We start from the raw sequence: 129,548 nt of genomic DNA on the forward strand, positions 1-129,548 counted from the left end.
AATGAAGTTAAAAATAAGCACCAGTGTTAGAAAAGTATTCCAGGAAATCTGCTTAATAAATGAGCCAAAAACATTTCCACTATTAACTTAAGTCTCCATAAATCCCTCAAGTGAGGGCCAAAAATTCTGTGTATTGTTTCCCACACCGGCTAATCTGAGCTAAGTCAAGTGATGTGTGTTTGGAAGCAGGAATGTTTCGCTGTGCCATGCCTGGAGCGCTACAAGTGGCTGCGCTGTGTGTCACTTTGGTGCTGCATTATTAGATACTCCAGTGCTCCATGTGTCTGCCTACGTATCACATTACAATGAATACAAACTTCACAAGTCCACAGGGACAGAGCACTTCCAATCACACTCAGCTGCTCTGCTCACATCTGCGGGGGACACCATGCAAACTGGATTCATGAAAAAGCTGTGCTGAGACAAAACGCATCCTGGATCTGGGAATACAGTTGCCATGAAAGATACAAACAGCTCTGGAGTGGCTAGTGATTGTCCCAGGAAATGGATATGATGACCATGAATCTAGGGTATAAAACGCCATAACAACTTGTACATTTCCAATATCACTGGTTTGTTATAAACTTCCTATCGACATAAGAATATAAAAACTAAATAAGGACTTTCATTGTAAATAATGTACGATATTCATTGAGACCTTTACATTTTTATTCTTATGTTTTAAATCTATTTTTTCTCAAGCATAAACTAATAAACTGCAGTGAAGTTATAGTCGACAGAAGCTAAGGGTCTGCCAACATCTGTAAAATAACAACTACATATTTTCTAATGTAATTTATTCAAAATACCACTAATAAGAACTTGTTATATAAGTATAGGTGAAGATATTGATATTTTATTTTTTTCTTTTCAAGGAAAGTTTCCCAATATTAATTAGAAACCTGAGACTGACTGCTCTACAACTTAAATTGATCAGTTTCTATGAATGATGGATTTGGGATTTTAATGATCCAGATTGTGGATTGATTGTTCTTTTTCCTACTGGTGGAAAGGACTGTGAGTTCAGTGTTATTCTTTATCTCTGCATTAAATGGATTATGGGGAAATCAAATAGGATAAGAATTGCCTTGTTGACAATATGGATTTAATGAAGACCTTCTTCTGTCTTCTTCTGTTGAATGTAAGTATAAGTTCATTTTTTTATTGCAACATGTATATCTGTGTTTTGTCTACACAAGTATAGAAATGTTAAGCTTATTATTATTATTTGTATTAATGTTGTAATTATTATTTAGAAAACTAAAACAATAAAACAAATATAATTAATCTTGTCTACTATAACTATGTATCCAGTTTAATGAGTATTTAATTTGACACTTCCTTTATCATATGCAGTAACTATCAGATCATCATGGGCAAAAGTCTGTACAGTTATGTTATACAGAACATTCAGCTGCTATTGACAATTAAACTTTGAGAAGCTGCAGACTGTCTTGTGTGAATAGCCGGCTATTTCCACAGATGCAATATGCATGAGATGTAAGTTGAGTTCACCCAGTTTTCCCTTCCTGTGCCAAGAGGTCCTAGAATCTTCCACCTGAAACTTTAGAGACTTTAACGTTATTTAACTGTGTCCTTTCCAACAAGGTATCAGGAGATTAAATAGTTCTGTGCTCGTGATCTTGCTTCTAAACCTACTCTAGGACCCCGATTGAATAAAAAATGTTTGCATGCTGCTAACGCGAGAATTTGCGAGGGAATCGAACATCTAACTATCACAGTGCCACATCTGGCTGTAATAAATCTAAAACATCTCAATGTTTGACAGAGCGTGGGAGCCATGAGAGGTCATCACGAGAGACTCCACAGATGTAAATAAAAGCATTTACCAACCTGCTAATAGTGAACTACAGACCCGAACTTAATAGCAGTTTTATTTAGAAGTGGAAGAAATAATCAACTACAAATAAAGTCACTACTGTGCTAAACTCAAAACCCACCTGCCAATTAAAATAAATACAAATCTGTACTCGGTTGTGGCTCAGTTTTCAGATACATAGTCATAGGGCCGGATTAAATCAAAACTTTGACCCACCTGCTAATAGCAAACTACAAACCTGAACATCATAGCAGTTACATTTATGAAGAAAGTGGCATCTTACTAAAAATGAAGCCGCAACTGAGTACAGTTCTGTAGTTTTCTATTAGTGGGTGGGTCAAAGTTTTGATTTAATCCAGCCCATAGTCTTCTAGTCATGAATGTAATTGCTATGATGTACAGGTTTGTATTTTGCTATTAGTGGTGGGTCAAGATTTTGATTCAATCCGGCCAAGGATTTGTGAGAAGCTCGTTAGATTTGATACCACAGTTATTTAGCAATGCGATATTCATTTGAAGGAAATGCCGTCAATGCGTCAGCAAACGATTTGTAGCATGAATATTTGTTAATTTAATCAAGCCCTAGGAAAAACAACAAGACCAGTCACAAGGTCAAGAAGCAATCTCAGAGTAAGAAGAGAACATTCTCAGTAAAATATTTTAATGAACCTGTGAGCTTTGAAATGGACACTGCTTTCGTCACACTGTGAACCTACAGTGCAAACAGCAGAGGTTTAGCATCACAGGGAGGAATAATGCAGCTCTCACTGACAAGACTGTGAACTCAGAGGGCCTGCTGGGCCACAGCACTTGCTGTAGCCTGGAAAGTTGAGGAAGTATGGCAAGCCAAATGATCATTTAGCGATATCTCAAAATAATGTAAAGATATCTGCAAATATTTCAAGATGTATTCAAATAATTCCAGATATCTTCAAATATTTCAAGATATCTCTAAATTATTTAAAGATATCTGCAAATATTTTAGAGATATCTGCAAATCACTTCCTGTATGTAGCCCAAGATTTCCTGTTAACTTGTACATTAATTTCTATGTAACTGACCCTGCGTTCACGTCATGTGGAAATTACAGTAGAAACCACTTACTTGGTCAGAGCAACAACTTTACAGTGTTCATGCAATCACCTCGAATGAACCCGTTCAGACGCCAAGATGGAGGTTAGTTATGGACTTAGTTTTGTGCTCGTAATAATTATCTTCAGATTTTTCACTGTTACAAACATACATACAACATTCAGATACACTGAACCTGGAAGCTGACGTGGAAGTTTTTTTCAAAACGGGTATCTCGTATTTACCATCCTTCCCACATGACATGAACGTAAGGTGAATGAGGAAACAGCAAGTGATAATCTCAGCCAAAATACAGGAAGTAATTTGAAGATGTCACCACAGTCCACAGTCCAAAGGCAGCGTGCTTTACACCACTCCAGCCGACGCTTGTCATTGCGCATGGTGATCTTATGCTTGTGTGCGGCTGCTCGGCCATGGAAACCCATTTCATGAAGCTCCCGACGAACAGTTCTTGTGCTGACGTTGCTTCCAGAGGCAGTTTGGAACTCAGGAGTGATTGTTGCAATGGAGGACAGATTATTTTTATGTGCTACGCAACGTTTCCACAAAAACAGCACTTACAGTTGACCGGAGCAGCTCTAGCAGGGCAGAAATTTGACTAACTGACTTGTTGGAAAGGTGGCATCCTGTGATGGTGCCACATTGAAAGTCACTGAGCTCTTCAGTATGGCCCACTCTACTGTCAATGGTTGTCTCGGTAGATTGCATGACATTATGCTTGATTTTATACACCTGTGAGCAATGGGTGTGGCTGAAATAGCAGAATTTACTCATTAGAAGGGGTGTTCACATACTTTTGGCCATGTAGTGTATATCATTAAAACAATAGGGTTTTTGCTGAGCTTCACTGCGCATTGGTTAGCATTGCTGCCTCGCATTGGTTAGCATTGCTGCCTCGCAGATCCTAGGACCTGGTTTCGAATGAGCACTGTCTAAACTGACATACTAAAGAGACCTGCTAATGTATACGTTGTTTTCCTCCTGTAGCCTGTCATACACTGTGATCTCCCCGAGCAGCTGTCTCTATTTGCACTCCTGAGAAAGTACTGTGAAGCGCTGTCATCTCTCTACAACATCACAGGTATTTGTTTATTTGTGTGTTTGTTTGTTTTTCTCTGTTTTCTCAATCCACTTGCCCCGTTTGTTAATTTATTTTACGTTTAATTTATTAATGGGTAAATATAACAAAGAATACTCATCAATGGTGTAATAAAATCTACTTCGATGTTAATATTTTTTGTACATAAATGTGGTAATAAACAAGGATTCGGTACATTGATTTGGGTGTACCTACACATCTGAAGGTGTCATCTGACAGTTTCACACCTGATGTGATCTAAATCAAGGAATAGAAAGTGGGAGATTGTCTGTCACACCTCACCCATGTGCAGGTTGGAATTAACATGTCAGTAACATGTAAGAGGAATTAGTTTGTATTCAGTATGAGTACAAACCACATAATACTATTCAGTAGGTTGTATCTTGCTTTTTTTAGTTTATTAAATTTTAACAATATTTAGGGCCTCGGAAATTGCAATATGCACATGCTACACTGATTTGCTTCCCACACATAAATTTAAATTACAGCCATGTTGAATAAAACCACTTTTTTTCACTATAACAGAAAAATCTACATACAGTATGTTGCTGCTCAAATATTATAGGGCCATGAAAAAAATTGAAACGTGAGCTCGGTGCCCTTGGACTCGCCAGAGGATTACCAAGAGAAAGGAAATGTGACAGCAGTACTGAACTTAATAGCAGTGGCAAAGCAAAGTGGAGAGTGAATGGCATTTTTTGAGATTACTTTCTGCAGCGGAAGCACTTATGCATGTAATAGCCATGCATTTAAATATGACCCTAATGTGGCAATCTTTAAATGTAACCAATAATAGGAATCGGATCTTTGCTGTGAGGTTATCAATGAGAATAATGTGCGTCTATATGTAAGTGTTACATTTATGCATCCGAAGGTGTAATAAAGTATGCCATTTTCTGTGGTAAATTGATAGGAGCAGATGACTGTCAAATGTTTCAATAGTTTTAAGGTGTCTGTCAGTTGGGGGATTATTAAATTCATACATACATCTGTTGCACAGCTCAGATGCTGAGAATCTGTAATTCTGAGGCATGTATAGATGTATGTATTTATTGTAAGGAAAATGAAACCTCATCCATTAAAGCACCACCATACACATTTTTACAATATATTGCTGGGGTCATTAGTTAAGTCGGTGACTTGGTATTCATAAGGTCTTTTAAGAGAGAATATATTAACTGCTGTAGTGTAAAAAACAAAAGGCAAGCTGCGGTTAATTGAAAATTCCAGCAGTATGTGATCTGAAAAATGCTTCGGTTAGAAACATTAATAGACTTTTTTTTCCACCAGGAAAGGCACACAAGCTAATTTAGGGCATAATCCTTGATAAATCACGCGACACCCCTGACCGCAATTATAAGCAAGCCGTGGTCTTAATAGGAACAGAATTCTCAAAACATTCAGGAAGGTTTACTTGCTCCTAAAACAAAGGTTCTCCTTATATAGAAAGCTTTAATCTCCCTGAATCCACGTCAGGCAGGCACAGCAGGATGAAATACAATCCAAAATAGCTGACATGCTGTGTGGATATGTTTTATATTGTACACAAACAAAGCAGACTTCATTTACACCCACGGTTTATTTTAAGCTTACATTGAAATTCACTCTCTCCATTAACGAGACAGGACACCTGAAAATGTTGCCAACAAAATGTGTACCTCTAAGATAGCGTACAGTTAAACACTTAACTGTTTCCCGTCCTTCCTCATAAGGAACATGCATCAAAATAAAGAGTATGCTTTTGTATTCTTGCAGATATCACAAAATAAGAAGTAAGTAATATAGTGCTTAACATATAATACTTTCTAAGTGACACTGCAAAGGCAAAACATGATATCAAATATGTTCACATATATGCTTTCCAAAATGTAGTCATTAAGGTGTGCTTCCTATGGTTTCCTTTAGGGACATCTGAGAGTACTTTACTCAATGTCAGCTCAGCAGGACTTCATCTTGGACTGTCCCTTAAATTCAACCTTTATGCAACTGACAGTAAACCTTCTTCAATATTGAATGAAGTTTTTTTTTTTGCAAAACCCTCAGTGTCCCTCAGACGATGACATGAACTCAGACAGAGCTGACAAACAAGGCATTTGTTCAGGAAGCAGACAAATTGAACTTCCATTATGCATTTGACAGGTCTTTTGTAGAGGTTCAACATCCAGGGCCATTGCTATTGGAATTTCATATATTTGGTCTTGTGAATGTTTAAGACTTATTTTGGTTTTTTTTTAAGTAAAATATTAGAGATACTTTTGGAGATCATTTATTGTGATCTGCTTCTTCATGGTCCAGGACACTGAGTCATACAGAGTCATAAAACTGAGGAGATCGGAGCCATATTCTGAAGTTTTGTTAATTGTCTGTCTGTTTAGCTAATTTCAGTATAAGGTTGTGCTTAATGTCAATATACACAAATGAAAAATGATTGAAGACTAAAACTTTAATTTCCTTTTTTTACACCTGTGTTGAGTTTCCATCCACGCATGTCACACAACACCACTGTATGCAGTATAATCTTGAACAGCCATTATTTTCAGCATAAACAGAAGCCTTTCTTCCAAAGGTTACGTTTGCCAACCCACACCTGCAGCTGTTCTGCATGGATCAGGTTGCTCTTAAAACATTAACACAATATTTGGAGAACCTTGTGTTTGGTAGGCATGTTTGTTTGTTTGTATGTTGTTGTTGTTTTTATAGTGTATGATTCTTGAACAAAATTATAAATACACTACTTCAGTTTTATATAAAATAAGGAAACAAAAACAAAAAAACATGAATTCAATCAGTATGGCAATGTGTTAGAAAATATTGTTAGAAACTAATTTAAACATAACAGCTGTTAACCCATGACTTTTGATCATATAGCATATTTGTGTCTAAAGATGTTCCCCAACTTACGTAAGGGTTCCTTTCCGGAGACTGGTCTGTATATCAAAATTTCCATTAGTGGGAAACCACTCTTAATCACTATGCTCATATGGACAGTATGGGATAGCGTACGGGTATGCAAAGTTTCTGAGTTTGATGTTAGAAGTTTCCTGTCACATTCTATTGTATGTCAAAAATGCACTGTAATTTATGTAAATAAAATAAAGTATATTGGTTTAATGGGAACTTTTACATAAAGTTGGAGTCGAGTCATCAAAAAAGACATAAAAGGGAAAATATAACAAAAGGAAGTACATTTAGATACTAAGGAATTAAACTAAAATGGTAGAATAAAGTACAAGTACTCCCTTAATTCAATATAACATTCAGGAGTGCAACTAGGGGGGGAGGGTTAAGAGGTGTGGTGAACCTGGGCCCAGTCCACAAGGGGGCCCGGAAAACTCAAAAATCATATATATATATATATATATATAGTTAGGTTCATAAATATTTGGACAGTGACACAATTGTCATCATTCTGGCTCTATATGCCACCACAATTCTTGTGCTTTATTTGTGCTTGAAGTGTAGACTTGCATCTTTAATTTGAGGGTAGTTACATCCAAATTGGATGAACAGTGTAGGAATTACACCCATTTTTATATGTGGTCCCCCCACTTTTAGGGGATCAAAAGTAATTGGACAAGCTAACATAATCATGAATTAAATTGTGAGTTTCAATACTTGGTTGCAAATCCTTTGCAGTCAATGACTGCCTGAAGTCTGGAACCCATAGACATCACCAGATGCTGGGTTTCCTCCCTGGTGATGCTCTGCCAGGCCTGCACTGCAGCTGTCTTTAGCTGCCCTGCCATCAACTGTTGTTATAATAAATGTATTATTTACAAGTGATTTGTTCAATCCTAAATTAAATGGTATATTTTTAAAAGATAATTTTTTGTTTCAGTTTTGGTTTGTGCTCAGATATTGAGTACTGATGTTTCATAATACAAACTAAGCATTTGTTTGTTGTTGCTTTTTTGTGCAAAATCTTGGTGTCTCAGGGGCCCACAATTACCTCTTGAAACCCCTCCTGTGAAACACTAATAGCTGGTCCTATTAAAATAATTCAACATCACATTTTGTGGTTGATTGAGATGCAGCACTGCAACAGATGGGTCCCAAAACGTACCTTTTATATCTTGCATATCAATTTGTACCATGATCTGCAAAACAGAAAGAGCAGAATTAAATATGTGATGGGTCTCTTCCCTGTCATAATGATCCCTTCTCAGCTCCAGCATAACTGTTCTTTTTGGTAATAGATTTTATTTTAAAATTATTTTTTTATGTTTCCTGTATCCACACCAAAATAAACACATCAATAATAAACTCTAACAGGAAACGGAAATAAGACCGATTACTTTGTCAGAAACTTCAGTGTCATTAATATCCTTTTCAAAGGAGCTGCGTTTTTCATACCATTCTTGGATATAAAAAAATCACTTTAATATATTTGTGTATGTTTTTTTTTTTATCAGTCATATTTGTCATACTGAAAAGCAACAAACCCAACACATTTGTTTTTATATGTGAGAAGCTCAATTTAAATGTGCAAACTGATGATTTATTTCTCAGAAGATAACTGCTGGAAAAACAATAGAAAACAAATATATTTTGTATGTATATAACCTTCTGTTTCAACAGATCAAACATATATAAAGCCACATTTTCCCCAGTATAGCTTCAATATGTGCTATGACCTGTTATAGAATCTTGCACCTTTAAAAGGTAAATAATAACAGTTAGCCCATGATTTAACCTTCTGCCTACTATTAGTACTGCTACTGAAAGACAGAATACTGTACTGACTTCAGTTAACTTCACTGGGAAACAGAAGTGTAGTCCTTCCTGCAGAAAATGTTTTTTTATATATATATAGATATATATCTTCCCACTTACCTTTCATTTTATCTTCAAATATTTTGCATGGTTCAAGTGTTGAGCAAATTCATTTTTTGATAACAGTGTTCAGTGTGAGTTGATATTTGAACCAGTCCCCACCCCCCACAACACACACACACACAAACATTTGATTTCTGGCACTTGCATATATGCTGACCTCTTCTCCAGAGTCACATAAGCCTTTGTGCCACTGCCACTTTCCCTTTCAACATCTGAAATGTATCATTAAGCCAAGGATTTATGAAAGTTTAAGAAGGGTATTAAAAAGAAAGCATAATCCTCTACTCTCGAGTTTCTAACTGGTACAGATAGATTAGGCTGCCATTGCGTTAAACCTTGACTGGTCTTCAGTTTTTCTAAATATGCAAATAAAACTCCTTAGGTGGCAACCTGAACTTAGAAAGAAGGAAAACTAATTTGTTAACTCCAGATACACACCATTATCTTACAAAATGTTGAATTGGCTCAACAATTTAATTTCAAGTGTCAAGGAAATTATTTATTTGAGAGGGATTCTGAAAAAATATTTCTGCTTTTGTTGAAGATTAATGAACTGCCAGTAAAACATTATATATATATATATATATATATATATATATATATATATATATATACGGAGAGAGAGAGAGAGAGCGCAAGCAAAATGACTGGCCGATAGAACTGATTTAAGAGGTTTGTACTCTTTTGGCTTCAGTCACTCCACTTTAACGTATATATAGCTGTATATTGCCTCCTGCATAAATATCCTGTTTTTACAAATTATCATAATTGATTATGATGTTAGAATTAGACATTGAAATGGTGGAGTACAGTATTTGTAGAAGTTTTATATGAGAAAACATTATAGATAAAGAATATATGTATATTTTGCAAAGTGTGCATAAGAGGGCTAATACTTAGGCAGTATACATCAAATTAAGGAGTGAAAGTGAAAATATAAATACTGGTATATTTATTTTTTTATATAGAAAGGACTTCCATCTTCTCTGATTGCTACCTGAACCCTTCAGAGTGCCATGCATTTCAGTCAATTTTGTGAGCAGTACTGCCATTGAAGAACACATCTGTTTCCTGACATTTTTATTTAAAACTGTTCGAGGATCTTGTATTGGGCTGGACTTAGGGTACTGGGGATGACAGTAAAAAGGTTTAACCTGGTTTCTTCTTAGCATTCAATAGCATGGATAATAATCCATTGGATTTTCATTTCAGCAAGCAAAATTAGAAAATAATGTATTAACCTAGGGCTTCAAAACATTTCCCAGCATGTTTGCCAAGGTTTTCCTTCATCCCTCTCAAACAAACATAGAAGGTGTCAATAATGTGATCATCAGGACATGGAGAGGAACAAAAAGAAAGTGTGAGAATCAACCATTGCATTAACCTCATCTACTCTACTTTACACAAGCGGATGGCACAGTACTAGAACCAAAAATGTAACCCAACCATTTGATGATCTGTTGTGCTGAACGCTAGCAATTCCTCGCCATATTAATCTGACCAGTGATTGCATTAATATTTTCCAAAAACTCAATAGAGGGGTAGAGTAAAGGATTCCCTGCAATAAGAGGTGTGACACTGCACTGCATGAAAACACTGACAATATCCGTGTTGGTTTATTCGGTCAAAGCTAAATTTAACAGCGTACTGTCCTGCACCAGTTGGGTCCATAAATATTTAGACAGTGAGACAATTGTCATCATTTTGGCTCTGTACGCCACCACAATGGATTTGAAAGGAAACTATCAAGAAAATGTGCTTTAAGATGTGCTTTAAATGTAGACTTTCATCTTTAATTTGAGGGTAGTTACATCCAAAATGAACGGTGTAGGAATTACACCCATTTTTATATGTGGTCCCCCCAATTTTAGGGGATGATCAAAAGTAATTGGACAAACTAACATAATCATGAATTAAATTGTGAGTTTCAATACTTGGCTGCAAATCCTTTGCAGTCAATGACTGCCTGAAGTCTGGAACCCATAGACATCACCAGATGCTGGGTTTCTTCCCTGGTGATGCTCTGCCAGACCTGCACTGCAGCTGTCTTTAGTTCCTGCTTGTTCTCAGGGCGTTTTGCCTTCAGTTTTGCCTTCAGCAAGTGAATTGCAGCTCAATTGGATTCAGGCCAGGTGTTTGACTTGGCCATTGCAGAACATTCCACTTCTTTGCCTTAAACAAGTCTTGGGTTGTTTTCACAGTATGTTTTGAGTCATTTTACATCTGCACTGTGAAGCGCAGAGTTTATAAAGCATTTGGCTGAATCTGAGCAGATAATATAGCCCTAAATACTTCAGAATTCATCCTGCTGCTTTTGTCAGCAGTCACATCATCGATAAATACAAGGGAACCAGTTCTCTTGGCAGCCATACATGCCCATGCCATAACATGCTTCACAGATGAGGTGGTATGCTTCAGATCATGAGCAGTTCCTTCCTTTCTCCATATTCTTCTCTTCCCATCATTCTGGTACAAGTTGGTCTTGCAGAACTGTACAGGGTTCTTTAGATGTTTTTTGGCAAACTCTAATCTGGTCTTCCTGTTTTTGGGGCTTACCAATGGTTTACATCTTGTGGTAAACCCTCTGTATTTACTCTGGTGAAGTCTTCTCTTGATTGTTGACTTTGACACAGATACGCCTACCTCCTGGAGGGTGTTCTTGATCTGGCCAACTGTTGTGAAGGGGTTTTTCTTCACCTGGGAAAGAATTCTTCTGTCATCCACCACAGTTGTTTTCCATGGTCTTCCAAGTCCTTTTGGTGTTCCTGAGCTCACCAGTGCATTCTTTCTCTTTAAGAATGTACCAAATAGTTGATTTGGCCACACCTAATGTTTTTGCTATCTCTCTGATTGGTTTGTTCTGGCAGAGCATCACCAGGGAAGAAACCCAGCATCTGGTGATGTCTATGGTTTCCAGACTTCAGGCAGTCATTGACTGCAAAGGATTTGCAACCAAGTATTGAAACTCACAATTGAATTCATGATTATGTTACTTTGCCCAAATAGTTTTGAACCCCTAAAACTGGGGGGACCACATATAAAAATTGGTGTAATTCCTACACCGTTGACCCAATTTGGAAGTAACTACCCTCAAATTAAAGATGAAAGTCTAGACTTAAAGCACATCTTAAAGCACATATTTCTTTCAGATCCATTGTGGTGGCATACAGAGTCAAAATGATAACAATTGTGTCACTGTCCAAATATTTATGGACCTAACTGATTTCTCATTGCAGGGGGGGATCAAGGTCAAATCAGACATGAATAAATAGAGCTACTATATACATCCAGAGAGACACAGAAATGGAAGAATGGAATTGATTGTTACTCAGTTCATCGAACCCTCAGAAAACATTCCATCGCTCAAAGTGATGGAGAAATTCACATCTCCACGTGGCATGCTCGAGAATACAGTAGGCATTTATAAAGGTATTAATTACCACATCAATACATCTAGCTCTGCTTTCATCTCCACACTCGGATGTATAGATAGCACATAATCAAGCTAGTTTGAAGAAACCCTTTGTTGGGCACATGAGCCAGAAGTGCATCCTGTGAAATGTGCTCTTTGACTTCCTCATTTTCACAATACAAGACCCCAGTGCAAACTGCAGGGTTATAGCAGTAAAGGGAGGATGAATGCAGATGTCAATAATATCCCAGCAAATTACAGGGGTTTCTGTTTCCATCACACAACCAAAAACTTTGAGCCCTGGCAGTGCTCAGCTGTGTATGAATCCTATTCACCTGTCGTGACATACACCAACTTATTAGCTTATTGATTGTTTGAGCCAACCAAGATGTCCATATAGCATATTATAGACATTTAATCTATAAAGACATACAAGTAATGCACTATTGATCCAGAGATCCATATATTACTGGTGCATGGGGCACAGGAGTGTGTTTTAGATGATGAGCAATACTGAGAAACTACCTGAGTTTGTGCAGGTTAGTCTTTTTCTCTCAAAAGCATGTTTTACATGTCTTTAGTTACTTCAATTTGCTAAATGTCATATGTTATGTGTTATATGTCATTCAAACATAAACATAAAGATCTTAATGATGAACATGAATTCCTTAAATTATTTATAGATGCACTGCTGTATATATATATAATTTCAATAGAATGGAAAAAGCTTAATGTGGCAAAGTGTAACAATTGTAACACATATTTTAGTTGTATGTGTTCGTGCGTGCGTTTTCAAAGACTGTCAAAAACTATTGTGGCCTAAAAATGACATTGCAGCAGTGGCCAATATCACAGAGTGTGAATAATACTTACTAAAACTCTGTCATTTTGACATTTGAACACTTCTAACTTGCCTCAGCAGCTTTTTTGCCCAGGCATATCCATGAACACTTTTTACATTTGAACTGTAAACTATAGAACTAGTTCTTCAAGCCTTCAAGCTACAGAAATGCAGATGGGAATAGAGGTTAAGGGGGCAGAATTACTCAGTAATATATCATCAGATGACCTCATTGTGAAGATTGCTCATACTGTTGTACACCAACCATCCTTTGTGTGATGAGTTATGATAATGTGAAGTAACTTGAAATAGATAATACATTATGAGAAGAATTACAGATTAATGTACATGTTATTTGTAATGACAATGATGTGCTGACAATATATTTTATGTCTTCAAATTATGGCATTGAACGTACTATTGTGCCTGGGGCTGGGGTTAAATCAAAGGTTTGACCCACCTGCTAACAGAATACTTCAAACCTGTTCTCAGTGTCTCCTTCATATTTTGGTATAATACACAGGTATGTAGTTTGTAGTGGGTGGGTCAATGTTTTGATTTAATCCAGCTGTAAGATTGGATGATATGATCTCTGAAGGCAGAAAATTGCCTCAGTGGCCAGGTATGCTGGAATGGCTTCATGTACGAGTTTGAGATGATAAATGGACTGCAAATACCTGAACAATTAACTACTTCACTCCATTGTGGTGCTGATCCTTAGTAATTGATTTGTATTGTTTACTGTAGGCACGATGTAACATTTTTATCTTATAGTAGACAGATGTTTAAAACCAAAAGACATACAAAATCCAAATAACAACGTAGTTCCTTGTCGAGCCTAAACTAAACATAAAACACAGGTCCCTCTCTACACAAATTACTAAAGAATCACAAACATGACAAACACACTGGATAACAATCCAAGTCTGTAATCCAAGTTCATTAACACAGTCCGGTAATGTGTTCAAAATGTTATCGCTGTCTCTCTCACTCTCGCTCGCTCTGGCTCTCCTCCTGCCTCTCCAGTCGGACCGGATTTTAGTTGGCCCTCCACGTTCAGACAGGTTGTGGATCAGGACACGGTCTCCAGGCTGAAGGTCCTCTCCATGAACTCTTTTGTTGCAGTAGGATTTACCTCTCGACGCTTCTTTCGTAGTTGTTTTTGAGGCAAGTTTTTCCAGTGTGTGACGTAGTCTTGGTAAGTCCACTTTTAGATTGATCAATGGGAAGTCTCTGGGATCTTTCGAACAGTAGATACATGATTTGGAGAAAATCCTGCCGTCTCTTTTGCCAGGGAACTGTTCCAGTCTGCTTTCTCTTTCTCAGTCATTTACATTAAGTTTAGTCCATTGTCACAAGAATATATTTGCACTTGAATGTTCTGTATTGTTTCTTAATTTGTACTTAAAAACTCTCCCAATCAGTGGATCCATCTCCTGAGATTTTCTTATCTGTTCTGCTGTAAAGGGTCTATTCAAAGTGATGGGGGTACATCCTGCACTAGTTTCATGGCATTTGCATAAACTGTCCCTGTTACCTGTGATTGCTTTCTCAGTTCATTGAAGCACTGAAGCCCTGATTACATCCTGATGCACTGCCTCAATACAGTGACTCAGGTAGTTGTCTATACCCATTGGCATTCCAGACAGGCATCAACATTGGATTTCTCGGAATGTACTTAATGGTAAAGTTAAAATCCACAATCTGTGCTACCCATCGGAGGCCTGTGGCATTTAGTTTTGCCGTTGTGAGGACACTGCCAGTGTATACTGCAAATGAAGGTGCATGGTATGGTAGTTCCTGAAGCGCTCACAAATGGCGCGCTTAACACTAGAAGCGCCGACATTTCAAACTACCTACAAGCGCCATAGCTGGTCATTGTAGCCGATAGGTCTTTAACAACTGTGATATGATAATCAAAGGCAAACCATCGTATAAAACTCATACGTTTTATTAATGAACATGAAATCCAACATTTATATAGCACAAATGTAGTATTTAAATTGAAATATGATCATAAAACATTAATATTATTGCTATAAATAACAACACACTTTTTTCTAAACGCGCACATTGCAGTCAAAACATGAATAACTATATTGCCTACAATAAGCAAAAAGCTAAAAAACGGCATGCAATAACATAATGAAACATGTAAATGTAAATATTGGAATAATGCTCAAAAGCAATATTTTATATTGTTCAAAAATAACTATTGCATTTATCAAAACATAATTGTACACTAAAGTAAACATTTTCAACACCATGTAAACTTTGTTTTCAACATACACGGCTTTTATTCACTGTAGTTTTGTATTTCAATAAACTATTTACTATATATTTAGCCTGTTGCATACCTGACAGCTCGGGACAGTCCACACAGGACATGTTTCTGCACTTTCCCTGCATGAGCTCGTCCCTCACACTGCATTTTGACAGCCTCTCCAGGTGAACACTTTTTCTCCACGAAAATACAGCATTGCAATAAATGCTCCTCCGTTGATAATGTCCGTGAATCATTATATTGGTGGATCTGCTGCACTATTGCACTCTGTACTGTGCAGTAGCAATTGCGTATTGATCAGTGGAGTAAAAGCACTCGGTGCCATTTTGACCTGGCGTTTCACACGCAGAGTTTTCACAGCACTGGCACAAACCCACGAATGATCTGTCATTGCCAGTATCACTGATGCCCCTGAATCAGTAATGTTTATATAAACGGCATTTCCAAAACGAGCTCTCTTCAGTTTCCGTTTCCAATCTGTGTTTATTTGTGGGTAATCACTGTATCAGCTCAATGTGACTACAGCTGTAAGAAAACACCTGTAATGCTGTACAATGTGTGTGTTTTTCAAGAACATGAAGGACTGTAGACAGGCAGAGATCGCCACTGGAGCGCCAGACTGACTCTATTGTAAAGGGAAGGCAGGATTATGCATTATATTTGATTTATTATGTTTTTAAATGACCGGTCAAAATAACCCGATTTTGGCTATTGTTTAATACATATATTTAGGAAAAGTCACGAACGGGTATGCGCAGTGTATTTAGGAATACAGAGTAAATCAAATTTGAATAACCAAATCGGTCAAATTGACCGGCTCGGCGCTTCTAGTGTTAATCCACTGGCATCGCTATTTTCGCTGTTCTCAACAGTCTATGAGCTTTAATATAAGAATATTTAATATAATATATTCATATTTATAATATTCCTGGTTTTATTTGTGTATTTATTTTGATAGGGAATAGGCTCCTCCTCTTCCTGGCAAGGTGTTGATTCGTCTCTCTGATAAGAAGTAACAATTCCTTGGTCTGGTTTACTTCTCCCTGCTGGCTCGCCAAAAAATCATGATTCAGGGCATTTCTCATGTGCCACGGAATTATTTAAAATATCTGAATAGAATCGTTTTTTGTAACTGATGATGTCGTAACTGCTACGCTCACAAAATCGCACGTATTGTCTGGATCTCGTAGCTGTGCCGCCACCTGCTGGTAGAAATTGCGTCACTCAGGGCATCACTTGGGGATATGGGAGGATTTCAAAAAATGAAAATAAAATATAACTTTGGCAATTCGTTAATGGTGGTGTAATGTTGAATTCGTGTTCATATGTACATAAAGTGAATGAACTGATATATACATTTCCAGAAAGATTCTGATAAAGATAATTCCTATAGTAAAAAAAAAAACAAAACAGGTAAATATATACACAAGTTTCCCTGACCTCAGCCCAACTGAACAGTTATATGACATTTTCCTGTAAAACATGGCTGTGAAATGTAAGCACAATATAACCTTCTTGATAACATTAGCCATTATTAATCTCAACCAATACTTTATTCTAATTATTGTGCCTTTAGTTATATTTGCAATTAAATAACAATTCCAGGTGACCATATAGATTTCCCCATCAGTTTACATACAGTAGATTTTAAGGTGATATTGGCTGAATGTATTTTGGAGGTTTTAAACTGTTCAGTGAACCTTTTTCTTTTAAAATAAACTCGCAGATATGTTTAAACACAGCCTCCTATTAAAAAGCTTATATTGCTTGCGCTACCTCAAACTCAAAATATGAGCTACAAAAATATGTATATACTTTACACAAACGCTGATTAATATACTCCTGTTATTATTATTATTATTAGTAGTAGTAGTAGTAGTAGTAGTAGTAGTAGTGGTAGTAGTAGTAGTAGTAATAGTAGTAGTAGTATGTAATTCATATTATTAGTACTATTAGTATAATTAATTAAAAATGCTGCACATATAACAAACATGATCAAGATTGACAGACACCATGCACTGAGATACCTGCCACACTACAGATTGACTGCTTTAACAGTAGACAAGTCGAGTGAACTACACTCTTCTCGCTGCTTTCCTCAGCCCTTTTGCCTGGCATTTGGGCACCGCTCCTCTCCTGTGCCAGTCCTTCACAGCGCCGTGGTGATGGACGGTTATGATGGCGTGGCACATGTAGCTGATGTGGATTGGCATGACATTCCTGGAGTGAGAGGCAGTGAGGATGCGGCTCCGCACAGGACAGCTGCGTCTCTATTGGCGGACGCGCTTGTGGTGCTGAGGCTGAGACACTTAGCAGGAGATCTACAGTCGGAGTGAGAGGCTGGGGATTGGATTAGTACAGAAACTACTCGAGAGTGGAAGGAGGGTGGCTTTCAAAAGACCACAGCGGCTTCACATTTGTATACATATAGCTTATAATTCTCTGTACACCATGGATGCTACAATGTTTCAAATCTTAATTGGGGAATTTGACCCCAATTGCAGCCTCGTGGATGCTTTCCAGGACACTTTTTATGACAATGCATCTTTTTCTTTCCTGGATTTTGATGGTAGGGCGGAAACTTGTCTTTCTACATTCATTTTGATATTCTCTTCCAGGCGTTTGTAAACTGTGACGAATGAGACTGAACTATATCTATGTGTCTTTCTTTACTCTGCAAGGTTTGTATTGCAATGCGACCACGGATGAGATCGGGACCTGCTGGCCGCGGAGCAGCTCGGGGCGGGTGGTGGAGAGACCCTGTCCGGAGTACATCAATGGGGTCAAATACAACACCACCAGTAAGTCCATACGCGGTCTTTAAACTCAGCTTACCTTTGGGTGTGAAACTTCCATTGGCGTGCAGTTTTGGAGGTGGGAATTAGGCTATTTCAAATAGTTTTAAATCATTATGTTTTACTCGATAACACTGTAGATATGAGACTGTGTTCAAGAATACCGTCTTAAATTGCTCAAACTTGAGGAATTCCGCCCAGTAGTTAACAATTGTAACTCACCGAATCGTTACGTGTGGTCTAAATTTACTTTGAAATAATAATGAATGCAATGTCCTGTGTATTTGAAAAGAAACGTGTGCATTTATAAATGAATATGATCCAGGTTCTCACTTGCGCTTTACTGTGTTCACTGTCAGGGAATAAGGATGAACTGTCCAGTGTACCTGGAGAAGAGCCAGGAGTGGATAGATTGGGGGTTTATATCTGTTTGGTTGTTAATTGCATTTGAAAGCAAATACATTTAAACATAGTAGTAACGCTAATAGTTATATTATTTATTGTACCATCACCAGAAATGAAAAATGAGAGCAGGAGAAGGAACTAAACTAAATAAATGTGAAATGTGAGTGTTTTAATATGAGTGTTCAATTACTGTAAAGTATTTTGGAGAATGTTAGTAAACATAATGGAGGTAATTTTTCAGTAAAAGTGGTCATGGAGTCTGCAGGAAAGGCAGGGGAAGTCTGAGAATTGTTTAAATGATTGTGAAAAACCTGTATTTGCACTCAGTCAGTTAATAAGTTAGTCACTTTGAATGCTTTGATGACAGAACTAAAACCAAAACTGAACATTATGGAAACCCCACTACTAGTTGTTTGCCTTGTGATTAAATCAGACCCAAGGATCATAATAGTTATCTTTAAAAAAAACAACAACCTGTCTGTAAATTGTTTTGGTGAAAAAGTGAAATGGGAATGGGAAAGAGAAAGAAAAATAAATCATCACAGCCATTCAATGTGGACGCATTTTTTTAATGTATGAAATGTGAACTGAGTTGAGACAACTCAACCATTTGCTGCCCAATCATTTAATTATGCAGAAAGCACATCTTACAAGTGATACCATTAAAGTTGGTGCTGATGCGCTTTATTGCATGTCAGTCACATGTTACAGCCTTTGATCATTTGCAGAATGTTTTCATTGATACTTGTGAAAGCTGTCAAGTATTTAAGCACACATTCAGGATATCTACCATACAAACATATGCACCTGCAATGACCTGGCTTCCCTGGGGAATTTGAGGCAATACTTGTATTAAGGTTAATACTCAGGTGAAATAGGATGCACAGAGATCTTAATCAGAGCATGTCTCTGTGTCATAGCAATTACCATTGTTGTATGCGGATGACACGTTTATCACAGTGTAAATGACTTTGGTTATTGTGAGATCCAATAGACCAGTGCGCCAGGTACTTCATATTATGTGATGATTCTTTTAATAAATCACCCTTTATTCTTCAGCATTCGAGTAATAATGCCTGTAACTGTGAAAATGACTATGGTGGTATAAACCCGGCAATCATAGAAAGTCACTTTGAAGCCTTCATTATTCTTGATTTTAATTTATTGTAAATATGGTATTTAACATAATTGAATGTGTGCAGCTGAACTTTTATTATGTAACTGATACCATTTTCTAATGGTTACAATTATTCAGAAATTATTATTCATAATAAAAGCCTGAAAACAATTCAAGGCCACATTAATTGATTTAAAAACTGAATAAATGTACCACACAAAGTAAAACAACACAAATCGGCGAGTATATGTTAACATGTAATAATCTGGAGAAACTTGAAATGTATAGTTAAGATGATATACTTACAATTATTACATTGTAATAAAATTAATGAATCTCAGAAAAAACTAATATTTACACTTTTGTGTACTCTATGTGGTACCAATATACTTCATTAATAAACCACCTATGTGGCTATAATTACAATTGTCCAGATTATTAAAACATATTAAGTCTACAAACATTTGGTGTCAAATAATAACTAAGTGATCCAAGGATACTATTCAGTTTATTTTTTAATTTTCCCAAATTGTCAGCTTCAAATGTGAGATTTTAACAGTACATTTCCTGTATGTTTCAGAGTTCTTCCTAATAAAGGTGTGTACTATATTGAAAATGATATGTATTATTAAGCATGTCAAACAGTAAAAAAACCTTTTAATGAAAAACAAAAATCATGATTGACACATATCATTTAATGATGACTTATAGTAAATTACATGTGTGTCTTGAGCATCAAATGAGAACCGCTGCGGTTTCTGTCTCTGTGAGTAGAAACTGATTCAGCTGTTCTCATCTGTCACAGAATCGTGTCATGTATAAGGCTCCGTGCTTTCAGAAAAACTGACCTCGAGGCTTTTGGCTGTGTTTTATTTTGTTATTTTTGTAATGAGCATTCGCATTCGTTTTATGTCAAAATTATAACTGAAGCTCGTATGAAACAAATCTTTATTCATGTCACATATCTTAGCCACGCATAGTACACATTTATATAGATACATTCACACCATATCACCCAGAAAATCTGCCTCTGCCAGTAATGGAGAGGATGCGGGGGATTTGAAACAAGTCTCAAGTAGAAATGACAAGCGACCGTATTAAAAACTGAAAACAGGAGGCACATGTTTACACGGGAATGTGAACATCTGTAATACATGATCATGTACCTGGGTTCATTCACGAAGCTGCTGATTAAAACTCTGTCATGTATTACTGTATCGGGGCTGTAGTGTATGAGCTGTGACTGTGACATAATCCCTCTCTGTTCGAACCAGAGCGGATACAATCCTTTGGCGTAGCGGGTTTGTCGCTCTGCTGGGGAGACGACGGTTCGAACCCGATGGGAGCTCTGGCTGCTTGTGCTACATCGGTGCTGGCACTCGGAACAGTGAGGTTGATGCGTTTCAGTCGCTCAGGTTGTTTTTGAGGAGGAGGTTAGAGGGAGGACTGTAAGGGTGTTCAAAGTGTATGAGCTTGCTACGGTGATGTAATCCCCTCTGAATGAAGTAGAGTGGATAAACCCCCTGTGCCAAGGACTGGTCCCCTGGTGTAGCAGTCTCCTTTGTTGCTCTGCTGGAGCAGGGTACTGTGTCTGAGAGACGGCAGTTCAAATCCCTTACCATACATACCTTAGTTCTAGTCATGTGAAGATGAACTATTTATACTGTTGTAATGGCTTTGTTACTCATGCAAGTACATACAAATAAAGGCAGCTGTTAAATTATTGACTAATAATAACAACAATAATAATAATAGTACTAGTAGTATATGAGGTAGTTATGTAGACATCTGTACATTAAATGCATTGCTACTATGGTAAAGGACACATAAAACAAATAGTTTTGCAATGAAAGTGTTTTTAGTCACTACAGTATGTTTTAGTTTTTCAGTTTATTGCTGAAATATCACTGAATAATGCATTTCCTTGCGTTTATTTGCTCTTTTACAACAGCAATATTATTGTGGCACACTGCCTGATCAACTCCCATGCCCGTTATGCCCAGTCAGGCATACTGAACCCTTTCACACTGTGCTAGAGGTGATTTATACTGTTCAGTTAAGACATTTGCAATTAACATGGCCACAAATGTCACTGGCACACAATGCTTGTTCTTTCTTTTTTCTCCATGTAAATCAGGTTTGTAATTCCTCAATTTTAGAGCAGGATAAAGGATATTTTCAATGCAAAGCGCCTCAGGGTAAATTTAAGCCATCTATATTAAAATGTGAATTTCATTCAGAAGATAAAATGTTTCTCTAATTTTAAGTGAGTCAAATTAAATCCCGTGAAAACAAATAGATGTATTATGTAGGAATCTGTGTGAGGGCTCTATAGCCTTTGGTAAGTTTTATAAGAAAACTGATTAAAAATATATATGCAAAGGTGTGAAATCACTTATTATAATCTTTCAAGCATTTGTGAAGAACAGACATGATCTGATTAAACAAAAAGTAATAATTACAATGAGAAGAAAGTAGACGAACAATTTTAGACTCCAGTGTTGTTGATTATATTTTTTGGTCAATACCCACGATGGATTAATTCCAGAGATACTCTTTCACAGATAGACTTGTTAATTTATCTTTTATGTAACTTATGAAACTCATTATGTTCTTACAAAATTACAGCAGTGTCTCAGTGAATGCTGAGATCTCTCTTCTATCTAAGATATGGGCAACAGAAGTCATGTACACACAGCTTTCTCTGAATGACTGTTAAAAGTTGACTAGGATAACACATCATATTGTGCTTTGAAAATAAACTTTACACAGTTACCTGATAGATTACTATTCTATATTAGATTCAAGAAAGATGTTATTACTGTCATAATCATAAAGGAAAACATAACAACATATATATTTTTATTGTTACTTCATAGCGTTATGCAATAGGGAATAATTACTCAGATTTTGTATGTCCTTTGGCTCTACAGTTTTGCACATTCTGGAGTTGACATTTGTATTGATAACATGCACACATCATTTCAGTTTTATAGTATAATTTACACCATCATACCAGGCAGTACACTGGTCCAATAAAACACAGACATAATGAATTGTCTAAATCAGTTTGATAATTTTGTTGTCTTCTGGTTTTAGAGAACTCAGATGGGTCATAAGATAAATGTAGTACTAGCAAACACTGATATCTATTGATCTATTCTACTGTGTTGTTCTGACTATACTAACATAATTATATAATAATAGCATGGTCCAAAACATCTGCATAATGTCACAGCACCATGTATCAAATTACTGTTGGCATTGAGGCATTTGTTTAGTTTTTCTTTCGGATTTCCTTACAAAGACATTGTTTTCTTGTTGATATATCTGGAAAGAATGGTACGTTTTTTAATTGCAAATCCACTTACTTGCTACTCAGCTTCCCACCATTTAATGTTTAGCCGTGACAACACTGTACCTCAGGTATTATTCAGAAGATGACTGTTGCATAATTCCATCTCAACTTTGTTTACCATTCTCTCACAATTTATACATATTAATGGCTGAGAACGGGGTTTATACATTCTTAATGCTCTACCCCTTTCTTGTTTTGTTTTTTGGTGGTTTCTTCTGCATTTAATAACCTGAAACACATGCTCGCTCCAGTGTTTATATATTTTTTTCTCATAAAGGCTTTGACCCCAGGTTTCCCTCTGTCCCCATTGCTACTCTCCATCACAACAAGGGAACTCAATATCAGCAAAGCCTCCAGGGTTCCTGCTTTATGAAACTTACTAGAGAGATCTTTTTTATGTTTTTGTCTGTATTGCATATTTAAATGTGTATACATGTATTGAAATGGGAAGAGAAAAGTATTATTCAAATTGTCATTATACAGACAACCAATTTTTGCATTTTAGCCACGCCTATGTTTGTTTTAAAAGCATACTCAATTAATCAGAGCAACCATGAATTGTGATTATCTGTGAGATCCATGGATGTCAATGTTTATAAGCATGATTGTTCAGAATGGTTACAACAGGTAAATTCACTATATAATGTATTATTTACTACTATCTGACAGCTGAAAATGGTAGCTGGGGTTTACAAAGTAGAATGCAAACTCTCATGCAAAATCAGTGTGTGTGCTGCCAGAACTGAGCTCTGGGAAACCTGTTTTCTGTTTCTGTTTGATAACTTCCTCACTTAAGCGAATCGAAATGTGTATTGTTTTTGTTTCCACCTTTTCAGCAATTTCAATAACCTAAACTCAGCTAAACTCATCCTCAGATATAGACACCTTTCATTTTATGTTATACCAGTGTTTCCCAACAGGAGGACAACGGCTTCTGCTGGTTTTCATTACAGCCCCATTGTCTCCTACTTACCTGAACACCTGCTCCAACTATTTAACACAGCTGACGAGGGTGAAAAAAGATTGTGCTTGGTCCAATTAATAGAACAATTGGGAGTTCAGGCGCAATGACAACAAGCAGACACAGAGGTCCTCTGGGACCTGGCTTAAACACTGTATCACAGTGTAGGAAGGATGAATAAATAACATATTGGAGTAAAATTGTGTAATTCTGTAATTAAATTAACAAAACAAGGGCTGGGATTTAATCAGCATTTTAATCCACCTGTTAATTGAAAACTGCAACCCTGTTCCCAGTAGAGGCTTCATTAATTCTCAGATGCTTCCTTCTTCTACTTGTATATATATACAATCACGATCACGTACAGGTTTGAAGTTTGGCGTAAGTGGGTTGGTTACACTTTTGGTTTAATCCAGCAATGGTTAAGATATGTTTTAGGTATCAAATCAGGAGATGTCTTGTTAAATTATTAATATCATGTTTAAGTATTGATAGATAGTAACCCAACAATTCATGGGATTTCTTTTTTTAAATGGAACATTATAAAACTTGAAAAAGTCATCTGTACACTTTAAAATGTGATGTTTTCACAGCACTGCAGTTTATGGTTAGTCACCTACTGGGAAGAATTTGAATTTTGTCACTTCAGATCTAGTAAGCTTCGGAAAATGGCTTTAATAATGTGGTGCTGGCTTTAAACTTTTGGTGGATTAGGGGGATTGTTATTCATTTGCTTTTATGTTTATTACTATTTGTTAACTGTGGCAGAACAAAGCTAATTTGCCCTCCCGTCATAAGCCTCTGCTGGCAAACTGTATTGTGCACAGTTTGAATAGGTTGTCATTTCATAAAAGCAAAGGTGCTTGAAGTTCTGAGCTTGTGACTGAATAGCATCCATAGATTGCCCTTGTCCCCTGAGAGGTATCACATCTTGAACTCTATTAAACTATATGGGATAATCCAGATAAGCCATGCAGATGTTTGAGACAATGTACATTCACAATCTGCAGCAATCAAGGGGCGTAATGCTGGACACATGGCAATAGCTGGGGCAGGTTTTCATACTGATCCCTCTCAAGTATCTTCTGGCACTAGCAGGAAGCGAGAACTGGTACCCAGCACGATGTCTAGTATAGTTCATAGTATGAATTAGAGTGAGGTTAACATCAACAGTTTGGTTAACAAAAGAATACGTTATTATTCACTGCTTTGACAGTTAAATGTACATCGGCCATCGGTCTGTGACACGGGCAAACTGCCAACCCCATTGAAAATGAATTAGACGAGAAGCTTGACCGCAGTGCAAAATCAGAGCCAATGTGTATTATTTGGACCTGTCAATTGAGATATGAAGGCTGACGGATCATTTCACCTTCACCCGACACTGAAGCGTTTTGTTGTTGTTGTTTTAATTTATTCATTTTTTTATATGGATGGAATTGTTGGATGTTTGATTGCAACAGCGAAATAAAAACATATTTTACGTAATGAATGTAAATGATGTGTGTGCTTTTTAGGACCCATTACTAAAAAAAAATGCCTTATTTATTTTCTAGAGGAAATTCAAATGTACGGTCGTCGCAGCAATAAGAGCATGACAGTGCTTCAAGGGAAACAGTGCAGCATGTGCAATAGAGTCATGGCCCAGGAGTCCTGAGATCCTCCTTCACTAATTTCATCTTGCAACCTTACCACACACTACCAGCTATGACACATAACTGAGGAAGATTTAGACATAAAGATTGCTGAAAAAGGTAACTTAAGACTGTATGACTATCAACTTCTTTTAGAGCAGTAAAATTCCCCTAAAGAAATTTCAGTTCCCATGCTGTTCATGTTAAGTAACTAATTTCCAATTTCCACTGAAAATATTCCTTATGTGCTTAGATTATTCATTTCTTTAATTCTGAGGTTAGAGGTTACACTACCAGTGCAAATTATATGTGTGTGACTTGCGTGGCTGGGATTAAATCAAAGCTTCGACCCACCTGCTGATGGAAAACTACAGAACTGTACTCAGTATTGGCTTCATGCTTAGTAAGATTACCACTTTCTTCTAATCACATGTAACCGCTATGATGTACAACTTTGTAGTTTGCTATTAGCGGGTGGGTCATAGTTTTGATTGTATCCTGCCCTTAGAGTTCACAGGTTCCTTGTATACTTAATGTCGTTATACTTTTCAGTTGCAGCCTGTGTTATATATGGACATCACCTGCTTCTGTTTGGTTCTTGTTTTCTTTCTTTAATGATCACTCGTATTTTACTTCTGATGGCGGCATGCAGCCTGTTTCTCAAGCTGTATTATTCGGAGGACTTTAGTCCATTGACATCATGGTTTTCCTTTCATCACAGAAAGCATTAGTTACCCAGGATCCTGTGTTCTGTGACCCCCTTGGCCCAACCCCTGTTTGCCACACACAGGTGAAATACCCTTTTTGCCCCAGCTGCACAGGACTACTACTTCTTAAAGTTAGGAACTAATTCTTCATTTCAGATAACCAAAGTTGCACCAGTTTGGAAACAGTTCCCAAGGGTTATGGGATACTGTGTACGCACTCTGAGAACACAGTGGGACAGTGGATTCCATGTCCAAGGAAAGATAGCATCAGACATAAGCAGAGTTCAGATAAGGGTGTGCCCAAGAAAAGTGCCCAAGAGGTAGAAACGCCACACATGGATGGAGCTACTAACCACTGAGATACCTGGAGGACAGCTGACTCATAAACCAAAGCAATGGCTTCCATAATATAGTGAGACAGGTGTTGCTTTGACAAAGCCTGTCCTGAGGTGCGAACACCATGGTGGAGAAACGTCTGGTCTGACTGGCACAGAGTAGGTATCCTGTCCAAATAACACTGCAATGCCCGCACTGGGCAGAGCAATTGCATCAGTGATCCCCTTTAGGAGGGAATGATGGAAAAAGAATTGCCATAAAATCTACCAGCCTGTTCACATTAAACAGAGACAGCACCTTAGTCACAAAAACAGGGTCAGGTCCTGTGATGGTGGAAATCTTACTCAGTTAATATAATAACAATAAAAATGCCAGTTACTTCACAATACCTGTTTCTTTTCGGCTGCCAATCATAAAAAAAATCAAAAGCACATTTGTGCTTTAAATTATTTCCTTTTTTTTATTCCAGCAAATGGCTATTAAATTGGAAAGCTGCCCAAAATTAAAATATTCATCCCTGGTTATTGTAGTGTTTCTTACTCAAGATGTGTAGTAAAATTTGTAACATGAAAGAGCTTACAGGATATTTTGTGAGCACGCTGCAGGCAAATTATTCCTGACTTCAGTCCATTTTCACTACCCAGTCACTGTGCTTGACTGCTTGTTGAAATTCTGGTGCTTCTCTGATCATTACTCACAATTTCCTCTCTGAGCTGTTCAATCAGCACTATTCTTCTTCTTCTTAGTGGCATTCAGCACACCACAGCTACAAATTAATTACAGTATATATGTAGAAACCATATGGTGTAGCTGGGTAGCTTCAAAGGGAATGAGAGGCGTCTGAGGGGTCTATTTCAATGTTTCCTTTCACAAACTGTAATTATATGGATTTTGTATCTATTTCTCTTACTTATGAAACTGTTATTCCTGGATAAATTACTTTCAAAGTCCCCACATGATAAGAAAATGTTAAAAAACTGTTCCCGTCCGTTTGTCCGGGGGCTAAAGACAGATACACTAATCTAGACTGTTCCAGATAAGCTGGTGGAAGAAATAGAAGAAAATGAACTGGTTGCAAGTCCAGTAACATTTAATGAAAAATATATTAAACATTATTCAACTTGCTGCTCAGCAGAGGTCTCCAACATGATGCTGGAGTAAAAATAGTTCACACATGGAATCAAATAGATTGAGTGTCTAGGTAATAAACCAGGCTGTGTAATCAAACAGATTGATTATCTAGGTAACACATTGTGTCACATGCTGTAATACATATACTTAAACCTTGCCCAAACGATTCATATGTTCAAAATGCTTTAATTTTGGATGTACATAATGACTACTTATGTTAGCAGTGTGAATTTCAAACCACTTAATTATTTGGAGCAGAGAGCATATGGGTTTTGTTACGTTTTTTTGGAAGATGAAAGGTTGTTGTTGCTGTTGTTGTTTTCCTGTAGCATAGAACAAGCTCTGAAGTGAAGCATTGTAGTAAACACACTTTCATATATATGACAGACACTGTTTGCAGATTAGAACATGCCAAAGCCCTTTTTCTTGAAAGGTTCTTGACTTCCTCTTATTGTCTGCAAGAACAGACTTTAGGTCCAAATAACTAGTCTTAGATCCAGCTCAATTTGTAGAAAAGATGAAAAGATAACAGGTTGAGCCATGACCTAATCTAACCTGATCTGACCTTGATTTCTCACACAAGGACTACAGTTTGATTTCTCAAAAGGTTCTTTGTGGTGAATATTTTCAGAGACTTTTGACTTAAACACCACTGGAAGTCAAACTGCTAGTTCAGACATACAGTGAAGATATTTTTTAAGCTTTTATTGAAGACATTTTGTCAATATAAATCAATGCTTAAGAAAGAAAGAAAGAAAGAAAGAGAAAAATGAACAGTAAAATATACAGAGATAGCATATCTGTCAAATAGTTTTTGACACATTTATTGGTAGTTCACATTTTTTTGCATTAGTACATAACTGTTTTGTGGATACTCTGTTAGCTTTGATCTTCTTGAGAAGGCACTTTATGTAGCCTTTTATTGCATTCAGCCACTTCTCAGAAGGGATTATTTACCCTCTCTTAATGCAGACCAGCTCCCTCAAGTTGTGTGGCTTGTGCATTACTTTATTCAGTTTGTATCATTACCTTGATTTCTGGAGATTGTGATGGCAAATCAAGAACATTTCTTTTATGATCCCTTAATGATAGACTTGTATTGTACCTTAGATCGGTATTTTGCTGCAAAGTGCATTTTCAAAACAAACGAGCTCCTTCATACGCAAGGCAATGTGTGAACAGATAATTGTATTTAATCATATATAAGCTCATTATACAATATAACCATATGCTTCTGCAGAGTGGTTTGAAAGGCAAGGTTTTGTCCATGTCGTCTTCATGTAATATCCGTCACAGTTAATATGATAGTCATGAACTAGACTGAGATACCAAAATATGAATAAGCATTGACCATATTACATATGAAAGACATCTGTGACTTCCTCACCTTGGGTTTTTGAAAATGTAGCATTAAGTAAAGTTTCTACGTTTATGGAAATTATTTCAACTGAGATCAACAGAATAGACACATAAAACTGAAATGTATACATTTTTAAACAGGCAGGTGCTTTAAAGATACTGGTTGAAAACAAATTAATATTTAAAAAATCATATTGTATGGCCTTGGCAGTTTCATTAATTCACACAGTTTTATTTGAGACACAAAACGTGTGATTAACAGGTCCAAAATGTAATTATTGTACTGAAGTAGTGAGTCTCCATCTCTTTGTGTGTGTGTGTGTGTGTGTGGATGTCACAGCCACTTAGGCTATAGTAAGCGCTCCAAATGTAACGGCTCATTGGAGCCCCATGATATTTTGCAGACATGATTTATTTAGGTCAACAGAGCGTTTGCTTTAAAAAGAATATAGAACTAAGATTGTTTTTTTTATGTTAAATCACTTTCTATAGGTAAATAAATTGGAACAACAATATGTGTATTGAATTATGCCTGAGTGATCATAATCATAATGTTGGAACTGAGTGTACATTTATGTTGACATGGAATTAGAAACAGCTGAACCTTGTGTTTAGAAAACATGCTTTCACATATAAAGAAAGATCCTGCAGTCTCAAAATAATGGTCAAGGTATGCTAGAAAATATTGTTTAAGCTTGAAATAAATATGAACAATACTATGGTAGTTTAATCGTAATTAAATGTAAAAGCCAGTTTTCAGAAGAGAAAAAGCATTCACTTTAGGGTGAAACAGCTATTTCATACATTCATGATATAACAACTTGTAATTGTTTTTGTGTATTACTCTGAATCATTGTGTATTATTTTTATGAGATATGACTTACTAAAACTACATTGAATTTTTCTTTAAATTGTATTATACACATTAAGAAGAGAAATAGGATGATAATATGGAAATCACAAAATTGGGCTGATTCTTAAAAAAAGGCTGCATGTCATTACAGAGATATGAAAAAATACAAAATACAGCAAAGGAGCGACAACTTACAAAAGTCCTTGATACTTACGCTGTGGACTTCCAAGTCAACACCTGCCTAAAAGACCTTCAAAATTGTGTTCAGAGAAAATAAGTGCTCTAAGTCAGTTTTGCATTGGAGTCAATTACTTGAATGCCAAGGTGCTTAAGGAAAAGATTATGAATTATGAGCATATCTAATAAATAATGAGAAGTGTAGAGGAATTAATACAATTTCTAAAATTAATTATTTTCTTGCTACTTTAAATTGGCTGAGCTTGTTCACCTGAGGACCGGGGTAATTATTTTTGACTCCTAATATATATCGCTGCTTGGTTTGTCCCCATTAACATATACAGGTATAGAGAATGTGTATGTAAAATGATCAGTTAGTTTGGTCTAATTCTGTTGGCAAGGTTAACTGTTCTTTATAAAAGCAGTTGTGCTAGTGTGTTGCCTGCCTAAGGTGAAGTCAGTAAACACTTATAACATTGAGCTCTGCCTTTTAATTTAGGAAAAGTTAAAACTATTTAACCAAACACAGGCAGGTATCATTATAAATAAAAGCAGGTTCATATTGCTGAACAGGTAGTTTTGTTTCACAAACAGATTTTACATACTTGGCCTAAATACAATAACAAAACACAAACAAACATTGAAGCCAATTGATAATATGTCACACAGGCAAAAAAAAAATGATTTGTTAATTACTCTGGAACACAAATCATTACACAATCATTACACAATTGCATGTGATTGTTAAAGGTCAGCAAATGTAAAATGTGAGAATTGTAATCATCTCTGCTTGCAACTATGTTTTTTCCTTATCATATCCTTGATCCTCCTACTCCAGCATTAAAAAGGTTCCTCATTCAGTAAATTACTTTCACATATTATTCCTTGACCCTGAGTTATTAAAACCTTTCTCTTTTGAGAATTGTTTCTGCTTGAATTTGTCTGTGAAAAGTAGGGTTTTGCTGCCTATTTGGGGTTCACTCTTTGACAGGAAGAGGTTTTCATATATTAATTTTCATAAACACGATCATATTTGTGATGTGGGAAATGCAGCTGTTGGCAAAGTATGTGCCAAAGACATATTGCATGAGTAAAACATCTGGAATCATCAGGTATAGGTCCAGGTGCTTGTTCTCGTGTTTTCCTCAAATTGGGCAGATACGTCATGGACACCAGAAAAGCCCCCAACATGTCTACCTATTTATAGACACTTTCTACAAACCACTAACAGGGAACATCCTAGTGTTACTTGGCTTCTTTCAAGCAGGAGGTTGTGAGAGTGAAGCTCCATTGAATCCTCATAGTTTACTCAAATTATTTAGTAATAGATCCCAAAACAAATTAAAATAAAAAGCTTAATGTATCAATTTGCTGAAGCTAGAGAACACTGCACTGAAGAACATTTCCAAATGCATGCATAAAAGTATTCTCTAGTGTCAAACATTTGGCAAAGGCACAATATTTGTTTTTGCCTAATTGCCATTGTTATTATATTTGGGCTGCATCTACAAAGTATTTAGTTCAATTATGATATTATGAAAAGGAAAAAATATATATTTGTTATTAATTTCTGGATATATGAGCAGGTTTGCATATATCCAGGGGCTCTAATCACATTTTATTATTTGAATGTATAAAAAGTGACAAGCAGATGTTAAAAAACTACTACTACATGCTACTAAATTAAATCTATAATGACAGAGTCCTAAATTTGGTCCTTCACTGCAACTCATCATCACCACCCACACTATCATTAAAATATAGATTTTGTATGTCTCGCAAGGCCATTATAAAATGTTGCAGATTTTAATTGTGTTGTCATGCTTTTTTTCTGTTTTGTAGTTAATGGTTACCACCTTTTCAGTATTTACAGCTGAGTAAAAATATGTATATTAGATGCTTTTACAGCTTCTCGGGTTAATTCGTTAATTTAGTACATAGTACTTTAGTACTTAGCAAAAAAAAAGACTGAGGGAGTTTGTTTTAATTTCCGTCAGATGATTGAATCAGGAACAATGGAATAAATGTGCTAATATCAGATCCACATATTGAAATAAACCGACTGCATTCCTTTGTAGGGACCATTTTGAATGCAGCACATAAGAATATTGCACTGTAGCTATGAGCAATCAAAGGTCTGTAAAATTCCTATCAATGTCTATTACTATCAGTCTGTTTGATGGTCTGTCTAATCCCTTATGTAAATAGCATATCTGTTTCTAAATACATTATATATATATATATATATATATATATATATATATAGTAACGGGTTGGGGGGCCTGTCACAAGAAAGGGCTGTATGTAGGTGGGGTCTGGTATTGAAACACACAGTAGGGAGGCAGGCAGAGGGTACAAAACAGGCTTGCTGTTTTATTGATTCCCTTAATGGCAGGCACAGTGTCAAAAAGCAAAACAAAACCTAGCTCTGTCCGAGCACTAACTAAACAGAAACAATCCCTAACTACAAAACAAACACTAACAATAACAGTAAATGCCCGGGTCGATAGAGCCGAACACCGGGCGGACAGAAGCATTAAGGGATAAGGCAGGTTCGTAGTCACAGTCCGTAATCAAAGTTCGTTACCGGTGGGGGGTTGTCAGACAGGGAGAATGGTCCAGGTCCAGAAAAAAAGGTCGCAAGCCAGTGAATCCGTCAACTGTGAACTTTACCCTTCTTTCTCCTGCTCTTCCACTCTCTTGCCTCTCGCCTCTCGCCGTTGTCTTCTCGCCCTCCTGTGCACCTTGCTACCCCAGCCCCCAACTTATATGTAAGTTATATATGTATATATATATATATATATATATATAAGTTTAAAAATATCTGGCGCTACACTAGTTTTAATAAATCTTAAATGTGGGGTGCCAGAGTCATACACCATGGCAAGACTGAACACAGCAACAAGACACAAGGTAGTTCTACTGCATCAGAAAGGTCTCTCCCAGGCCGACATTTCAAGGCAGACAGGGGTTTCCAGATGTGCTGTCCAAGCTCTTATGAAGAAACACAAAGAAACGGGCAACATTGAGGACCGTAGATGCAGTGGTCGGCCAAGGAAACTTACTGCAGCAGATGAAAGATACATCATGCTTACTTCCCTTCACAATCGGAAGATGTCCAGCAGTGCCATCAGCTCAGAATTGGCAGAAAACAGTGGGACCCTGGTACACCCATCTACTGTCCGGAGAAGCCTGGTCAGAAGTGGCCTTCATGGAAGACTTGCGGCCAAAAAGCCATACCTCCGATGTGGAAACAAGGCCAAGCGACTCAACTATGCATGAAAACACAGCAACTGGGGTGCAGAAAAATTGCAGCTGGTGCTCTGGACTGATGTGCCCAAATTTTGTAGCAGAAAGCAGTTTGTTCACCGAAGGGCTGGAGAGCAGTACACGAATGAGTGTCTGCAGGCAACAGTGAAGCATGGTGGATGTTCCTTGCAAGTTTGGGGCTGCATTTCTGCAAATGGAGTTGGGGATTTGGTCAGAATGAATGGTCTTCTCAATGCTGAGAAGTACAGGTAGATAGTTATCCCAAATTTATTCTGCATGACAAAGAAGAACAAGGAGTCCTGGAAGTGATGGTATGGCCGCCACAGAGCCCTGATCTCAACATCATCGAGTCTGTCTGCGATCACATGAAGAGAGAGAAGCAACTGAGGCTGCCTACATCCACAGAAGAACTGTGGTTAGTTCTCCAAGATGTTTGTGCCAACCTACCTGCTGAGTTCCTTCAAAAACTGTGTGAAAGTGTACCTAGAAGAATTGATACTGTTTTGAAGGCAAAGGGTGGTCACACCAAATATTGATTTGATGTAGATTTTTCTTCTGTTCTCTCACTTTGCATTTAGTTAACTGATAAATATAACATTAACATGTCTATTTTTGAAAGCATTCTTACTTTACAGCATTTTTTCATACCTGCCTAAACCTTTTGCACAGCACTGTATATACAAAATGGTGTCTATCCAAAACCAGGATACCAACACCTGCTGCCAACAATGTAGCCATGCCATGGAAACAAAATAACATTCCATCATGGTCATGATTATTGTTTGCCCTGGATACGACACAATGTGTTTCTACATGAAATATGAATGTGTTGAAAATCTTAAAGATTATATATATATATATATATATATATATATATATATATGTTTTGTAGGGTGCACATTCGAACTGCTCTTGGAATACATGGGGGGTATCCATGACAACACAGACACTGTGTTGGAATAGCATATTTGTTGTATATTTTAAGAATATACTACTTGAAGCTCAGGACCAAAAAACATTGGCCAAAATGGTTTAATAGAAGTATGCAAAAAAATATCAAGAGAAAGAAAATGTTGTATAGTGCATCCAAAAGGTGATAGAGACTAAACAAAATACAAAGAATATGTTGAGCTGCAAAAAGACCTTAAGAAAGGGATCAGGAAAGCAAACAGAGAAATAAAAATAAATTAAATGCTAAAACTAATGCAAAGAGCTTTTCAATACTACAACAGCAAGAGGTCAATAAAGGAGGAAGTGAAACAGATAAAGGGCAAAAACTGAAGTATCTTGGAAAACTAACAAGATGTGGCAAATGTTCTAAATGAGTATTTCACAGAGGTCTGAAGGGACTGTCCTACTTGGAGAGACTGAGGGAACTGAACCTTTTCACCCTGGAACAAAGGAGACTATGTGGGGACTTGATTCAAGTCTTCAAAATCATGAAAGGCATCGACCACATCAAACCAGAGGACCAGGGACACACGGACCCGGGGACACAAATGGAAATTGGGCTTCAAGACAGAAAACAGGAGACACGACTTCACACAGAGAGGCGTCACAATCTGATCAAACTCCCCACTGATGTGGTTGAAGCTGAAAATTTGGGAACATTTAAAATCAGACTGGATAGGATCCTTGGATCACTTAGTTATTAATGGACACCAAACGAGCACGATGGGTAGAATGGCATCCTCTCGTTTGTAATCTTTCTTATGTTTCTTAAGAGTTTCTGACTCATCCTGGCTCATCCATCACTGACCCTGTGAGCACCACCCTGTGCCCCCTCATCCCTCCGGCTCTGTGCCATGTTCGTGCTCGGATCCAGGTCGGTGATAAACATGTCCTTGTTTATGCACTGCTGGACTCCGGGTCTGCAGGGAATTTCATTAACAGGGTAACAGTCACAAAACACCACATCCCTCTCTCACCATGTGTGCCTCCTCTCCACGCCCGGCTGTCAACAACCAGCCCACTAGTTCCTGTCCAGTGTTCCAAAAGGCGAGTCCCATCATTATGTCCATTGGTCTACTCTATTCGAACAGTTCCCCTTCCTTGTGATTGACCCTCCGGGAGTGGACATCATCCTCAGTCTGCTGTAGCTCAATCACCACAACCCGGTCATCTCTTGGACTGATGGGGACATTATTTCGTGGGGGCAGAGCTGTTTCTCTCGGTGCCTGTTTCACCCCTGCCAGGCAACACACATAGAGATCCCCCTTCTCTCTGCTTCAACACAGACCACCCGAATACACAGACTTGGCGACGGTGTTAAGCAAAACCAGCTTATAGGTGGTTCATCTGCAACTTTAGCACTACTCTCTACTGACGTCTCTATTAAAGGGATCCCCCAGACATTCACCTGGACTGACACTGTCACTCCCGCTTTCACCCACCCCCAGACCCTGTTCATGACAGCCCCCATACTCAGACACCCAGACCCCTCTCTGCCGTTCATCATGGAGGTGGACGCCTCTGAGTCTGAAGTGGGGGTGTGCTCTCCCAGTGCCATGGACAGCCGCCCAAGCTGCACCCCTGCGCTTTCTTCTCCTGCAAGCTGTCACCAGCGGAGCGCAATTACGACATTGGCAACCGTGAGCTCCTCGCTGTGAAGCTGGCTTTCAAGGAGTGGAGACACTGGTTGGAGGCATCACTTCCCTTCCTGGTTCTGACTGACCACAGGAACCTGGAGTACATTCAGTCAGCGAAGCACCTCAACACCTGCCAGGTGTCACGCGAACCGTTGCCTTGGTTTGGGGAAAAGTGTGGTGGCCCGGTTTAGTGCGTGACATCACCACGGTTCATTGGCGCCTGCACCACCTGGACGCAGTTCAAAGCCACCAGACACCCCCCGCCGGTCTGCTTGAGCCTCTTCCTGTCCCTCACCATCCCTGGTCCCACATTGCTGTGGATTTCATCACAGATCTCACCAAATCCCAGGGCTACACCATCATCCTGATGGCCATCGATCGATTCTCCAAGGGCTGCCGGCTCATCCCTCTGAGGGGACTCCCCACTGTGCTCGAGACTGCGGAGATGCTGTTCACCCATGTCTTCTGCACCTATGGGTTGCCTGAGGACATCGTCTCCGACTGGGGTCCCCAGTTCACCTCCCGTGTCTGTTCTGCCTTTTTCAAGGCACTAAACGTGAATGTCAGCCTCACATCCGGCTATCACCCCCACTCGAATGGACAGACCGAGCGCCTGAACCAGGAGATAGGAAGGTTTCTGTGCTTCTATTGCAGCTCATCCCAGATTGGAGTCGCTATCTACCCTGAGTACGCGCAGACCTCCATCACCAGCTCACTCACAGCCTCACTCCCTTCCAATGTACACTCAGTTACCAGCCTGCCCTGTTCCCCTGGTCTGAGGAATCCACAGATGTCCTGGCGCTGGACGACAGGTTTCGCCGCAGTGCTGCAGTCTGCCAAGCGGCATACACCCAGCTGCAATGCGTGATCTGTAGCAGACCATCATCGTCCAGTGCCTCAATATCTGCTGGAACAGGAGGTTTGGCTGTCCACCCGGGACATCAAGATGAAGCTCTCCTCCAAAAAGCCCCGGTACATAGGTCCATTCCGGATTCTGCGACAAGTTAATCTGGTCGCCTACTGCCTGCACTTTCCACGTCTCCCCTTGAAACCCGTGGCATCGGATCCCTCTAATTCTCCTTCTGATCCTGCCTCTTCTCCTGCTCCTCCTCCTACGCCCCTGGATCTGGACGGTGGTCCTGCCTACACGGTGCTTCACTCAGGTTGCCTTCAGGGCCACCTGCAGTACCTAGTGGACAGTAGTTTGAGTTGCTGCCTCGGATGTGCTCGACCCTTCCCTTATCACGGACTTCCATTCTGCCCATCCCTCTGCACCTGCTCCTCAGCCCCCGTGGCCGTCCCCGCCATGTCTGGTCTAGTTCGGCTATGGCCAGTCGTGGAGGGGGGGTAATGTCACAGTCACAGACCAGCACTCTTCTCCCAGTCCTAAGCACTTCCTTACAAGTCACTTTTCCGTGCTCCCATCATTCAATAAAGTCAATCAATCAACATTCTTGAATACCATGTGCACTTGTTCAATCACCCTCTGCCCCCACTTGCCCCTGCACTTCCCAGACCTGGTTTCTTGCTTCCCTCTGGTCCCCATATACACCCCTCACTGTCTGTCACTAGTTGCAAAGTTTTGTTAGTGTAAATTCGATTTCCAAGCTCTCTCCCCGTGCCTTGTTTAGCCTTGTATCTACCGTGTATCCTTGACCTCCCGCTTGACTTCCCGACCACGACTTTGCTCCTCCCCTGATTGCGTGTTTTCCTGATCACCCGACCCTAGCCCATGACCATGTATCTGCCTTGCCTTGTACTTGATTGTACTGTCCTGCCGGTATCTGACCCCCACCTGTCTTGATGATCCCACCAGCACTGCAAGTGGTTTTCCCTGTTCCCGTGCCCATGGTATGTGACAGATATAGTACAGAATAATGTCCTGTTTCAAAGGAATTGCCACTTCTCAGCAAAGTAAATGAAAATACAGGCACCAAAAAAAAGTTTATGTTATTTTGTAATTAAAACATTCATACATACATAAAGTCAGGCAGGGTTTCTAATTTGAATATGAAGTTTGACTGTCTATTGTATGAAAGGTCATAATAGCTGTGTTGCACACAGAGAGGGTATTAAAATACACCCCAGAGGAAACCCAGCTAAATTTAGATACCAGTTTCTCTAGGCATGGAACATCTTAGTTCCACATTATGGATCATTAATTTTTTTGTATGAAAATTATTTATTATTATTTCAGCCAAGCTGCTATGCAGAGTGCTGCAGAGATCATAGGTAGGGGGTTTTCGTCTGCCTTTCAATCTTAAAATCAACCCAACCTGGATTATTCACTCAGATTGTGAGAACTGTGACAACCAAGACATCAAAGGATTATTGGAAAAAAATATTTCTCTTTTTGCATGAAAACTTTCTTGAAAGATGTCTTTTTGCACTCATTTGCTTGTTAAGCAGACTGATATCACTTCAAATGGAAAGAGGAACCTATGATATTTCCTGCATTTCCCTTCATTTGTGACACACATATCTCTTTCTGAACCAGCTAATAAGAAATAGCAGACTTCAACTAACCACATAACCACAGAAAACCACGGTGAAGCAATCACTTATATAGTAAAACAATGGAAATACTGCCAAATTACAATTTACATTTACTGTGGTAAACTTCACAAGGGTTTTGTTGATCCCAAAATTAGATCTAGCAGCGAGGTTAATACGTCTTCCGAAATTAGTATCTTTGATCCTCGGCTGCAGTTTGAACCCCATGTGTGGAATGTCACTCTGGCGTCTTTTCTCCATTTTCACAATTTTGACCATGATGACCTCTTCTGTAATTGTCAGATGCTGAGAAGCCGATAAGTGCATTTGTGTTGTACAGAACTGATTATTGTAATGCTTTACTCAGTGCTGTTTTTATGCATGTTATTAATAGATTACAGAGTTGAATTCTGCTGCAAAATCAAAATCCTTTGATCTCTTTGTGGCAGCAACGTTGCCTTTAACATTTAAGACTGATTTTTAAATTAGGTTTTATCTTTTATATTTTAGGTTTTATCTTTTAAACCCTACATTTTTTGCCACTTGTGGTCTTCAGTATGTCTGGGTCTAGGCTTGGAAGAACATTCACATCCCCTGCACCAGGAAATGTGTCTTTTGTTTCTTCTTCTTTTATGCATAGTGGGTTTGTTGATTGTCTGTATGGCTCCATCCCTAGGAGGGGTTCTTTAGACAGCAATCTGAATCCCTGCAAGGTCTAACCACACACCAGACAATTGGGTGTTTATTTGGCTTCTAGTTCCTTTCAATTTAGATTAAAAAAACAAATAGTCAACAGTATGTGGGTGTTTCAGGACGGGAGCATTATTGCATTGCACGCTATGATTCCTAACAAGGAGGAATACTTTGTTTATTTGCAGTAAAAGTCTGGCAAATCACGTATCCCAACAGCATCATACAAATTCATAGATTCTTTTGATTTCCAAGTTAGTTAGTTATATTTCAGAGAGGGTTCAAAGTGGCCTCATATGTGAATGTTAGTATCTCTAAGCATTGTTTCAAAACTTCCTGATGTTGAACAACTCATTGACGTAAAATCTAAAACATTTATATACGTTTGAATGATTAAATTTTGTTCAAATTTTTAAGTGGATATTACAAAATGTAAATATGACAGAATCTAACATAGCAATTCTTAGTCTCCTTGGAGTATTGTAGTCACAGATTTACAAGGTCACGTATAATGCAACGAAAGCTCTTTCTCTATCAAATGGAACACACTGAGAAAGGAAAGGCTGATTCTAGCATATTATCCTCAGTCACTTAATTATTTTAAGTTTATTTTATTTTAAATACATAAAATGCCAAGATCTACACTGAGGCATTGGACACTTCATATGAAGCCAAACATATGAGTATCATGTTAAGTAGAAAATACAGCCATAATATAGTGTGCAAAGGACCTACATGCTTTGAAATTACTGAACCAATTGTCTAAAGCATTCATGGTCAGTAAGTTAGAAGCAGTTTATAGACCCTCAGAGACTCCAATATTGGTAGAACGGGGCCATTATGGACAAGAATAGAAATATTGTACCATGAAGACAAAAGAGTAATTATCACTTGTAGTTCCCAGGGAAGGAATGCAAAACTGAAAGCGTATGCAAGTAACCCAGCAATAAAATTAAATGCTTCTTACTTTAAATTGTGTATAATTACAATATACCATCTGTATAACCAATTATGGCATTGCACAGTAATGTTCAAAATGTGTCTAATAAGCCCCAAATTAAAGAAAACAACATTTTATTTTACAATAAATCATTATAAATTAAAATATATATAAATATATTTATATGAATACAAAATTATGTATAATTTGTTTAATGTGTAACATATTTGATGTGACCCTTTTCCTTTTTGATCAACAACTTCTTTTATTATTATTATATAGTTTGACATTTTTATTTTTGCATTTTACTGCATATGGATTAATTGCAGACATTTTCTGTGATACAACTTTTGCATAACATCAGCTGTTCATAGATAGTATGTTTTTTGTTTTTTTTATGTCACTGGAACACCCTGCCAGCTTGCTGTATTGATCGGGATCCCATCTGTCTTCCTACTCTACTGACCACTGTTGACCTCTTCCACATCAACTGCTTGCTTGAACTTGTTCAGCATCTTGGTTTGCTTACCATCCTGTCTGACTCATATTCCCTCCAGCTCGGATATCCCAGCATGCATCTTCCTTTCTGATCTTGCCTGGGACAGACGTTCCAGTTTGTATTCCCTGTAACATTCCTCTCTCTCCTGTCTATCTACAGCTGGTATATTTACATGCCAGGTATTATTCCAATATAAGTACGAGATGTCAATAAAAAAATGGAAATTTGGAAATTGATCACCTGTATTTGACACGGGATTTGTGAAACCCTGATGTGTTTACTTTATTAGTGGAATATTATTTTTAGACGACTATAATAAGAATAATGAAGTCTTCATGCACAATACCAGAGTTAATGGTCAGAACCAGAGCTTTACAATATCTAGTGCTATTCTGTCAGTCGCTGCTCTTTCAAATATGAAACTCCCATTTACTGAATCTTGGCAGTGCTGTGACTTGTCTGTATTTTCCCTGTAGGCACACAGTGTGCAACGACTGCTCAACCCACAGTATAACCTGATGGGTGGTTTGTACACAGTTTGGTTTTAAAGCTGTTTTGAAATACTGGCTCCACTTAAAAGATTTCTTAGAAAGAAAATACACAATCTCTTGCTCAATATGGAGTATGAAACTAAAGTTTGGGAGGAGGACAACCACCCAATCACTCATCACTCTGCTTCAAGCTCAACCAATGTGATACACCCATACATACTCACACTAACATAAATACCTCACAAGTTCCTTTTCCTACGTCAGTATCTCACTCCCAGAGCGCCACAACCACACTCTCTCTCACCTAAACTCAGAACAACATCCCTCCGTCCCCGCAGTCTCCACCTTTGCAGCAGCTCCTTGATGGCCTTGTCCTATTGGCCAGGCTACCTTTCCCTCAGTCAAGTGGGTTAAGGCCAAAATAACTCAATTACTTCAGTCACTACTTCTTCCACCTACTTCTATGAACTACTGGATTACACTTTAGCTTTGAATTGGTTTATTTTCAGGAAATGGGTCTCTAAGTAATTTATCTCCATTATCATTCTAAAAGCCATATCAAATTGGCACGATGGAAACAATGTTAATTATTTTTACTCATTCAATTAGGATTTGAGGTTAGTAATAACTACAAAGTTGGAACACATTTTGTCATAAATGGGCCACTTCAGACTTGCTGGTACACCTTCACAACTATATTATCACATTATTTATTGCATTTGTATTATGCACACCCTAAATGCACAACATGCGTATAGCAAGTTGTGTCTTATGTAAGGTGAATACACAGTTTTAATCCTAGAGAATTCAGTTTTTTTCAAAGATTTTCAGATGGTTTATTTTTATTTTTTTCATGAAGCTAGAAATAAAATTAATGTTTCTTCTAAATTTAATAATATTAGATGGCTTTGTGGGAGGTGTTTTTCAGAAAGGGCTCAGAACTGAAATGGTGTTAAACTGAGGTACGAAAATAAATTATTCTGATGATATCTATTCCCGGCTGGTACCAGGAATAAACTGTTGACAAATTTGTTTGAAAAAAGGCTCCCTTGGAAAAAACAGAAAAAAAAAATCAAAGACATTTATTTCCTGTTGAGTACAAATGTATGAATAATGAATGTGTCTTCAGAACCACTTGCAATAGAAGCTTTAATGATGATTTAATGTAACTTTATGAGTATAAATACTATAGCAGGCTGATAATAATAAGACAATTGACTGATTTCTCTACCATTATACTTACAATTTAAAATAAAATATAATTGCTTAGCTTTTTTTATGGAGGTATTGTGTGAGTATTCTCTAAATCGGTTGTGGCAACAAACTGACACTGAGATTTTCCCTGAGGCATTCTTTGAACATATTAAATATATTTATTACAAACTCTGAGGTCAGGACTCTGAGCTGACTGTGGTTTGTTTGTAATGCTATTTTGTTGTGGAACATTGTGTTACAGTCTGTGCCATTGTTGTGATGCTGGAATGTAGACCTCATCATAAAATGTAATTAATTGCATCAACATATCCTAAGACCTGCTGACGGACGGTCACCACGTTATTTTTTAGTAGCATAGTGTATGTATTGAGTCTCATAGCATGCATTAAATCACACAACCATAATGCAAATTAAGATATATATTTTTTAATTGCTTTTAAAATACCTACATAAAAATTAAACTATTTACAGATGAAAGAAACTGAAAACCCTGTAGCTTTTTATCACCTCTTTAGGAGTGGGTATAAACCCTATGGTATAAAAGGGAAACACTGCAGAGAGCTCTCTTTATTGATGGCAAAGAAAATAAATACACTTGAATATGTGGTATTAATTAATTCACTCTGTGTATTCAGGTTTGACAGATGGTTCTTGGTTATTAGACTGTCACACATTATTTTCCACTTGACCTCTCTAAGAAAACAAGGAAACAACATCACACAGCGCTTTGCTAAGATTAGATATCAGACTCTCAGGTTCTTTATTCTCGCACAACCCAAATAAATAAAAACAATCGTTTAAGAACACAGAAGTAGGGAAAAAAAAGCAGCAGCTATTTTTATACATCAGAATATCTACTACCATCATGTTTATGTGCTTGAGATCATCAGTCTTTTAAGGCAAAAATCATTTCAGACATACAGTGCAACTACAAAGTGTTCCTTGTGTAATACTGGAGAGAGGAGAATTGTATAGAGTAACGGCCTCATTAGTTAACAGTGACAACACACTATCAAGCGTCTTATCAGCAAGCAAGCTAGTTATATTAACCACATCTAAGCAGTCTGCGGCAGGAGGTGAAGCAATGTCAAACTAAACTAAACTAAAAGAGAAAAAACAAATGAGAAGGGGATTTCTAGGAGATGCAAGAATAAATGTGTCTAAAATGTGCATAGGAACTGAGATACACTGATTCAGATTAAGAGAATCTTAAACTACATTCACACTGACCGCTTTTAGGACGGCTCTATGCCAACACTGGGTATTGGTACCGTCAGACCACAGGCGACCTAAAAATGGCTAAGATCCATCCTATCTACAGTGTAAACACAGCCAGCTTTAGGATGGTTCACTCACACCCTGAGCGTCTGTAGGTAACTTTAGCATCAATTTATACAAATTATAACATTTTTGAAAACTACTTATTTCTCAAAAGATTAACTGAAATGTTGAATCTGTTCAGCAAATGTTGAACTGGTTATTCATGGGGGGTTGTGATTGGAAGGTATGCACACAGGTCGGCCCTAAAACCCCTAGGTCTTGTTCAGCAGGTTTGTAAACAGTATAAACAGAATGGTGATGAGAATCATTTTAAAAATTAAACTGACGTTTTCTTTCAAATTGATATAAGATGTTTACTATAAAGTCTTTGGCAACAAACAATGTATGTATTTATTTATTTTAGCATTTGTTTCTAATTGCATTCTACCATTTTAAATACACGAATTATATAAAAATATCAATGGTAATACTCAGACATATCAGCTTAAATAAATGTTTCTAGGGAATATTCCTCGATCTGGGGATATTTCTGTTCGGCAGTCAATTAAAATCCCCTAAAGATAAAACTAATAACTAAAGTGGGCTTTCAGGCGATGTGTTTGCAAAGATTAGAAAGTAAACACAATAGAATCTGACTGTTAAAAGGGTATTGCAGTAATGAAATGAATTAATAGCAAATGCAGCATTTTAACATGATGTACAATACTCTATAAACCTTCCAGAGGACTTAATCTGCTAGAATACATTTTGTGACTAAATACTTTAAATCTAATGAAACAGTGACCCTATTTCATTTTCTTTTACTTCCACTGAGATTAAACTATTAATGTATTAATAGAAGCAAAGTAGTCACATGGCTCTCCTTGTCTTGTTTGATCCACACATAAAGTCAGTGTGTTTGAGAGGATGGGACATAACTCCTTAACTCCTTGATTAATTATATCTCAAACCAACAGAGATATGATTTAAAGACAGTGTTTTATTACTCATTAATTACATTACTTTTATTGCTTTCTCGATTTATAACCTTCACTTCTTGCCAAGTATGATTGATCTTTATCAGTCAAATTGATGGTGACACTTGGGAATTTAATAACAGCCAACAAAGCAAGGAAAAAATCAACACAAATGATTGTGTCCTTATCTATTTACCTCCTCAGATGTAAGACAGCACAGGATTTGCTTATCTGCAATCACAGCTGCACGGGCACAGATATTTCGGAGACACTATTTTTCCCAGATGTTTTTTCCCAGGCAGATCCATCTTTTTCTTCAATAGAGCTCTCAATATGTTAAAGTATGATGAAAATTTGTGTTTAACATATTTCCTTTGGCAATCCTCTTGCAGCAGCAGTGTGGAGGAGTGATTAGGGCTCTGGACTCTGAAGTGGGGGTCCTGAGGTCAATCCCAAGTGCAGGACACTGCTGTTGTACACTTGAGCAAGGCAATTTACTTAGATTACTGCAGTAGGTAATTATATGTAAAAAATAATGTGAAAAAGTGTATGTCCCCCTGGATAAGAGTATCTGCTAAGACATGTAATAATAATTATAATCTATAAAGTGTACCTTCTTGAATTCTTACAGGAAAATATAATCTCTGAGCTGTTATGATCTGACATGATCTATATTGGTGCTGAAATTGCAGAGCTCAGGATTTCTAACAGCATTTATTGTTTCTCTGTGGCTGAGTACCTCTTGTGACAAACACAGAAAAATAAACATTTAAATGCCTGCTAATTTCAAACTTTTTTTATTTCAGTTACATTCATAGCAGAAATGTTCATACAAACCAAATAGATTTGCAGGGACACACCGGAATATTCAGAACAGGTACATTCTGGGAAAAGAAACATGAAAAAAAAACATGAGGATCCTGCTGATGATTTCTTATATGCCACCAAAGTATGAGTAATTTAATGAGGTTAGGTTATAAAATGGTAAATTTAAATAGTAACTGAATGCACTGTGATATCTCTGGACCTTAGGCGATACTATGAGATTAATTGTGCTGTGCTCAGTGACCTACTACATACAGGAACTAGACTGTTAAATATACTCGCCTTGAAGCAGACTTCAGTAATCCGTCTCTCCAAGCTACCATCAATTAATGGCAGGCACTGTTCTTGTAATCATAACTAAATCATCTTTATCGGAAAGGTTTATATTATGACAAATCTATGTATTCATGCAATCATTCTCTAGGCACCACAACAGATTGCTTTTGTTATGAACACTTATTTGTGGGATTTAATGACGATAATTTGCTCAATCCATGTGATGGTTGATTTCAGAGCCAATCTTCAGGGTACACTCAGATGAACTGCCCCAATTGTGTTTATTTCATCAATTACTACAGACATATTCGTTTTCTCTACTTAATTAGGAGGAGAATACATCTCAACTTTCTGACAGTTGAGTTATAAATTGGAAATCCTGTCACTTACTCACAGAGCATTGTTCCTTTAGCTTAGCACACAGTTCCAGGTAACTAGGGAATCAGAGGTATTATTATTCACACAGAACAGGGCTAAAAATAAAATAGCTTTGAGACTCAGGAGTTACTTTTTTGGTTTGGTTATATCCTTTCAAGGAATTCAAAAGTATTATACAGTAACTGCCACTGAGTATTAAAAACGGTGTGCACAGAAAGAGTCCAGTCAGTACAATTTGTCATCAATGGGAAAGACAGAAAAACAGACTCAGCCGAGTTATTGGGCTGCACAGGACTGGTGACATAAACATTCAAAAGGGAACGAACGTCCCCTGTAGCACTGATCATGAAAAGGTTACTGCAGTATTTACTTCCTCAGCAACACATGTTTTCCAAAAGTGATTCAGGAGGCTAATCTAAAATCAAACAGGGAAACTGAAATTGGAGAAATATCGCCCCCTGAGTGAAACATGCAGGGACTGAGGGTCTCCTGCATCCTTCGGGTCTGGCGCCCTTATTGGATTTGAGAGATGAATGGATTCCAAAGTTGCCAAAATCCCTGGTGTCTTCTGTCAAGATGCTCAATCTTGGTTGACAGAAGTTGATAACACAGATGTTTAGGTACCTGAAACGTTTCCCAACTCCAGATGCTGCACATAATCTTGGAAAGTAGCAATACAAAAACACATTTTCAGTTAGTGCTTGAGATGATTTACGTAGTTGCTTTTGATAAAGTGAGCAAACAAAATTGTTATTTGTATCTAGATGGATATAGATAGCAATAGTAGTGATTGCCAGTTCTATTTTCTGTTTTCTTTTAACTCTCATATATATATCAGAAAATTGGAAATTCACATACACAAATTAGCCTATTAAACAATTAAAAACAGATTGTTTTTTTATTATTCTTAGTCACCTAATTTAATAATCTACCCTCATATAATAACACACAATAAAATAAAGTACAAATGAAAATACATATTGTGGTGGAATTAGGAATGCTTTCTATAATAAATATTCATAATCAAACCACAAATTAGACATTCCTTATACATGTGTACTGTACTTTTTCAACATGTTTAATTGCATCAGCCGGAGGTATAAATAGTGTTTAAAGTTTTCAATGGTGTGCCTATAAATTAATTGGATACACAAGGGAGTACTTAGTCAGGATTTAACTTTACGGTTAGCTTTAGGTTTAAAAGCTGAAGGATAAATCGGATAAAAAACGGGGGCCAAAACAACTTCATGTCAGTCAATTAACTGTGTAGCGAACTAGTGACAGGACAGAAAGTGGTAACAGGAGAATCACATGGGCACTATGGTTGCTAATGAAGAATCTTGAAATTGATGGGGACTACGTGGTTTATGATCATTAATATGAAATCAACAAGGATCTCAGTTTGTGTTCCTCTGACTCTTCAGCAGTGATAACATGGAAAAATGCCCTCTTCAGTTGAATCGCTATTCTTCCTTGATTGTAAAGACAGAGGCAGTCCAAACAACACAGTGTATTTTTCTTGCCACACCATGTTATAGAGAAAAATAGATATGAATGGTGATATTATTTAAAACATACCTTGGAATACTTCATTCAAATACATAGATAGAGAGAAAGAAGGAGAGAGAGAGAGAGAGAGAGAGAGGGGGGGGGAGAGAAAGAGAGAGAGAGAATTATTGAAAGTGAATAAGACACTTCAGAAAAATACATTTAATTACATTTACAAGAATAAGTAAAAGGGGAGTCACTTCTCGGACCTTTCTGTGGATAATTTAAAGACTCATGTTAAGAATAACTGAAGCATTTCCCCCTCCATAATTTGGAAATCTCACAGGGTTGCATTGTGATGAATGGGTCATAATACAATAAACAGTGCATAGAAGCCTGCCACCCGGGATGCAGGCATGCATAATATCTGCAGATTTAATAATAGCCTTGGGGTTTATCAGAGCAAATGCGATTAATCTCTCTAAGTGGTCCTAAGATTAGTTTTCATTAAAACCGCAACCGAGTATGTGCTTTCGCAAACACTGTGTTTTAACATACTGCTTCATCTTGAGTCTATCAATGAAACAATGTCCCAAACACTGGGTCTTAAAGTGTTTAAAGAGTCAATAAGGGTTAAATATCACGGTGTACATGGCCACATGTTGCTTCTGCTTCTGAAGTAACATGCTTTGCGATTTTGAATTGCTTCGTACAGACCTAGAGGAGTGGTTAGCATATTAGTCCAATGCAATTGCTTTCAATCAGCTTGTATTCATGCAGGGGTCTTTGAGGCACAAGGGTGTCTCACTTGTGCCCAAGAGCACAAGTGTTTATTTTCGCCAGCTGCATCACTGATCAAAAAGGGGTCCTGCATTTCTCTGTTTTTAAAGATAGTGCTAAATTCTCCAAATGTAGGCCTTGTGTGTAAAATAGATCATGTTTGAAACATAATTAGACTGCCAAAAGTGTAGCGATCTCTGTCAGAAAGTGTTGTTCTTCAGTGTTCAACAGTGTGAAAGCTACATGGTTTTGCTTTGGTTATGAGTGATAACGAGGCAGAAAAAACAATGTGTACTTAATACTTAACATAATTTTCCCCTTTGAATAATCCTAATCAGATGACAGTTTTTAAATCCTTTAATCAGATGTTAAATAATGTAAATAATATGCAGGAAGTGAAATGTACTTTGATGACTGGAATGTTTAGAGCAATGTGCTATAATTCTGCCACTTTGCAGTTTTTGAGAAACCATTTAATAGCTTTAAACATTTTTCAGAAACCTATGATTCCTATGATGTCAAAACAAATATAATATTCAGAAGCTAAAGTTTTTACTGGACATTTTATTTTATGAAGAGTTGTTTTAACATTCATTATTTGATTACTTGAATTAATTAATTGTATTTGTATTTGATATGGTTCACAAGAGATTGTTTAAATTAATAAAACAGTCAAACTGAATGGCATTCATTCAAAAATGTGTTTAGTCATATGTGACTCTTCTAGGCAGCAGGGAACATTTAGGATCTCCATCTGCAGTAATTACATCTTAATGTGAATTGTTACTCCACAGTCCTAAACTACATATTTTTTAATGAGAAATACATTTACTTCTAGAGCTCAAGTAACTTACAGCAATGAAACCTAAATTACTTGAAGAACTGCATATTGTTCTGTAGTTTATTTAATACACATATATATATATATATATATATATATATATATATATATATATATATATAAATTACACCTTATATCCAGTCTGAGCAAGATTCACCAAAGGTGGTAATGGTTTCAGGATGTTGACTTAAATATTAAAACCCTCTCACAATTTCCACATTTTGTTGCTTTACAAAGCTTGCAGTTGTGACACATTGAAGTAGGAATTCATATACATTATAACACAACCTGCTCCACACATTCGAAGCAAAAACAAAATGAAATGAGTAAATGATTGCATAAGTGTTCAAATGCTTCTCTGTGGCAAACCTAAATTAATTAATGTGCGCAAAATGACCTTATCGAGCCACACAATTAGTCGAATGGCCTGTGTCTGTGGGCAGTAATAGTGGTTCTCTATATCTGAGAATAAAAACACTGTGTCTGTGAGGTTCCTTGGTTAGGTAGTAAACTTAAAATAAAGACTCAACCATGAAGACCAAGGAGATTTCAATGCAAGTCAGGGATAAAGTCACTGAAAAGCACAGGTCAGGAGAAGAGTCCAAAAAACATAAGTCTCTGAATATCCCTGTGAGCACAGTGTACTCAATCATCAAGAAATGGAAGGTGCATTGTACCACCCAGACACTGCCTAGATCAGACCGTCCCTCCAAACTGAGGACGGTGGTGAGGGATGCCACTGTGAGGCCAATGACAACTTTGAAAGAGATACAGAGTCCACTGGCTGAGAAAATGTGCATCAGTCAACAACATCCAGAGCAATTTACCTATATGGCAGGGTGGCAAGAAGGAAGCCGTTACTGAAAAGAAGTCATCTCAAAGCCCGCACGGAGTATGCAATAAAACACCTGAGCTTTTTAGTCTAAATGCCAAGAGTTATGTTTGGCATAGACCCAATACAGCACAACCCATCATATTTTATGTATAGTAAATACAACAACCTACATTCAACCTCTTTGAGCATCGTGCTATAACTCACCGATGGGATACAAACATCAGATGGAGCAGGAAGAGGCCCTTCAGCCAATCAGTGCCCATTCATGCCCCTACAAGGTATCTAACAAGTGAAACATTATGATAACACATGTTGCCATCTGTTAATACTAAACCATTTCAGTCTCAACATGTTTGAATGCCTGTAAACAGAAGCTATAGCAAATTGAAACCACTCGTATGTATTCTGCTCTCACCACTCCGCTGCAGTGCGGCATCTGACAATCATTAAAAGCACATTTACATAGGAGTCCTCAATAGCCATCAAATCACACAAAGCCGAGTCAAGTGTCTGAGGGATTCATTAACAAGTCGATCGGCTTTGACACGAATCAGCCATTGAGCGCATATTGATTTCAGTTTCATATTAATCAATGTCATTGATCATTCCCTGATCCAAATGAAAGCAGGAAAGCGGTGACAGTGACAGTGATGTATTTATTCCTGCACTGGGCAATTCACAGTGTTGACTTGTATATGACTTATGCATTGCGAGAACAGAGTTGCAGGACTGGAAACTAACATAACATAAAAATAGCCCATGCTGTTATTGTCAACAAGATGTATTATGCACAGCATTTGCTAGCCTTTGTCTCTCCGGTAATTCAAATTCCATTGTTTCAATAACATGCCAGACGTGTCTCCCTGCCCTTGTGCCACATCGCTTGTCTAAGCTGATTAAACTTTAGGAAATATGCAGCAATACTGCATGGATGTCCCGGTGCTTTTTGTTTTAGTTTTTCCAGTTTGTTTGTTTTTTGTCTGTATGTATTTGCCATCATGGTGATAGCAAATACCATAATGTGAGGCGTATTTTAAAGGTACTGCTCATAAACAGATTTGTCAAAGAAAGCGGAAAGATATGGTTTTCCCTCCAGTTTTAATGTGAGTGCTAGTGCTAATTTTTTGGGTTTAGTCTAGAAATACTGGAAGACAAGAGTGACAGTGCTAGTCTATCACTTTGTCACACTTTATCTCAGTCACTGCAAAAAAACAGCTGGTCACTTTTAATGGATCCCACACTTTACTCCTGTCAGACGGACAGAATAAACATTAGTCGTACAAGCCATCAAATTACAAGTGTGTTATAGTTACACAATGGTAATAATGCAAAAATATTGTTAAGCCTAAGCCAGAGTTTACTTTTTAATTGCTTGGTTATCTTCTTTGAATATATATATTAGTTTTGATTTTTTTGTTTTCTCTGCCAGCATTTATAACCAAGTGCACATCTTAGTGGTCTAGTCTAGAGGTAACAAATAGATGTTGGAGTATCAACAATAAGGGTTGCCAGATGTTAAATGTAAAATACTACTTATCCAACATTAGAATTCATTATCTTAGTAGTATAATTCGTCACATGATGAGCCAGTAAATACATAATTATACCCCATAAAACTACTCAATGAGGCAAACGACTCATCATCAAAATGGTTTAGTAAAGATTAAGAAAAAAGCATCACAATTTTGGCACTCAGAAATCACACCTTAATCAGGAAATAAATATATGTCTCTGTGTGAAACTTCTCCCAGGTGTCAGGAACAAAAGTTGACAAGATCTAACTGTAAATGGAAATCAAATTCTCAAGCTAATGATGTCGTATTTGATGAGAGCATGTGCTCCGCTTCTGGCAGCATTTCTGATGCTGAAAGGCTATATAAGTACTTTAAAAACAACACAGCGTCGGTGCTCAGAGGATAGCCGGGGCTGGGAAGCACAGCAGATGTCAGGCCTCGGTTATCTGTACCGCACAGTGCATGCCAATAATGTAACATTTAGTACTGGTCAAGACACACTTGTGCTTTGCTCTATTTGCACTCATCCCAAACATTGGCAGTTACCTTCAAGGACTGGAAGCACATTGTTGTCTCTAGAGCCAGGAGAGTTAAACAAAAAGCCAACAAATCACTTCCTGCTTCCTTGCTTTTTTATTCCCATTTCGTTTATACCTTAAACTTGGGTTGAACTTTTTTTCATCCCTGAAATATAACTAGATTGAAGGGTATATCTCTTCAGCAGCTGAAAAGGCAAGATCATGTTTTATTCACAACAACATACATTTGATCTCTTTCTATTTTTGCATTGTGCTTTGGAAATGTATAGATAGGTGCTTGATATGTTGCAAACCGTAGTGTTAAACCCTTTTCTGAATTCAGTTAATCAGACATAAATTTAGAAAATGATTGTGCCAGCAGCTCTGATTAATATAAAACAAATGACCCATGGACTCCTCAGTTTCACTCTTGATGAAGTGCTTTTAAGTTAATCATATAATCAATTACACATAAAGTGAAATTGTTATTTTACCATTTTCTTGATGGTGCTCTCCTGGTGCACGGAAGCAGGGCTCCGATAATCTCCTATCGGTGACAAGACTAATGAAAAACAGTGGCTCACATTACAGATCCAGGCAAAGCCACTCCAGAAAAAAATGAATGACATCTCTCTAGTGAAGCCCTCATTCCTCCTAGGTGCTCCCAGAGGAGTGCTACTTGTTGGTTGGTTTTCTGGAACCGAGGGCTCAGTCACCCGTCTACGTACGTTCATCGCCCCGTTGCTCTGTGACAAAAGTACTCATAAGCTTTTTAGGACAAAATACAAATTGCTCAGTGATGACATCCTGCTTTAATCATGGAAATCATTTGTGCTCAAAAACAGGTCTTGCTATCTGCTTCAAATGATGGCAATTGTCAGGGATGGTGATTTCATTTTACCGCTGCAGTGATTTTTTCACTCACAGCTCAAGGTGTTTTCTTGTTGCTGATGTTGGACTTATCTGAAACTTTTGTACAGTCCTACACAGCTGTAATTGGTAAGTCATGTCAGTGGATGTTTTTTACTGACCTAATTTTATGTAAAGATAGCTCAGAAAGAGTTCTGCTTGATGAACTGGCTCTTGCTATGACTGACAAACAACACCACAGAGAATAGTTAATTAACTGTTAATAAATGAGTCCTGCAGGTGATATTACAACAATGTAAACGATGATGAATTAAATTAAAAGCAATATCTGGATCAAAGTGTTTGTGCACTCACAGGTGTGCCTGAGATGGCGTTTCGTAAACGATCAAGGAACTACTCATTGTGTGTAACTCCCAACTTCATTAAAAATATATATAACCATAATGAATATGATCCCATGTTCCAAAACACCTTCACAATGACAACAAACCAAGCTGATCCAGCCAGTGTCCTCAGCTGACAGCCCTGGGGCTTATCTTGCAAATATATAATGCATGTTATGTACTGATGTACTATATGGACTAGTACTGACACAGTCTGAAGTAGCGTTGTGTCCCTTCTGTATTGTCTGTGTGGAAATCTTTCTAGTTTAAAAATGTATAATTGTATATATAATGATCACCATCACCATCAGTCCACATCGATCCACTGCTGGATGAAGACTCCACAAGACATTTCCATTAGCTTCGATCTACAGCTTCTCTTTCCATATCACACCAACAAAGTGTGTGATTTCATCTTCCCATCTACTATATGGTAGTTTGAGGGGAGGGGTGTTGGGGCTGTTGGGGGAGTTGGTGTCGATGTGCGGTCTTGTTGTCTACACGGGGCGACCGGCCCACATAGGAATCGACCAGCCCACTGAACTAGCAAATGGACCGGCCCTTCTGCCATTTGCCAGGATTGCCCGATGGTCAGTCCACCTATGCTGGTCTTCTTTCATCTCTTGGGATCCATTCAATAGCTCAATAGCTTTCTTTGTCCATCTTTGATCTGTTCTTCTTGCAGTGTGTCCGGCCCATTGCCATTCGAACATTTTCACTCTTTCATTGATGTCACATATTATGGTTTGTTCTCTAATGCATATATTTCCTTTTCTGTCTCTTCTTGTTATTCCAGGCAGACATCTCTCCATGCTCCGTTGTGTCATCTGCAGTTTCTGTATCATTTTTCTACGTGACCAGGTTTCACAGCCATAAGTGTGATACTTTTCTCTTCAGACAAAAGGGTAGATTTCCTTTCACAGCATGCCGTTTCTTCTAAATGCACTCCATCCCATTATTTTAATTTCTTCTATAATGTCACCGTCTGCTCTGATTTGTTGCCCAAGGTAGACATAACTTTTGACTTCTTCGAGTATCCGAGGATTTACTTCAATTATCTTAGATGTAACAAAGCTGTTAAACATGACTTTGGTTCAAAGTCCAGTTTTCTTGCTTGCATTGGAGAGTTCCTACTGCAGGTCTTCAGTAAATGTTGTGAATGCTGTGATATATAAATTATATCAGCCCTACCTTAAGGATAATCTCAGTTTGTAGTATGTTTGAGGCCTTAAAATACCTTATTCACATTCACATCTTGAATGAATGGGGCTTGTAGAAACATTGTGACTAAAGCCAAGACGCTTTCATGATCCCATTTAGCAGTAAGGTAGATTTTTTCCTCCCATTTTTAAATGTATGCCTGTATTCAGTTTCTGAACACAGTATAGCATGTGTGAGGGTGAGAAATACTTACCATCAAACTTCCCTTGGTCTGTCTGAATTAGATTTATTGGATTTTCAACAAATATTATTTTTGACAATGCCCTCTATGGCTGATACATTTCCTCGAATTCCTTGGCACTAATCCACACAGTTGTTCACAGAATATGACATTTCAATTGACTACAAGTATTCACTAGCACAAATGAGGTTTGGCTTTTGTTTGAGAAGGTTAACGCTGGAGAAAATAAAGAGGTTTTGGGAGATAAAGATAGAAAAAAGACAGCTAGAAAGACAGATTAGGTGTATACTGTAGTCAAGAGCTTTATGTAAAATAAGATCATAACAGAGACTAAAACAGAGGTGATGAGTAATGAGAATGTTCTTCTGATAGGAAAAAAACACCATCACTGTACAAAAGCATTTCATATTTGTATATGAATCTATATAAATAAATAAATAAATGTAATGAAAACCTATTCTGGCAGGAATCCAAGCTGTGAAAATAGTTCCCTGGTAAAGTTTTGCATTAACACTGCATATTCCCTGTGGTTATTTAAGAGAAGAGGATTGGATTTTGAACATTATCTCCTGATAACATCAGTGCCTCAACTGAAATAATTTTAATCTGTATAAAGGTCAATACCTTCTCTTTCGGAGGCCTGGATGGCGCAGTATTAAACAACTGTGGCTATAGATCCAACTGCAATGCACAGCATCACAACTTAAAATTTAAATAATAATCATTTTATTTTCAATAGTTATTGTTCTGTTCACTATACTAATTGATTGATCAGTTTTATATTTTCCGAGTGTTTTGAACACTGACCTAGCCTAGAGAAAACTGTGACCATCCAGATCTTTGACCTAAGTTAAGACAGGGTTGTTGTTTTTTTACTCTGCCTACCTGTCCACTGAAATCAAATGTTTACACCCCCCATCTTCATTTACGTCTATCAAACCGTTTTTCCTGCAGCAGTTCAAAGTGTTGCCACTTTGCCTTCATGCTTTCTTGTCTTGGTGCCTCCTTTCAGCCGCTGTTTTTATAACTATTGCTGTACCTCTGCATTCTCATTCAGGGCTTTTTGTATTTATGTCCTCTGAGGCCAGACTATAAATTGTCCTGATGTGAAGTGTCATTTCCAAGCTGTTGAAACACACATCATGATTTTAACTTCATTGCACTGTTCCTTTGTGTCACTCAGTCATAGAGTTCATAGAAAGCTTGCTTTGTTGTTGGGTCTAGCATTCAGATTACCTGCCCGAGGGCAACAAAGTGAACTCTGACCTCCGGATGCTTTTGCCAAATCTCTTATGCTCTCCTTTTTAAATCTTTTATTTTATTTTTAACTGAGCCTTAGGATACATATTTGACAGGGGCTTTCTAAGTTAAAGGTTGTTCTTATATATTTTTAGAACTCTTAAACATGAAAAGAAGATATTTTAGCTGATGTTTTTGTTTGTTTGTAGAATCTTTTTCTTTAGCGGTTTAAGATATTTAAAAACTAAAATGAAAAACATTTATATTTTGTAATAAACATAGTATAACATATTAAATAACAAAATATTATTTGTATGTGTAATATAAGTACATTGTTGTTTGTTTTTGAAGTGGTATATGTCCAAGAATTTACAGTACACAGAGTATGTTTTTATAATGTATGTTATTCTTATTTCCTAAATATATATATATATATATATATATATATATATATATATATATACACTCACCTAAAGGATAATTAGGAACACCTGTTCAATTTCTCATTAATGCAATTATCTAACCAACCAATCACATGGCAGTTGCTTCAATGCATTTAGGGGTGTGGTCCTGGTCAAGACAATCTCCTGAACTCCAAACTGAATGTCTGAATGGGAAAGAAAGGTGATTTAAGCAATTTTGAGCGTGGCATGGTTGTTGGTGCCACATGGGCCGGTCTGAGTATTTCACAATCTGCTCAGTTACTGGGATTTTCACGCACAACCATTTCTAGGGTTTACAAAGAATGGTGTGAAAAGGGAAAAACATCCAGTATGCGGCAGTCCTGTGGGCGAAATTGCCTTGTTGATGCTAGAGGTCAGAGGAGAATGGGCCGACTGATTCAAGCTGATAGAAGAGCAACTTTGACTGAAATAAGCACTCGTTACAACCGAGGTATGCAGCAAAGCATTTGTGAAGCCACAACACGTACAACCTTGAGGCGGATGGGCTACAACAGCAGAAGACCCCACCGGGTACCACTCATCTCCACTACAAATAGGAAAAAGAGGCTACAATTTGCACAAGCTCACCAAAATTGGACAGTTGAAGACTGGAAAAATGTTGCCTGGTCTGATGAGTCTCGATTTCTGTTGAGACATTCAGATGGTAGAGTCAGAATTTGGCATAAACAGAATGAGAACATGGATCCATCATGCCTTGTTACCACTGTGCAGGCTGGTGGTGGTGGTGTAATGGTGTGGGGGATGTTTTCGTGGCACACTTTAGGCCCCTTAGTGCCAATTGGGCATCGTTTAAATTTCTGACCATGTCCATCCCTTTATGACCACCATGTACCCATCCTCTGATGGCTACTTCCAGCAGGATAATGCACCATGTCACAAAGGTCGAATCATTTCAAATTGGTTTCTTGAACATGACAATGAGTTCACTGTACTAAACTGGCCCTCACAGTCACCAGATCTCAACTCAATAGAGCATCTTTGGGATGTGGTGGAACGGGAGCTTCGTGCCCTGGATGTGCATCCCACAAATCTCCATCAACTGCAAGATGCTATCCTATCAATATGGGCCAACATTTCTAAAGAATGCTTTCAGCACCTTGTTGAATCAATGCCACGTAGAATTAAGGCAGTTCTGAAGGCGAAAGGGGGTCAAACACAGTATTAGTATGGTGTTCCTAATAATCCTTTAGGTGAGTGTATATATATATATATATATATATATAGATAGATATAGATATATATAGATATAGATATATGTATAGATAGATAGATGGATAACCCTATATAAGCCATATTTAATTGAGGAAAATTGTGTTCTGATCTTAACATTATAGATATTTATCTATTCATAATAAATTATTCATAGCAGATCCAATGTTTTTATTTCTAGGAAATGCTGATGGCTAAAACAGCAATGCCATCATTGACAATATGTATACATATACATCTTTATGTATTTATTTATTTATAATTAAAAGTGTAAATTAAATACAAAATACATTATCTGTGTTACTGTGTTGGATACAAGTTTGGACCTAATCTAGTCTTTCTGTCTTGAAAAAAAAAGGAATTTAATGTAATGCACCAAGATTAAGCACAGATACAGTGAACAATGCTCTCCTGATGCATAATTGCAGAACTGTTATGGTTCAATCATTATCTGCACTTTCCTGTAATTTAGAATTATATTCTGGCTGAGGTACTTTGCAATTAACATCCTTTAGAGATCATTGAGAGCAGTTACAATACTGGTAATGGTTTGACATTTATTTATTCACTGTGAATTTGGCAATACTGTAAGTTTTTAATAAAATCCCTGTAACTGTCAGGTTTAGTTTTATTTCTGCATTTACACAATTCCATCTGTTTTACTCTGTATGTTAAAGATCTAAATTACAATATATGTACCAGTGTATGCCTGTAATGAAGACTAATTTAACTTCTAGGCCCTCAAATACTATATATTCAAGCCCTGACCTTACTTTTAAGGAAATACGGATGAAGAAATTCACTCACTTGTTTCGTAAACGTTTAGTGGATGATATAAGAACGTCACTGGCTATAAGTCACATAGGTGGACACAAGGCAGTTGGTTCACTTTTGGTAGTGAACGTATTGTTGATTCTTCTTTTTTAGATTTTGTCAATAACCTTTTGTCTCTGTCATTACTAAAACATCATGCGATGCCCATCATACATTGGAATGCAACATGCTTTGTAAATTATGTGTTTAAAACCATTAGTAACATGGTTATATCTTGGGCTTTACAATACAAATGTGCTGAAATATATATAACTGAATTCCTGTGCTAATTCTGCATGTGACGTCTAATGATATCATCCAATCTGCCCTGGCTCATGTCTGTTGGTATAATTAGGTCTTAATTGCAGCTGATGTGAGCAGTTGTGTGGGGAACACAACATGGTGTATTTGGAAACATTGTCAAGGTCCAAATCAGATGTTTCTCTACTGTCTACATCAAAGGAATGTCCGAGGGATTCTCTAGTGTAAATATTCCCAACCCATGGACAATTTATTTGGCTGGCTTTGCTGCCAGGACTTCACGTGAAAACGAATCGGGTATTAAGCAAAGTTTAATTTATAAATCAACATCCTCTTTCATTTTCCAAAAAGTGGGCTTCTGTAGAAATAAAAGATTACACATGGAAATGCATAAATACTGGAAATCAATATCAGCAGGAGAGAATACTTTCTTGAGTAAATGTCCTATTGACAAGGAAATCGGGAATCATGGAGTTTCTGAAACTCTGTCTCTTACTAAGATTTAGTAATTTGTGTATTAAAAGGAATTTCCAGTATCATTAAACCATTTCTCATTAAGTTCATAACTCACCGAAATGTTAGAATGTAAATCTGGACCGAAGACATTTTTAAGGCTAAGCTTTAAAATGTTAATAGCAATATTATTAATAAAGGAAGAGAAAAGAAAGCCAATTGAAATAAAAATTGGAAAACATATTTTAGAGTCAGTCACAGAATGCATTAATAATGTGCTAATAATGCTTTGGAGTGAGAGGCTTTGTACTTCGCCTCTATGAGTGTGTTTTATTATTCCATAAACCTCTCAGAGACAGGAAGAAAATGGGATCTTAAATTAAGAGTTCAAACTGAAAGCCTCAGCTAAAAATAAGACTTGGCTCAAGTGCAAACTGGTAGTGCATACAGATTGATTAAGTCAACAGCCGAGTGAGACATGATGGATTGAAGACTGAGACTCTGTAAAATATGTGGTTGTCATCGTACATACACATATCGTACACATGCAAACCCATTGTGGTGTTGCTGCATTTAAGATGTGGAGCATTTAATTATGTTTATGTGACTTTGGCAATATATGTAATTTAATAGAAACTATTAAAAGATTAATGACAGTCAGAGCAGGTCATACAGAGTGATTTGTTTGAGTTGTTCGCCCGATTTATATATTCTTTAACCTTAGTAGTTCTTTGACTTGAATGTTTTGGGTAATTGTCCAAAAAGCATCCATGCACTTTAATATTGTGAATACCTGAGGGGAATTCTCCAGTGTCTTTTCCATCCAGTTCCAGGTATCATTTCTATAGTAGAGTCATGTGGATTATATTGCTGTCTAATTTAGGGATTAAACAAGCCTGATGAACATAACAAAAACATGTTACATTAATTAAATATATGTGTAGTTGAGTTTGTGATGAATATGTTGAATGGGCCCTTGTGTGGACTAACACACACAGACCAGCATCCAGATCTCAAGCGTACGAAATGTATGTCTGCCAGTGTAGACAACATTTGAGTTAATTTACAACCTAAAGACTGATGTCCACTAAGACGTTTGAACTGTTAAAAAAGTTTCCTACGACTACGCCAATATTCCACTCCTCTTGAAATTGCATTCCATGGATATTCAGTTCCTGGCGTGCCTCTGAAAATATTATTGTATCACACAGTTTAATCACGTACATTACTCTTAAACAACTTGTTATTTAAAATATGGGGTCATACAACATTTGAAGTCCATGAAATCAGAACTGAAGATAAATCCGTTATTGTTTCTTCTTCACCTACAGGGAATGCTTATAGGGAATGCTTGGAAAATGGAACGTGGGCTTTCAAGAGCAATTATTCCAACTGTGAAGCAATCTTGGAAGAGAAGGTTGGCATCTTTACACATTTATATTTCTAATTCATACAAGCTATTTGTGGCAGAAGCTGAAATTATGACCATCATAGTATCCGCTTTACTAACCATTCCACTTTTATTGCTCCCTCACAGGCTTTGTTATATGATCCATTTAAAAGCAAAGACCTTTTAGCTCTGCTCTCTGCATTCGCACAAATGTTCTCCAATGCAATAAACTAGCTTGGAATGCAATTGTTGTAATTAAACTATGACTAAACGATAGTATTGTAGCAATCTGGCACCCAGCAGGCGTGTTGTTAAGCTAATTAGATGGACTGGGGTATTATTTCTATGTGTGTGTCTGTCTGTGTCCATCAGTTCTGTGTATTGCGAATCCATCCACAACAGTTAGATCATAGCTGAGGGTGGGGGTTGACAGTAAACCTGTTGCCTGTTTGCATCAGAACAAACTCTCTCTCATTTCTTGTTATTATTTTCTCTAGCCTACTAAACTGAACACGCAAATGTACCATGTTCAAAAGTGACAGATAATTTTGCTTGTGACCTTTTCTCTGCTACATTCAGATTGTTTTATTCTCCTGTAAAGTTGATTTAAATGTATGAATGCCAACAATGATTGAAACATTAAAATGTCAGTTCATAATGTTCAAAATCTTCATTCCCATTCCTGAGGTTCTTGCAGAGGTATTCTTCTATATCGATAGAGGCTGATGAGACAAGATACAATCAACTGAGATTTTTTTTTTTAAAAGCAAATAAACAAAAGCAAAAAAAAAAAAAAAACAACAGCAAAACTTGGCATCTTATCTACTTTTCATTAAAAAATGTTAATTACCCATCTGCTTATTTCTTCTTTGTGTTTTGGGGAGGCTTGAACATACTTTCATTTCAGGTATGAATTAAAAATAAAGCTGAAATATGCATATTCATGACAAATAGTACCTTTAGTGATTGAAGAGAGGTTTCATAAGTTAGTTTAATTCAGAAAACTTTCCCAGTATTCTGTTTGCAAAATATGTGTTAGAAGCTGTGTGGCTCTACAATGAGTCATTGGTAAAAAAAAGGATTGACAGCCCATAAACTAGATGATATAAATGCATGTGAATAATTTATGTGGTGCAAAACTCCACTAATATATATCTCTAACTCGCTTGCAAGCAAACATTTCCACAGCGGGTGACTGCAAATTTCAGTTAGGATGTGTTCATGCTTAACTTGTAATATTGTGACCATATTTGAATCAGAACATCCTTTATTTTAACCTTTTCTGTCAATTCTGCAGCGAAATCTATCATTAGGTCACCTGTACACTATTGTTCAAAGTCACAGAACCACAGATCAGTCAAGCGCTCTAGGAGATACTGACTCACTCATTGAAGACCAGTAATATAACACTTTCACTGTCCACTTCCACCTGACCATGGGAGTACCTGTCCCAAACCTACCGTGCATTTGATCAATCCCACCCTGAGTCAAACTGCAATACCTGCATCTACTCCAGGGCAAAGCCAACAGTGGACAGAGAAGAAATACTGTGAGTGACACGGCACAAGATGCTAGACAGTCAGTTGGCAGATTGAAGCAGAAACCACAGATAATAATGCAAGGGAGGAGATGTTTTTGATCAAAATAAGCACATGAAGATTAACTAAACAGACAAGAAGGAAAGATAATACACTACACGATGCATCATTAGAGGTTAAAGCATTTTGGCAATTATAAGCATGCCCATACAGGCAAGTTCCAGTTTAAATTAGTTCTAATGACTCCTCCCTTGAATTGAGTTTTCATGCATTGATTTTCTCTATTAATTGTGTTCTTCTATGAGTAGGTTGGCAGCAGTAGTGCAATAGAGACTGTTTTAGATCAAAATGTATGCTTGCCATGTCCCAGTTGTCCTTGTTATCTGAGAACAACAGGACCAAGTTGTACAGTCTCTGCAATCAGAACTGCATTATGGACAGAATCATGATACAACCATGAGCACAAGGTGGTTCTGTCTGATTTACTTCTCTGGCACAGCCACGGCATCACTACTGGCATCAATCCACTAATGGAAGTGTAATAGACCTTATTATGTACATTCAAGCTGAAGAACATAAATAATCTAATAGTTATCCAACTAAGAGGAACATCACCTGATAGGGTCTGCCCACGCTGCACATCCTAAAGGCGAACTGAACAGTTTTTCTACAAAAACATAATTATAATAAAAAAACAGGTTTAGGATAAGGAGCATTAACTTGCTTTATCATGTTCTGAAGCTCCTGTTTGAATAAATCACACACTATGTGAACCCTGTTGTATGACATCACCTGCATAGATTAAACAAGTATAGAAATCTATCTGGAAGGGTTCAATTCAAAATCATCCTGAGAGACAGTTTGCTCGGCTCCAATACTGTGCTCAGAGGTGGCAGCCCTCGTTACTTCTGATGCCTTTTGACATTTTACAAGCTCACAGTTTTGTGTTAGATGGTCTCTCTGTTTCATACAAGTACTATCTGCATTTCGGATAAGATGGGAAACTGCAGATTATGGAAGAGAAATTGAACAAACTTCTGCATTTTAGTAGCAAAAAGTGTCATTTACTCAGATTGTTATTATAACTCAGTTTGTTCAGATAACTGGAATATTGTTTGATTGTTCCAGCTATGAATCACCTGAAACCACTTGCGGAAACATGCACTCAGAAACAGCACAGGAGAGCGTGTGTAGTGTGCAGGAGGGGAGCCAGGGGGCAGGAGGGTCAAGCCAGGCACAGGTCATGGACCTGTGAGCAGAAGAGAGTTGAGCTGAGCTCTTGAGACCTGTGTGGTATCGGCACACATCGAGTCAGGCTTTGCTGGAATCTGTCTCGACATTTCAGAGGACACCGGAAGAGAAATGGAAGAAGCTGCAGTGGATGTAGAGAGATGGGATTGAAGGAGTGGGTTTATGATCATCAGTACCATTTATAAACTTCATAGTGAAACACCAGACTTATTTTCTTGTTCTTTCAGTATTTTTACTCAATTACATCAATGATTGATATAACAGGATAAAAATAGATTAAAATCATAACAACTAGAATTGCCAGTCAGTTTACAGCTCCGAGCCTAGTCCCAGTTCCCAACAGTTTAGAAAAACTGATATTTTGTCTATTTTGTTCTTCTAAACGTTAATTCTCCCATGAAAAACACAAATAAATAAGTAAATAACACAAACTGCTTTCTTTCCTTTTTCTGCTCAGAGAAAATACCCCATGCACTACAAGATTGCCCTGATTATCAACTACCTAGGGCATTGTATATCCATTGGGGCGCTGATTGTGGCCTTCATGCTGTTCTTGTGTTTGAGGTAAGTAAAAATCATATTGTGTTACAATAAAGGCTTTTGCGTGTTTGACTGAGCACATACTGGAGGTGGCACGACAGAACCGCGGTGCCAGTTTAGTGTAAAAGAAAAAAGTGTAATTTCAGTTTTTCTCCAAAGATATGAAAGTGTTGCAGTTGCCATCTTTAATTTGAAGATGTTTTATTATTTTATCGAAGCCCCTATGAGGTGGTTGTATGCTTATGTACTATTGGATTGATTGTGTTTGTGCCAGTGTTTTAAAAGAAGCTTAGAAGTATTTTATTTCCTTTTGATAAACAAAATGAATACCCACGCTCGCAGGCAGCCGGCAATATCCTGACTCCAGTTTGTGCACTGAGCTGTGTAAAAACATTCACTCTATAACTTTAGACAGTTACAGTGATTCACAGTAACAGTTAATTACTTTAACATAAAACCAGCTTGATCATGATCATATTAAGTGCAAGGAGTTGACGAGGTTTCGTACCAAAGAGATCAAATGAAAATCTCACACTTTGGAAGGCAAGAATTACTGTAAGGGCAAAGTAAATTTACTTCCCTTAAATCCTACAGTTCATGTTAAGATTATATGATATGCTGTTAATACACTCAAATGCTTTCCACATGCAACACAAAAACGCCCAGATCTTGATCCTAGGGAATGGCTTGGGTCTACTGAAATATTTAGTAGTTAACTTATTTGTCTGACACTTATATCAAAGGAACTAGTTCCTGCTGTTCTTTAAATGTGTTTTATATGTGTATATATACACCATGTACCATTAATATATTAATATATGTATTGTATTCGTTAATATAAGTTTTACTGATTACTTCAGAGCAATACAGAATGGACTGTAAAATAAGCTGGGTTATATAGAAAATTATATGAAGCATATCCAGGATAAATCAAGTTTACACAGTGTAAATTATTCAGGTTTTAGAGAGATTTGGTCCAAAGTCATATATTTCACATTATCCATATAACAAGTTTTCACTCCAAATGTTTTTTATGGCTAACCCATTTCTTACTTTAAAAATAAAGTTGAATGAAATATAATATGAAATTAAATATATTTTGTTGTTCTCTTTTTTTTTTGCAGGAGCATTAGATGCCTTCGCAATATAATACATTGGAACTTGATAACAACGTTCATCTTGAGGAATGTGATGTGGTTTCTTCTTCAGTTGATTGACCACAATATACACGAGAGCAACGAGGTATCGGGAATTATAAATGTATATGAATTTGCTGTGAATTCGGCAAACCATTTCAGAGCTTTGAATTTTGGTTCATCTACTTTTGTACAAACAATGGAAGGCAGTGCAATGCAGCTGACAGTGTGAATATTGATATCTATTGAAGCTAAATCTCACTGCATCCTGTTGATTTGCACATTCATGATCTCACTTCATGAGCAAAAGCAGAGCGCATGCAATCATGCCAAGGAGGTCCCTCCATCCCTACATGCTGATCCCAGCACACACCAGGACAACTCATCTTGCATATCTGTTGTGTTTTGCAACCTCATCACATCTCCAGATACAGCCAGCCTTCCAGCTTTCACTAGTCAAAACTGCAGCTTTGAAGAGCATTGGCACCCAATCACTCATGCTCTACAGGGATGTGATCTCAACTGTCCTGCATTTATCAGTGTCAGAGCTACATGCTTTTTCTTGGATCCCATTTCTGATTCATGATGCCACCTGACAACCGATGCAAGATCTGTAGCCCCTGTCACATCTTGAAGGTCAATATCTCTGTTGGATACCATTTGAAGAAGGTTGTACCTGACCTGACTAGTACACGAGGAGGCTTTCAAAGTGTCACCCATCTTCCACATCCTTCATGGTACCTGGTATCAGGCTACTTGAGAGCAATCCAGTTAGTGGAGCACATTAAAACAATCTGCTTGTTTTCTAAGAAGTCACTTTTCCTTCAGCCGTTCTTCATTTTTTGATTATATGGATCAATGGGAAGCTGTGAATATGTTTTTGCATGTGGTCTTGTGGACAGTGGGGAAGTTTTGGGGTATAACCATAACACACACACAAACACACACAAATGTGGTTAGATTGGGTAAAACTTTAATATCAGATCCCCTGGTTATAACCACTATAAGATTGTTCATAGTAGTAGCTGAAGTAAAATGTCTCTATAGCATGATTACCTTTCAAATGGATAATATGCTTTTACATACACAAATGACAAGTGTTTGGTTTCTTTTCTTAGAAGGTTTTAGTAGGTGAACTCAATTATACTCCAGCGTGTGTATTTGTGTCTGTCTCAGTGTTCTTGGTATTTTATTGAAGCACATTTAAGCCTTCTACACTAAGCTATGGACCATGAAATACAATTAGTCAGCAAATGTAATCTATAATTTTCCACCAGCAGATATTACAGTGATAAAAACCTTAATGTGACACTACTCAATTTAGCTGATTATATCTACGCTTCAGTTGTGTTGCTGTATGGGAGAGAGATTGCTTTAGAAATTTACACAACCTTATACATGCAAAGCTAATAAAGCAGTTGCAATCTTTTAAGGTAATTTCTCAGAATAATTAAAAGAACAAAGGTAGATAATGTCCTTTTTAATTATATGCTCAAAATTAAATGTGTTCATAATTGTAGTAGAAGAAAGACTACACTGAAGGGCTAAGTGTTGTGAAAATGTATTGACATTATAATATATTCCCATAGTTACAATATTATAAATAGCTTGAATAAAGGTGTTGCATAACAAAATACTACAGTTTTATACACTCACCTAAAGGATTATTAGGAACACCTGTTCAATTTCTCATTAATGCAATTATCTAACCAACCAATCACATGGCAGTTGCTTCAATGCATTTAGGGGTGTGGTCCTGGTCAAGACAATCTCCTGAACTCCAAACTGAATGTCTGAATGGGAAAGAAATGTGATTTAAGCAATTTTGAGCGTGGCATGGTTGTTGGTGCCAGACGGGCCGGTCTGAGTATTTCACAATCTGCTCAGTTACTGGGATTTTCACGCACAACCATTTCTAGGGTTTACAAAGAATGGTGTGAAAAGGGAAAAACATCCAGTATGCGGCAGTCCTGTGGGCGAAATTGCCTTGTTGATGCTAGAGGTCAGAGGAGAATGGGCCGACTGATTCAAGCTGATAGAAGAGCAACTTTGACTGAAATAAGCACTCGTTACAACCGAGGTATGCAGCAAAGCATTTGTGAAGCCACAACACGTACAACCTTGAGGCGGATGGGCTACAACAGCAGAAGACCCCACCGGGTACCACTCATCTCCACTACAAATAGGAAAAAGAGGCTACAATTTGCACAAGCTCACCAAAATTGGACAGTTGAAGACTGGAAAAATGTTGCCTGGTCTGATGAGTCTCGATTTCTGTTGAGACATTCAGATGGTAGAGTCAGAATTTGGCGTAAACAGAATGAGAACATGGATCCATCATGCCTTGTTACCACTGTGCAGGCTGGTGGTGGTGGTGTAATGGTGTGGGGGATGTTTTCTTGGCACACTTTAGGCCCCTTAGTGCCAATTGGGCATCGTTTAAATGCCACTGCCTACCTGAGCATTGTTTCTGACCATGTCCATCCCTTTATGACCACCATGTACCCATCCTCTGATGGCTACTTCCAGCAGGATAATGCATCATGTCACAAAGGTCGAATCATTTCAAATTGGTTTCTTGAACATGACAATGAGTTCACTGTACTAAACTGGCCCCCACAGTCACCAGATCTCAACCCAATAGAGCATCTTTGGGATGTGGTGGAACGGGAGCTCCGTGCCCTGGATGTGCATCCCACAAATCTCCATCAACTGCAAGATGCTATCCTATCAATATGGGCCAACATTTCTAAAGAATGCTTTCAGCACCTTGTTGAATCAATGCCACGTAGAATTAAGGCAGTTCTGAAGGCGAAAGGGGGTCAAACACAGTATTAGTATGGTGTTCCTAATAATCCTTTAGGTGAGTGTATACTACTATAGTAATTTTGACAGAATGTATGTGGACCGTATTACTACTGTTAATTGGAACATAGCATATGTAATATTCATTTCCTATAGTGATTGCAATATCCATTTATGAATTAAGTATTTATTGCCTTTACCATAAGCATTTGATTGATAACATTTCATTGTATGTAAAAATCAAATGGGATTTATTCGTCCTTAGTGTATTCACCGTGTGACCGTGTCTGAACTTGTACTATTCAATTAATTTAGATTTTAGTCTGCCTAAAATACCCAGAGAAGTTACATAATTCAGAGTATAAGATTGTTGTAGAATTAACTTTTAGTTTTTCTTACCAGAAATGTTCATATTAAAATTATGGTGTTGTTTTTGTTTTGTTTTTTTCAGCCCTGGTGTCGCCTTATTACAACGATATATAATTACTTTGTAGTGACCAATTTCTTCTGGATGTTTGTTGAAGGATGTTACCTCCATACAGCAATAGTCATGACCTACTCCACAGATAAGCTGAGGAAATGGGTATTCCTTTTCATTGGGTGGTGTAAGTAGCTTTATTTAATTTTAGTCAAAGTTTCATGACATGTTTTTAAAGTAACGCCTTCCAGGGTATGAATATGAAGTCATTGTTTACTTTTGTTTGACAGATCTTTCCTGCATTATATATTAAGCCTATGTTTGTATTATTTAATTCTCCTGATGGCATGGTAACCATGAAATGGTAACATAATTCATATCTCACCAAACATAAAATTATTCTAGAATCCTGAGGATAAGCTCTTTTGGAATAATGTAAAAATGAAAAGGATGTGAATAATGGCAAGAAAATATTGGACAATTCCATTATGGAATTGAACCAACAGATCTATAATGATAGATGTATCTAAAATAAACTAAGTAATGAGAAAAAAAAAATCCTGGAATACACTATTTTTGTATGTCAAGACCTCATTAGGTTTATTTACAGATTGGTTTATATGTATGTAGTGTGTGTATAGCCTAAATATATACAGACAGGTGACAAATTAAAGGAAAACAGGAGAACTCTTCCAAAAGACAAGTTTTGAAGATTTCATTATTGAAATTTATTATTATTTTCTAAATCTTCTGTGATGCTTTGTCATTATCACCATTGATATCTGCTACTATGTCTGTATGTCACCCTCCCACCAACTAATTCACAACACAGAGCAACAATGTAGAAGAAACTGTCTCTGTGGGCATTGAATGGTCATTGGATCTGGCTTGTGTGTCTGCATGTACCATATCATATTTTTTGGTCCCTGTTAGTATTCATATTTCTCACCATTGCCAATGCCATCAGATCTACGCTGAAATGGCTGCATTATTTCTAATGAATTGAATCTGAAACATGGCCAGTGCAGTCTTTATATTGTCCTTCATACACCAGTGCCCCACACCTCTCTGTATTTAAATAAAGATAACCACAAAGAATAGGTGATATCTAATAAAAGTAGATTTACTCGTGACAGACACGTTGATTTCTAAATACTTAACTGCTTCCAAGATGTGCAATTGAAACTTTAGAAATAGCTGCTGTTTCACCACGAGTCTGGAAATCAAACTAATATATTGCTTAAACTACTAGTATTGATTTGTGTGTACTTTTTGTCTTACTGCATGACTCATTGACAATCAATATAAAGTGGGTTGGCCTCTTTACTTTTGTGATAATGGAAATCAGAAAACAATGACTATACTACAGTATATACAGTGCCTATAGCAAGTTTACACCAACTTCAAACTGTTCACCATTTGAAATTGTGCTCAGGTGTAAGCAATTGCCATCAAAATCACAAATTATAGTGATTCACATGATTTCAGAATAAATTCAGTAGTTCTGCTGGACGTGCATTTCAAAGCATAGATCAGGCTGTCCCAGCAAACTGGATGATCAAGCAAGAAGGAGACTGATCAGAGAGGCTACCAGGAAGCCAATGGCAACTTTACAGGACACACAGGAGATTCTGTAGCCATGTGGAAAACTGTTTTGTGGTCTTACAATTATTTGTGGGTACCGTTATTACCCAAAGAACACCATCCCTACTGTGAAGCTTGGTGGTGCAGCTTCATGTTATGGAGGTGTTTCTCATTGGCATTGGACTGGAGTATTGTCAGGATAGCAGTGAAAATAAATGGAGCAAAGTACAGAAGAGACCTTGAGGAAAACCTGCTGCCCTCTGCAAGAAAACTGAAACTGGGACTGAAGTTCACCTTTCAGCAGGACAATGACCCAAAGCACACAGCCAGAACTACACAGGAGTGGATAAGGAACAAAAACAAATGATGTCCTTGAGTGTCTCAGTCACAGCCTCGATCTATATGCACTCTAAAATGTGTGGCATGACAGATTGTTGTCAACACTGCCCAAGGAACTTGAAAGAGCTTGAACAGTTTTGTAAAGAAGAATGGTCAAATATTGCCAACTCCAGATGTGCAACGTTCTCAGAGGTCTACCCAATAGACTCACAGCTGTATAATTTTACAATAAAAATGTATTTCCCCTTAACAGTGTGGAGTAAGGTGTGTGGTAAAATAATCCACATTTAAAGGCTTGAAACCCAAGACAATTTGAAAAATGTTGAGGGGATGCACTGTATAATCATATTACTATTCAAGTAATCTTATTTTATAGTTTCCAATTATTTTTCTATAGAGATGTATGAGAGTAGGAAAAAGGAAGAATGGTCCCTATTTATATATATATATATATATATATATATATATATATATATATATATATATGTGTGTGTTTTACAGGTATTCCATGTCCAATAATAGTGGCCTGGGCTATTGGCAAGCTGTACAATGAAAACGAGCAGTAAGTGAGTTTAATTTATGTATCTTTTTATATATATAATATCATTATAATATTATATAATGTAATGTAATATTTCATATGTTATGTATATATATATATATGCCAAATACTAGAGAAATCCTTTATTTACGCATATGCTGTGATGAATGAATTTACTGTGCAGCGCTGTTTAAAATCTTCCGATTATTGTAACTGAATCAACAAATCTCATCCTATTCTACAGAACACAGACAGTCTTCACGTAGATATTACAACAATGTGAAACGGCACCATATGCAAACAATGCTTGGTTGCTTGGTCTTGTTCGTCATGCAGGTCCTGGGGCAGATGTTCATTCAGCTAACATATAATAATAGCAAGGGTGCAGACGTGTGTAGAGGAATGTATAAACTACGGCCGGGCTGCATGGTTACCTAATGAAGTGAATTCTACTGGCATGCTTTTAATTTTGTCACTTGAAAGTGTCATGCCGTGCTGTCATTACAAATGATGTCTCAATGAAAACCTAAACTTGTGAAATGTACAGTCAGTTGAACACGTTGAAAACTGAAAAGCAATTAAAGAAATTCATGTTCGCTTACCGCCTTAAGGAGAAAGCATTTTTCAAACTTTGCTTTTCACTGAGTGAATCAGATTTGGTTTTACATGTCCTAAATATTGAGAGAGACTTGGTTGGGAAATCCACTGTGGTTGAATCACCTTATAACAACGCTCATAGAGGCCATTGGGGCACGTGGTGTCTACAATTCACTGACTACATTCCCCAAGCACTAAAGACTTCAATAATGCATTCAATTATCTTTATAATCTTACAGGGTGAGAAATGTACAATTAAATGCATACCACTTGGTATTGAATAACTGGAGTTAATTGCTTTTGTATTTATTTTTTAATTGGGGCGATGGGGGTAGGGGGGATAGTTATACAACACCTCTGTAAATGTAAATGTATATATAATTTATGATTATGCTTAGGTGCCAGACAGACATTTTAAATATTTAACTCTGCAAGAAGAAAAATGTAAAATAATGATGAATGTCACTTGAATAATTACTGCTGAAAGGAAGGAAGCTGGTTTCTTTTGTCATCATCCTTTCTCATCCATATGCATGAAATGCCTTTGTTAGCCAAAAGCCCTCTCTGGTAGAACCACATCCCTGTCTTAGAGAGTTTAACATGTAAAATCCCAATGATATACATGTAGCGTAAGGTACACTTATAAAATTCAATTAAAGAAGTGAATTTATAGTATCACCTTATCACGAATCCTGGAATCTTGTAGAACTTAATTTCTGTAATAATTGGATGCAGACACCAATTCCAAAGATATAAATTGTCAAATTTATTCAAAACAAAGACTAAATGTAGCACTACACTAATTATACAAAAGGGAAAAACTAATTAAAATTCAACTCTAGATCAACAAATCAAAGACAAATCACTTCCGTGACCAAATCAAAGACCATGGGATCGCATATGATAACACAAATCGTTAAACAAAAAAAGGTTATAAACACATTGACTACAATACCGGTTAGTAAGACGAAGGTGAGTCTCTCGTTAGTATTATTAGTCAGACATTAAATAACTACGCAGGCTAGTATTTATGTCAGGTAACTTCTCGTTATATATATATCAGTCTCATTTACGTTTAGGTGCCGAGAAAGATCCTATCATTACTTGTTACCACAATTTCCCTTCACTGATTATTATTCAATGATTAAGGATTGGCAGGGCCACCAATAATCTAACGTCTATTAACTTGTGTCAATTTCAGACTAAACAGTTAAACAGGAATGAGAAGATATTTCTCAGCGTTGACAGATTTTATTTCTAAAATTATCAACAAAACAGTTTAATGCAACACACATTTATATTTAAGAAAACTAAATGATATTACACATTCTAGAGTTATGAATCACAGATTAACATGTCTAATTGATTTCTCAAATGTCATGAATCATGAACTCCAAATTGTTAAACTTATCTGAACTTCGTCACAGAGAGGCCTCTCTGTCTTCGGGCTCAGATAACAGCACACGGCACGAGGTCCATGTGGTTGGAACAAAGGCAGTCCGGTTCGGCTTTGTCCAAGAACTTCCACTCAGTCGATGCACCTGGAAGTTGGGGTTTCGCGAATGTAGAGTCTTTTCCAAACAGATTTTCCACTGGTTTGAAGGCTCCAAGGTTGTGCACAAAATCTTCTTGGCAAGCAGGGTCTCTCACCGTACTTATTTGAAGACAAAGTCTTTGAGGAAAGCAGGGCCCTGTTTGTTCCAAGGGTAAAGTTTCTTAAGACTCAAATAGCTATTTAAATGACTGAACACTTTCGTATACAGTCGACTTGTCAATTGTCCAGCTGTAAAACTCCACTGATCAGGTGGGCACAGGCGGGCAGCGCAGTCTGTAAAGTTCTTTATTTAATAAAGTCCTTTAAAAGAATTCTTCGTACGGCTCAATCTGCTTCTCCCAGTTTAACTCTTCTGTTGCCGGCAAAGACTTAGTTGGTTTCTGGTTCCGGTTCTGGCAACAGAGCTACAGGTTGAGCTGTGGCAGCGAGTTACTGGTTCAGGTGAGAGAGCGAGAGAGACTGACTTTCCGCTGTTCCTTATAGTCTGTCAGATCAATAGGTGATTGGTTCCTGAGTTCTTGAGATTGGATTTCAGTTTCAGCCCCCAGTGTCCTATTGGAGGGGGGCTTGATTTATGACTGATGTCAATCCATGCCATCCTTTGGATATGCCGGTTGGCCCGGGTTCGTAGCTCTATGTCGGGATTTCGGCTCTCGTCCACTTCAAAGAGTTTTTATCACCTACAGGCCCCTTTCTCCAGACATCTCATAGCAGAATTCCAAACTATTTGGCCTCTTCTTGGTGCCATCCTCCCCAAAACTGTCACTTTGATGCAAACCAGTTCCAAGCTGATGAGCTAAGGGAATCTGATAACTTTGGGGGGGAGAGGTTTTCTTTAGATTAGTGCTTCAGCTCAGAGCCCAAATGCTCTTATCCAAATACACCCAACATAACGCTACATACACATGGCACTAAAAAAGAAATAACTTTTTGTGCAACAAGATCATTTCAGCAGCACTCAACAGACATATACTATAAACCGATCAGCCATACCATTGTGACCACCTGCCTAATATTGTGTAGGTCCCCCTTTTGCTGCCAAAAAACAGCCCTGACCCGTCGAGGCATGGACTCCACTAGACCTCTGAAGGTGTGCTGTGGTATCTGGCACCAAGACGTTAGCAGCAGATCCTTTAAGTCCTGTAAGTTGCGAGGTGGGGCCTCTATGGATCGGACTTGTTTGTCCAGCACATCCCACAGATGCTCGATTGGATTGAGATCTGGGGAATTTGGAGGCCAAGTCAACACCTTGAACTCGTGATTCATCAGACCAGGCCACCTTCTTCCATTGCTCCGTGGTCCAGTTCTGATGCTCACGTGCCCATTATAGGCGCTTTAGGCAGTGGACAGGGGTCAGCATGGGCACCTTGACTGGTCTGCGGCTACGCAGCCCCATACGCAACAAACTGCGATGCACTGTGTGTTCTGACACCTTTCTATCAGAACCAGCATTCACTTTTTCAGCAATTTGAGCTACAGTAGCTCGTCTGTTGGATCGGACCAAGTCACTCAGATCCTTACACTTGCCTATTTTTCCTGCTTCTAACACATCAACTTTGAGGAAAAAATGTTCACTTGCAGCCTAATATATCCCACACACTGACAGGTGCCATGATAACGAGATTATTAGTGTTATTCACTTCACCTGTCAGCGGTCATAAAGTTATGGCTGATCGGTGTATATGGTCAAGAATACATACCAGCTGGATATAAAGAATATTGCTATTTTTATGATAGAGCTATACCACTCTAACTATATTGTGTTAAGAATAAAAAACATTTAAAAACATGAGAAATAAATCTGATGTATAAAGTCGTCTTGTTTGGAAACTCACTGTCATAAACAAAAACAAAATACAAGAAAGACAACTTTATCGGCTATTCGGGGAGATAAAGCTACATGTAAAAAATGTATGAAGCTACTCGGCCACAGCAGATGTTTGTTGTGGGACTTTTAATCAGACTCTGCAGAAGCATCTTAAAGTATTTCCAGGCATTGGAGCAGAGGAACAGTCTCATGTTCTTTCTGCTCACAACACCACCTCAGCCGAATACACTTTTATTCCAGCAAGTTCAGGTTGTTAGCTGCTCCATCTGAAGGACACATGCTTTTATAACAGGGCTCATATAATGTTTTTGAGCAAGTAATCTCTCTGAACAAGGTAGAGAGTACAAACCTTGCATGTTAGGGGACTAGTCTTCTGGTATAGTGGGGTTGTCAGTGCAGATACAAATACAGTGTTGTAATATTAGTTATGTGCATTTATAAATTTGTTTTGTTACTTTGCCCCTCCCTTCAGCAGTAATTTGGAGTAATTACTGTATACTCATGGAATAAACTGTTAGGTCACGTGTGATATCAAATTACATTACCATTGGAATTACTTTTATTAAATGTTGCCATTGTATATGTGCTTGTTGTTTGTTAATGTGTGAAGTGGTTGTAAAGGAGTATGAATGTTGTTTTATTCTGTTATGTTGCCAATATGAAAGTGTTAGTCAGGCAGGAAGTAAAGTGTAACAGGGATGAGTGGATATATACCGAAGGATCCCTTTTGCTGAGCTTGTTACAAACAAATGTCGTTCCTTAAATATATTCACAGATGCTGGTTTGGAAAAGAACCTGGCAAGTATATTGACTACATATACCAAGGGCCGGTGATTCTTGTACTATTGGTAAGTAAAAGTAAGTTACCAGTATTTGTTATAACCATTGCATTAAACCAGTTTTTATATGCATTACATTTTTACTGTCCTTATATGGGGACTATTTTCAATCAACTTGTACAAGGATTTGATAAACAGCTGTCCTTTTATAACACTATTCATTACTGTCACTATACAGTCTGAATCCCAAATAATCTCGCATTAATCTGCTTCCTATTTTGCAAAATAAATGTAACATTTTCCGTTCAACTGTTGGCCTGGTACATCTGAAGTGACATATGCATTTAACAAATGAGACATAATCAGGAAGTAAAACCTTTTTTAAATTAATTCTTACAACATTTATGTTCGATTGCCTCATCTTCTTACCCTTTCTATATGTCTAAAACACATTACTGTGGTTTAATATATATGCACAAAAAGTTGTTGAGACTTGTGTTAATTCATGTATGTATTATTATTATTAGTAGTAGTATCATTACTAGACGTAGTGGTAGATATAACAATAATAATAATAATAACAATAATACACGTTTAGTGATTAATAGATTCTCTATCAGCTCTATGAAAGACATTAGTGAAATTATTAATGTTGCTTTGCTTAATTTGTGCTGCACAATTATTACTCTTAAATGCCGACAGTCTTTGTTCAGAGGAAATTAAAATTAATACAGTTTCAGCTCAAGCGCTTAGAAAGCCATTCTGAAGGGTTTTATGATGTCAGATTATGAAGCAACTTCAACTCTCTGAATTGTTCAGGTTCCTGATAAGATAAATGGGGCAATTATAATTACAGTCTTTGTTCTTGGAGTTGTTTTTTACTTGGCACTGATGTAACAACGATTTCTTACAAAGGGAGAAGATTTAAAATGCTATATTTTAGCTCTTTAATTATATGTCTTTTTACCGCACTTCACAGTTATAATTATTTTATGTTTCTTGCTTGACAAGGCTATGCGATAACATTTACTTCGAAGGCCAAAAGACATCACTGGGGAGAATTATCGGTTATATGTAACAGTGCCCTGTACTTAAAACTGACGTGGAAAATCAAATCCCACAGATTCTTTCCTTCTTCCTTTAATCTACAAATATATTTATTGTTCCGGTGGATTCATATCAGATTAAGTAAAACCGATTTAATTTACATTACAATCAAATCTGCTCACAGACAGATCTAAATGTGGATTATTGTATTCCTTTCGGTCAACACATTTCTTGGAAGCCGCACAGTATTCTCTTTTACTGTTGTTAAGCAGTTTGTGTTACAGTACTTCTGTTGCTCTCTCTGCCTCTCTAAAGGCCATTGCTATGTCTCTGTGGCACAATGGTAAAACTATATAAGAACTCTGGTTTCACAACACACATAAGTTTCATAGTGAGGCATACTATATATTGTTTAAAACCTAGCTAAAGGAGGAGAAGGGGAACGATACCCATTAGCTAGATGTATTTTTTTCCTACTCTGATTTGACCCTTGAAATAAAACCAAAGCTCATTTGTGGCATTTGTGCCTGCCTGCCACGCGGGCACTCGCCCAACACGAGATAATCCACATCTCAAACACATTTGCTATACTGGAAGCTGCTAACCTCCATCTGGATCCATTCACGGTCTAATCTAATGACTATAGTTCCCCTAAGGCAGCCAAAGATGAAACTGCACATCGAAACTGAAACTGCTTTTTAGTTAGAAACAATAGTCATTACCAGTGTCGTAAGTGCATGGCATAATAAGGAATAGTAACAGAGTAACGGTGATAATTGATGGCAAGGTTCCTGCTTTGAGGACTGTGTTTTCAAACCCTGAATCAACAAATCCTTGCACATGCAGAGTGTACAATCAGGGTGGATGGTGTGAGGGGCATCAGACATTAGATTCACAGAACAGTCGTCAACAGAAACCACAAAGAAATGGCCAAAGTTAAGATGGATTTGAAGCTTGAGCATTACTTTGTTATTGGCATTCATAACAGATAAGCAGCTACTGTTACTGAAGCCAGGACTTTGTCCCATCAATATAATAGATCACTGGTGTTATGTAAGACAATATTCAAAGCTTTTGTAGAATGAGGACCTTGGAGGCTTCCAGCTGAAATACTGCTTTAAACAAAATAGTTTAGGTTAAAGACAGGGACCAATCCATTTTTTATTATAACATTTCTGTGTAATTATATTTATTTGGATTATGCCATTAAAGCCTTTTTTGTATGCTAATGAAAAAAACAAAAACCAACCTTACTGTTATTTCACTCAAAGAGTTAAGCAGTTTGAAACAACCGAAATAAACAACACTAAATGCACACATTCATGTAACAAAATGGCAGCTGAGGAGAAAGCGTCTAGTTGTTCGAGAGATACAATAAGGTACAACAAGAGCTAAGAGACTGCTGCCCTGACCTGCTTACTCACCTGGACCCCACTGAAATAACACGGCATTGTTTGCTACCAAAGATGACCAATATGGTCAAAAAACTTTAGGGTTAAAAAATTGTTTTATAGAGATCTCTCCCAAATTTCAATGTGCTGTTTCTCACATCACTTCCAGTTCTTAGTCATAAGTTAATGCATTTTGTGGTTGTGGGCAAATTGATGTGGGTAAGGTTGCGGTAATAAGAAATAAAAAGGAATAAGGGACTGGCAGGTTTTCTGTTGAATTTTGTTCAGGTTCTTTTGGTGTAACTACATATTAAATAAGAATACAACGCATGTTTAAGTGATGGGAAATTTGCTGTTTAAATCCAAATTGATCTGTGAACTATTTTTAATTTGTTTGGTAAAATTGGTCTTCTTTGAACGAATTTGCTTTGAGGTTAAAAAGGTTCAGAATTACTTATTCAAGGCTTGTCTCGGCTTTTAACTTGAACGTGTGGATGGTATGAATAACCATATGAGCTAAGCTTACTTGGAGGTAGTTTGTGTGGCTGAACAGTAACACACACACAACCACACCCGCACACACACACACTCATAACTGTGTTTCAGAAACAAGATGCCCTAGTTTTAATGTTAATCTCCAGCATATGTGCTGTTATCACATTACAAATGAAAACCCTGCCTACATAAAGACACGGAAACTTAAACTAAAATGCGTAAAGAAAAGAGCAAAGGCAAACCTTTCATCTAGTCTTAACCAACAGAGTGATATTTATACATGGTTTATAACTCTGCTGCCAGATGGGTCTTGAAGGTCAGAAGTGGTTGAAGGAAAATAAATATTGGATATTGATTTTTTCTTCTTTGTTCCTTGTAACCCCATAATATCAAATGTCTCCAATATATTTCCCTTGATATGATTTTTTTTCTTTTAATAAAGAAAAATCCATAAATAAATCCATACACCACTTTTTGCTTTCCAGTGATTTTATAACAAAAAGTGTCATAGCCGTACTGACACCGAGTCGCAGTATTTCAGAGTAATTCTGATATCCCACCATGGCAACACTGATCCGATGGTGGTTCCCAATACAGACACCTATTTATAATTAAAAATATGCTTTGTATAACACTATATTGAACTATTATCAATGTGGGCATATGTAACACCATTTAATTTAACAACTGTTGTTTCCTAGGGTGATTAGCAATAATACCTTTAATCATAATACCGTCTAATACATTATTTGAGGATTGACTTTGATCTGGAGTTTTTATTTAATTAAATATTTCACATTCTGTTTTAGATCAATTTTGTGTTCCTGTTCAACATTGTGAGGATTCTCATGACAAAGCTGCGAGCCTCAACCACGTCTGAAACCATCCAGTACCGGTGAGTAGGACACGCAACCATGTGTGTGTCAATATGAATCATACACTTTAAACCACAATGCAAGAATCACTCGTATACCTCAGTCCAGAATGAGTGTTGAGCTCTTGTATGTTGGCCTTGTCGCAAAGCGTTAATTTGTATGATGTGTGACTCACACTAACAGTCATGCTAAAAGGGTTTCATCTGAGCGTGATCTTGCAGTTTATGAGGCTTATGTAACAACTTTAGAAAACAAATACTGGAAAATATTTATGTTGAAGCACCAAATAAATCTGAAGCACTCTAGAGTTGTGCTATTAGTAATTAAACACCCACAAAGCCGGAGCAAACCTGTCGAAATTAATGCAGTCAGGTTGCTATGGATAAATATTTTGCAAGGTCACATGGCACATAAGACTGTTAGCAACTAGGCCGTGTTAACAGGGTCCTGGGGGAATAATATATTTAATGCTGGAGAAAAGTAATTATCGCAGGATTGCAGCAGCACTAACAATGTCTGTGTACCAAGCCACCACAAGGGACATTTTGAGCTTTCTTCCATGTGCACAAGTTTTGGTAAACAAGCAATGATGTTGACTTCACACGCAATCTGCACCGTGTCTTCAATCTAGCGTGTCTCATGGCATGTCAGATATGTCTCTCTGTGGCCGGGCAGGAGTCGCACCTCAAGCTTGAGCACAAACAAGCCACAGGAAGCGCTTCGTTCACGGTGTATAAAATACATTTAAGTTGGGCGTTTGAGCTTCACGACATTTCAGCTAGTCGTATTTAAAGCCTAAATGCAGAAGCACCCCTTGAATAATTGTATTTCTAATTCCAGGCATTGCTTTCAGCTGATGCAACCCTCCTGTGTTTATAGTTGTTCTGTTGTGCTTTGTTGAACTTAATCCTTTTAATGACTTTCTGCACTCCTCAGCACCAAAGACCATTTCACTTTTGTCACTTAAAATCCATGACTTTATTTCTGTTGCAAACCTCAGTAAAATGACTTTATAAAGTGCCTTCATAATCTACTGTATATGGGTCACTATAGACATACAATTACAGTTGATTGATATATGTAGACTTGTGTCAGACCTTAAAAACAAAAGTAAATTAGGGTCTCTGTCTTTTCATCACATTGTCGCTGTGTACCTAAGATGTCAAATCAGCCTTTATTTCTCCTGAAATCAATCTTCATTTGACCATTAGTGCAGAATGGTGTTGCTGGGTTCAGTATCAGGGGCTCTATATACTATTATAGCCTTCAATTTGTTCTCATTACATTAGTTGTTTCCTTGTGTACCTTTGCTGATTAGTGTAAGCAGAATGTTGCACATATATTGTGTTCCAACTTCTGACATGTTGTTCTTTTTACCCACAGAAAAGCAGTAAAAGCAACCTTGGTTTTATTGCCCCTGCTGGGCATCACCTACATGCTGTTCTTTGTGAACCCTGGAGAAGATGACATCTCCCAAATAGTCTTTATTTATTTTAATTCTTTTCTTCAGTCATTTCAGGTATGAACAACACTATATGATAGATAGACAGATAGAGGCATTGGAAATCCATTTGTTTTGATTATTATTCTTGTCATAGTTATTTATTTTAAGTTTTCTTCAGTTAACCCCAGTTTAGTCTCCTGTTCAACAAGAATTGCCAGCATTTTAATGGTCAGTTTTTTTTTAGTTTTTTTTTTTACCTCAGTTATAAACCTCACCTCTTTTCACATTTAAATTTTAAATCCAAACAGTGACAGATCGGTCAATGTAACGACAAACAGTAATAAGAGGGAGTGTTTGTATTTATTTTTGTAGTTTTGCTTTTTTTTAATCAAAAGTAATCAAGAAACTATACACAGCACATCGTAACTGTGAGCAGGACCATGTTCAATTGATGTGTGTCAGATCTCACAAAGGCTTTAAGGAAAGTGTATCAGAACAGATTAACAAGCCATATACATTTTATACACACACACACACACACACACACACATATATATATATATATAGTGATTGTGTGTCCCAGTACATGTTTGCAAAATAATTGTTTTCAAATCCTAAGCTTATAAATTATCTAAACATGAAACACCAAAAACCATTTAACTTGTTTATGTGCTAATTTGGTCAGCCGATACAGTGGCTGATGAAACTGCAATATATCACAAAATGTTCATTAAATAATGCTGTATGCAACATTTTACATCCGCCAGAAAAGATGCACATGTTTTTCAGTGCCAATATTTTAGTTGCTCTCCTGTATCGTTAGGATGACAGCTCACCAAAACATTATGTAAAATTAACATTCTGTTATTTGACTTTTGCTAAAAGTTGGATTACTGAACCTGGGTTTCAATTCCAGAAAAGCTTTTTTTCACAGATACTGTAAGTAACATTATAATCACAAACAGGATTAAAGCCATGAGTCTTCAGTGAAGAGTCTGGCACTTGAGTTTATGTTGATTTTGTGAAAAATGTATATAATTTTGAGACCCATTTCTGTGACAAACTCGCAGTCACCCTCAAGAACAGTGATAAATGGCATGAGAAAAGACCTTTAAGAACTCTGTCAGTTTGAATGATTGGATGGAGAAAAGTTATACAAATAATGCATTTATAACCCACTCCTGATTTTAGCTGGAGTAAAAATGCATTTATATTCTTTTAGTTTGAAAATTATTTTAAGTGGTAGTGGTGAAAGATTATGATCATAAGATCTTCCCTTTGTTTCTTTAACTCAAATTTCTCCTGTTTGCAGGGCTTCTTTGTCTCAGTATTTTACTGCTTTCTAAATGGGGAGGTGAGTCAACACTGTATATAATTACATGCATGGGTAACGAACAATTATGCAGATAATTAGTGGTTGGATGAATTGACAGTATGTTAGCTATTTACACAAAGAGTTCACTTTTACTGCATGTGACTGCATATATAACACACATACGCACACTCACAAATATATCAAGATAGATATATAGATATTTTTCAAACATTATCCTTCATATCTGCCATGCCTGGCTTCTCGCATCGAGTAGGGGCTGATGCCGTGCTGATGCAATCAGCTGATATTTATACTCCAAGCCTGCTATTACAGTAGGAGAACTTGCCAACTGCACTATGTTTAGGAGTTTAAATTTTAATGTGTAAATTTTGTAGCAAAAATATACTTTAACTATCGACTATCCATTTGAAAAGCCTGAAATGAATCTTACTAGTATTTTACTTCAGTTGCCCTCAAACAGACATTATATTACCCCTTTTTAATGAAGAATATGTTTCCTTCTCAGTCAGAAGCAAGAAGATGGCTTTGAAAACATTAACACATTAACGTGTGACAGTGGGACAAAGCAGCCACTAACATTTACAGGATGAAAAAATACAGCAGACCCAATTTAGTAAGAATAATTAGATGGAGTACAGCTACAAATATTTATTGAATGTAAAACAGTCACAAATATGGTACTATACGACAGCTGTGTTAGTGGCAATGGACACTTTGGAAAACATTTTTCTATGTCCCTCATCTAACTAAAAGGAATCAAATTATGTGTGGAAGTCATAAGCATAAAACAATATATTTTTAAGCCTTTAAAACCTTTAAATCTGACAATCCAGTTCACTTGAGTTCACATTTTTATGAGCATGAGATAAACAAATTGATGATTTGGACTTCTGAAAAGAGTAACTTAATATATATTGTAGTGATCTGGGATGGTTATGTGAAGTGGAGAGGCTCCAGGATGTGTGTCTCTCAGTTCTTTGGGGGGCAGTTTGTTTGTTTATTGGAGCTGGGGCAATTGTGGTTTCAGGGGCTTGAAAGTTAGATTGAGGGGAAACAGTCACGGGGGGCAAGGAGATATATAGGGGTGCCCCGGTTCCCAGTGGGTAGAAGAAGGAGAGGGTGAGATCACTCTCAGTCTCGCGCCTATAAAAGCCATTCTGAGAATAAACTTGTTGCATTAACCCCGACGTCTTGTTGGAGCTGGCAAATCCCAAAACAAAAGCATAAATTGAATTTCTACCATATATACACAGACACAGACACACACACACACACATTTAAAAGAGATCATTAGAACTGCTACACCCAATTTCTCTTCAAAGATCACCCGTGAGAAAAAGTCATATCCAACAGCGCAATATTAACATTTGCTAAATGGCAAATTGCATTCAAAAGCTGCAACCTCAACCTCAGGATTTTAGATTCAATTTTATTGAAATAATTACCTCTAAATTCACACTTCTGACATGACTCAGAGTTACAAAGGTGACTGCTGTGAAATACAACTGAAAAATCAAACAAAAAAACATATTTGAAGAGATTAATTCGTGATGTAACACCTCATTTACGAGGGTGTCCCAGGGACCTGTTGAGGCTATAGTCCGTGTTTCATTTTTAGAAAAATACGGTTTAGTCTTTAGTCTTTAGGTCACATGCTTAACATGCTTAATTAATTTAATGTATGTATTTATTTAAATGTGATACAATATTTATGGAGTTCTGTTTAGTTCATCATCTGTAAGATCATATATTCTGACTTCAGCTGCACAGATTTTAAAGGTTGTACATTAAATGTTAATGGCGGGAAACTCTGTGTATGTGAATAAAGCAGAATATGTTCTTCTCTCATTTCAGTTACAAACTAATGGGGAAAAAGTTAAATACAAGCTTAAACATTCTCGACTGAATATAGTATTAATATCTGGAACAAACTCTGAAAACTTGGGAACATTCAAAAATAGACTGGATAGGATCCTTGAATCACTTAGTTATTAATGGACACCAAATGAGCATGATGGCCTCGTCTTGTTTGTAAACTTTCTTGTGTTCTTATGTAATATAATGCAATTATGACTTAAGAAAATACATTTACATAACATTACAGATGAAGACACTGATTTTGAAGGCTTTAACAGTCCTGAGTTTGGATATGTACTGTACAGTTGACAAGTCTTAAGTGTATTTAAGATTAAAGTGGCCATTTGGTGTCATTCACTCATGTGTAATAACTATTATGCACCTCAGCTTAAGTCTCAAGAGTTAGCTGTTGAAAATATGTCTGCTGGACATGTTTTGTTGCCGGACACAAATAACTGAATGTAAGACAAAGTGAAATAACTTCTGAATACTTTGATATAAATGTAAAATATAGCAATGTAGAAGTTTAGTTTTCTTACGGATTCCAGAAAAAGCTGATCTTATTCCTGTGGATTTCCAAATTTCTGTTGGACATATAGACTCAGTGGCCACCTTATTAGGTAGGAGCCCCTTTTGCCTCAAAAACAGCCTGAATTCATTGTGGCATGGATTCAACAAGGAGTTGGAAACATTCCTTAGTGATGGATGTTGGTCCATGCTGACTCGACAGCATCATGTAGTTCCTGCAGATTTTCCAGCACTACATTCATTCTGTGAACCTCCCGTTCCAGCTCATACGTCTGTGCAGTCCATGGGAGTAAACTGGAGTCACTGTCATGCGATGTGTGCTCAGTGACATGGCACATTATACTGCTGGAAGTATCCATTGAAAACGGCTAGACTGTGTCCATAAAGGGATGAAATAACGCTAGGTACTCAGATGCTGTGGCATTCAGATGATGCTCAATTCGTAATAAATGGCCTAATGTGTGCCAAGAAAACATTCCCCACACCATTTCACCATCACCACCAACCTTTACCGTTAACACGAGGCAGGATGGATCCATAGATTCATGCAGTTTATGCCAAATCCTAACCCTACCATCTGCACGTCGCAGCAGAAATCAAGATTCTCAGACCAGGCAACATCTTTCCAATCTTCAGGGGTCCAGTGTTGGTGATTACGTGCCCACTGTAGTTTCATCTTCCTGTTCTTAGCTGACAGTAGTGGAACCCAGCATGGTCTTCTGCTGCTGGAGCCCATACTCTTCAAAGTTCGACACATTGTGCGTTCAGAGAAGCCCTTCTGCACACCACTGTTGTAAAGAGTGGTTATTTGAGTTTTTGTGGGGTTTCTGTCAGCTTGAAAAAGTCTGGCCATTCTCCTCTGACCTCCCTCATTAACAAGGAGTTTTCCACTCACTGGATGTTTTATGTTTATCGCACTGTTCTCTGTCAACTCTAGAGTTGCTGGCATCACTATGTCTGGCACCAAAAATCACACCACAGTCAAAGCTGCTAAGATCACGCATTTTCCTTATTCTAATGTTTGGTCGAACCACAACTAAACCTCTTGTCCATGTCTGCATGCTTTAAATATTGAGTTGCGGCCACATGATTTGCTGTTTGGCTATTTGCATTAATGAGCAGGTGTACCTAATAAAGTGGCCATGAGTGTATATACCTTCACAGTTACTTGATCTGCTTCCCTGTCCCAAAAAAGGACACAACTGTGTAAATGTTCGCTATCATGAGCATAGTTTTGAGTGTGAAAAATCCCAACAGACATTTAGTTACCACTATGATATTGTATTGGTCGTGTACTAATTAACATTCTGAAGTACCCTTTAATGTTTTTTTTCAAATGTAAATTAATTTATAACATATGTGCTTCATCTTTAGCCTAGTGAATTTATTAATTCTGTGTGAAAATATAACTGCAAATATCCAGCTTCTAGTTTCATACAGAAGGCTAATTAATGTTTTAACATAAATTAGTTTTTTATATAAGTTAATTGGGTATTTAATTAATTTAATTTATGTATTTATTTAAATTGTTATACAATATTTATGGAGTTCTGTTTTGTTCCTCACCTTTAACATTATCATTGATTTTAAAGGCCATACAATAAATGTTAATACATCATCTGTGTATGTGAATAAAGCAGAATATGTACTTTTCTAATAAAAATTACAAACTAATTGGAAATAAAGGTTAAATAAATGCATACATATTCTCAACTATATATAGTATTAATATAATTAAATTATTCAATGAAATGACTTTTTAATAAACATTTGTTTAGTTTCAGCATTATTCTCTGAGAAGGAAAAATACATTTTTAGAAAAATGTGACTTGATAATAACACATTGAGACTGAACGTGTAACTTTCTATCTGCCATTGCTAATGTTCCAGTTGCATTTAAATATTCAGGTTGTCTTGCATTGGGAAAAAAGGATTCAGAACAAAATATATATCATTGAAAGTGTGGAGAAATAGTTGACATAAACCCTATGCTACCGAAAAAGTAATGGGAGACCAACTCAACTGATTACAGAAAGCACCTGATATTACCTGGTGTAGGTTCATTTTCATGAAATAAACAATAAGTCATAGTTGGTACTGTACTGTATATTGTACTGCCAGCATGAATTAATACAACTGTAGCAAAGGTCATGTTTTGTACAATAATGCAATTTTATGATAAAGTGGTTATATAGTGATTCAAGGTGAATACAAACAAATAAATGTTCCTTTCACCCTAAGAGATGTTCTCTTTTATGATACGATTTTGTAGTAGATGAGAAACAACAGTGTCAGATTATGTTGGTAGTTTAGTGCATTTTCTGTGACACGTCTTCCCAGAATCATACAGATTGAGATTATATTGATTTTGCAAAGCACTGCAAATTAACTGATTAATTAATGCAACATTCTCGTCTTCTGAGTTTCTCTAGGGGGAAGTCATCTGTTAACACGTCTAAAATGATCTTGGTTGGTGTTATGGATTGTTGTTGTTATTGTTGTTTTCAGATGTTTCTTTAATATGTATTTTAAATATATATATCGTTTGCTTTCAGGTACGCTCAGCTGCAAGGAAAAGGTGGCACCGCTGGCAAGACAACCACACACTGCGGGTGCGAGTCGCTCGGGCGATGTCCATCCCCACCTCGCCGACGAGGATCAGCTTCCACAGTATAAAGCAGACAACCGCAGTTTGACCCGCGGAACCGCGAGTGGCCTTCCGAATGTTTTTTGCACTCTGTTCTGGTTATATCTATTTTATTATTCGATAGTGGGGTTAGGTAACGTGTTTGTGAATATCTGTGAATAATAATAATAATTAAAAAGACAAAAAATAAAGACAATAAATACGATATATAAAATGCAGATGAAGTAAATCCCAATCCCAGCAACCCTGCCGGTTTAGGGTTCCTACAAAAGTCCTGCGTATAAACTGTCAACATGAGATTACAATGAAGTATTTTCCAGGTTGTTTTTTTTTATTCTTTTTTTGTAGGTTTGTCCTTTTTATGTTGGGTACAGAAATCAAGTGCAATTCCACATGTAGATGTATTCTATGACTCTATGATTCTATGAAATCTGGCATGCTATATATATTCTGTGCACGTAGTGGAGCTGTGGGGACAGTCTGTGGGGAAATTGGCTAAACAAAGCACCATTGAAAGCTCAGAGATCCTTATGTACGGCGCTGGTACTTTGTAATCCTTTGCTCCTATTCTTGTCGGTGACTGGATTCAAGGGTCTGGATGTAATCACAGTTGTAAATATCCTGGGCGAAATGTCCGAAATAGTATTTCAAATGACAGAATAATTGCTCATTATTGACCATGGTTTCATACATTATATTTGTGGAAAACCAATTCAGATAGCTGCAATTGCACTGAACTCTACTGACTCCTGAAGTGTTTGTTCTTACAAATGAAGGTGTGTAGATTCTGGGTTTAACAACATTTGGAAACAATTGTCTGAGGAATTGATTGAATAAGTGATGGTTTCCTATTTAAGACCTTTATTTTATATCAGAATATATGCTGGTGATGGCCATATGTTTTGCAATGTTGTGCGTGGGTAGTCCTTTAAGTCTTCTCTGAATTTGGAATTATAAATCATGAATTAAATACATGAGTGTGGACTCAAATGATTGTTTCCAATTGTTACAAACAAAGTAAAATAAAAACGTTGCATGTTTTAATCCCTGCAGACTGCAAAAAAAACTGTTAATTCTGATAGATTTTTTTTTTTTTGTTAATGAGGACCAATGGTGGAACATCAAAAAATATATTGGGTATTTCATAGGTGCTGGTTTCAAACACTTAAGCCACCAGTTTGACTTTCTGTGTTTCAAATTTCTAATATTTTTCTAACAGTGTTTAAATGTTTTAAATCACATTTTAAAATGTTTACAAATTTAATAAGATAAAACAAAATCATTCAATGAAAGGTTATATCCTTGTCCATTATGCAAACACATGCATTTTGAGAAATAAAATAAGTGGCTGAAGAACAAGAACTAGTTGTAAGTTATTATACTCATTATTTTTGTTAGGAAAATAAATATACACTGTATATTGAAAATGTGGATATACAAAGTATATACAGTGTGTCTATATTTCAATTCTTCTCAATACCTCCATTTATCAAGACACAACAAACAATATTGTTAAACTGATTGAATTATGAAATTATGTTGAAATTATGAAACAATTTGAATGTCATTAAATGAGAACATTATTTTAACAATTAAAAAGTTATTGTTTTTATTTCATGCTTCATTTATTTAGTTATTTGACAAACATGGTTGTATAATTATCAGATTTATCAGTTTTGTATATCTGTTGTAACAATATATTTACAAACAATTACCAGATGCCATTTCACTCACATTATACCTCCAAAAACCTGTATATAGGTAATAATGAGCTAGGAACAAAACTAAAGAGCAGAACCTCCACAGTAGTTTTCTCTGAAATACTTCCAGTACCACGTGCATAGCCATGGTGACAGGCAGAGATTAGAAAGTTTAACACGTGGTTGAAATCTTGATGTAGGGAAGAGGGGTTTATGTTTATGAAGCATTGGTCTTTCTTCTGGGATAGATGGGACCTGTACAAACCGAACGGTCTACATGTAAACAGAAGGGGGCTAATGCATTGGGAGAGAGTATGTGCAGAGTAATTGAGAATCTTTTAAACTAGGGACCAGGGGGGCAGGGAGCTCTGACAATGGGAGATGTTCCTCTAAGGAAAGAAAACCTCAAGAAGAAGAACTCAAATTAGATCCCAGTAATGAAACTGAATCTTTGTGGGTTCAACTTTTGAACGAAAGATCCAGAGGATTAGTGGTAGGAGTGTGTTACAGGCCACCAAACTCAGATATTCAGAAAGATGTTGCATTGTACAGTGTAATCAGGACTGCATGTAGCAAGGATGTGGCTGTTATAATGGAGGATTTAAATTTCCCAAACATAGACTGGGAAAGCCTGGTTGGGACTACAGAGGCAGAAATAGAGATGGTTGAGATGGTAAATGACTGCTTTCTAACTCAGTTTATCAGGAACCAACCAGGGAGAGTGCATGTATTGACTTGATCTTTTCAAATGACCAAGACAGAGTCAGAGGGACACTAGTAAGAGAACCAATTGTGATCACAATATGGTTAGCTTTGAGGCATTCTTTCAAAAAACAAGGATCAAGTCTAAAACAATAGTCTACAATTTTAGAAAAGCAAACCTTGTAGGTATGAGGCGGCACTTAGAAGAGGTAGACTGGAGCACACTGGATACAGATTCAGTTGAAAATGGATGGTTATATTTTAAGAATATACTACCTGAGGCTCAGGAGAAATTTGTACCAAAACGTAACAAATTGAGGACCAAAAAACATTGGCCAAAATGGTTAAATAGAAGTATGCAAGAAAATATCAAGAGAAAGAAAATGTTGTATAACCCTTACAAAAGGGATGGAACCGAATGGAGATCTTAAGAAAGGGATCAGGAAAGCAAAGAGAAATAGAAAGAAACACAGCTCTGGGCGCTAAAACTAATGCAAAGAGCTTTTTACAATAGTGATGATGTCAATAAATGAGGAAGTGAAACAGATAAAGGGCAAAAATTGAAGAATCATGGAAAATGAATAAGATGTGGCAAATTTTCTAAACAAGGATTTCACAGAGGTTTTTACAAAAGAAAAAACAGATAGCATGTCACAGGTTAACAATCTGTCCAGTCAAACCCTAAGAGAGATCAGGATAAATGAGGAGGAGGTACAAAAGGGACTAGCAGGATTAAAAACAAAAAATCACCTGGGCCAGACAGTATATTTCCAACAGTACTTAAAGAAATGAGGGACATGATTTATAGGCCGCTAACTAAAATATTCCAAAAGACACTTAGAACAGGGGATGTGCCCACTGACTGGAAGACAGCAAATGTCATTCCAATCCACAAGAAAGGGGACAAAACTGAGCCAGGAAATTACAGACCAATCAGTCTCACCTGCATCACTTGTAAAATGTTGGAGAAAATTATAATACAGAAAATAGAGGAGCATCTTAATGAAAACCATATTCTTGGAGATAGTCAACATGGGTTTAGACGAGGCAGATCATGTCTTAATAATGTATTGGAATTTTTCAAACACGCAACTGCAGCTGTAGATCATGTGAAAGCATATGATACGATATACTTGGATTTTCAAAAAGCTTTTGATAAGGTTCCACACCAAAGACTGATCCTTAAATTGGAAGCTGTAAGCATTCAGGGTAATGTAAGTAGATGGATTATGAACTAGTTGATGTATAGGAAACAGAGAGTGTCGATTAGAGGAGTTGCTTCTAACTGGAGTGAGGTTGTTAGTGGAGTTCCACAGGGATCAGTATTAGGGCCTTTGCTTTTTTCTAATCCATATTAATGATCTGGACTCTGGGAAAGTTAGAAAACTTGTCAAATTTGCAGATGATATTAAAATAGGTGACACAGCAGATACAATCTCGGCAGCACAGGCTATTCAAAGGGACTTAGATAATATTCAGTTGTGGGCCGACACCTGGCAGATGAAATTCAATTTGGACAAGTGCAAGGTAATACATGCAGGTAACAAAAATGTCCACTATAATTACACTATGGGAGGAACAGAACTAGATGAAGTAACGCATGAGAAAGACCTAGGAGTCTATGTGGACTCCTCACTTTCTCCATCCAAACAATGTGGGGAAGCAATAAAAAAGGCAAACAGGATGCTAGGGTATATTGTCAAAAGTGTAGAATTGGGCAGAAATGTTCAGACTGTACAATGCACTAGTTAGACCTCATCTGGATACTGTTGACAGTTCTGGGCTCCACACTTCAAGAAAGATATCGCTGCTCTAGAGGCAGTTCAGAGGAGAGCAACCAGACTTATTCCAGGTCTGAAGGGAATGTCCTACTAAGAGACTGAGGGACCTGAACCTCTTCACCCTGGAACAGAGGAGACTACATGGGGACTTGATCCAAGTCTTCAAAATCATGAAAGGCATCGACCACATCAAACCAGAGGAGCTTTTCCAGATCTGCAGGGACACACGCACCCGGGGACACAAATGGAAATTGGGCTTCAAGGCATTCAAGACAGAAAACAGGAGACACTTCTTCACACAGAGAGGCGTCACAATCTGAACAAACTCCCCAGCGATGTGGTAGAAGCAACAGTTTGGGAACATTCAGAAATAGACTGGATAGGATCCTTGGATCACTTAGTTATTAATGGACACCAAACAAACAGGATGGGGCGAATGGCCTCATCTCGTTTGTAAACTTTCTTATGTTTCTATTTATTATTTTGATTTAATAAGTGTGAATGACTATTTGACTCCATTTCAGATACACATTTTGACTGCTTGATACTTGATACACATGTTTATATCCAAGTGAATTCTACAAATCAATAAATGAATCCACTGGTTCAATGGAGATGGTTCTTTGTGAGCTTTAATTACACAAAGGATGTGCTGTTCCTGATCCTTGGATCACTTAGTTATTAATGGACACCAAACTAGCACGATGGGTCGAATGGCCTCCTCTCGTTTGTAAACTTTCTTATGTTCTTATGTAATAATAATTAACAGTATATGTAAGTACACATTTGTAACTATATTTGTAACTAACTTTTTTCTTAAATGCACGTGATTACATATAAAACCGGTCCCAATTTTGCATTTCAAAAAAGCTAAATATTTTTTGTGAATAAGTGACTACAGTTGTTAACAGTGGAGTTAAGAAGAAACTTTGTTACAAAAATAGTTACAATTGTGTACTTACATATACTGTTAATCATTATTACACGTTAAGTACATTATAATAATTCATAATTACTGAGTACCTACTATGTAAATACACTGTATCTGGCAGACTTATTCTAAAATGTTACCGGTAATGATTTTATATATATATATATATCCCTGTACTCTATAGTAATATGAATAGACTGTGTTTTACCCAGTTACAGACAGATTTTAATGCTTTCATTAAGGTATTTCCTTTGATTTGTTTCTCAAATTCAACTCTCTGTTTTAAGAAATACATTTAAAAGTTGGGAAATTTACTTTGGAGAACAACTGATTTATTTATTTCTTACCTGACACCCTTGTCCAGGGAAAATGAAAGCAAGTTTCATTCAACAAAGTTTTGTATTTTTTTTCATGTTCTGAAGCATCTACACTGATCAGCGATGGACAGACGGTGTCAAATTGTCATATGTCACATGACCTGAGAGAAAAGTATGTGAGAATGCGGTCTGTGGCTGAAATGAACAGAGGGCGGTAAATCTAATTTCCACAAGAGTTTGAAGGGAAGAACATGAATTACCCATTTTCACTTGTTGATTATCTGATCCAATTTCCTTACAGTATGATCGAGGTTGCAATGGAACGGGTCATGTGTGGCTTTGTAGTGCTGCTCAAAGTGAAATTGGAAACCGCGGTACAGGGATGTGTTGATAGAGGACAGTTTTCAACTTGATGATCTGAAATACTTGAGATAAATTAGCTGTACGTTAACCCTTACAAGACCATGTTTAGAATTCTACGCTACAATTTTATTTTTAATGTTTGATCTATTTTTAAATCTAAAGATGGAAATGCACACTTTTGTAATGAATAATAATACACAATTAAAATAGTCCCCATGGAAATCAGCAAAACAGAAGAGTTTTCTGCAAAATATTCTACAATAATGAGAAACAGTGTTGATAAGTACAACTATACATTAATTATTTTAACAGTCATGGCACTGCACTATGTACACACACACAAAAAAAACATGTTTTAAATATTACGATTTTGGGACCTTAGACCTAATTCATTTTAATTTTTCTATAGTAACAACAGTGGAACATTTTGTTATGAACCAGAACCAAATGAAATATGATAAATATGAATTATTCATACAAAATTGACTGTTATATCAGTTCGACAGTTAGATCCTTTATGTTATTGGAATGATACATTATTAACAGTAATAGTTGCAAAGGGGATAGTAGTTAATAAATTCAGCTCATCTGTTCTATCTGCAGTTAACCATGGGAGAGATGTAGATAACATATCTATAATGGACCGTTCACTTCCTCCCATCCTGCCAGGGCGCATTGCAGTGTGCACAACTGGGCCTTTGGAGGCAGTATGGCTGCTGTTTGCTCTGATAACGCGTCCAGCTCAGACACCACCAGAGACATTGCTCCCCATCAAGCCAAGGCAACATTGTCTGCTTTTGAGACCACGACACCCTGGTGGCACTCATCACATTGTGCGGAGACCCTCGGTGAATCCTGAATACAGTTTGCTTTGACAGAGCCAAAATTCAATGGCATTCTCTGGAGTTTAGGGAATTAATTGTTTCCCCAATTTAGTCCGAGCATCATTTCTGGTTTGTATGGGAAGAAAAAACAGAAACTTTATGTCCATTACGTGATGGAAAATAAACCGATATAAGCACCATTGCATATTATCGAATCATTTATAAGTGTAGTCTGAAAATGGAGAAAAGCCATTCTGGGTATGGAAAGTCTGAGATACATTTATTGCTGTTTTTTGTATTCTTGAGGGGGGTGGGTAGTGGTGGTGGTGGGGGGCTGAAGAGGACAGGCAATTCCAGCTGCAGGTCCCACATTGCAGAAGGAGCAGGTGTGGTTCCATGCCGTGCTGGCTACTTGCGCTGAGTGGAGGACAGTCGGCTCGATTGCGATTTGTCTTCCCGGTGAGAGTGGCTTGGATCAGTGCTCATCATCTCAGCTGGGCCAGCTATGGAAGTATTTGGCAAAAGAGTGTGTCCTGTGGAGCAGATAGTGGAGGGTTGTGTTTACAGTTCTGCAAGATGTGCATCGCTCAATCGAGTGGACTTTCATAATTGTAATAGAAAGTTACTTACAGTTAGTTAGAGATATAAAGTGTGTCATTCAATGTGTATGTTTATCAGCAAAAACTATTACTGACTACATTGAAATTAAGTTAACAAGTCGGTATTAATAAGGGTTTTCATAGATGAAATTAAAATAACTGGAGAAACTAAATGAGCTAAATTGCCTTTTCTCATTTCTCATTGTTCTTATAGTTGTGTTTTGTTTGTTTTAATTCTCACTCATGTAGGTAAACATGGACTCCAAAAAACAAAATACATGCATGTGGGAAGGTTGGGTCTTGTCCACATGTTTGCTGAAGGTTCATATACACTCACTTAATATTAAGAAAAGATGTCAGCAGATGAGAAATATAGATCATACAGCGGAACTTGATTGAAGGTCATGGAGTCCAATCTCCAGAACATCCTTATTACCGAGTTGACATCTGATGCATATTGTGCTAACCTTTAATCATTTCCTCTTGTCCATTGTGAAATACCCACTCCTGTTATTTGACTAAAACATCAATACGAGATGAAACACGGCTCTGTGCATTTTATCTGTGTGGCTGTAAATCATGACAGAACAGAAAAAGCAAAAGATATAAAGGTACCATTACTTCAACTCCTTGTAAACAGCGAGTGGGACAGATTTCTTTTTTCTTTTTTAAGGAGGGCTGCTGCCATCTCATGTTTTTCTTTTCCCTTTTTGGGCTGTTCGGATTGAGTGTTCAGATGTGTAATTCTGACAGTGCTTTAACAGCATTATGTTGAGCCAAGTCCAGTACACAAGTCTTCTGTTCACTTCAATGATAATACATTCTGTATTTTCATGTCCAATGGCCACTATAGATACCCAGCTTCTATCAGAGCACTGCATGAACTCATTAACTGCTTAACCTCATTCCCTTCACAAGCCCTTTGTAACATAATAAACTAAACAATAGATATATCAAACGGTCAAATTAGCATCTTTAATTTTAAATGTTTTAGTCACCGCTCCACTTTAATAAGTCTTTGGAGAGGGCTGATTAGTCACAGCACTCCAGTAGCATAAAAATAAGTGAAATCTCTTAGGATTCGCACTGAATGTTACCTTTGCAAAGAGTTTATGTATGCATTTCCTTCCAAGAGAATGACAATAAGGTAAGTACAATAATCATCTGTAAAAGTAGTGCACATTGAGTTAAACTACAAATTGTACTGCGCTCTACTTGTGTTCTTGCTTTTCCCCATACTTACTCATAGTTTTACATTTTCCACTTACTTTATAGCTGTGTCAGCAATGAAATACTAGAAATGAGAAGAGGACAAATTATTCCATGTGAGAAGGTAGGATATATGGGAAAGCTGTAGGAACTAACTAAAGTAAACTGTTGCGCACTTCGTTTTACTATTGAATTGTTAATCTCGGGGAATACTTACAGTACGGTCTGCTAAAGTATAAACAACACACAAATAAAAACTGGAAACAAAAACAAAAAGCATGATTATATCCTTGTAATTATTCTGTCACTGTTCACCCCTTTCAATGTGCCACTCCCTCTTAAGCATGATCATTGTATGTAAAACTATATGACAGAATACATTAATTCCCTTCAGCCCTGTGCTTCTACAATCCCCTGTGTCACTGTGACAGCTGATCACACAAACAAACAAACTGATCAACAACACATTTTGACAGATCAGATATGGTCCTGATGGAAGTCTGACTCTTTAAGCTCACTTGTTTTCTGTTTAATGTTTGTAGTTTGCTTTCATGGATCTGAGTTAATAAATATATGATACTGCTTTCTATGAAAATATGTTAAATTATTAAATGTGTTTTTTTCCAGTTTGCTGAGTGCATGAATTCTGAGAAAAGGTGAACTTCTTCTACAACAAAGCAAGTACATGCTAAAATAATCAAAGAACGGGCCTTTTCATTAACGAATAATCATAATTCTGTGAGATCTTTGCTGATTGTGCTCAATTAAATCAATACTCAAATGCTGTGACTGCAACTGAACTGAATTCACAACCTACCATTATGAACACAAAGTGTGCACTTTAGGGTGTAAATCATTTAATTTTCAGCTCAGCTGTCACCAATAACACAATCAGATCATGCCTTTGAAGTGAAACAAATCTTAGTAAGTTAGTTGTCCCTATAGCCATAAAATAACAAGACCCAGAAGCAGAAGATACAAAAGCCTGTACGATCGCTACGTCAATAAAACACTTAGCCTGCATCTGTCAGATTTGCATTTGAAGATCCCACTTACACACCCCCTAACATTTTATGAGGGTCCAATTAACAAAAATAGACTGGAGACACTCCTGTCAACTTCTGTGACAATCAAGTAGCCAGTCAGCCTGAATTACTTTAAAAAGCAGCCCGTGCAGTCATATCTGATCTAGTGTATATAGATCATATCACAGAAAACCTGGGAAGCTACACAAACACACCACCACACACTGTTGTTAGCAAATATAACTCAAAAGTGTTTGTGTCATTGATGATCATTAGTCACCATTAGGGGGCAAATTTAAAGAGCTTAATTTGTATCTGAGATATACCCCCACACGCATATGAAACAACATATGTGTACTGACCCTTCTCGGTTCCCTATGAAGTACCTCATTTATCAATCTGAACGCCGGTGTGATACATTTATGAGGCCATGAAAAAAATCCAGCTGACGCATGTTGGCAGACACCCAAGTGCTTGAAAAAGACACTTTCGGAGACACTTTCAATCTCAGTTAACGAAGTGTAGCATGTGTGCTCATATCCAGATTCAACCAGTCTCAGGCACTCGTCCAAGTACACAACAGAAGGGGTTTGGACAACATACACAATGGCTGTGCATATTAAATGGTGGTATATATTTGATTGATAGATTTTCTCTTTGTCTCTGCTTTAAACCATTTAGTTACTAAGCATATAGAAAATCAAATTATTATTAATATTTTCATATTATACTACCAGTGACAATTCAACAGGGCAACGACAGGCTAATTTAAGATGACCAGGTTTCCAGATTAAGTGGAAATATTAGTCCCTCATAGGTCTTCAACTGAGCTTCCAGTGTGGAAGTATAAAAGTCCATGATTAACAATGTTTTGTTGCAATACACAGATAGATTACATTTGTGTTTTCACTATCTGTATGGTCATAAAAGCTTTGGATTCAATGCAAGTTAAGATTGAAAAAGAATAATATGTCTTGAGATAAAGGGTAAATCATTGTGGTAAAATAATCCTGCCATTTTTATTATGTACAATAATGGTTATGACAAGCAGAAAATATATCATTGACATATTCCACATGCCTTGTGCCCCTTAACATTTGACTCTTGACCCTGTAATGGACAGATGGAAATGAAAATGAAATGGATGGAAATGGATGGATGGAGTTATTCCATGTTGACATACACATACACAATTAAAAAGCCATCGTATTATGTTATATAGGTCTTAATTTTTTGCTAAATACATTCAAGATGTTTGCAAGGTTATAAAGTATTTGTTTCAAAAATGGGATTAATCAAATGTATTCATTTCTGATTAAAAGGGATTCCCTACTGGACATTAATGTTCCTTACAATGTGGATACAATAAGCTCAGTCGTTAAAGTGATTTACTGAATGCAAAAGTTCCAAGTAATTAAATTGACCAAATTAGGTACTCAGTCCTAAAGTACGGGGTAAAAAATCTCAGAACTGACTGGATGAAATTATTTTGACATTGCACAGAATGCTTGAAACGTCTCCCAATTTCATTAGCATTTTATGTAATTGCCCTTACAGAAAACCTACACAGTGTCAAAGAACATCCATCTGAAAATAGATCAATTATTGCAAATTGTAAGTCCTGATGGTTTCATCTACTAAAGTGTATATAGAGGTACTTTTCAAACACTCAAGAGCTAAAATATATGGGAATTGTTTTTCTACATTGCTTAGTCATCAAATATATTCAAAAGTGTTTGGCAGCTTCTCGGCTGTTGTGTGCCTGGTGTCAGGCAGTGTCACTTCAGCTCGGTTTGAAGTCTCTCTGCTTGCGTCACAGTCTTTCACTTCCAGCTCTCGTCTCTGGAGTTTGCATCACAGTTGGCTGTTTCTGCAGCCAACTCTTCAGATCCAACTGCAGGACAGTAGAGGCTGCCTGTGGGTCTTTTTTGTCCACTTTACTCTTGCTTTTCAATGGTTTGGGTTTGGAGATCCCAGATCTAACGACAGCAAGGGCGACCATTTTAGTGATTTATATAAAGTGAGACCCCACACTGAAAGGCAAAATATTGAATAGTCTGCAGGGAGCCTGCACTTCATTAGATATAAATGACTGAATGTAAAGGGGCTCATAGTGTACATGAGCTTGTTACAGGTGACGTAACCCTTCAGTAAAATCAGTACAGTGATGAGCCCCCCAGCGTCGGGAGACCGGGTCTTTTGGCGTAGAGAGCTTATTTCTCTAATGGGTGGAGTATTTGTTCAGTTGCTTATCTATTTATCCAAGGCAAGTGTTTGAGGAACCTGCTGTGGTGGCACAAGGCAACTCTTCTCCTAGTTGACCCTCAAGCCCAACTCCTGGAGACCTTTATCATTTGGAGCATGCAGGTGTCCTGGGTGCATGTGTATCAATTCAAGAGTTACTGGGGTGTGAAACTGCTGGAACCCTTCAGGGCCAGGGCACAGGCAGAAGAGTGGCCAGGGCTATGGCGATAAAGCTGGACCTCCACTGTTGGTCCATAATTTGACCGTTTTAAAATTAACTTTGCACTCGTCTTATTATCAATTCAAACATGGTGGTCAGGAATAGTTTTCTTTTGAAATAATTCAAACTTTAACATCCTGGCGGTTCTGCCACAGCGAGACTTGAACCTTGGTCTCCTGCGCCCCAATGCAGTGAACTCTCCCCATGACTAAAAGGCCTAGCTCCCTTCAGGATCGCTACCATATCTCATAACTACCACACCTTTCTACACTACATTAATAGTTTCAATTATTTTACATTACAGGAATTCATGTGAATTAACAGGTATGTAAAATAAAATACCTTAATCTGGCCAGTCATTGTAAACAGTTTTAGTTAATTAATCTAGTTATTCTAGACACAAACTGACACCATAAAAGTCCATAAATCTGTTGTGCTCAAAACGTTTTTGAGTTGTAAATCATTATCACATTGCTTATCTGATGAGCCTAAACCCATGCAGTATTGTTTGAATTTCATAAACTGTGGGCTTAATGATTAATGGTAAGATTAATGATCCAGGTTATGGTATATAGACCTATAGAAACAAAGCATTCCTCACACTGTGATAGACAAGACAAAGGAGTCTGGGTAATTTAGCAGCAGCAATTAAGCAAGTGTTGTCCTTGTGCACTTTATCAGTATTAGTATTAGTTAACTCTGCAACAATAACAGAAGGCCAAACTGAGTGCATTAAATCTGTACAGTTACGAAACACAGAGAAATATCGAAATGCTATAGAGGAAAATAGTATATATATATATATATATATATGTATATAAAAATGTGTATATGAATGATCATCGTAACAAAGCATCATCTTGAATGTAGAATTAACCACATTATAAATGATTGCCCCTTCATTGTTTCAAACATAATTAGTTCAGCTCAGTACACACGTCCGTAACAAAGGTGGCTAATTGAGGTGAAAATGCCTTGACAAAGAACTCAATAATGTCTTATGGGCTCTGCCTTTCCATGCTGAGTTCAAGCTCTCCGGATTAGTGAAGTTATCCACCAGGATGTGTTACAAGTCAATTTGTAAACAGCACATCCTTTGTGTAATTAAAGCTCACAAAGAACCATCTCCATTGAACCAGTGGATTCATTTATTGATTTGTAGAATTCACTTGGATATAAACATGTGTATCAAGTATCAAGCAGTCAAAATGTGTATCTGAAATGGAGTCAAATAGTCATTCACAGATGTAATTGGTCATCACTTATTAAATCAAAATAATAAATAGAAACATAAGAAAGTTTACAAACGAGAGGAAGCCATTCGCTCCATCCTGTTTGTTTGGTGTCCATTAATAACTAAGTGATCCAAGGATCCTATCCAGTCTATTTTTAAATGTTCCCAAATGTTCAGCTTCAACCACATCGCTGGGGAGTTTGTTCCAGATTGTGACGACTCTCTGTGTGAAGAAGTGTCTCCTGTTTTCTGTCTTCAATACTTTGAAGCCCAATTTCCATTTGTGTCCCCGGGTGCGTGTGTCCCTACTGATCTGGAAAAGCTCCTCTGGTTTGATGTGGTCGATGCCTTTCATGATTTTGAAGACTTGAATCAAGTCCCCACATAGTCTCCTCTGTTCCAGGGTGGAAAGGTTCAGTTCCTCAGTCTCTCAGTAGGACATTCCCTTCAGACCTGGAATAAGTCTGGTTGCTCTCCTCTGAACTGCCTCTAGAGCAGCGATATCTTTCTTCAAGTGTGGAGCCCAGAAAAGTACAGTATCCAGATGAATACCAGCATATCATGCCAGCATATATTTTGTTATTCTTTGTGATTATGTATGTATGTATGTATATATGTATGTAGGAAGGCATGCCAGGTGGATACAGTGCAAAAGATTCTTATCTATAATAATGTAAATTGAACAATCTACTCAATGGCGAAGTTTCCATGTGTGTTTAAGTCCTTACTCCAGTGAAATATGAAATGCCCCTCTCCCTCTTGGGGTTTACATGGTTTTAGTTAATTGCACTCAGGACGAGCTGCATTTATCTCAGTAGCATTTACATGTGAAATGTAGGTTTACATGTGGAAATGGACGTGTTTTGCCTGTGTTTTTGATATTTTTCCATAATTTACTCGAGTATTTGGGATTGACCCTGTCCTTCTCTGGGGCTGTTCTTTTTTGCCTGAGGCCAAACATGCATGCTTATTATAATTTCACAAGTTAATAACAGTGCATGGAAACTCCTCTGAGTCTCTAAATCCTTCTTAACGTGACACTGCTTTTACCAAAACTTTACAGAAATATATATTGAGAGTAAATTTCCCTCATTGAGAAAGACAACCTTAACAAGCTACTACCGTTCATCAAAAAGTGCTTTGGTTTCACAGGCGTGTTCAGTTGTTACAACAAAGTACATTTCATCTAGCATGAAAGTACTACAGAGGACACCTTAACCTGTGATTTCATATTACTTTCAAAATACCATAATTCGTGCCATTCTTTGACACACAATACAGCTATGTATAGGTATAGAGTATATTATGAAGCAGGAAAAGAAGAGTATTAGAGGGTCAAATTGTTCCTGGTTTACCACATTTAGTGTAAAAAAACCTCAGTTACTTGTCAATCATCTTTAAAGCTTTTGGTCAGCTGTAATCTGATTAGTCGTCAAAACAACTAGATCATAATTGAGTGGATGAGCATGCATAATTCAAAGAGAGCTAGTATGTCACTTTGATTAATTGTGCTGGTGTAGTTATTACACACAGTACATCATACAAGATGAGGAGCCCCTACTGTGCAATGCATTTGTCCTGCCGAGGAAGACAGCCCCAGTGTGTCGTGTCATTTATTGTCTTTGTGTCTTAAAAAATTAAATGTTTGTCAACTTTGGAGATGCTCCTGTATTGAGGTACCCAGGAAGTGATCTGTGGATTTGTTTGTCTCAGTGGCACCTCCTGCATTTGTACCGAATACTAGCATCCAGACAATCCCTACACCCTAATGATCAAATAATCACAGCAGGGTTCAGGGAGATTGGAAAGGCAAATCACCTTCAAATAAGTCATAAATAACATGTTTATTTCATCCTGCTTAGATGTTAGATTTGTGTGATTCATTATGATAATATTAGATTGTTAAGAGAATCAAAATATGATATAAATGCATATCGGTGTATATGTATATACATGTGCATATGTATGTATACATTTCACTATTACTTGTCTGTTGCTCAGTGCTTTCTGGTGACCACCTCATGAAAAACATTATATAAAATAAATAAGGATTGATGGATTGATGATCAACAAAAATTATACGTGTTATACCTCTGCGTCAAAGCCATTACTCAGCCATATTCCTGAAGGTGAACAGAAAGAGAAATGCAAGAATTAGATGTTAAATGCATTTCACATTCTGTTATTGTTCTTTTGAACAGCCCTGGTAGAAATGTGTTCATTCGAGTGCTTTTGAAAAAAAGGCACTTCCCGTTAATTCAGACTGGCCCTCTTTCACATCCCAGAATAGACATGTGAAAATGAAAGCAGTTATCAATGCAATTAACACCGTTCTGAGCTGGAATTGTATTATGTGAAAAGGTGTTAGTCTATCAAAACTGGTGGAACCAAAATGTCATAAGGACTAGATGTTTTGCAGAAAAAAATGTGGTCTCACATTTCCCACCCCCCCATGCCACTTAAGGAATTATTTTGGCTTTTGAGCAATCATTTTCCAAGAGGAGTAAAAAAAAAAAAACATCAAGAGCTTGTAGAAAACGATTTGTCCTTTGCTAGAGGAATTTTCTTCAGTGATGTTTTTGAAGGTTTCTTCATGACTGCTTGGTTAGTTATTTTGGGCATGGTGTTACATAACCAGGGTTTGGGTTTCAGCCCCAGAGTGGGCATAGTGGTGAATCACGGTCACTTTCCCCAATGATGGCATGATCATCATACAAAAGAAACAATGAAAACTATTCCCAGGTACCAGATATTGAAAATAATAATAATGTTTTAACACCTGAAAGTATATATAGTGTGAATAAAAATAGATAAATAGATTTTTTTTTAAATAAAACTAGCCATAATAACATAAAACGCTATTTATATACTTGTAAAAGGTGAATGGTTTACCGCAATAGACATAAGACTTCTAGATGTGCACAGTTACATTAGAAGATACAAATGTGGCATGATCCTCCTCTCCAGCTTTCAATACACATACCAGCACTGCCTTTGGGAACAAAACCTGAAACTCTAGACTGAGAAACCACTAATAAAATAGAATAAGAATCTTGATGTACGCTGGTATGGCATGGTACTGTGTGAGTATTTTCATCTGACAGATGTGAGTACAGCATGGTAATTAAGTGGTTTAGCAAGGTGATACTGACCTACAATTATTGACTGAGCTAGATTGTTTAATTCTATAATTCTTAATCTGTAACTCAGGGGATACAAGCAGAATTAAAGCTGCTTGAGCAGAAAATTACCCACTTGAGACGACTGTGACTCACACCCCATTTCATCCTGAGTCTCACTGCTCGCCTGTCGCTCTTTCAACCCCCATCGCCCACGCTACTCCACTGACTATTATTCACACCTCGCAGTGTTTAAGACTCTTATCCTTGCCCACCGATGTCTCAACCCAACTACCCAGTCACTGACCACCTCCACCGCATGTAGCGGTTTCTGTATAGGAAACAGAGGGTGTCAATAAGAGGAGTCGCTTCTAACTGGAGTGAGGTTGTTAGTGGAGTTCCACAGGGATCAGTACTAGGGCCTGTGCTTTTTCTAATCTATATTAATGTTCTGGACTCTGGGATAGTTAGCAAACTTGTCAAATTTGCAGATGATACTAAAATAGGTGGCTCAGCAGATACAATCTCGGCAGCACAGGCTATTCAGAGGGACTCAGATAATATTAAGTTGTGGGCCGACACCTGGCAGATGAAATTCAATGTGGACAAGTGCAAGGTATTACATGCAGGTAACAAAAATGTCCACTATAATTACACTATGGGAGGAATAGAACTGGAAGAAGTAACACATGAGAAAGACCTAGGAGTCTACGTGGACTCCTCACTTTCTCCATCCAAACAATGTGGGGAAGCAATTAAAAAGGCAAACAAAATGCTAGGGTATATTGTCAAAAGTGTAGAATTGAGAACAAGGGCAGTAATGTTCAGACTGTACAATGCACTAGTTAGAGCTCATCTGGATACTGTGGACAGTTCTGGGCTCCACACTTCAAGAAAGATATCACTGCTCTAGAGGCAGTTCAGAGGAGAGCAACCAGACTTATTCCAGGTCTGAAGGGAATGTCCTACTGAGAGACTGAGGACCTGAACCTTTTCACCCTGGAACAGAGGAGACTACATGGGGACTTGATTCAAGTCTTCAAAATCATGAAAGGCATCGACCACATCAAACCAGAGGAGCTTTTCCAGATCAGCAGGGACACACGCACCCGGGGATACAAATGGAAATTGGGCTTCAAGGCATTCAAGACGGAAAACAGGAGACACTTCTTCACACAGAGAGGCGTCACAATCTGGAACAAACTCCCCAGCGATGTGGTTGAAGCTGAACATTTGGGAACATTTAAAAATAGACTAGATAGGATCCTTGGATCACTTAGTTAATTAATGCACACAAAACAAGCACGATGGGTCGAATGGCCTCCTCTCGTTTGTAAACTTTCTTATGTTCTTATGTTCTTAGCACGCATTTATGTATTGTCATATTATACCTGGGTAAGGGTGTCTGCTTAGAAATAAATAATAACTGTAGGCTTTGCCACATAGAAAAGCAGATTCCACTACAAATGCCTTTCTGATGTAAAGAAACACAGTTTCCTCTCTGGACTGCTCTCACGTACGACATGAACGATTTTTAACCCACCCACAGCAAAAGAAAAAAAACAACCTCACACACACATACAAAAAAAACAAACAAACAACAAAAAGCATAACATTTTTTTTAAGTACTTTCTGAATTTTCTTTGAAGTGCACTCTTCAAAAATACAGATGTTGGTTTTGAGCTCTTATCAGTAAATGTTATCCCAGAAGCAAATTTCAGTCAGACCAAAGTTAAGTAATAATAACGTTCATACTCGAATTGTATCTTGTGTGGTTGAAATGTTCATACCGGGATTTGGAATTTTACAGATTAATTTATTCCTTTATTCCTTATTATGAATAAATCATGTATTTTCACATATTAATGATCAAATTCCTACATAAAAGGCTCTGTTCAAGGCTGAAGAGATAATGTTGTAGAAGGCCCTCCTTGGAGACCAGGAATTACTTGAATTTCTTTTCTTTGAACTCTTTCCAATGCAAAGCCTTTTTTGTCATGTGGTGAAATCAGCAAAGTTGTGTGTATTTGTATTGTTTTGGTATATTTATATATGCAAACGGGTGACAAATTAAAGGAAAAAACAACATAAAGTGTCTCAGTAAGGTGTTGAGCACCACGAGCCATCAGAGCAGCTTCAATGCTCTTGGCACAGATTCTACGAGTCTCTGGACTCTACTGGAGGGATGAACACCATTCTTCCAAAAGATATTCCCTCACTTGGGGTTTTGATGATGGTGGTGGAGAGTGCTGTCTAACACGTCGGTCCACAATCTCCCATAGGTGTTCAAATGGGTTGAGATCTGGTGACTGTGAAGGCCATAGCATATGAGTCACATCATTTTCATACTCATCACACCATTCAGTGAGCCCTCGTGCCCTGTGGATGGGGGCATTGTCATCCTGGAAGAGACCACTCCCATCACGATAGAAATGTGTCACCATAGTATAAAGGTGATCACTCAGAATAACTTTGTAATGATCTGCAGTGACCCTTCCCTCTAAGGGACAAGTGGACCCAAACCGTGCCAGGAAAATGCCCCCCACAGCATAACAGAGCCTCCGGACCCCCTCACTGTAGGAGTCCAGCAGTCAGGCCTGTACCGTTCTCTGGGTGATGCCACACATGCACTCACCCACTCGAGAATATGGTGAAGGATGACTCATCTGACCAGATCAATAATGACCCCTCTTTCAAAGTCACTTAGATCCTTTCCTCTTGATCCAAAATCAAGGTCAACTGGGCCTGCTCAGCATGTTTATACATGCCACAGAGCATGATAGGATGTTAATTGCTTAATTGTGCAGTACACATGTTTGGAGGCATCTGCATTTGTTAGGCAGAACTGTGGAGTAGTGGTAAGGGCTCTAGACTCATAACTGGAAGGTAAAACAAAAATGGGTTCAAATCCCAGGTATGGCAGTGCTGTTGTACCCTTGAGCAAGGTACTTCACTTAGATTGCTCCAGTAAAATACCCAGCAGTATAAATGGGTACAAATGTAAGTTGCCCTGGATAAGAGTGTCTGCTAAATGACAAATAATGTCCCTCCACTAATTTATTCAGGTTTCTGCACACTTCTGTAGGAACTCGATCGAAAACATCACTCTATCAATTTTCATTTTCATTTTCTCCTTTCATCCATAGGAGTTTTTAGTTTTTCTCTCCTCCGTGCCTAAATGGTTTATTTACTTAAATGTTCACTTACTTTATTCTAGATCATGTAAAATGTTTACAGGTCTATATTTATTTTACTTTATTGTATTTATGTATTATTTTATTTTGCTGTACATTTGTTGTATGTTTACCAGTCTGTAAAGCGCTCTGTGGCTACTCTGCGAAGGGTGCTATAAAAATAAAAATCGATTGATTGATTGATCAAAGCTGCCATTGGCTCCTGTGCTCGTCACTCAGAACAGGTCCCTTCCCACTTCCTGTTCTAAAACGTGACCTCTGCGCAAGTTTGTCCTTGCTGGACCCAAGAACGTGAGCTCTCTGTGTCTTGTCTGTGCACTAGACTTCATTATTATTATTATCACTGTTTTTTGGTTGGTTGGCTTTACGGCTATGTTGTTCGCCACCGTTTTACTAGTGTGTGTGTGTCTCTATTTGTTTTGTATTAGTTATTATTGATAGCTAATATGATTCTTTTCCATCCATGCACTGGGGCTCCGGCTGCACTTTTGGTTTCAGTTTTGTACAAATAGAGCACTTTAAAAATAATAGTCATATTTACACTCACCTAAAGGATTATTAGGAACATCATCCTAATACTGTGTTTGACCCCCTTTCGCCTTCAGAACTGCCATAATTCTATGTGGCATTGATTCAACAAGGTGCTGAAAGCATTCTTTAGAAATGTTGGCCCATATTGATAGGATAGCATCTTGCAGTTGATGGAGATTTGTGGGATGCACATCCAGGGCACGAAGCTCCCGTTCCACCACATCCCAAAGATGCTCTATTGGGTTGAGATCTGGTGACTGTGGGGGCCAGTTTAGTACAGTGAACTCATTGTCATGTTCAAGAAACCAATTTGAAATGATTCGACCTTTGTGACATGGTGCATTATCCTGCTGGAAGTAGCCATCAGAGGATGGGTACATGGTGGTCATAAAGGGATGGACATGGTCAGAAACAATGCTCAGGTAGGCCGTGGCATTTAAACGATGCCCAATTGGCACCACGGGGCCTAAAGTGTGCCAAGAAAACATCCCCCACACCATTACACCACCACCACCAGCCTGCACAGTGGTAACAAGGCATGATGGATCCATGTTCTCATTCTGTTTACGCCAAATTCTGACTCTACCATCTGAATGTCTCAACAGAAATCGAGACTCATCAGACCAGGCAACATTTTTCCAGTCTTCAACTGTCCAATTTTGGTGAGCTTGTGCAAATTGTAGCCTCTTTTTCCTATTTGTAGTGGAGATGAGTGGTACCCGGTGGGGTCTTCTGCTGTTGTAGCCCATCCGCCTCAAGGTTGTACGTGTTGTGGCTTCACAAATGCTTTGCTGCATACCTCGGTTGTAACGAGTGCTTATTTCAGTCAAAGTTGCTCTTCTATCAGCTTGAATCAGTCGGCCCATTCTCCTCTGACCACTAGCATCAACAAGGCATTTTCGCCCACAGGACTGCCGCATACTGGATGTTTTTCCCTTTTCACACCATTCTTTGTAAACCCTAGAAATGGTTGTGCGTGAAAATCCCAGTAACTGAGCAGATTGTGAAATACTCAGACCGGCCCGTCTGGCACCAACAACCATGCCACGCTCAAAATTGCTTAAATCACCTTTCTTTCCCATTCAGACATTCAGTTTGGAGTTCAGGAGATTGTCTTGACCAGGACCACACCCCTAAATGCATTGAAGCAACTGCCATGTGATTGGTTGATTAGATAATTGCATTAATGAGAAATTGAACAGGTGTTCCTAATAATCCTTTAGGTGAGTGTATATAGTGCCATATATATTCCGACAGCTTGCTTTGTTGGTTTTCTGTCCACAGGGTTTTTCCCTCCACAGCAGGAGCCCTAGCAATGGCAGTAGAATCCGAGGCCGGCCTGCCCTGCCTGAGCCTCAGTGTGTCGTAAGAGATCTTGCACGCATTAAGTGCTCCTCCGCCAGCTTGCCACAGGGCGCTGCTGCAATCGCTGCTTTGTCCGGCGATTTCCCACTCTGGCGAGTGACGGTAGGGGCTCAGTGGCTCTGGACCTCCGCCTCTCCCTGAGCCCCTCCGTCTCTTCCTCCGCAGCTACGGAGACAGCCACGCCTCTGCCTGCATCTGCTGCTGCACCCGCTGCCACGAACGCACCTGCCGCCGCAGCAGCAGCCAAAAGGAGCTTACAGTAGGAGGAGGCCTGGCCCGACCCCGCTTCCCCAACACCCGAGCCATGTCCCTGAGGCATTCCAGCAGGCCCCGGGCCTACCCTTACACCCCCTAGCAACTGTCTAATTGGCAACTCCGCTCCCAAGACTCTTGGGTGCTCCAAATTTACCCTACAGTTTCAAACACATCCACCCGCTTCCGAGGCATGGTGTGGATGTGAGTGAGGGACCCATTGCAGTGTGCGGTGCTTCACGTCAAAAACGCTGCTCTCCTGGAGAAGCGAGCAATCCGCAAAGTGCCCCCTCCAGGGCAGCACGAGGAATTCTATTCCCCATACTTCCTAGTGCCCAAGAAAGATGGCAGTTTCCCCATCTTGGATTTGAGGTGCCTGAACCGCCACCTCAAGGTGCTGTGCTTCAAGATGCTCACCCTGCGCACCATGTCCCAGGCCATCAAGCCCGGCAACTGGTTCACCACGGTGGATCTAAAAGATGCGTATTTTCACATCCTCATTGAGCAGGTGCACAGGAAGTTTCTCCGCTTGTCTTCCTCTTGAGCCTCACCGGCAAGGTCGCAGTCTGTCTCCCCCTCTCCGCTTCCTCGCAGGCGCTCCCCTGGGAGGAGAGCCCACTCCCCCAGACGAAGGTCCCTGAGAGCAAGGCGCTCCCGCTCCAGATCTGCCAGACGCTTTGCTCCACTAACTCCTCCACGTCACAGGAGACAGGAAGCGGATGGGATCGTATCTATGATTAAAACAGTGGGGGAACTGGACTCTCAGCAACAGATGCTACACTCTATGGCAGCACAACTTCCAGCAGAAGAAAACATTCACCGTCTTGCTCAGCTGCCACCACCCCCACTGGAAGAAGTGCTGTCCCATATCGTCGCGCTTGGACATAACGAATCCTCCATCTTTTACAGAGGAGACCGAGGTGGCGAGTTCTGTGTTGGAGAACTTTCAAGGGCCGAGTTGGAGGAAGAGGTTGCAAAAAATCGGCTTGTGAGGGAGAAGATCGCTAAGCCTGCAGAGATCCTTCCCATCCTTGATGATTACGTGGACATAGTACAATCCACATGGAACCAGGCGGAATCTGCTCCTGCAACTTCTAGGCGGGGGTGACTGGGATCATTCCCACTGAGCCTGAGGGAGCAGCAGTCTATGGCGAATGTGGAGGAGATGGAGGCTAGTCAACACCTATATGACTGACTTGCTGCGAGAAGGGGCGAAGGCCATGGGGATATCTCTCGCAGCTATGGTTGCAGCCAGACGCCATCTGTGGCTGATGCAGGTGAAGCTCCAGGACAAGAAGTCCGTCCTCTTCGATGCTCCCACCCCCCCGGGTCAGACGTTTGGAGAGATGGTGGAACTCTCTATTGAACGATCAGCGAAGGCAAAGGAGACAGCAACCCAACATGCCGTGGCCGAGGCAGGGGAGGCCTCAACAGTCTAGTGGCTCACAGCCTGAACAACGCTGCAGAAGCAAGCTGCAGGTGAGGGGGACAAACAGACTCTCCAGCTTGAAGCCTGGTAAGGGCAAGACAGACGCCCAACAGCCCCCTGTGAAGCCACAGACCGCCATCGCAAATCTCACCCCCCCAACAAACCAACCAGACTCAACCAATGGCAAGCCTGCACCCCTTCAGAGATCGCTGTGATGCGTGACAAACGAGTGATACGACTTGTGGCCGACGAAGACTCTCGAGGCCCATTCTGGACCTGATACGTCACGTGACTGCACTGGGTCTCGCTGTTCACATAGAGAAAATCTCCCTCGAACCCGCTTAGACGGTGGGCTTCTTGGGAATGAAGCTGGACTCTCAAAAAATGCTTGCCTACCTGTCCAGAGACAGTATCAAGTCGTTGGAGAAATGCCTGGTGTCATTCAGAAGGGCATCAACCCTCCAGCTGGTCAAATTTCAAAAACTCAAAAATATTCTTCCCTTGGGCCTGCTGCACATGCGCCCATTGCAACACTGGGTAAACACCCACAAGCTACACCCAGCGAGACACAAACACCGCCCACTGACAGTGACCTCAACGTTCTGGCAGGCACTGTCCTGGTGGAGAAATTGGAACAATCTGCACCTTGGCTCCCCCCTCGGATGCCCGCACAGACGGGAAATCATCACCAGAGAAGCCTCTGGGACAGGCTGGGGTGCTGTCTGAAATGGGATGGGAGTTCAAGGAGTGTGGAGCGGCCTCTGGTCAGTCGCACACATCAATGTACAGGAGCTGCAAGAGGTGTGACTGGCGCTGCACCACTTTCACCATGGTCTGGCAGACAGACATGTCCTGGCTCGGATGGACGACACATCAGTGGTGGCCTACATCAACCACCAGGGAGGGCTACACTCCCCCAGACTACATCGTGTGGCATGCAGGTTTCTCCTGTGTGTGCAAGACAGTCTCCACTCCATACGGGCAATACCTCTCCAGGGGAGGTCCGGACAGCTCAAAGTGGAGACTGAATCCTCAGGTGGTGGAGCAGATCTGGAAGAGGCTGGGACGAGCTTGGGTCGACCTCTTCGCTCCACAGGCGACAACCCACTGGCATAGATGATCAGCGTGGATCCATGGCAGCTTCTGCTTCGACGAGACTTACTGAGCAAAGCAGAAGGGCTGCTATGGCATCCCAACCCAGCACAGCAGCAGTTGTGGGTTTGGCCCCTGAAAAGCACTCCCTGATGTCTTTGGGGCTGCCTGCTAATGTTGTGGAAATGTTGCAGTTGACCAGGGCCCCCTCCACCAGGGCCCAATATACTTACAAGTGGTCAGCTTTCCAGAACTGGTGTCTAGAGAGGCGTGTGGATGCTGTGTCGTGCCCCATATTGACAATCCTGTGCTTCCTGCAACAGCAGCGAGAAATCTGCATCCACGCTGAAAGTTTATCTGGCTGCCATCTTGGCATGTCACGATAAAATTGACAAGGAGTCCATTTCCTGGCAATCCAGTTTCTGAAAGGTGCAAGACGCTTGAGACCACCGATAAAGGACACAATTCCATCCTCGGACTTGGAATTAGTGCTGAAAGGGCTGAGTGGTGCTCCCTTTGAGCCCATCTCCACAAGGAGCTCCGCTTCCTCTCGCCCAAGGTAGCCTTCCTTGTAGCGATAACGTCAACAAGGATAAATAGTGAAATTCACGCCTTGTCTGTGTCGGCGTTCCAATACATCTATATAATCCTAGTCACTATAATCCTAGAAATATGAATAGACTTTTTTGTTTGTTTTATAGGACTCGTACATTGCATAACTTGAGGGGAAAGAAAAAAAGTGTATTTTACCTTTAGGGCGATATGGCAATTGATTTCGTTTTTCAAATTTTAAATGTAGGCAGGCTTTTTTTCTCTGCAATGTTACATATTATAAAAAGACGTACAGCCTTGAAATGTTCTGAAAAGAAAAAGTTAATCACAAGCTTAGTCATCACAAGTCTGTGACAAATAATCACCAAGTGGCCTCTTTCTACTTTTCCAATCCTTGAAGCTTTGCATTCACCCTGCAGTGGAACACAGCAGTGCTGATGTCATTGTTTAAGGATCAAATTGGTGACATTAAAACATGTAATTAATTTAATATTTGTTAATTAGAATGTTTTACTCAGAAATGTATCCTGTTCTCTGATTGGAGGCCAGATATGCCACTCAGGACCCCCAGGGATGACAAGTGTATCTTAATTTGTTCCAATATGTAGAATTATTACTGTTATTTAAACAATTAATCACTGTTGTATTATTGTAAATTTTAATTTAAAGTTTTTGTTTGTACTGCTTCTGTATAAACACCTGAAACACATCCCTAATAATTACATTTGCTTTGAGAAAATAAATGCTATAGTGCCCTAATTTTGTTTTTCAAAAGTTTCTAAACAATGTTGCACAGAATTACAGTATCATACTCCTGAGTTTGCTGTTATCAACATCAAACTTTGGCAACAAAAATAATAAATTGTCAACAGACATAGAGTGCACTGAGGGGCACTTTTATATTATGTTTGATTAATAAGAAAAGTTATATATTGGATAGTTTGTCATTCCCACACAATCAGTTGTGGAAGAGTCACTACACTATCACTGTTGACAGAATCTTAGGAAAGAAATTATTTAATTTTCCAATTGCTTAAAAAAACAACATTAAAATAATTTTAATAGGATTAATTAGATTAGTTTTCATTTTAGCTGTACTGAGACTAATTTATAAACCATCACTAATCATCAGCTCTGTTTGTTGTATTAATGAGGCACTGTACTTTGACATTGTGAACTCACTGATGTGTTAAGATGCTCAGCACTAATACACTTAAAGTGTAAAAACACAAAACAATGGACACATTAAATCACCACTAAGTTAATCAAATCAATCATTAAAAAAATAAAAACCTTAATCTATGAATCACATGGTTTGCAAGATTTTCCATGAAAATAATAATAATAATAATAATAATAATAATAATAATAATAATAATAATTAAAGAAAATATATATATGTGTTTTTTTTTAAATCTTATATATTATATTTATAGCAATAAGAATAATCTTGTTACACTGGGAAGAGTTAAACCCTCCAACAGTTAAAGAAGAATAGAAATGTCAATGACAATAGTACAGTATTAACAAATTATTAAATATGACCGTATATTAAATAATGTAATAGTATACCAGCTGTACTATAAGAATTAATGTATAAACATATTGTATAGTAATCTATTTTTGAATCTGTTGTCACCTTTGAAATGATAGGCTGAGAGCACACTTTTTCATTTGTTGAATTCCTTGTAACCAATGGAGTCCATGGGGACACTATTGTTAATTAAGCAACTTTAATTAGAAAAATAATACATTTTGAATCCCTCACAATCTCACAGTCTTACGCCTATGGTTTGATTTGGATTGGAGTGTGGTTCAGTTCCTTTTGGAATAATTGAAACCTTTGATAGTGAAGTTATTGCCCCTGGATGCAGATCAAACCAAGCTCGGTTTGTGATATTACTCCAGACATTTCTTTTTCTTCACTGTGAAAGCAAACTCATTCCGGTTCACGGAAACAAACCACCCCAAACCACAAAGTCAACAGTGGTAGTGACCTACTAACTGATCCCTTCATTAAAGCATTACAAAGTACTGCCCGACTACCTGAAATACACAATAAACTAGCTATATGTTCCATTTCTTCTTCAGTTATACAATAAATGTATCAAATTAAATAATTGTAGAGCAAGATCACGCCATCATAATTCTGTCATCAATTCTGTCAACTCATTCCTCCAAGCATGTTTACATTTTAACATTGGGCCCCAGTGGGCCACCATACTGTTGAAACCTCTGACATTTCTTGCCCACCATGATGTTTGGACATCAAGATGCTAGTCTGAAATGGCAGCTATCTGCAGGGAAAACCTGTTTCAAGAGGAAAAATTTTCCCAGAGCAAAAAAAAAACATACTTTCTGAGTGACCTTTCCAATTCAAAATGATCAATTAAGATTAAATGTCTTTGCAGAGAAGGATTTAGATTCACCCTCTCAAATAAAAACTCTTCATCTGATATCATGCAACATTTTCAATAACTTCTTAAACAACCTGTTTGTATGGAAACATGCAACATTTGAAACATTCAGTTTTCCATTGACGATAACAATTCATCCACACACTCATTATAACTTACCCGTGCTTGCTGAATGTCTTTACATCTTTTATCTTTGCCAGATTATATCTGTCATATTTGTTTTTTATCAATACCTTCTTAGATTATTTTTTTTCAGCAAATCACAGCTATTGTAGTTCCATTAACCTCCGGAGTATTGATACAAATATTTTCCAATGTTGCTATAAACATCTTTGGAAGATACTGTATTCCCTTGATATTGTATGTTATTAGAGGAATACACGATAGATGAGAGGTGCAGAAAACAAAGAAATGCCACCAGGTAACATTTCATTCATTTAAATATGAGGCATCTTTATAATAAGTAAGAAAATGCCAAACTGTATTTTGGACACGTATAATAAAATGGGTGTTTGACCTAGAAGAAGAGCACATACAAGATGGGAAGATGAAATAAGATCAATCAATCAATCCATTTTATTTGTATAGCGCCCTTCGCAGGGTAGCCACAGAGCACTTTACATACTGGTAAACATACAACAAATGTACAGTAAAATAAAATACATAAATACAATAAAATAAAAATATAGACCTGTAAACATTTTACATGATCTAGAATAAAGTGAGTGAACATTTAAGTTAATAAACTATTTAGGCACGGAGGAGAGAAAAACAAAAAAACTCCTATGGATGGCATGTAGAAGAAAATGAATCTCTGGGGTTCCACAGCTTAGGGCCTAGGCCTAATGGTTGCCTCCCCTCCAGGCAGTATAGTTGTTACAGCATCAAGGAGATCAGAAAGTTATTTATCGGTGCTGCTGGCTGTGCTCTTCCCTCTGGAGGAGGCATCTCGCTGGCCATCGGGGGGGGGGGGGTTGGACAATCAACAGACTTTGGGTTGCGATGGCTCGTCAGGCCTTGGGAGTGGATGCCCCGTTGGCCCTCCGTGGTGAGGTGCTTCTGGGATGGGTTGTGCCTCATCAGACTTCCATGGTGGGGGACGAGGTGCCTCGTTGGACCCTCAGAGGAGGCTGTTGCTGGAAGACAAGAAGGCAGTCGTGCTCAGATACAGGTCATGCAGTGCAGGACATTTCCAAAGACAGTTGTGCAATTGCATGTCCATGGCACACCAGCGGCACTATGGGCTAGAAAAACAGAGACTAAACAAATGAGTCTTCAGCCGTGATTTAAAGGCTAAGACAGAGGGGGCATCTCTTACATTGTCTGGAAGATCGTTCCACAGCTTCGGGGCCCTATAACTGAATGCTCTACCACCTGCGGTTTTCTTGTGTATTTTAGGGAGCGCTAAGTAACCGGCTTCCTGTGATTAGCTTGTGTGATCTGGAAAATAATGCTGTAGATCAAAACGTGGAAATATCTTGGGGAGGCCTTCATCCAGCAGTGGATCAATACAGGCTGTTGCTGATGATAACAATGCTGATTTTATAGATAAAGAGAGACAGAGAGAGAGAGGGAGAGTCTATAGATAGTCTTCACCCCTATGAACCCTTTTTACATTTTGTTGTGTTGGTGCCTTGTGGCTTCGTCCTGGGCCTTTTTTGACTGACATCGGTGCATCTGTGAGCTGGGCCTCGCCACACTCTTTCATTCACTTCTACAGACTGGGCAGACTTGTGCCTCTCTGCCAGTCTTATATATATATATATATATATATATATATATATATATAATAGATTTCTTTAAAATTGTCTACAATGAGCAGTGGAGCCTAGCTTGTGCCCTGACTCCTGCTCTTGTTCGATTGGATGCACATGTCCCTAATTAGCTTGCCGTAGAAGTTAGAAAAGTGCTCTTATACTATCACAGTTTTCTGTCTTCATAGCATATCATTATGTTTAATCACAAATGTCCCCTCAGCATTTCATACATTAATCAAGCAGCTGCTACAGCAGGTGAGCGGGTGTGTTTGATGGGTGGAGGAAATGAACGTCAGTGTTTTGACCTTAAGTGGCTCTCCTAACTACTAAGGCAGCAGCCCAATAAAGCAGAGCCGATGGACTGGGTTACTCTAATCCTCAAGGTGCACTTAATCCTCAATAAAGGGCCTAATCAGTCCCTACAGTCCAGAAGCATGGACAGTTGCTCTGTATGGCAGCTGCATGTCCCTCAAGTTCAACACCCCCCCCTTCTTTCTCTACCATCAGTATTTAATTTATAGTGTAATTTTTTTAAGGTTCATAGAATCAAAGTGGCTGTTGTTTTATTATTATTAAGTTATGTGGTAGTTATCTGTATCCAAGGTGACATGGTTTCTCAGACAATGTACTACATATACACAAGTACATGAATAACAACATCACTATATATATATATATATATATATATATATATATATATATATATATATATATTTAAGGCTTTTTGCTACTCAATTGGCAAACACAAACAAAACAACAAAAAAATTGAGCAAATCGGGGGTGCAAGCAACATTTTTACTCTCTGGAAGCTTAAAAGGAACCACACAGAACCGTCTCTCTCTAAATTACCTCTGCCCAGTGGGAACTGGGGCACCCCTATATATCTCCTTGTCCCCTGTGACTGTCTGCCCCCAAACACGGGGCACCCGCTGTTTCTGAGTGGTGTTAATCTTCAACCTAGGATATGACAGTAATATCCCTTATCAAATCAAATCCCCAAACGATCTGCCCCAGCCCCCAACACAATTAATTGACAGACACACACACACAATGCAGCTCCTCCATTGTGCACAACAGTCCCAGATCGCTACAATATATACATTATAACATAACATAGTAACATAGTTTGGTAGTTTGTTGTATTTGACGAATTTGTCTATTATTTTGTTGATTGTGACTGTTAATGTTTCTTGTTTTTTTAAATACTGTTTCACACACTTTGGCCAGACCCTAACGAGACTCTGATGTGTGGAGTGTAATCTATTTAGTCGCTTTTGGACGTTTTACCAGTGGCGAAGCATGACTTTTGGAGCTAGGCCCTCATTTACGGAAAAAGATCTGACTTCATACATATAGATAGAGAACTTGGATGCCTGTGTATACAGAGCATGACTTGAGACCTTTCTTTTGCAGACCTGTCAAAACAGTCCAAAGCCACGCCTCGTTTGTGGCTCACAGAAGCAGCACACGTACACAACGGTTGCAAATATCGATAGCAGGAACTACATTAGAAGAAAATACGGTTCCGTCATTTCAAAGAAACATTTGCCAAAACAATCAGTCACTCAGACAGAGAATAAATTCAACCACACAACTACTCACATTGTTTCAAGACCACAGACAGTATATGCTGTCAAAGAGAAAAAGTTGCGCTGTATTTTATGTTTTATCTCCAGCATGCAACAATAAAAAAATGTCATGTACCAAGTACTTCCAATTGCAACGTCATTACCTTTGTTTTTACCACACAACCAGTGATCTAAAGTTGAAATAATATTTTACACATTGTATTGAAAATGATATGAACAAGATAGCAACAAAAAGCAAGCTGTAGTTGAAAACAAAAAGTCCATTCACCATTATGATTATCATTTAAAAACAAAGTCCATTCTCCTGTCCTTCTTTATGAAATGGGCAATGGCAGGTTCATATAGCTTGTCTTTTGATTTTAAATCCAAAAGAAGTTCTTATTCGATTGAGATCAAAGCCAGGGCTGACAGTCCAGTGGTGTTCCTGGAATATGTCTTGATCCTTTTTAGCGCAGAAAATGTTCTCTCTACTGATGCAGTGGACACTGGAATGGCCACAACTAGATAGGTAAGCAGATACAATTGGTGCATACTATTAATTAGTCTCTTCTGCTGGAGAAAGTGGAGCAGATCAGCTGGGCTCTTACCCTCAAAGTCAGACATTGAAGACATTATTTTAAGCCGCAGCAAATCTTGAGAAAAATGCTGCTAGGCCACCAAGATGAGAAAAAAAACACCAGATTAAGAGTGTGTGCATAGCAATGAATGAACAGAGCTTGCGGGATAGTTTCTTTCACCTGGGTTTGTACTCTGTCTATACCAGAAGCCGTGACTGCGGCCCCATCGAAACGTTGTGCCACAACTTGGCCGTGCATTCAGACTCCTCTAAAAAGCTGGTAATTCGGGCAGCCACCGCTTCTGCCTGTTTGTCCTCAGTTACATCCTCAAATTTGAAAAACCTTTCCTTCAGACCACCATCGGTAGTGTAACGCAACACATAAGACATTTGGGCTACATTGCTGATGTCTGTCGTCTCGTCAACCATGATGGTTACAAAGGGGGTTTTCTTCAATTCTTCCTTCATGACATCTGTCATTACAGTCGTGACTGCATGTATCAGGTCATTTTGGATTTTGCTGGAAGTGCCTGTGAACACGGCAGCCGTAGCCAAATGGCAGTTTAACGTGCTGTCATACTCAGACAAGAAATCCAGTATTTCCAAGATGTTTCCATTATTAGCTGATTCTTTACCCTCATCATGTCCTCTGAATGCTAATTCTTGCTTGCCTAACAACACAACCCTATGAATAAGGCACTTTAGAATCTCCCTGCTGTGCCCGATTTTATCATTGTGAGCAAGTGTCATTGTGCCGCTGCTCGTTAAGAAGAAGGTTCTTGTTTCCCCAAATGTTTTTAAACTCACTGTAGCTCGCAGGTGTGAAGTTGAGTTTTGGTGTTGAGTGCTGACTTTGTCAAACAGGCTAAATCTTTGAAACCAGTTGTCCATGTTGAGCTATTATCGGTGCTGAAGAGTAGGCAATTCCAACAGTAAAGCTTTTTTGTCAGCTCACAGACGGATAGCGCTCATAATTATTAACTTGAAAATGCCTTTCAAAACTCTTTCCTCATTGCACCAAATCAGGAGTGGTCTCCTGGTCTGTACAAGATTTAACTTTTCATTAAAAGTTGTCTTGAAAAGGGTGGTGCTAACAATTTAGCCACCACATCATCCTCGATTACTCTCTCTGCAGCTGCCATTGCATCGTTACATACACTCAATGCAAAAGCTAGGCCGGTTAGCTAGGCTCAAGTGTGAGAAAACAAGATAAGGCTCGCTATTTCTTCTGAATTAGTAATGTATACTTAGATCCTCTAGAGCAGTGGTTCTCAAACCCGTCCTGGAGTACCACCTGTCCTGCTGGTTTTTGTTCCAACCGAGCTCTCGATTACTTAATTGAACCCTTAATTGAACTAATAATTTCCTAAATCAGAACCTTTTAATAATTTTTAATAGTAGGGGTTTTAAGTTAAGTATAAAATTGTATAAGGAAATTATTAAGGAGCCAACTTTTTATCAGTTACACAATTTAAAGAGTCAAATGTAATCAAATTACTTAAATTAAGGGTTCAATTAAGTAATTGAGAGCTCGGTTGGAACAAAAACCAGCAGGACAGGTGGTACTCCAGGACAGGTTTGAGAACCACTGCTCTAGAGGGCCTTGAGGCATCATACAATTGTCCCACCTATTACAAGACATTTTGTGATTGGTTGATTCTACTGTCATTTCAAAATGCTGCTCTACTTGAAATCAATATCAATGACGTTGGCTGGTGCCTTCTATTCAAAGCCTGAGGGCCTAGCCAATGAGCGTTGAGCCCAGCTAGATTATTTCTACCAAGAGACTACCAAAGAAAAATTCTGATTGGATATTGTTTTCTCTTGGATATTAACCCTTCTTTTTCCAACACAAACTGAAGACATTCAATAGGAAGATCATTACAATTAAGACAAAAAATATTAAATCAATGAAAATAAAATTACAAATTATAATATATAAAAATATATAGAGATTTGTATCTATCCTTAGGCCTCTCTGAGGGCGTAGAGGGCCCTGGTGGTTCCCCACTGCGTTTTACAATATTGTAGCTTTTATGTGTTACTAAGATCTATCTCATGTTAGTACATGAAAGTAATGTTTTATTTGTATGATATACTAGACTATAATGCCACCTAGTGGCTAAAAGTAATATGGAAAAATAAGATCTGGTCTTTGTATTGTACCACTATCAGTTGAACTGAATGCACTTCCAGCAAAACGTATATATATATATATATATATATATATATATATATATATATATATATATATATATATATATATATATATATAAATTAAGGAAGTATTTATTGATACAATATCACAAAAGGGTGATATTTGTGTATCACTAAAACATATATAAAACAAATTCTTTAGTACTTGTTTTGTTTAATCTTTTAGCATTTTTTCTAATATTGCTTTCTATGAATTCTGCATTACAGACCTGCTGTTCTCCAATGTTGCTTCAGTCACTCCTGTGAAGCTGTGGCAGCTTCCCAGATCTCTCCACCTGCATGAACTTACAACAGAGTACCGGCCATTTCAGGAGGTTTGGTTTCTTACTGGCAGGTTTGTTATTTGTCAGCAACCTGGCAGGTAATGATCAAACCAAACCCATTACCTCACAAGATACATGGTATTCATTCGGAACTCCCCTCCCAGACAGGAGAAAACTGGAAACACCAATTTCTTGTGTAAATGGTAATTTTACTTTCACTAAGGGTGACATGGAAACAGTTCCTGAAGTGTGTGACCCCAGCTTGTGCTGACAAAGTGTGATTTCAGGATGTTTTTCTCCTTAAAGTAAGTCACATAACATCACCTGACAATTCTGGATTTCCTGATGACATTCTTTCACGTGAATGTTATTTACTTCCAGTGATTTATCTGCAAAAATGGTGCAATTACATTTGCCTGGAATTATTAGTGAAATGATTAGTACGGTGAGGGCAGGATATCTAAAGACTGACACTGGACTTTCAAGTCAGCAATCTGTCTCGCTTTAAACTGTTTTCCATTTTAAATGTTGTTTTTATTTTATTTTGTTGTAATTATAATTTTCTTATATACATAATGGTCACATACAATTTTTTCCCCAAGGCTCATATCTTTCACACAGATTAAAAGGAAAAAAAAAATCTTTCAGTGTGAGCCCTGGATTTTACCTATAATTTTTTATGAATTGGTTTATTTATTTGTTTGTTTGTTTACTGTGTAACTTGATGAAAACATATTTGCTCATACTAAGGCAACAATGAACACACTGAAGTATTTTGCAGCTAAATTTAAAGCTGGACCAAATTCTAACTTTGACCTGAATTAAAATGTATAAATTCAATAAAGTCAAAATTGGATTTGGAAAAGTATCAGTACTAACTTGAATTTCATTTAGAACATATTGAGAAAGCTGTTGGAGTCTTTGACATATTGCTGTGTAATAAATAAAATAATAAGTAATAAAAAAACAAACTTTGAAAAGGAAAATCTCAGATCTATTGTACAGTGCAGCTTTTCTATAACCAATCTGTAACTCTTGGTGGCAGTATGATCCTGTTCCTGCAATAAATCATTACTAAATTGTATTCACTGTGACTGTGCTTCTTTTTTGACTGTAATTGCATGGTCAATATGTTTGCACTTTCTGTGACGGATACTGTTAATAATACTGAACATATGGCATGCATAAAAAACATACTGTAAGTGCATAACACTATGAAGTGTTGAGCACACAAAACAAACATTTTACCCCATACATAACTCAGTAATCGTCAAAAATACACCTGCTATCCATTCATAATCAGGAACTGTCTGTAGTAAAAGAATAAACCATGAAGGGAAGTATTAAAACATTGGACAAGTTAAGAAACAAAGGAAATACAAAAACAGGAAAGCAGGAAGTGGAAATATTTTTTAAAAGGATCACTGTTTTCCTAGAATTGATGAAAATAATATATATATATATATATATATAATTATTAATATACATTTTTAAAGTATAATCTTAGGCAGTTACATAGAGGGCTGCCATAGAGATTAACTTGGCATGTTGACCCACAAAATGTGAACCTAATTTTCTCCACAGTTATGTGGCCAAATGTATGAAATCCATGGGGAAATGGAGAAACCAAGAAATCGGCCTTTTATTAATTAATCAGATTGAAACAACTGCAACAAATATGTAGATATTGCATGAACCTAGGTGGGGTGACATTCATTATTTTCATTTTTATTTTTTTTCATTATTATTAATTTGTTAAGAACATAAGAAAGTTTACAATCGAGAGGAGGCCATTCAACCCATCATACTCATGTGGTGTCCATTAGTAACTAAGTGATCCAAGGATCCTATCTAGTCTATTTTTAAATGTTCCCAAATTTTCAGTTTCAACCACATCGCTGGGGAGTTTGTTCAGATTGTGGCGCCTCTCTGTGTGAAGAAGTGTCTCCTGTTTTCTGTCTTGAATGCCTTGAAGCCCAATTTCCATTTGTGTCCCCGGGTCGTGTGTCCCTGCTGATCTGGAAAAGCTCCTCTGGTTTCATGTGGTCGATGCCTTTCATGATTTTGAAGACTTGAATCAAGTCCCCACGTAGTCTCCTCTGTTCCAGGGTGAAAAGGTTCAGTTCCTCAGTCTCTCAGTAGGACATTCCCTTCAGACCTGGAATAAGTCTGGTTGCTCTCCTCTGAACTGCCTCTAGAGCAGCGATATCTTTCTTGAAGTGTGGAGCCCAGAACTGTCCACAGTATCCAGATGAGCTCTAACTAGTGCACTCGTGTCCTTCCTTTTTGTGACAGATGAACAAACACATCTTCTCTGCCGAATCCAATTAATTATAATTATAATTATAATGTACTGAGGCCATTTTTGGTCAGGTGCACAAAGTGATGTTCAGTGATGTTTATCAGGATAGAGCTGAAGTGTTGATCTATCCTTCACGGTAACTACAACCGTGACAACCGTAAACACCGAAAACGTTGATCTCCTCAAATAATGCAAATAAATGTAAACCATATACTTATACAAATACAAATCAATTCCATTCCACCCCCAGGTATTCCTCCATCCTCCTCACAGACAGGAGGGTTAATCGTGAAGCCCAAGGTGGTTCTGCAAATTAAATCCGCTACTTGACTGTGTTGCAAAATTAGACCAATTTAGATCATTTTAGATCCTATGGAGTATGCAATTATCAAGCCATATTTCCACCATAAAGGTAACCAAGCGACAAGAAAATCCCATTACTAGTTATGTTAATCAAGTGATTGTACACATCAGACCAGTATACCTATTGGCACTCTTTTTAATATATTTTTTTCCTGCTATGTCAGCATTTTTCATAGTTTTTCTCACAATGGCAGAATGGATTAAAATTCCTAGTCTACAAAGTAATTACCCATTTCATTTTTTCACTGACTTTAAGTGTATTTATACATTTGTTGAGAGCAGGAAACATTTAGCTAGATGGACAGGAGAGGGTAGTAGAGTCAAGGGGGATATCAATAGAAAGGTATAGAAGGGACCAGGTACCAAGAAGGGATATAGAGGAGTTGGTTGCTAAGATTTGGAGTATGGTGGTTACATGTCATACAGGTAGTAATTCTCGTTAATCAATACTGGCCATGTTATGGGTCAGTTGATTACACAAAAGCTCCGTCATCATACTGTGAAAATCATTCATATCATCACAAGCTGCCCCTTTGAACATTTAGGATCCATGTTACACTATTCAAAAAACTATTTGAAAGAACCTTTTGATTTAGCCATCAACTGATAGCTGATTAAACCAAGCCACTGTCCTTGGTTTCAGAAATTCAATTGTACAAAACAATTACAATCAGATTCACCCAAAGCTTCAGTGAAAGACTATTTGATTTTGATTTGCAATGTTTTGAAATTATTTTTCCCAGTAAATGTTAGCAAAGCTGGTAACATGTGTAACAATGGACTTTGTATCCACTTTGTATCCACTTGTTTTAGCTTGAATAACAACACTTTTGTATTAATGTATATCTGTATATTGCCACTATTTAAAAATAATCCCCTTTGCATGCATTCCAAGTGTTTTACCTGATAAATAATTAGTTGAAGTGGATTAAGTTGTATATATATATATATATATATATATATCATTATATATATTCATATATATATTCACTTCATTACCAACTAATTGTTTATCAGGTAAAACACTTGGAATGCATGTGAAGGGGATATATTATTATTTAAGTACCTTCAGCAGTTAACCTTACTGCACCACACATGATTATAAACATCCAGTTTCATCCAACACTCTTGTTCATACGAGTGCTAAGAATTAGGTTCCTTGTACACCTGTGTCACCATATTAGATGACCACTATATTGAGCTTGACTAGGTGGTATTGTTTTATTTGATTATTTTCTAAGGAATATAACAAAGGGAGTACAAACCAACGGGTCTTCAGAATTGTCACTGAACTCTATAGAATTATGATATGAATAAATAGGAAGGAAGGTCTACGGTAAAGCCAAAGTGTGACATTAAGCCGGTTCCATCAGAATTAAAGGGGTCCAGTCTGCTGGTGTTGGGACCTGAGCCAATAAATAATACTGCAAATATTTGCTGAGCAGTAATACATTTGAAAATTGGGCAGCGCTGGAAGTCCCATCGGGCTTGATCTTTGCAGAAAAACTCTCAAGTACACTGGTCCTTTTTATGCTCAGAGAAAGCCAAGGTCATTTGATCAAGTGATTAAGAAAGATTACAATTTAAAGAATAGACAGTGCTTGTGGGGAAAAATGACATTTGATGAAAGCGCATTTAACAGAATGAAAAAAAAAAACAAGTATGCAAGAAATAGATTAATAATTGTCTTGACACTGGTAATTTTTTTTTTTTTTTTTAGGTTTAGTTGAGACCCAGAAAACTGGTCTGATTGTCTGATTGTGTGTCAGTAACACTTAAAAAACAATAGCAGGGTGGTGGCTTTATTTAATGTTTGATGCACCTTTATTCTGCTTATAAATATAACCACTATCAAGTTACTATAGCTAACTATTAGCAGGTTGGGAAATATTTTTACTCATGTCTGTGTAGTGCCTCAAAGCGACCTCTCGCAACTCCCGCCCCCTGTTTTAGCTTGAATAACAACCATGCGATTGACTTACAGTGACTTTATCACTTCCTGCCATTTCAGAAACTACACCCACAAAGTGTGCCTCCTCCCCATCGATAGCTTGAGATATTTGAATAATCTTTCAGGTTGAAGCACTGCCCAAGGGGGAGGGGTTTGTGTGAACCCAATCGAAACATCTCTATATCAAAGCTGCCATTGGCCCCTGTGCACGTCACTCAACTGGTCCCTTCCCACTTCCTGTTTGTATAAGAAGTGACGTCGGCATAGGAACTTCCTCTTTTGTTTGTTTACAACATAAACTTGTGCTTTTGGTCGGCTGGCTGCACAAATACTGCTGTTCACCCACCGATTCGTCACATTTGTCTGTCTCTTTGTGTATTTTTTTAGTTATTAACTAGCACCATTCTGTGCCGTCTGCGCACCGGAGGTCCGACTGCGCTCCGGTATCAGTTTCGGTTTTACAATACATCACGCAGGGATTATCTAGTTATTTTATATAATTTACAGACTAGCTGATTGGTTTGTGTCCACAGGCTTTTCCTCCACTGCGAGAGCGTCAGCATCAGCAGTAAACCTGAGCTCCGGCTGCACACTCCCATGCAGACAGCAGAGTGAAGAAGAGACTATTGGAGCTGCCACCCCCGGGGCCCCCTTCTCTTCCTCGTTCCGGGCGCTCCGCCTTAACAAGGCCGGAGCCCAAGCGGCCCGCCTCCGCACCACAGTGGTTCTGTGGCCCCGCTCCTGCGGGATCAGGGGTTCACTACCACAAGGTAGCGCAAGAGTTGCTCTCCTTGTCCCGTGCATGATACGAATAGATCACTCCTAGCTTTTGCCTTTGCTGCTGTGTAAGCGGAGACCATAGTTGACCTCTGTAGCCCTGCTTTGTATATGCTGGTTGTTCTCAGTTCCCAGTAAGAGCGTGACTGTGGTCCTAGCTCCTGGGCAGCCCAGGTGTGGACCCAAGGGGCCCCTGTGGCTCCTGTCTGGAGTTGTTGCTCCCTTATCAGCTCGCTGCCTCCTCTGTTGCGGCGGTTTTGTTATACAGTAACCCCTCCCCCTTGGGCTGTGCTATAATGATAGGTTGCGGTTATCTGAAAATAGAAGCACTGCCCAAGGGTTGCAAGGTTGCTTGGGAGTTCAAGTTTCCCAGCAAAAGAGGAACTTCCTGTGCAGAGATCACGTCTTATACAAACAGTAAGTAGGAAGGGACCTGTTTTGAGTGACGTGCAAAGGGGCCAATGGCAGTTTTGATATAGAGATGTTAAAATTGGTTTCCTATATAAGTGCGCAGAAACCCCTCCCCCTTGGGCAGTGCTTCCCTTCTCGATATTCAAAGTTGTGACTGTCCCACAACTTTGCATGTTAGCGGAATGCAAAATGCATTTCATTGGGTCGTTATTTTCATGCTTTTCGGCATTAAAGTCTATCTGCACAAATTAAGTCTATTTGCACATTTAAGATGCAGCATTTATCTAGTGACACACACAAGACAAATGATCGATTGCAAATGCAAATTCAAAATAAACAAATCAGATGTAATAACTACAACAAAGCTTTAACATGATGCTTTAATCTGTGAATTCACAACCTGGAACATCTTGCCGATTCAAATGTGTTTTGGAATTCCATCCAATTGCGTCTTTAACTCTAATCTAAACTGATTGAGTTGAAGTGTGAGGTAGACCCTCAAACCAAAATACACAAAGTAACTCAAGCAGGTTAATTTGTGAACTCAGCTGGGCCTGATGCGGGCTCCCAAAGGTATGGTAATTCGCCAGTTCTCCAGCAGTGCACTTGTGCCCTTAATGTACCCCAAATAAATCTTATGATTGCAGTTCATTTCTGCCCCTTCAGCCTTTTAGTGTTTTTCTCTTTTTAATGAGAATGCTTTCTTCTGTGTGTCTCCTTATCTTTATTTTAAATTCATGCAAGATAAAGTGTGACACCATAACAGTTAACAACATCAAGAGATTAATGTGTTCGCCCTTTCTTTTAATGAAGAAAGAGGGGATATCAATTGTATAGGAACCCTGTGAAATCAAACGGCGGTTATTTTATATTTATGTGAAAATACTGCTAGATTACTATTAGAAAATGTTTGTTGAGTTTTCTACTAAACTCCAAGGGATTTAGAAACCCTTCACTGCATTGAAAAAACAAACAAAAATAAAATTATATACTGTATTTGTAATTATTTAATTCATGAACATCACTTTCTTTTTACATTTAAAACAATACAACACAAATAATGTATTTCATGTGTCTTTAGTTTCAACAAAAATCATCCCATAAAGGAGATTGTAGTGTGATTATAAAGTGGTCAGCGAAAACCTTTTAGCTGAACATTTACTACCATTTTTCATAACATTTTCTATAGTAGTTATAGTGGCATAAGATGAATGGTAAAGAGCTGCAGGATTTACCCTGATATATTATGTGATTTTAGACCATTATTATTCAAGCAAAAGACCTTTATAAACCTGCAATACAAAATGTACTGAAAATTGGTAATTACACCATGAATATGTGTGCATGAAACACAGCGACTAGATGTTTGTTTAATTATCCACTTCAGGCTGCTATTGTGTTTAGCTCAAACAAGCACATCGTTGTGAAGGAGGGGTGATATTTGAAACTATCCATTCAAACATATCCAGCTGTGATATATACAGCCCAACAGAATGCTACAGAGCTGCACACATTTAGAATACATGATAATAATACACATTTAATTACTTTGCTATTTTAAATCGTTACCAAAGGTGAAACACATAAAACTAAAAAAAAGCACCTCTTACAAAAGTACTATTATATGCTGGGAATTTAAGTTGCCTGTGGGATATGCTTTATAAGAAATATATATATATATATATATATACACTCACCTAAAGGATTATTAGGAACACCTGTTCAATTTCTCATTAATGCAATTATCTAACCAACCAATCACATGGCAGTTGCTTCAATGCATTTAGGGGTGTGGTCCTGGTCAAGACAATCTCCTGAACTCCAAACTGAATGTCTGAATGGGAAAGAAAGGTGATTTAAGCAATTTTGAGCGTGGCATGGTTGTTGGTGCCAGACGGGCCGGTCTGAGTATTTCACAATCTGCTCAGTTACTGGGATTTTCACGCACAACCATTTCTAGGGTTTACAAAGAATGGTGTGAAAAGGGAAAAACATCCAGTATGCGGCAGTCCTGTGGGCCAAAATGCCTTGTTGATGCTAGAGGTCAGAGGAGAATGGGCCGACTGATTCAAGCTGATAGAAGAGCAACTTTGACTGAAATAAGCACTCGTTACAACCGAGGTATGCAGCAAAGCATTTGTGAAGCCACAACACGTACAACCTTGAGGCGGATGGGCTGCAACAGCAGAAGACCCCACCGGGTACCACTCATCTCCACTACAAATAGGAAAAAGAGGCTACAATTTTCACAAGCTCACCAAAATTGGACAGTTGAAGACTGGAAAAATGTTGCCTGGTCTGATGAGTCTCGATTTCTGTTGAGACATTCAGATGGTAGAGTCAGAATTTGGCGTAAACAGAATGAGAACATGGATCCATCATGCCTTGTTACCACTGTGCAGGCTGGTGGTGGTGGTGTAATGGTGTGGGGGATGTTTTCTTGGCACACTTTAGGCCCCTTAGTGCCAATTGGGCATCGTTTAAATGTACCATGTACCCATCCTCTGATGGCTACTTCCAGCAGGATAATGCACCATGTCACAAAGGTCATTTCAAATTGGTTTCTTGAACATGACAATGAGTTCACTGTACTAAACTGGCCCCCACAGTCACCAGATCTCAACCCAATAGAGCATCTTTGGGATGTGGTGGAACGGGAGCTTCGTGCCCTGGATGTGCATCCCACAAATCTCCATCAACTGCAAGATGCTATCTTATCAATATGGGCCAACATTTCTAAAGAATGCTTTCAGCACCTTGTTGAATCAATGCCACGTAGAATTAAGGCAGTTCTGAAGGCGAAAGGGGGTCAAACACAGTATTAGTATGGTGTTCCTAATAATCCTTTAGGTGAGTGTATATATATATATATATATATATATATATATAACAGTGCAGTAACCTAAAATCATTTTAATTACTGGCTTTAGTTGAATTAAGCACCAGAGATGCATTCTTAATGGTCTTTACAATAATGCTTTTGGAGGGATATTGAACATTCAGACACAGGAGTTGATTATTTTGGAATCGTTACCTTTCAAAGCAAAGACCTCACCTTGTGCTGGATCACATTTATGTGCCCAAATTACTTGGAGATTAATAGAAGCAATGCGTTTTGCATATCAAAGTGCT

General features: G+C 38.0%; 1 protein-coding gene across 1 annotated transcript; it reads left to right on the forward strand.

The window, feature by feature from the left end:
• Window positions 1-334: 334 nt before the first annotated feature.
• Window positions 335-88,692, forward strand: crhr2 (corticotropin releasing hormone receptor 2). The gene is made up of 14 exons (XM_066717227.1): window positions 335-530; window positions 876-1,141; window positions 3,920-4,013; window positions 18,086-18,205; window positions 60,541-60,626; window positions 63,846-63,952; window positions 65,053-65,170; window positions 68,321-68,474; window positions 70,712-70,772; window positions 75,507-75,579; window positions 79,253-79,338; window positions 80,702-80,837; window positions 82,075-82,116; window positions 87,039-88,692. The coding sequence occupies exons 2-14, from the start codon at window positions 1,100-1,102 to the stop codon at window positions 87,177-87,179; spliced, it is 1,260 nt and encodes a 419-aa protein (XP_066573324.1). The 5' UTR covers window positions 335-530; window positions 876-1,099; the 3' UTR covers window positions 87,180-88,692.
• Window positions 88,693-129,548: the final 40,856 nt, after the last annotated feature.

Source organism: Amia ocellicauda, chromosome 2, assembly GCF_036373705.1.
Source record: "Amia ocellicauda isolate fAmiCal2 chromosome 2, fAmiCal2.hap1, whole genome shotgun sequence".
In the NCBI taxonomy this organism is placed as follows: domain Eukaryota; kingdom Metazoa; phylum Chordata; class Actinopteri; order Amiiformes; family Amiidae; genus Amia; species Amia ocellicauda.

Bases quoted from the DNA above. Each gene is read 5' to 3' on its own strand.
- crhr2 (XM_066717227.1), top strand. From the start codon at position 1,100: ATGGATTTAATGAAGACCTTCTTCTGTCTTCTTCTGTTGAAT. The intron at 75,580-79,252 runs GTAAGTAAAAGT...ATTCTGTTTTAG, and splicing joins CGGTGATTCTTGTACTATTG to ATCAATTTTGTGTTCCTGTT. The intron at 82,117-87,038 runs GTGAGTCAACAC...GTTTGCTTTCAG, and splicing joins ACTGCTTTCTAAATGGGGAG to GTACGCTCAGCTGCAAGGAA.